The sequence below is a fragment of the Heloderma suspectum genome, chromosome 10 (assembly GCF_057233095.1).
Source record: "Heloderma suspectum isolate Gila_16-S chromosome 10, 16-S_ref, whole genome shotgun sequence".
Taxonomy (NCBI): Eukaryota; Metazoa; Chordata; class Lepidosauria; order Squamata; family Helodermatidae; genus Heloderma; species Heloderma suspectum.
In genome coordinates, this window is record NC_139467.1 from 32,992,137 (window position 1) to 33,100,010 (window position 107,874).

General features: G+C 46.7%; 3 protein-coding genes across 10 annotated transcripts; 2 read left to right on the forward strand and 1 right to left on the reverse strand.

Annotated features, from left to right (window-relative positions):
* Window positions 1–1,501: 1,501 nt before the first annotated feature.
* On the reverse strand, window positions 1,502–10,411 carry PDIK1L (PDLIM1 interacting kinase 1 like). Of its 2 annotated transcripts, none has more exons than XM_084815818.1 (3): window positions 10,346–10,411; window positions 7,011–7,306; window positions 1,502–5,253 (listed from the first exon to the last, which is right to left on the reverse strand). In XM_084815818.1, exons 2-3 carry the CDS (start codon window positions 7,293–7,295, stop codon window positions 4,513–4,515), a joined length of 1,026 nt encoding a protein of 341 aa, XP_084671944.1. In that variant the 5' UTR covers window positions 7,296–7,306; window positions 10,346–10,411; the 3' UTR covers window positions 1,502–4,512. The 2 variants fall into 2 exon arrangements, with proteins under 2 accessions (XP_084671944.1, XP_084671945.1); XM_084815819.1 differs by having other exon boundaries at window positions 7,011–7,329.
* A 263-nt stretch (window positions 10,412–10,674) lies between these two features.
* TRIM63 (tripartite motif containing 63) lies at window positions 10,675–59,001 on the forward strand. 7 transcript variants are annotated; one of them, XM_084815815.1, is made up of 13 exons: window positions 10,675–10,820; window positions 11,451–11,579; window positions 12,244–12,382; window positions 37,425–37,519; window positions 41,807–42,204; window positions 46,622–46,791; window positions 48,412–48,580; window positions 51,869–51,964; window positions 53,770–54,003; window positions 54,917–54,939; window positions 55,578–55,702; window positions 57,035–57,103; window positions 58,362–59,001. In XM_084815815.1, exons 5-13 carry the CDS (start codon window positions 42,046–42,048, stop codon window positions 58,370–58,372), a joined length of 1,056 nt encoding a protein of 351 aa, XP_084671941.1. In that variant the 5' UTR covers window positions 10,675–10,820; window positions 11,451–11,579; window positions 12,244–12,382; window positions 37,425–37,519; window positions 41,807–42,045; the 3' UTR covers window positions 58,373–59,001. The 7 variants fall into 7 exon arrangements, with proteins under 7 accessions (XP_084671941.1, XP_084671937.1, XP_084671940.1 ...); XM_084815811.1 differs by adding exons at window positions 18,534–18,615; window positions 23,253–23,331 and having other exon boundaries at window positions 10,681–11,579; window positions 37,425–42,204; XM_084815814.1 differs by adding an exon at window positions 23,253–23,331 and having other exon boundaries at window positions 10,681–11,579; window positions 37,425–42,204.
* Window positions 59,002–64,939: 5,938 nt separating this feature from the next.
* Window positions 64,940–87,082, forward strand: SLC30A2 (solute carrier family 30 member 2). The gene is made up of 8 exons (XM_084815820.1): window positions 64,940–65,151; window positions 71,390–71,604; window positions 72,451–72,597; window positions 79,847–80,000; window positions 80,794–80,953; window positions 82,349–82,454; window positions 85,607–85,741; window positions 86,633–87,082. Exons 1-8 carry the CDS (start codon window positions 65,093–65,095, stop codon window positions 86,776–86,778), a joined length of 1,122 nt encoding a protein of 373 aa, XP_084671946.1. The 5' UTR covers window positions 64,940–65,092; the 3' UTR covers window positions 86,779–87,082.
* Window positions 87,083–107,874: the final 20,792 nt, after the last annotated feature.

Consider the following 107,874-nt stretch of genomic DNA (forward strand, 5'->3'; position numbering starts at 1 on the left):
ATTTATGTAGCATCAATACACATGGCTTGCGATGAAGCAAGTTAAGTAGAAAGAAAACAAAGCAGCAGCCATTACCCCAAAAGAGCTTACTATCTAAACTTTGACAGTGAAGCACACACAGTGAGAAGGGGAAAAGGAGAAACTCAAGTAGCAAAGGATCCATGTGAGCACATGCCGCTGGTTACATGTTCTGACATTTCAGCTGGAGATGTTAGATTACAGATTAAAGGCACAATCCTATGACTTCCAAGCCTCTGAATTCGGAGAATTATGATAATCCAAATGCAGAGTGGGAGGCACAGCCATGGTGGTCATTGCCTCCCCATCCTCCTGCTCTGCATTTTAGCTAATGGGCTTTTTTGCTTGTCTAGCTGGGGCGCTTCGGAGGGGGAGGAAAGGAAGCCTCGGGATAGCTCATGTTCTGGCCCCTCCAGCCGCCCGCCCAGCCCCCTGGAACACCCTCTTTACCGACTCTCCAAGGTTGCTTTTCTGACCTCAGAGAGGGAGCCAGCATGAGTCTCTCTGTGCCAGCTGCAAGGAAGAGGGGACAGGGAGTGCAGATTCCCGGCTCTGAGGTCGGAGCGGTGTTTCTGATCTCAGATCTGGGAATCTGAAGCTTCCTATGGCCCCGCCGATGCTCTGTAGCAGCCATACGATTGCTCCCTAAGCCAGTGCTTCTCAAATGTTTTGAAGTGGGACCCACCTGTAAACTCAACCTTCCCAGACCCACATGTAAACCAATGTTTGAACCCTAATTCCCCACCCCCAGACACTACATTCCCCACTACAGTAGTCTAATTTCAAGGATACCAAAGTATGAATGATAAGGGCCAGGTCGCTGTCTTCTGGTCATGGGCACAGCTGATTTATCAGCCAAAGTTGATAAAAGGCACTCCACGCCATGGCTGTGACCTGAGCCTCCAGTAGCAATGTTGCAACTCAGGGCATGTAAATCAGGCCATTCGTTTCAAAAGACTCAGCAATGGGGAACAAAACCACTCATCTACAACATCTGTAGCTGAGCACGTATTCAGTCTTTATGCAGAACTGCCACCAGCAGAGATTGTGTTTCTCTGGCTAAACCTGATCAGGCAGTCAGATCAAGCTTTGTATATAAGTAGAATACCTGTTGGTGCTTGAACAAGGAGAGCATTACTTGAAGAACAAGTATTTATAGGGTGGATCAGTTTTCCTGTCAATAACACAATGCTGAAATCCTAATTTGGAAGCAAAACTTGTGCAGAATTTGCGGGTGGATTACACATCTCATGGAGCAGACCCACTCTATTGTCTTTACTGGCACCCAAAATCAGCCACCTGAAACAGCTGCCTCATAGATAGGCTGCTTCTAGATACAATAATGAAAGCATATGGCAAGATTTGTTCACACTGAGCTCTCTTGCACCCATTTTGTATCACGGCTAAGCAGCCCAGTTCATGAAGAGGGAAAGAGAATCGTATCTGGCTGTTTAGAACAAAAAGGCATCTCTTTAAACTCAAGGACTGTTTTCAATTCAGACTTTATTTTTTAAAAAGTCATGAACTCAATAAATTACACAATCATTCCCCCCACCCCTTTTAATAAATTCTTCACAAAATAGATTTTACAATTTATAAGGAAAAGCTTTGAAAGTTTGCTTTCTTTCTGAAGTGCTGATGAGTATCTCGACTTCTGTGTTACGCTGGTGGATTGTTTTGTAGCTGCTACAATAGTTTTGATTTCAGAGATTTTACAGGAACCCAAAGCAAACACAAGCAACAACAAAAGTAACGCGCGCACACACACACACACGCATCTCAGGGACAATTATTCAGTGGATAATTAATGGAACAATCAAGTTAGCATTCAATGCCAATGGGCTAAGCACCATGAAGGAAGGTGACCTGGGAGGCCTCCCCAACTTTTAAAACAAGAAACCAGTGCACTTTGGGCATTAACTGTTTTACAGTGTGATATATAAGTTTGCTCTATTTCTAGTTTCTGCACTGCATTTGAAAAGCACATGCAATAACGTATCTCACCTCCGGATTTGCCAAAGACCTGCAAGTACCAAGAATTTGTGCAGACCAGTCAGGATATACACGAGTTCCTGCTTTTTCTAGTCCTCAAAGACTGCTAAGCTCCTACAGCTCATGTTTGTGTTCTTTTGTTTAACACGCTGATGGAGTGTGCCTTCCTATTTGCAATATAATCTTGTCTCTAAAGGCACAGGTGGTGCTTTAAAGAGTAAAGAGAATTTAGCATTTACATTGCAACTGCACAGAAGTCAAACTATTCTTTGCAGCCAGAGAGACATTAATTTGATCCTCAGTTTACACAATATAGCATCACACTGGAAACCAGACAGACAGAGTACACTAATTGACGCCAACTGAAATTCTCTCCAAGTATACCTCAGTGAAGTATCAGGTTGTTTTGTGTAATTTCCTCAAATGTTATTTTAGATTTTCAATCTGAAAATTTTCCAAAGGTTTCATAAATAGCTACGATTGCAGCCCTATGTTCGCTTACCTAGGAGTAAGTCCCACTGAAGACTATGAGACTTGCTTCCAAATTAACTTACATAGGATCACACTGCATGACTGATAACTGCATTTTGAGCAAAGGGATATATGTTTTTCAATTCAGGCAAGTATTTTCATTTGAAAGGTATCTCGCTTAATATACACATACCAACTTAGGAATAAACCAACGCATGTTCTCATTCTACTCTTCAGATTCTAGCTATAGCATACAAGGAAGATGGTATAATCAGCTCCAGTGCACTACATTGGAAAAGAAAGGTCATTTCACTTCCTGGCTTCCAGACTGTAGCTGAAGGCATTAGAACAATGTCCACTCAAACAATAAAGCTGTTTTCAATAACAAAATGAACATATACACATTATTCCACTTTCCCCTATGGAAGTTCTCTATTTACTCACGAATCAGTTTTTATTCCTGTCTGCTATCAAGCCCTGTCTATTAAAACGAAACAAAGTGTGCAACCCTTTTTACCCTGTGCATGGACAGCAAGGTGCAAAGTGGTATTAGCCTGCACACCAGCAACCTGGGAGGGAGAAGCAGGTTGCTGAATGCTATGGGGTAAGAGTCAGAGAGGGAAGGCCTCGTTTCAGGAGTAAGCACTCCAGTCATGATCTAGTGCACGTGGAAAACAGTAGTAATGGGGACTAAGGTGGCATGATTGGGGGGGGGTATATTGGTCTCTCGTTGAGTCACTTCTGCACCCTGTTCTCTGCACATGGGGTAGCAGGATTGCAGCAAGCATTCTCTACCTACCAACCAAAATTTACCAACAAAACCAAAGCAAAAGAACAAGCACTATTCCTTACAGAGGAAGATCCCCTCTCCACTCCTCTCCAAACTGAACTTTTTTTTTCTAACAAGAAATAATCTGGATAGCTCAATGGTACACAACACTTTCAGACTCCCTCTCCCCCCAAATAAGCAAACAAGACAAATATCCCGTCATCAAGACTACAAGTGACTCAAAGAACTTCTACTAAAAAGGAGGGTGGTAATTAATGCGACTAGCCTCTATGCCAAGGCAACAAACAAGACCGGGGGGACGGGGAGGGGGGAAGAGAATATTTGTTAATTTTTCAGCAGAATCCAGCAGGGATTTTTTTCTTCCCTATGATTTACATTTAAAAGTAATAATAAAGTTAATGAAATATGTATTCTGCATTAAAGGTACTAATACTGGATATCAAATGCAATGTGAAATGCAAAGAATAGGGGTAGCTAGGGACTGTAGTCTAGCAGACTCCCACTTCCGTTATCCTAGAAAAATGAAGCTGAATGCATAATGGCCTGACCAAGGTGCTGGCACATCACTGCTGGAATGCACCATCAGACTTTCTATTGCAATCATCCGATCTAAGAGATTCTCCCCAAAGTAGCTCAGTGCTTGAATTACAGGTTCCCTTTGCATCACATTTGTTTATCACATTTTGTGCCGTTGCATTTTTTCTTTACGAAAAAAAGTGGAGAATGATTATATGCTGGAGAATTCATGGATGAGCCATCCTCATCCAATTCTATACGAGACAATATAAATAGTGGGGATACTTTGTCCACATGGAAAGCTGAGGAGGGGAGTCAAGTCACCCATACCGCCATAAATATATACACATTTACTCTACAAAGTTGAATGATTTGCATTTCCAGCATGCAAATCTTCTATTTCATGGGCATTCCAAATTCTGCAATAGGAAACTGGAATGTTTGAAATATTCCATAATGTATTCCTAGAAAGCAATCACCTAACTTGTCAATTTTCCTGGCTAGGTGGATAGCATTACTGTTGTAGCTTGGAAATATACATATATGGGTACTGAAACAAGAACGGCCACCTTGAGCTTAGTTTACAAAAATCAAGAGAACTGCAATGGGGGAAAAACACTGAACCCTGACACCTTGAATTTGGGTTAGTCTGGTTTTTGCTTCCACAAAATGCTGCACCATTGTTACAGACACAACTCTGCCACAAAGGCAAAGTACTCCAGAGGTCACGTGTCCCAGTTGCTGTCTTTAAAAGCAATTTTGACTAACCGGAGTTCTAGTTCAAAAGCATCTGGGCGGTCTTGTGGGTTAGCAGCGAGCATTTCCTTAATCAGCTGTTTCATACGAGCATTCATTGTCTTTTTCTTAACAGGAATGAGTAGTTCCATTTTCGGATTTTCCAGCAATGCCTCTCCAACAGGCACAATCTCAGTCCCTTGCTTAACATAACTCCCCAACAGTTCTTTCTTTGTCTCTGTGTCTATGAAAGTGATCCTTTCCAACATTGCCCAAATTATAATCCCCAATGCAAAGATGTCTGCTTTGGCAGTGTAGTGACCTTCCCAAACTTCAGGAGCCATGTAGAAGTCTGTGCCACAAGCTGTAGAAAGAAAACATTTATTTACATTGACTGGCTCTTCAGGGTTTTGTCCTGAAGCTGAGCAAACCTTACTCAGCCCAAAATCAGCTACTTTCAAAGTGGGCTCTAAGTCACTAGCATCCATCCTACTTTGAGAAATCAAGATGTTGTCAGGCTTGAGGTCACGGTGGATGATCTGATTCTTATGCAAGAAAGCCAGGGCACTGCTGAGCTGAAGCATAAAGCTGGTGTTGGTCTTACGGCTGGGCTTTCGGGACAGGAGATATTCATTCATGTCACCTCCATCACAGAAATCCATCACAAACCAAAGGTAGTAGGCGCTTCTGGGATCGAAGGCAATTTCACCCTTCAAGGAGGTCTCTACAAGCTATAATATGAAGACATTTCATGTATATGTTCAGCAAAGATGATTCAAATAAGAAAGCAGTTGTTGACTAAAAGGTTGCTAAGAGTGAGGTGTTGTTGTTTTTTTAAATGTATGTCTTATAAAAATCTTCCTACTGTGCTCACCTTCCTAATTCTTTTCTTTAAGCAGTTATTTTCAAAGACACTCACTGGTAGCACGCATCTATAGCAATCATCTTACCCACTCATCCAACATCTTCCATGAAAGCTATAGAAATAGAAAGAAATAGGCGCAATTCTGACATCACACCAGGCCATGGTTAGCGCTAACCAGTTTAGAAGCCAATCAAGGTTTGAACTTCCAAACATACAATCAAATCACGATTTAGAGCTGCTTGTCTGCTTTCATTTTTCATCTGCTCAGCATTCCACTTTCTATTCATAGGGGGACTTTGGAAGTCCCAGCCATAACTACGGTTTGGAAACCCATTTCGATCCATGGTTTACATTTCTCGTTTACTGGCTAATTGCTAACTATAGTGCAATTGATAAATGTCAGAATAAACCATAGTTGTTTCCTTAGCATGGATTGATGTGACTGTCTGAATGAAGCTGCTGTATTCTCTTATGAGCACTACTGATTTGTTGCTAAAGGTTCATTTGTCCTTTGCTAATGGAATTTATCTAACAGAACACTAAAATATACACTCTCCTCCATCTGCATGGATGAATGCGAACAGGCTAACCTAAAAGAACAATCAAAATGCACAGCTACAGAAATCTAGAGGCTCTTGCTTTTGTTCTCAAAGTTATTTTGAAGTGCTCCCAATTTACTGGCTATTCTCCATCAATGCATGAAATACAGATTGCTGAGCAGCTATTTTTCACAATCTGCTTGACATGTTCACAAACTCAAAATTTCCTTCTCTGGTATGTCAAATGGGGTTGGGGGAGGCAATTAGAATTAACATTAGAACAATAATTTGGCCTAAATAAATTATTTTTAAAGGGCCATAGTTAAGAAAGGAGTTTTAGTTTATTACTTTACCAGTTTTTTATTCTTGGTTTTGTTTTTAAAACTGCTGCACAACCAAGCCTTTGGAAATACTGGACTATGTGTTCAAGCAGCAGGACAATATATTTCATTAGAGCTGATGTGATCATAACATTTCCTGATACAGGACTTTTTGAGTAGTCTTTTGCAAAAGCTATGAAAAGGATTATTAATGCATCTTTCTCCAGGATGAACCAGAGAGTACTCCTCCCTACAACACCATTAACTTTCCTGCCATACCAAAATAATATTCTCCAACATTGTGGTGGCACAGCAGTTGGTACGCCCAGTCCAAGCACTAATTTAGTGCAGGATGATCTATTGCTTTTGAGCAGCGGCAGAGTTTTTACAAGTGGCTTCCTATACCTAGTTCCTCTTTCAAGCACAGCCAAAGTTTAGAAAAATATTTCAAACTGAATTATATTCACAGTCTAAAGATTGCTCTGCTGAGAACATCAGACATATGTGATAACTGTTTGGTGTGCTTTCACTGAAGGTTCATACTACCTTAGTAGTATGACCTTCTAGAGTGCCTAAAACTGCAGCAAATACAGAGAACCAAGCATACTTCATTCAAACTTGTAAGGATGACTTAGTAGTATACAGGCCTCCAGACTATTCTTCTCTGCTGTATAATTAAATAAGTCCCCCATGTCTCTCCCCAACCACTTCTCAATTTACTTCTAACCCATAATGCCTGTTCCACTACTTACAACTTCATTTACCTGTAAATAAAGTGAGGAGCTTGAACCATGGGACATCTTCTGCACCATGCCATCTTTTTGTAAGATGCATTCCTCCAGATGAATAACATTTGGGTGTTGGCTTTTGATGCTGCTAAGTGCCCAGAACTCACGGAGGGCTAGTTCTACATTCTCTGGAGCGTGGCACCGAATCTTCTTAACCGCAACACGTGCAGAAGTTTTCCTCACTACCGCTTCATACACCACACCATAGCTGCCACGGCCAACCTCCCGTATTAGATCGTACTTTGGCTGGCTACTCACCATCTTCAAGGTGTCTACAAAAAATAAAAGCAAAAACCTAAACACAAGGAAGAAATGTGTGATTGATTTATGCCCTACTAAAGTCAAAAGACGTGGTGCCTATTCCTAAGTTAGTTGGTACCTTTAAAGTTCTACATGGCTGGGACCAGGTTATCTGAACAAATATTCAGGGATGGGATATATAAGTACATAGGTATTCCTGAAGAATTATCACACGTAGTCTGAAATTCTGAAATTATTACATGATCAACAGCTACCATGGCCAGAAAAAGCATTATACACTGGTTTCTATTTTATTGCTGATGCCAAATGTTTTTTTATTATTTATCATTTATCTTTGTAGTTGTTTGTGTGTTTAATTTTGCAAACCATTTTGAGGGGGCCTTCTGCCCAGAAAGGAATTATGTAAGTACATAAAACTTAACAAATGCTTCAAATGTGCACTCTGCCCCCATTATGCAGCTGTCTCCAATGTGCCACTCTGCAATGCTTTTTCTGGCAACGGTGGCTATTGCCTATTTAGTAATTTCAGGCCACATATGATTATTCCTCAGGAATACCTATGTGACACGGGAGTTTTTACTGTTTTTGCTATAACAGACTAACAGCTACTCTTCAGGAACAACATTCAGATGCTGAAGTCAGACCTATAAAGATGCAAGGAACTACAAAAGGCAAAACCCTCATACACACCTGGGAATAGACATCATACCTTTGCTGTGATTTGGACAACAATGACTAAGGGCACAATCCTATCTCAATAGTCAGCAGCCTCTTAAGTCGACTGTCTAAACAGGTGCAATTTTGCCTGTCTAGGAGCAGCTTCATGGAGGGAAGGAGGCAGGACATGCATAGGAAACTGTGTAATGCAGCTTCTGCAGTCTCTTACCCTCCCCTGGGACAGCCCCCTTTTCACCGTCTCTGCGCTCCGCGTCCGAGTGCGGAGATGTAGCCGGCGCTGGCTACAAGGGGGTAGGGAGCACAGTTTCTGGGCTCCAAGGTCAGAGCTCTGGTTCCGGCCGCAAATCCCACAAACTGAATTACCGTATGTCCCCCAGACACTGTTTAGAGGACATAGTATGCACCCTAAGTTTATTTTAGGGGTAAATACATTTCAGCCTATGCACTAGAAAAAGCTTGCTATGAGACCAGTACACAGCAATCAAACAAACCACCAGGGGATGATACTGAATCTCCTACAAGGAAAAACTGAAAAACAACTGTCAAGAATGTGGCAGATACAAGATACTTTATTAGTTAACCCAAAAGTAAACCTGAGTAGAAAGTTGTATTAGATAACCCATAGGTAATACTTGGAAATCTATGAAACACAGATGTTCAAAGCCACTGAAATAATATTCTCTATATATTGAGGGCTGGCAACTGTGCAACTGGAACTCCAACTCTGCTCCTACTCACTTAGCCCCTTTACCATCTAGCCTTCTCCCTACCACCTATCTTCATATTCCCAAGTTGTAACCATTTGCTCATTGTATACCATGAACTGTTGTATATCTAGTCTGTACACAATAAAAAAAAAGCATATTCTCCAGGAATACCTATTTTACTGGTAGAATACCAGCGTTCTTACTCATGCCTTTAATGGGCTCTGGAAATTCTAGCACTGGACAGCTAGATTTTTATTGGTGGCATCCTAAAGATAACAATACATGTTATAGAAATGGATACTTTGAGGAAAAGATTTCTCAAGTCACATGACCCAACACAACACTATGTCGTGCCATGTTTTCACTGCTCACTCTAAACCTCTGTGAGGAACTGCTCTTCCCATAACCTATGCAGAGTATGTAACTTAAGCAGAGTATATCCTACTTTTATCCAGCAAAGAGAGTGATTAGAGGGAAGAAGCTAGGGCTCCTCAACCCTGAGTAGTTGTGCAGGAGAACTGCCAGGAGTGCAGCCTCTGTCTGACATTCTTATAATGCAATTAAAAGTTACAGAAACACAGTTCTCTTCCAGAGGTTGGATGCTGCGCAGATGTCATTGCTTCCCACCTGCAGTGCAAGCCTAAGCTCACAAGTGCAAGCCTAAGCTCACAAGTGCAAGCCTAAGCTCACAAGTGCAAGCCTAAGCTCACAAGTGCAAGCCTATGCATGTTTACTCAGAAGTAGATCCCACCACATTCAACGGGGCTGACTCCTTCAGGTAAATATGCAGAGAACTGCAGCCTCCAATCTGCATTTCAGAGTTTTTAAGAGACCCGGCGATATGCGAATGGTACAAAGTAAGTGTTCACAAAACAACATAGGCACAATATTCAGAGAATCAGGCCTGGCTACGGTACCTGCTGATAAGACTGGCAGGGAAAGGGGGGGGGGGCAAACCAACACCCTGCAATAACTTGCTCTGCAGAAGCCAGCAGGTGAAGCTTTTCAGTGCACGGGGATAAACAAATCCCTGCCCACAGCTACAGCATAAGCAGCTAACGAAGACTGAGAAGCAAGGGGCGGCCCACGAGGTTAGCGACCGACCTACCGAGCTCACACTCGGCAGCCAGCTAGAGCGGCCACAGCCGTGTAACCTGCAGCCGCGAGCAGGTGGCCGTGTTCTAACGCCGTGCCGCGAAAAGAAGCTTCACCTGCTACTTTTACACCTCCGTTAAAGCGACAGGAGAAGACCGGGCCGGCTTCGGGTCGCTTCGAGCTCGGCCGCGGCCCCCGGGCGAGCCAGCAACCTCAGATCCGGCCCGGCTTGGCTGCCGCGTAACGTGTGAACCGGCCCTTCATACGCGCAAACGCTTCCGTGTTTGGCCGCGAGCACCCCGCCAGGGCGACATGCAGGCGGGGACGCGGCGGCGGCGGCAGCGGCGAAGCCTGCCAGGCCTCAAGCCGAGGGCAGCGAGCGCCCGACAGCCAGGCCGCTCGCCCCGAGCCTCCTCAGGCCCAGGCCACCGGGGCGCCCGAGCCTCCGAGCGCGGCCCGCGGGGCCTGTCATGACGCGTTCTCGGGGCCCCGGGCGCCGCTCTCACGCCCGGGCCCGAAGCTCCCACTTGGGGCTCGCAGCTGAGGCCCGAGCGGGTCCTGTTCGGTTACCTCAGAGCCGCCGCGGCGCTCTCTCCTCCTGGCCGCCATTATCAGGCTCCCTCCGCCCCGTACTTCTCCCGGGTTCGCTGACACACCCCCTCCTGGGCCAGGCGCGCGCGCCTCCCCTGACAGGCGCACGCGCGCAGGCACGCCGGAGTCGCTCCCCCCCCCGCGCCCCCTGATTGGCTCCTGGAGGATGCGAGCGGGCGGGCCTCCGCCTTCCCTTCGCCGTGTGGGGCGCGCGCGCCGCTCCTCATTGGCTGCTGCCCGCAGAGCCGGTGCCTGGCTTCTTCCCCCCCCCCGCCCTTCTCCTCCTCCTCCTCCTCCTCCTCCTCCTCCTTTGCGCAAAGTTAGGCGCGCGCGCTTGCAAAGCAAGGACGGCTCCGCTAGGCGCTTGCTTGCACGCTTGCTTGCTTGCACGCTTGCATGCGCGCGCTACGAGGAACGTTGCGGAAAGCAGCAGCAGCAACAACAACAACAGCGGGTGCTTTGATCTCATCATCCTTATTGTTTTATTCATTTTCTCCTGCTTGGATTGATTTATTTATTTGCTCGCTCGCTTGATTTGGGGAACGGCGATCGCGATGCATCTCCGAGGCGCGGCTTGCGGGTTTCGCAAAGCGAGGGGAAGCACGCTGGCTTACCGCGCGGCAGCGAGAGCCGGCGCAGGAGGGCGCTCGGCTTGCAGAGCAGGCGGGCGCGGGCGGCCCGCGCGCGCGTCCGTTGGCCTTCCCGAGCGCAAGACACGCGGCCCCGCGAGGCGGCTGCTGCAGGCGGTGGCCGCGACGCGCGCGGCTCTTGCCTCGTGGTCGAGGGGCTTTGCGCGAGGAGCGGGGGAGCCGATCTGCGCGCAGCAGCGCGCCGCCCCGCTCCGTTGCACGCGCACCTCGTCCCCGCGGGAGCTGAGGGCTTTTGCGGGCGCCGCGCAGCGGGCCGCTCGCCTCCGCGGCTCCCCCCGTCCCCCGGCAGCAGCCCGTGCTGCTGCTGCCCCCTGCTTGCTGCCTTTCCCTCTGCAAAATACCTACCGTGGCTGTCACCCGGAGGTCTTCCTGCCGCCTTCCCCGCTGCATTTGTGTGCATGTCTCATATTTGGTTTTTTTCTTCTCGCAATTAGATGCTGGGCAATTCCTCCCTCCAACCCGCCCTTTTGAAAAATAAAAAAATAAAAATGGAATCCTCTTGATTTCTCTGCCTTTCTTAAAGGAGAGAGAAAGACAAACCTCCCCGGCTCTCGTCAGAAACGGTAGGTTGTTATGTTGCAACGTGAGGAAGGTGGGTGACACCTTTTGTTAGCTCCCCGCTTCCCGCCACCACGCCGTGGGGGACACGCTTATGTGGCTGCTGCAGACGCACGGAGGTTGGAATCGGCTGGTAGGATCTTTCCCACCCCTCTCCACTAAAGGATGGAGGGCTGTTGGTATCTTCCCTTAAAGGGACACCGTCTTCCCATTTTTCTCTATTAGGGGAGAATGCGAGCATTTTATCTATATGGCATGGGGAGCGTGCGCGCGTGTGTATGTGTGGGGGGGAAATCTTTGCTTTTGAAAGAGGATGGCCCCCTCAGATTTGCAAAGGGACCTCCTAGGGCTAAAGCTGAGCGGAAATTTCTCAAGACATTTTCCTGAGAAAATGCTTTTATTATTTATTATTATTATTATTATTATTTTGCTGTATTTATTTATTTAATTTCATTTCTATACCACCCAATAGCCGAAGCTCTCTGGGCGGTTCACAAAAATTAAAACCAAACGGCACATAATAAAACAATTTCTTTCTCTCTCTCTCTCTCTCTCTCACTCTCTCTCTCTCTCACACACACACACACACACACACACCCTGTAGAAAAAGAATGCCACTTCGCACGCAGCATTTTCTCCAAATATTCTCCACCATTTGTTTTGTGGCAGGTGCTATTTCCTGATCCACACATGGGATGCCCTGGAACCCAGAATGATGTAAAATGGTAGCCGGGCTGCAAGCTCAAGTGGCACAAACCAACTTACCCTGGGAGTAAGAAAAGATGGTGTGTTGCCGTCACTGCTAATGGTGAGCCTTACCCCTGAGAAACTGGGAAAATTTCTCCTTCTGGTGACATTTCATGAAATAGACTGCTCTTCCCCCCCCCCCCCCCAATTTCTCTGCCTACAAATAGGGTGGTGAATTTCAAGAAGATGTTTGCACAAGGCTCTAGATTAGACCCACTTGCCAATTCCAGGGGGAGGGACAAGACTTTCTATTCTGTGTATTATCTGCACATTGTTTACCACAGATGCGTCCCACTGAAATGTGCATTGTAGATTTGCTGTGCAGCCAAGAGGACTGAAGGCTTGCCAGCTCCTCCAGAGCCAAAGAGCCATGCTGGCTGGGGATTATGGGAGTTGTAGCCCAGACCATCTGGAGGGTACCAGGTTGTGGAAGGCTGACCTACACCATACATTGAATCCCTATCTAATATTAAATGTCTGTATAAGAATCCTGGGAGAGAGTGGAGGACAGGAAGGCCCGGCGTGCTACAGTCCATGGGGTCACGAAGAGTCGGACATGACTTAACAACTGAACAACAATAAGAATCCACATTTGCCACCACCACCACCCCCCAACATAAGTTTCATCTTACATTAAATTATGTTAAGCATAAGTTTCCCCCAACTTGTTTCATCGCAGATGAAAGAATCTAGCTATACCCCAGGGAAAATCATCCCAGGCACTTAATTGATTGTTTTTTATTTATTTACAAGTATTTTTTATCCTGCTCCTAGCCAAAGAGGCTCAGGGAGTGGGTTACATATAATCAGTAAAACAAGGCAGTTCCCTGCCCACAGGCGTACAATCTAAAGAAAGCACAAAGGAAGGCGGGGCGGGGGGGAAGAGGAGGAAAAATTAAAATAAATGCCTACATTTTACTATGTGCAAATGCTAATATCAAGTTATTCCTTACACTGACAATTCAATCCTATGCATGTCTCCTCAGAATTAAGCTCTATGAAGTTCAATGGGACTTACTCCCAGGTAGGTGCATATAGATGTAAGTGGAAATCCACTTAAAACAGGAGTAAGCCCCACTGAATATAGTGGGGACTTACTTCCAAGTAAGCATACATAGGATTGCACTGTGAATGACTTTCCCTGTAGTAAAAACCTAATACCTAAAACATGGGCCTCAGTGTCTTGCCATTCGCTTGTCCAATGGTGCAGCACCTAGCAGCAGTTTTAGAAATGCCCGTTTCAATGTAATTCTGGATAGGCTGTCAGCAAGTTACCCCCACCAAACTTTGTAGATTCTCAGGAGATATATACACAGGGCTCAAAATAGTCACAGCAGCTGCCAGCAGAGTGCATGATGGGGAAAGAGAAACGTTCTGGAGTGTCTTGGGGTGAGTGTGTCAGAAGGGGGCGCCTTGTAGCTTCAGATCCGGGCTGCCCTTTTTCTACCAACCACTAAAAAGAGATGGAGAGATGAGGCAGGTAAAATGTTGGTTCATAATTCCTAGCAGAGGAAAGCTGTCCAGACCAACAAATGATGTGGGAGAGAGAGCTGAAAACCCAATGTATTTTAGATGCAAATAAAGTCTACACACAGATCTCTTAACACAGTGCAAGTTTGTTGCTGACTGCTCAGCATCCCTGAAGTCAGACAGGATGGGCAACACAGATAGGAGTTCTTCCACTGGCTGAATAATATGCTTACCGCGAAGGGGCGTGGGGAAATAGACTTGGGTTCCATAAGGGTGCAATCCTATCAGGTTTAGACAAAGAAAAGTCCTTTTTTCTGTATAAACCTGCACAAGATTGCTCCCAGAATCTCTTACTACTGCTTAGCCTTATTCTAGGGTTCTGATCTTTGCTCTTTTGCACCTTTAAACTGTATCTTGCATGATGAGCTACATCTGCTGAAATTCCCTCTTTTACACAAGTACTAAAGGGGCATACGCCCTGTTCATCTTTTACATGTGGCCACACTAGCTCTCCTTGTGTTCTTAATTAACAGCAGGACCAGGAAAGAGTTGGAAGTAATTAGTTCTGGTTCCCACCCGTTTCTTATAGGACAGAGGGCTTCTTGGATAGCCTGCAGGAGGGGATGAAGTTTACACGCATCTGTGCCCCCATATAAACCATGCTTTGGTCTGGAGACGATGCAGGGACATCTCAGTACAGATATCAGCAATCTTCCGGTCATGAGGGTGCATGATTTGGGGTGGCCTAAGTACAGCTTTTATGTGTCGAGTCAGGCATTTGGAACCAAGCAGCAACTTCAGCCTCATAGGAATCCAGTGAGATTTACCCACAAATCAGCATGACTAGGACTGAAATCTCAGAGGTCCTCTCAGGGTCTGACCTATCAGCCCTAAATCACAATATTCAGAACGTTCTTACAGCTCAAACCCCATTTTCGAGAGCACAGTCAAGGTGTGTGCTGGGCAGCCATATGTCCTCTTTTACAGAGGACAGTCCTCTATTTGAAGGTGTTCTCTACTTGAAGGGCTGCCCTGTCCAATTCCAGTTTAAAGATCAAGAACAACAGGAACTGTTGCTCATCACCACTTAGCACCTGGGCTGCAGACTGAACAGACAGACACACAGGTCACCAGCTCACCGTTTTCCACACTGGAAAGATGGACTGCATTTCTATTTCAATTATAATAACTATTTCTAATTTTGCATCTGTACACACAAATTAGCATAAGCAAGCCTATGCAAATCACTGCCCCTTTTTGTCCCCGCCTTTCCTCTTTGGCATTTCATCAGTGGCCACCCTACCAGCAACCCTAAATCACAATACTCAAGAGTCTAGGTTCAGACAATCGATTGTGGGGGTGAAAAGAAGCCATTGTAGCTTTTCCTCCTACGCGTGTCACGCATATGCCTGTAGTTCACATAATTACCTGCGCTGCAGCGGGGGTTGGCGTGTCGTCCACAGTGGGGGTGACTTTGTACCCATCCTACAACCCACAACTTGCACTAAGGGTTGTAGGGTGGGTACAAAGGCACCCCCACTGCACCGCGGGTAATTATGTAAATGATGGGCACACGTGCAGAGGTCGGAGGAGGAGCCGAGATGCCCTCCCCGCCCCCCGTGATCATCTGAACACCCTCAGCGTGTTCTTGCAGCACAAACCCCATTTGGGAGAACAGAGCAGGGGTGTGCATTACATTTGGAATAAATGAACAGTTGGACTGAGTGCAGTCCAATATTCATTCCAAAGCAAATGCAGAGGGCAACAAATGTGTGTAAATTAGTATTCATTTTGGCATCCTTCATTCAGGAGTTTCCTTTCTTCAGCAGCATAGCGGATGGCAGCAGCTACTCCTGATGGCTGCCATTTTATTTTCTCAGAACGCCCCAGAACAATATGACGGCTGGGGCATTCTGGGAAAATAAAATGGACAGCCTCCAGCTGGCAGCCACCAAGGAAAACTCCACTACTGCTACCACCACAGCTTGAAGCAAAACAGAAAGAAAGAAAAGAAAGAAAGAACTAATGTAATGGGGAAAATGAATAAGAAAACAAATGTGGGTTTTATGTATGGCTAATGAAATTAATGAGGTCTTTAAGAACAAAACAAATGGAGTAATAAAATGGCGGCAGGGGGATTCTTACACACTCCTAAGGCTGGAGCACTGAGAACAGGATCCAAAAAGGGCTGCCTTGTTAGTAAATAAATAAAAGGTGTTCCCCTTTGAGCATCATTTTCTGCATCATTATTGTGGAGGGGAGGTGGTTCTGATGCCTTTTATTCAGCACACCCAAATCCCTACAAGTCACATGACATCCATGCACACCCTCTTTTCATAGATTTAAGCTCTGGTGCTCTGTGCCATTAACCGCTTGCAAAACAGGTGGATATCAACAGGTTACATGCAGATATAGCCATGCTTGTTGATTTCTGCCTGTTGTGCAGCTTTAAAGGGACAGGCTCTTTGCCATAGAAAAGACAGACATCCAACTGCCTGCATTGACCCAAATAGCAGATACAGGCAGATGTGGTATAATGTGCAGCTGACCGGGTAAGGTCTACACTGGAGCGCCTTTTGTTTGTGAGACACTTCTGTGCTGTTATTATTATTATTTTTTAATTGCTGCTCTGGAGCACATGTTAATGAATATACAGCACAGTATTCACCATATTTATGATACCATCAAGTGACACACACTAATGTATAGAGCCATAATTGCAGGAGAAGTTGGAGGAGTTTGAAAGGTCATGTGTGTGTTATTGTTTGCATTTACAGCACATGGTACAAGACACAGTATAGCGCTGCAACTGTGAGAGAAATTGGAGGGCATGCTGCCATTTCAGTTTATTTTTTTTGTTGAGTCTGCTAACTGCATGAGCACCTTCACAGATGTGCAGGAACGCAGGTTTAAAAATAAATGGTGTGGTTATTTACAGCTGCGCAGCTCTGTAGGTGCACAGTGAAAAACAGCCACACAGACACAAAATGATATATTTCCTGCCATAAATCCCATCAAAATTGGTGTAAAGAATGATCTGGGAAGCAAAGGAGGAGAGAGACATGGGAAAGGGGAAGAAGGTGGTGGTGGGGAAATCTTGCAAAACAGGTTCTACAGCTTTAAAGCTACTCCCACCAGTAACAAGTATAATGCCACTAGATTGGAACACACATGACTTCGTATTGCATGGAAACTGCAAATACTGAAATAGTCATCATGAAAGTAGTTTGGGAAACAATGGAATATTGAGGGAGAAATAGTGTCAGGACAATGGGTTCAGGAGTGCATTATGTATGGCGCCTAGACCATATGGGGTCATGCCCTCCCTGTTTAAGTACTGTTGATCCAGCTGCCCACCACGTTTGAATGACAACTGCTTCCTGCTCTGTTTTCCTTCATCTCACATACCATCATGTGCTTATTTCATAATTTGAACAGCGTCACCAATGCACTTTGCAACACAGCTCTGCTCATTTGCCAACACTGTGCAATGGAAGCTGAGCTTGTACCACAAAGTACACTAATGCTGAAAACCTACACACCTGGGAGTAAGACCCATTTAATTCAATGGGACTGATGTCTGAGCAGACATGCATAGGAGTGCACTATAAGGCTGCAATCCTATACCCACTTACCTGAGAGTAGGGCCCCATAGAACTCAATGGGACTTACTGCTGATTAGGCCTATATAGGATTGCACTGTATATGTTGGCTGGGAATGATGGGAGTTGAGGCCAACACATCTGGAGGGTACCAGGTTGGGGAAGGCTGCACCAGAGTTGAGAGCCCCATTGGAAGAGATCTGTTTTGATACAAGGTATCAGCTCCTGGACTTCACCCAAATGGGCCCATCACGTTTCTTTCACAAGCCTCCAAGAAAGTGTAATGACCCAGAACAAAAGCAAAGCTGGATTTCAAAGTGGTGTGTGGGGGGCGGGTGTTATAGGAAGAGGGATAGCCCTAAAATCACTCAAAATCTCTTCCAAGTGGGAGGGTTGGCAGATGGACCAAAAATGAGTAAAGCTGGTAATGATGAACCCTCGAGCCAAACAGGAACAGGAGGTCATGCATGGACAACTTTGGGTGTCTGCAGGGGAGGGGTAAATTCTAACCATTGGGTTTTAAGTGTTCTCTCCCCCAGGCCCTCAATGAGTGAGGAGTGACAGACAACAGCTGCTGGTTAGAGAAGCAGCAATTCCATCCCACTGCAAGATCGGTTTCTAGAAGGCAGTAGCTTTCTTAGTAAACAGGAGGAAACTTTAACCAAGCCCCCTCTCTGTAAATGCATGCGTTCCTCCTTCCGAGGCAGCCATAATACCCAAATAAGAGAGACTGGGTGAGACGTCTGGATGTCCCTGGTTGGAATCTCCTTTTGTCATGATGAACTCACTCAGCAGCCTTAGGCAAAGCGTTCTCCCTCCACGGCAGCCCCTCCTCCATCTGCAATATTGTCCAGAAATGCTGCTGCCAGACTGTGGTGGGGTGCCTGTTACAGGGATCATGTTGCAGAGCTGTTATTCGGTCTACACAAGTGGGACTGCAACAAAGCGTTGCAGCATGGGGTGTTCCTGGTCAGTGTTCCACCCAGCCAATCAACCAGCCAATGCCAGCTCAAGGTTTTCGAAGGGCCCTCGGGAAGAGATCTGCAATGGTCCTCCTCCGTCAGCTAGTCTGCCTTGTCACCAGCTGCTCTTGCTCCTTGCCCTCTTTCACATCATCGCTACCACTTGCTTCCTTGACAGGAAGACAGCTAATGACCAAGTAGGCCGTGGCATCTGCTGCTGCTTCTCCTCCCCACCATCATTGTCTAGGCCAGAGTGAGAGGTAGGTGAAGCCCAGGCGGCTCTTGTCAGTGGGCCCCTGCTGGGGGGTAGACCCTTGACAGGTGCCCAGCCATGCCTGCCCATGATGCTGGCCCTGGGAACATGAGTGCACATGAACATGAGTGCCATGTTTGTTTTTTCTTCTGTCCGATCTCCCTGAGAATGATGGCGGGTCACTGCAGCCCCATTTTTAGTGTGCATGGCAGGAGTCACATGCACCAGCTCCGCCTTCCCCAGCTTTGTTCCCTCCAGTTGTGTTGGACTGTAAGCCCCATCATTCCCAATAAAACATCTGGAGGGACATAAGGTGCCCACACATGCTGTAGTGGATAGGGAGAACTTCCCCTCCCTTCCACATCGTACTAGAACCCAATGGGGTCATCCCATGATAGAGAATTTCGCCATGGATTCCAGTGAATTCGGCCCTCCGGAATCCATAGCGGAACGGAACAACCCTCCCCACCACCCCGTGAAAGCCCTGCGAAATGGAGCCTACCTGGCTGTGGCTCCGGTGGCGGCGGGGGGTCCTGCAGCGGCGGCAGCTCCAGCCGCTGCCAGGCTGCGGCTGCAAATGGTGGCTGCTACACCGGCTGCCATTTGCGTCCCTGGCAAGCCGTGATAGGCTACGTAAGTATCTACGTAGTCTATCACGGCTCAGAGCAGGGATGCAAATGGCGTCGCAGCCGCCATTTGTGTCCCTGCTTTTGCCGTGATAGGCTATGTAAATATTTACGTAGCCTATCATGGCAAAAGCAGGGATGCAAATGGCGGCCGCTACGGCATCTGCGTCCCTTCGCTGAGCCGTGATAGGCTACGTAAATATTTACATAGCCTATCACGGCTCAGTGAAGGGACGCAAATGGATGCGTCCCCGTTTTGCCGTGATAGGCTACGTAAATATGTAGCCTATCACGGCTCAGTGAAGGGATGCAAATGGCGGCCGCTACGCCGGCCGCCATTTGCATCCGCAGACCGGCTGTGCAGTTGCACCTGGCTGGCAGCTCCACAGAGTTGCCGTGGAGCAGAGCCGGCCGGGGTAGGATTTTGGGGGGAGGGACAGAGTGCCTCCCCCCCCCGCAGATGTCCCTGGACGAAACCAGGTGTTTCGTACATCCCTATCCCATGAAGCTGATTGGTGGGAGATCCAAGCCAAATCAAAGGAAGGACGTCTTCACACGGTGCAGAATCAAATGATGGAATCCGCTGCCACAGGAAGTAGTGACAGCCACCAATCTGGACGGCTCTAAAGGGGGATGAGGTGCATTCATGGAGGAGAAGGCTATCTGTGGCTACTGGTCCTGATGCTGTATGCTGCCTCCAATATCAGAGGCAGGAGGCCTCTGTGTGCCAGTTGCTTGGGAACACTAGCAGGAGGGAGCTGTTGCACTCCTGCCCTGCTTGCGGGCTTCCCGTAGGCATTTGGTTGGTCATTATAAGACCAGAATGGTAGATTAGATGGACCCTTGGCCTGATCCAGCAACACACTTCCTATGTTCTTAATTTATGTTACACCTAGGTTTTTTTTTTTAAATGTCAAGTTCTTTCTCTTCTGAATACGAAGAACTTTGCGAATATGGGGAAAATCTGATCAAAAACGAAATCCTCGCCCATCTGCACCAGCCAAATTCAACAGGTACAGCTGGTGGAGGCTGGTGACTCTGATGGGGTGTGTGTGCGCGTGCATGTAAATCCATTCTACTGAACCTATCCCTGAAATAGGTTCAGCACCTTGGATAGCTCCTTTAGAGTTCTGGCTGGTTCTGACTGCAACCCAGAATGGATTCACAGCCCCACCGAAATCAGAGGCAGCATGGGAAGGGGGGAAGGTTGGTTCACCGGGAACCAACCTTGGAGTGCAGGCTCCGAGGTCGGTTCCCGGAAACCCACCTATCCTATGGCCATCTAGCCGCTGACTAGCAGCCATAGGGCTGCTCCCTTATACATTGTTCTCTCCTCACCAAGAAGCCAGTAAAGTCTGAAGCTCATTGGCATAGCGCAAACTTTGCATGCCAAAGGTACTAGGTTTCATCCCCGAGATTTCTGGGGAGGCTGGAAGAGCCACTTCCAATCAGAGTAGACTGTAGACACAAAAGGTGCAATCCTATGCATGTTTAGACAGAAGTCCAGCTGGGAGTTATAGGGCTTTTTTCTGTCTAAATATGCATAGGATTGCACCTTAACTGAGCTAGGTGGAATGATGTTTGTTTGTTTGTTTGTTTATTTATTTATTGCATTTATATCCCACCATTTTTCCTGTTGCAAGGAACCCAAGGTGGCTTACATTATCCTCCTCCTCCTTTCCATTTTATCCTCACAACAACAACCCTGTGAGGTAGGTTGGGCTGAGAGTCTGTGACTGGCCCAAGGTCACCCAGTGAGCTTCCATGGCCGAGTGGGGACTAGAACCCGGATCTCCCGGCTCCCAGTCCAACACTCTCACCACTACACCACCTATGTTCCTAGAAGTAAAATCGTACATTTACGGTGCAAGCCTATAATGTCTGCTCTGGACATGTTTACCCAGAAGTAAGTCCCATTAAGTTCAATGGGACTTGCCCCCAGGTAATTGTATATAGGCTTGCAGGTGAAATTCAAAAACCTGCAATGTCCATTTGACCTTGAACTAGGGAAGTCTGTTGTTGGGAAATCTATTTCTTTTTTAGGCTTGACAGAGTTCCGCGGAGTGTACAACTCGCTTTGCATCTGATTATTCCCCGAATTCCAGGAGCTTTTTGTGCATTTTCTTTTTTGGAAGGTTTTGTAATGTTCTGTAAATGGCCCCTTTATGGCCGTCACTTACATAACATTACATATCTGGAAAACCCCAAGCCACCATTTTTACACAAAATGGGGGCTTGCTAAGGGGACAGGTGGCCCCGCAGCACTTGTCGGGCATTCCAGCGGCTCATGCAGAGAGAAAGGGCGGGTGGCACTGGCGGCTTGGCGAGCACCCAGAGAAACCAGACCGAGGTGAGTCTGTTCATCAGTAAATACAGGTGATATGTTGCTGTGAGAACTAATAGTTAAACAGGGGTCCCCAACCCTTTTGGGTCAGAAGCCCCTTTGGAAATTTGAGAGAGTGTCATGGGTGCTCCCACAAAATGGCAGCCCATTCATCAAAAGACTACCATAGTGGGCATGAAAGTCACACACACACACACACACACACACCTCTTCCACCCCTTCCCTCTCTCTACCATCACTTCTCTCTCCCTTTCTCTTTCTGCCACTGCTTTTCTCTGTGTGTGTCACCTTTTCTGCCATGCTTTCTTCCCCCACCCCATTTTCTCTCTCTTTCTGCCATCTCTTCTATCTCTGTCTCTCTTTCTGCCATTCCTTCTTTCTCCTCCGTCTGCCTGCCTGCCTGCCTGCCTGCCTGCCTGCCTGCCTGCCTGCCTGCCTGCCTTTCTTTCTTTCTTTCTTTCTTTCTTTCTTTCTTTCTTTCTTTCTTTCTTTCTGCCACTTCTATTCTCTCTCTCTGCCGCCCCTTCTTTCTCCCCCGTCATTAGCTTTTTTTCTCTCTCTTTCTGCCACCACTTCTCTCTCTCCCCCCATTGTCCTTTTCTCTGTCTTCCTGTCACCCCTTTTCTCTCTCTTTTCCTGCCACCCTTTCTCTCTCCCCTGCCACTCCCTTTTCTCTCTCTCTCTGCCACCCCTTCTCTCTCTCTCTCCCTCACTCTCTTTTCCTGACACCCCTTCTCTCTCCCTTTCTCTTTCTCTCTCCCTCTCTTTTTCTGCTACCTTTCTCTCACTCTGTGTTCTTCTCTTTCTCTGTCAGTCTCTCTCTTTGTTTTTCTGCCACCCTTTCTCTCTCCCTCTTCCTCTCTGCCCAGCAAGCTGCCAGAGGAGGGACAGATTGTTCTTGCCACAGGTCTGAACTGATCACTTGCAGTGACCCTTTGAAAGTTAAGCCCAGACCTGCATGTCTCCTCATGGCTGCAGGTTGCTCACCTCGATTAAAACAAAGGAAAGAATGCTTCCTGCACCCACTTCAACTCCATTGTCTGCAAATGTATGCAGATTCAACCAACAAGTGGATTAAAAGTAACTGAAACAGGATTTTTTTCCTTGGAAATAATTGTATGGTCCCATGCAATCAAAAGGCTGTGTCTATATTCACTTTCAGTTGATCTTGGCTATTTCTCTCTGGTCTTCTCTCAGTCAATAATTATGCTGGCTCCTGGATGAAGTTCATTAATAATAGAGTCAGTTCAATTGGTTATTCATTACATCAGCTTTTCCCACTTAGGTGTAGGGGGCAGGGAGCCAACTGCACTTCGTATCAAACCGAGACTTTTAGATGCAAATCCGCAAAATTAACTTGCTTTGGTGAATAGTGTTTGCTCACCATTATATCTTGCCTTAAAACTCCAGATGGGTGAGAATTTTGTTCAGTTCATTTTAAAATAAGAACTTACCAAAATTTGGAAATTTCTTTGTGAGGGGAATTGAAAGAACTTGAGATTTTAAACTTTTGAATTTGAGGGGAAGCGAACCTGACCGATGCACCATCCAGGCAGAGGGCTTTGAGTGTTCAGCTCTTAACAGTCTGTGTTCAAATCCCCATTTATTCAACCATGTTTTGTTGCTAATAGGGTTGCCACCTTTTTTTTCTGACGGGCTCCTCATCTTTAACAGCTGAATGATAGGCAGGTCCGAAATGGTCCTCTCCATGCTGGGAACAGCCGTACCTTTTGAATTTAGCCAGTACAAATGGGTAAGAATTTCATTCAGTTTCTTTTTTTGATAAGAACTCTTCAAAATCCACAAATTTCTTCATAAATGAAGGAAAGAACTTGAGATTGAAAAAGTATTGAATGTGGGAGAAAGCGAAATGGACAGATTATTTCATCCCTGTTTACAGCCTAGCACTGGTTATCAGTGAGGTATTTGACAACATTAAGGGCACAGTCCTATGCATGTTTCGACAGAAAAAAGTCCTACAACTCCCAGCATCCCACAGCCAGCTGGCTGGGGGATGCTGGGGGTTGTAGGGCTTTTTTCTGTCGAAACATGTATAGGATTGTGCCCTAAATATTTTTAAACAGAAGAGGGCTTCCTGCATGTTTTGGCTAAAGCACTTTGCCATCAGCGGTCCTGGAAAGCTAATCTACAAGCCTATCTTGGCAGTTTGCCATCGTGAAAGCGGTACGGTGGGAACATGAACCGATGTCCTTTTATATTGTGATTTCTATACGGGTACAAAAGTTCATTTTATCTCCCCAGCGCTTTCCCTATATTTAGGAAAGTCAGATGACTTTTATGTTTCTATCTCAATGGTATACATTCTCCAAGGTTACTGAGACTATAGCCACATTTCTTGCTGTAGCCATTCAAACAAGTTATCAGATATTCTAGGGGGGACGAGTCGTTCTGAGTCTGCATTTATTACATTTTAACTGAGTATATATTTTCTATTAATGTATCAGTGTTCTGAAATTCAATGTTGCATTGTATTATTTGTCTGAACATATGCTGTTTTAGTTTTACTGATATTTTGATATCAGGACCCAGAAGAACCTTGCTGGATCAGACCAAGGGTCCATCTAGTCCAGTGTTCTTTTCACACAGTGGCCAACCAGCTGCCCATGGGAAACCCACAAGTAGGACATGAGTACAACAGCACCCTCCCACCTATGTACCCCAGGAGGTGGTATACATAGGCATACTGCCTCTGATACTGGAGGTAGCATATAGCCATCAGGACTAGTAGCCATTGATAGCCTTCTCCTCCAGGAATTTGTATGATCCCCTTTGAAAGCCATCCAAGTTGGTGGCCATCACTACATCTACAGCAAGGGTGAAGAACCTCAGTCCCAGTGACAGAAACTGGCCGGCTGGGATTCTCCAGATAACCACACCCCTTCCTCTGAACCCGCCCCCTTTCCCCCAACCACCAATCATTTGGTAGTTTCCTGGCTTTTGTGCCATTTTTAACCCATTCTAAAAGGTTGAAATGCCTCTCCTAAGGGTTCATTACTGGCAGTCAAAAGCTTTAAACTAAAATATGCTGGGTGTGTGCGTGCGTATTTTTGGCCCCAGATGTTTTGCCTTCACCATCCCCCTCCCCCCTGGAATGTGAGAACTTCTGTGAAACTGAATTCAGCCCACAGGATGAAAGAGGTTCCATACTCCAGATCTACATCTGTACCAAAACTGTATTCTATTTGTGGTCTGGAGAACCTAAATTCAGAATTCATTTCCTTAATCCACTGTGGCTACAATCTTAAAACACATTTAACAGGGAATAAGCCCCACTGGATGGAGTGGGGCTTACTCTAGAGCAAGCATGCATAGGATTGCTCTGTAAGGCTGCAGTCCTATGCACCAACCTTCCCCAACCTGGTGCCTTCCAGAAGTTTTGGACTACAATCCCCATCATCCCCAGCCAGCATGGCCAATGTTCTGGGGCAGTGGGAGCTGTAGTCCCAAAATATCTGGAGAGCACCAGGTTGGCTGCTATGCACTTTGTGCTATGGGGGAAGTCCCATTGAAGCCAGTGCAACTTACTCCAGAGGAAACATGCATGCCATTGCACTGAAAAAGTTCTCTTTAGGTGCAATCCTATGCATGTTAAGAGAGAAAAAAGTCCTACAATTCCCAGCATGCCCCAGCCAGCCGTGGTGGCAGGCTGGGGCATGCTGGGAGTTGTAGGGCTTTTCTCTCTCTAAACATGCATAGGATTGCACCCTTAATCGACTGACAGCACAATTAGATTCAAACATGTACACATACTCATGTACACGGAGCCAACTCTGAAGACCCATCATATGCACCATTTCCACCCCACATATTTCCACCCTTTGAGAAACATCTCCCCCACCCCTTTTATTCACACCCTTCCCCCCCCGCCCCGCTCACAATTTTCTTCTGCAAAATGAGAATATTATAAAGCACCGCGCACGGTAACTGTGCTAAGTAAACACATACAGATGATGAAAAGAACTGGCTTGCAAATCATTCCAGGTCCAGAGACATAAACATCGCCAACGGAAACCTTGACCTCAGCCAAAGCGGGCCAGGGGATGGGGTGTCGCAACAACTTTAACCAGGGAAGGAGAGTGCAGGGTAGGGAAGAGGAGGAGGAGGAGGGAGGGGAGGTCTTAAAGTGCAGGTCCCGACTCATTCACTGGGCAGATACGAAAGCACCCGATCAACACCTCTCCAAACAACAGCTGAGACTCTCCCAGACCACAACAGATGTTAGTGTTGCTTAACTCTTCTGATTTTTTTTAATTTATTTTTTTAAAGACTGCTATCAACTGATGGGGCCAGGCCAGGGGGTTTCTGCCTTACTCAGTGTTGTGGTCTGAGGAAATGTATCCACCCTGCCAGGGACATCCATGCCCCCCACCCAAAGGTCACAAGAACCAAGGCGCACAGGGACCGAGCTACTGAGTTACTGCGTTACTGCAGCCTCCTTCCTGGAAGGTTCAAACAAACAAACAAACAAACAAACCCTTTCTGGCCGTAGAAATAACAGCGTGCGCAATGTGATCCGTGCACCCATGAGTTTTCTATTCTTGGTCTCTCCAGGGAACCGCTTACACCCACCCCAATCCGATGCACGTTTACTTGGGTGTAACTTGCTCTTGAGTAAGCGTGCACAGGATGGTGGCCTTGGAATGGTTTCTCTCTGAAAGCTGGTGGTGTAGGCAATGCTTTTTTATTGCAATGAAAACCAGGAACTGGCACGGGTCAGCCCTGTGGGAATATTGGGAAGCGGTTTGATAACTTGGCAGATAGCAGTTGCAATAAACAGCCTGTTAAGGCTTATAGTCAAGGTGAAAAAGAAGGATAAAAACTTTATTCAAGGTTTTAAAAAAAGGAAAAATTAAGGAAAACAATGCTGGGGCATGCTGGGAGGTGTAGGACTTTTTTCTGACTAAACATGCATAGGATTACGCCCTAACAATGGGGGGGGGATTGCACAAAAGCCAGGAACCCCCTAAATGATGGATAGTTGGGAGAGACGGGGGCAGGGGCAGGGGGCGTGGCCTTCTGCAGAACTGGATTGGGATCCTTGGAGGGCTAGATTGGACCCCCATGCCTGAACTCCTGTACTCCTGGCCTAGATAGATCGAGGGCCTGACTGAGGATAAGGCACCTCTTCATATCCTTCCCTGCAAAATCATCTTTTCTTGACTTGGGGAGGCTCACTGGGGAATCCCAGAAAGGGGCAGAGAGAACAGCAGCAAAGGGGTTGGAAGGGCTGTTAGGCATGGGTGGGCAAAGAAGGGTTTACAGGGCCAGCTGTCCTCCTCCTGGCCTGGCTATCTCGTTGCTTTCTTACATGAGGCTGGAATGCCTCCCATGAGACTGCCAAGCCGATCAACACGCGGCCTTCTGGCATCAGACCCTTCTGAGTCATAGCACTAAAATTATGCTCCCCCCCCCCCCCGCCGCTGCCCTTGCTTCCTTGTCCCACCAATATTTACAGGTCTCTGTGTGGATCTGGAATAATAACCTGTTTATCACTTGGGTTCCCAGATGCAACTGAATGTGAAACCCTGATCATGTGAGCTAGCTATTTTTTGGCCTGAGCTGAGCTCGTTACTGTCCTCAAGACTTGGGGGAGATGTTCCACACCTCCCACCCCCCATATTAACCCTCTTCCTGAGAAAGCAGTGTCTTCTGAGCTAGGGGTATGTGTGTGTGTGTCACTCTCTGTTTATATTTATATTTGTGCGTGCGTGCGGTTTATGAACTACTTGAAAGATGGGACACTTTTGATTTCCATGCAAATCATTGACTCAGAAAATATTCACCTTGGCCAATCTTTAACCCCAAGCAGAGGTGATGATTTTCACCAGATTAATCATTCCGTTCAGAATGCTATGGTGTAAGCCCTGGCTGAATAGCTGAGCTAGGCCACATCTGGGACATCCCCCGCCAGCAGTGACGGTGCTCCAGAGCATGGTGGTCATTTTGTCCTCACGTGCTACTGAGCAATACCTGAAATTTCCAGTGGTTGGGAGTGCAAATTCTTCCATTCCTCTAGGGCTGGCAGAATGGAGTCAAAGCACAGCAGAGGTATAGTGATGTAGGAAACTGCCGTAGACCAGGTCAGACTATTTTGACTATTTAGCCCAGAATTATCTGCAGATCAGAAGCAGGAGAGGTGTCTGTCTGTCTGTCTGTCTGTCTGTCTATCTATCTATCTATCTATCTATCTATCTATCTATCTATCTATCTATCTATCTATCTTACATCACCTGCTACCTGATTCTTTTCTAAAGTGGAGAAGCCAGGGATTGAACTGGGGACCTTGTGAATACGAAGCATGTGCTCTACCCGCTGAGCTGCAGTCCATCCCTCCGCCCCATGCACAATATGAGGATGTAGGATATAAGCAAGGGCTGTCTATCCAGCGGCTGAGGGGAAAGCATTAAGCTGTGGCTAGGTCATTTTGCAGGGCTTCTTCCCCCAGCTCTGGCAAAATGAAGGCAAGGTGAAGGTGCATTTGGTGTGGGAGATATAGGCTGTGGGATTATCCTATGATCCACTGGTCATTCCTGCGTCCCTTCCTCCCCGTCCTCTACCTGTGGGGGAATAAGGTTTAAGGTACAATCCTATGCAGGTTTAGACAGAAAAAAATCCTACATCTCCCAACATTCCCCACCCAGCATGGCCGGCTAGGATATGCTGGGAGTTGTAGGACTTTTTTTTCTGTCTAAACATGCATAGAATTGCACCCTCAGGTTGCAATCCATTCAAAGCAGGCTTACCTGGGAGCTAGCCTCCCTGAACACTTGGAATTACCTCCAAGTAAATATATCTTGAATTGTGCGGTATAGCAGCAGTATATGCACACACTGGCTGGGGCATGCTGGGAGTTGTAGGACTTTTTTCTGTCTAAATATGCATAGGATCGTTCCCTTACGGTACTAACTTGTAGGGCGGCCATATGTCCTACTTTACAGTGGATGGCCCACTGTCTGAAGAGCTCTCACAGGATAGTCCTCTATTTGAAGATGATGCCTATTTGAAGGGATATCCAGTCTGAGTCCCGTTTAAAGATTAAAAAAAGAAGAAGAAAAAGCCTAAGAAGGAAGAACAAAATAAGAACATAAGAAGAGCCCTGCTGGATCAGACCAAGGGTCCATCTAGTCCAGCATTCTGTTCACACAGTGGCCAACCAGATGCCCCAGTGGGAAGCCCACAAGCAGGACATGAGCGCAACAGCACCCTCCCGCCCACGTACCCCAGCAACTGGTGTATATAAGCACAGTTCTCCAATACTGGAGGTAGCATATAGCCATCAGAACTAGTAGCCATTGGGCACATGAGCAGCTGTTTGCATCATCATCTTCATTATTAACCATAATTTCTATAAGTTAAAGCAGGGCAATCAAAGACCAGTAGAAAAGGTTGACGTCATGTGGCGGCAGCAGCTGTGCGTCGTCTTCTCACTCACCCCTGCTGCTTCCATGCATGGCTCCTTTATTCCAATTACATTCCAAGGGCAGGCTGAGTCCAGCCTGGTGTTTAATAACTTGACTGGTCGCCAGAAGTGACAAGGAATCCCATGCAGACAGGTGAGCTGGCGGGCAAGGGACGGATCTCTCTGTCCCTCCTTTGTCAGTCAACTTGGAGCTTGTCTACACAAGGCTGTTAATCACTGTATCTACTTTCGGTTTCGTTGCAGAATTGAGATTCGAGCTCTACACAAAGAGCTTTTCCTTTCCTGCTTTTCCACGACATAACCTCTAGGTGGTGCTGTGCTATAGCAGAATAGTACAAATACACAAGTAAGAAAATATCTTTTCTTTCACTTGCAGAAATAATACCCCATTTTTCCCACTCCAACCCCGCCCCCCCCCCCTGGGAAAGTGGTCTGAAAAAACAGAAGCAAAACTGGAGTATTGTGATGACATCTAAAGAAGCTGCAACCATGAGTAAGGAATCAGGAGCGCATAATAAATGCCTCACATAGAGAAGCTCTCAGTTTCTGTGCTGGCTGTGGAGGAAGGGAGCCTATTCACTGTCTCCATTCCTCCTCTGTCATCCCATTTGGTAGAAGGCAGGTTTTGTTTTTTGTTCTTTATACTAGCCAGCTAATAGGCTAGCATCCTGCATTTTCAGACTTCTAGCCTCTTAGCAAGCTTGTCAAAAAGCCAACACCAAAACCCCAGGCTACTAACTTTTGTTGGTTTATTTATTTGAGTGAAGTGAGCGCATTGTACCTGTCAACACCAGCTTTGACCACAAAGTTTTAGCCACTAGAACTCTGCCCCCTTTCCCATCTGAGTCTGCCAAATTCCACTGTCCCTCCTCCTCCTTTTGGCTTTGCCCAGGTACCAACATTAAAATCAAAACCTTCAGACAATCTGCCTGCCCTCATGCTCCACACTAATGACTGCATGATGCCTTTAAACCAGGGGTGGGTAGATTTCAGGCTTGCAGGATCTATGTTGTTTTTCCTAGAAACCCAAGACCCACCAATGGGAGCCTGGTGCAAAAGACATACACCTAAAACAGCCTCCCCCTGAACCTGGTATCCTCCAGATGTATGAGACTACAACTCCCATTACCCATTGGTCATGCTAGCTGGGGACAATGGGAGCTGTAGTCCAACACCTCTGGAAGGCACCAAGTTGGGGACAGCTGACTTAGAAGAGTGAAAGAATTCTAAGACCAAGGTTTGGGGGGGGGGTGTTTTTTGTTTTGGTACTAGGCCTGAATGGAACTCGCAGTCTTTCCACCCAAAAATCCACTCCAGGTTACCCCAGGCTTTCGTCATTTCAGCAGTATGTGGTGGAAACCATTTTGTTGGTGGTATTATTAAAAAATTGGGAGTCAGAAACCCTTGATACTCCACTGCAAATCAGCCAGAGATCTACCAGTAGGTCTGGATCTGGTGGATCTACCCACGCCTGCTTCAAACACCAGCACTTCTGGAAATTCAACAGCCTGTCCAATGAGAAGGGTAGCCCTGTGAAAATGTATGTATATGCAAGTACACACACACACACTGAGAGTGCAATGCTTGCATCTCAAGAGGACTGCAGACGCTGGTCTTCTCTGAGCTCTATTTTTGGCCACCTCCTCTCTAACCCCTTAAAGGCCTCCTCTCCACCCCTGTCTCTCCACTGATGGGTTTTGCAGGGAGCAGAGCAGCAGCTGGGTCAAAATTAGCAGCTTTACTTTTATCTGAACCTGCTGTCCAGTGCTAGGGGCCGTTACTAGGCGGAGTTTCTTTTATTAACACTTCTGCCCCGGAGACAGCTGGCCAAGCCTGCAGGAGCTGCTTCTAGAAAGAGAAAGAAAACAGCTCTGTGTCTCTGGGGCTTGCTCTACATTTCATCCTTGTATGTCTTCTTTTTTTTAATGGAGGATTTAGCAATACTGATTATAACAGGGATGGGCAGATAGGTCAAGGCCATTCCTGAAGATGTCCTCCTTTGCCCACCTCCAAGTCTGTTCCATGCCACTTCAATGCTGATCGTTGTTTTCTTACAGAAAAGAAATCTATATGTATTTGTGTGTGCATTTTTCCAATGGACGCATTAATGCCCCCATTGATTAAAGTGTGTTTGTGCACGTTTTAGAAATGCACACAGTGTTTTTGCACATTTTTAAAATTTGTGCATGTTGTCGGATGCCTTTTTCACAGAATCAGAGAATAGTAGGGTTGGAAGGGGCCTACAAGACCATTGAGTCCAACCCCTTGCTCCATGCAGGAATCCAAGGCAGAGCATCCCTGATTTCAAAGAAGAGTTGGGATCCGGAAGAGTCTGGGAAAGGCTCAGTGCAGCTGATGCAGGACTGCCAGTCATCATCCGGGGGAACTGCCATGCCCCCCACTCCCAGCTTTGCATGGCAGGCGCAGAGGACGCCGGGTGCCCCTTGCCAGCCATCTCCTTTCACCTGGAGGCCGGGAAACTGGAACAGAGTGTCTGCTCGTGGGAGTCGTCCAGCAACCTGCTTCTTTCATAGAACCCCTTAAGCCCTGAAATATACAGATTTCTGACAGAGTATTACATCCGTTTTAGCATTCTGTTCTGGAAGGTACCAATTGGATAAATCCATTAAAAAAAACTCAGTGGAGTTAATTTCTCACCCATCCCGACTTGTAAATGCTATGGGGATTCGTCAACACAAAGAGTATATCCATTTGCTCTCCCTGCATTGCTGTCACAATTTAAAGAATGGAGCCACCGCCTGCATCTGCCACATCTAATTCAATCTTCTTTGCCATCATCCCAACATAGTCAAAATTTTAAAATAGTCCATATTTGCAGATGGGAAAATCGAGGCTTAACGTATGACGTGGGGAAGGGGTGAAATGTAGTAAGGATTGTACACCAAGAGAAGGGCTGTAGCTCATTGGTAGAGCACCTGCTTTGCATGCAGAAGGTCTCCGGTTCAATCTCCAACTTGTCCAGGTAGGGCTGGTAAAGACTCTTGTCTGGAACCCTGGAGAACAGCTGCCTGACAGTGTCAACAATATTGGGTTAGGTGCATCAGTGGTCTGAAACAGTATAACAGCTGAGGCTGCAGTCCTAAATGCCCTCACTAGGGAGTAAGTCCAACTGAGCAGGCAAACGGTTGTGCTGTGGCTGTGAATAAGGGCTGAAACTAAAAGGGAATCCCAGATAAGAGCATAAGAAGAGTTCAGGCCAATGGTGGCTGGTGGCTCCAATGTCAGTGGGGCGGTAAATCCGCCCTGGGTTTCAGTCAGAACTCTAAAGAACTCTATCCAAGGCTCGGCACCTTGGATAGCTCCTTTAGAGTTCCAACTGGTTATGACTGGAACCAGGAGTGGATTCACCACCCCACTGACATTGGAGCCACCAGCCTCCACTGGTTCAGGCCAAAGTTTATTCAGGCAAAAGGACCATCTGACCCAGCATCATGTTTCCAATAGTGGTCAGCCAGATGCTGTACATGGAGGCAACAGCCCTCCTGTGATGTTTGGTTATTTATTTACAAGATTTCTATATGGCTCTATATCTAACAAGATTCTTGAGTGGTAAAGAATAAAAAAAAGGGGGGGGGAAGCATCAAAATACATAATGAAAATCTTTTATATTTCCTCCTATAACCCAGTATACTACATCCAGTGGAGGCTGGTGGCTCTGATTTTCGGTGGGGCTGTAAATCCATTCTGGGTTTTAGTCAGTCCCAGCCAGAACTCTAAAGGAGCTATCCAAAGTGCTGAACCCTATCCTCAAAATGGGTTCAACACCTTGGATAGCTCCGAGTTCTGGCTGGGACTGACTAAAACCCAGAATGGATTTATAGCCCCACCGAAAATCAGAGCCACCAGCCTCCACTGACTACATCCGGAGTCAGAGGATCCCTGTAGCTATCATGGCTGGTAGAACCTCCAAATGCAGGGGCAATATACCACTGAGAGCTTCTTCAAAAAGATATCCATTAGACAGGTGACAATCCAAAGCCCAACACCCCGCTCCAAGTCTGGAATGCCAGGTGGTGGCCTGAGTTGCCTTCTTGTCCAGCCATGTCTGTAGCCTGTCCAACTTGCTTGCATGACCCTCGGTCTCTTACTGTAGTTTCTCTTCATTGTCTTGACCGCTGTTCCAGCGCATCTTCGATACTGTCATCAACAATGTCCCTCACTGGCTTGCCTTCCCAGGTTGGGAAAGATTTGTCAATGAAACGAAAAGGCTGCACCTTTGCTGGGATGTCCCCTGCATATACCTCGACTTTGAGGGGTCACTGGTGTCACCAGAGAGTGACCCAAAAGTACAGTATCAGTGGGGGGGGGGGATACACAATCCACCCAGCTGTTGTTTTGGCTGGACGTTTTCCCATCCCCTCTCTCCACAGGCATCAGATTTGTCAGCTGAGATTCATGACTCCTCACTCAGAGGGATGTCTCTGGTTCATTCTGACAAGTTGCAAGAGGGTGTTTGAGCGATATGCTATTGTTGGTGGCACGCCCAGCGAGTCCACATCCCTCATGCTCAAGGCCTAATTAGAAGTGACGCAGGAGCACATGGAGTGTCTTTTGACTGATTTTGTTGTGATGTCAATGCAGCCATGTTGGGGGGCGCTTCATATGAGGCAGGGCGGGAATAGTGTATGTAGCCCTTTACTTGTGGGCCCTTTTCCTGGTCAAAAGGAATTAAGAAAAAGTGATGCTACCAAACTGCAAAAATAGTCTATTCAAAAGTCAAATCTAGTAGGTTAGTAATTCCTGAATGTAGAACAAGTCCTGACTAATGCAACGACTTTTGACATTTTCAGAATTCAAACCAAGATTGGTTACAAGTTAATTTATATTTCCTGTGCCTCTTGGGTCTACCAAACTTCCACATATCTGTGCATGCTGTTATTTGTTGCTGTAACCCATCCTTCCCCAACTTGGTGCCTTTGAGATGTGTTGGAGGACAATTCCCATCATCCCCACCCAGCTTGAAAATTGTCATCCAACATATCTGGAGGGCACCAGGTTGGGTAAGGTTGTTGTAGCCGTTTATTTTCTGAATTAAATGAAAAGTCCCCTTTCCATGCATATCCGCATGGAATTATTTTACTTTAACCCTTTAGTTCTTTCTTTCAATCAATCAATCAATCAATCTTTATTTGCTTAAAATCAAAAGTCATCACAAAACAGGAGAGAAAGAGAACCCCCAAATTTATTTACTTATTTATTGCATTTATATCCCATTTCTTTTCCTCTTGCAAGGAACCCAAGGCAGCTTACATTATCCTCCTCCTCTCCATTTTATCCTCACAATAACAACCCTGTGGGGTAGGTTGGGCTGAGAGTCTGTGACTGGCCCAAAGTCACCCAGTGAGCTTCCATGGCTGAGTGGGGACTAGAACCCGGATCTTCCGGGTCCCAGTCCAAAACTTCCACCACTACACCATGCTGGTGTAGTGGTGTAGTGATACACCACCACAAATCCGCAACAAAGGATCAAATCAGATCATCACCACTAATCAATATGATTACACAATTCCATCTAGTTTTAAAAGCAGTCATTGCAAATAATAAAATTTGCTGAGTAACATATTTGTTCTGATCAGCCAAAAGCATACACATTTTCTCAAAATCTGACATCTCAGGACAATGGGCAGTGCAGCAAATAGACAGATATCTTCCACCTCCACCAGGAACCCCAGACACAAAGATGTTGGTACCATGGAACTTTAAGGAACCTTCCTTCCATACAAGCAGTAGGCACGGTTTAAGAGAACAGCCGATCAGAGAAGGGTGTGTTGTGACACATGGAGTGGAAAAGAACACCATAAAAAGTATGCTGTGTTCCCAAGATGCACTTGGGGGATGTGCATTTGCAAAAATTTGAAGATACCTTGAAATCTTGTAATAATGGAGAACATCCATCCAAGTTTATACTGTTGGGTTTGTAACTCAACACACTAGGAATCATGATGGGACCAGATAGCCCATCATCACTAATAAGAGGAGCCCTGCTGGATCAGACCAAAGGCCTGTCTAGTCCAGCATTCTATGCTCACAGTGGCCGACCAGATGCCTATGGGAAGCCCACAAGCAGGACATGAGTGTAACAGCATCCTCTTCCTTGCATCTCCAGCAACTGGTATTTAGAATATGCTACCTCTGATGCTGAAGCATATCGCCATCATGACTGGTAGCCATGGATAGACCTCTCCTCCTCTTCCTCCTCTTCCATGAATTTGTCTAATGCCCTTTGAAATCCTTCTAAGCATCCCCACATCTTGTGGCAGCAAATTCCATAAATGTCCTCCACACATTGTGCAAAGACATGTGGCCTTTTGTCCATCCTGAATCTCTTTGGATGTCGCTGAGTTCTTCTAGTATTACGAGAGATGGAGAACATTTCTCTCCTTTATCCACTTTTTAAAATCACCTACTGAAGTCTGAAGCTGCTTTTATCTGGTACTTTTCCTGCTACAGCTAGGAAAACAACTGGGAGGGGCAATTTTGATTTGGAAAACAGCCCACAGGTTTCCAAACGTTAAATCAGCCTTCCCCAATTGGGCACCCTCCAGATGTGTTGGACTACAACTCCCATCATCCCTAGCTAGTCTGCTCAAGGTATGCTGCCTGGGGATGATGGAAATGGAGTACAACCCATCTGGAAGGTACTTGGTTGGGGAAGGGCAAGTTAAATCTTTGGGTGGGGTGTGGGGCCATATCTTGATTCGAGTGCACATGAGTGTCCATCTATGTGTGGTCTCGTAATGTCAGTGTGGTCTTCCCTTCCACTTCTGCAGGTGCTAAATGGCTGCTGGCTGCTGAGTTTAAGTGTTATCTATCTATATAAGAGGCACAGTGAGATCCATTATGAGATATTAAGCATTTGAAAGAGTTCTTCTTCCCCACACTGCAAAGTAAACTGTCCATCACTTTAGTAATACACTAAATACACTTTAGTAATACACAGTTCAGAAGCTGGTGAAGGACAGAGAAAATTAACAGCAAGGGGAGAAGAGCTTTCCTCTTGTGTATAGCAGTGGGAGGGTACAAGCTCAGGCAGAGAGAGACCTCGATGAACTCGGAGGTGTTACAAGTACATAAGAACAGTCACATTTTCCTCTGTGATATGTTGGATGGGATGCCAGCAGACTAAGACTGCAATCCATTCAAAGCACACTTTGAGCAGGCCCCACTGAACACTGTAGTAATTACTTCCAAGTAAATATATTGCAATTGCGCTGTAAAGCTGGGATTCTGTGAACATTTACCTGGGAGTAAGCCCCATTGAACAGAGTGAGAATGAATACGGGTAACAAGAGGGAGGGAATGGTGGCTGTTTGTGAATCACCAAAAAAGCGGACAAAAAAGGACACCAATTTGCATAAAATTTGCCTAGTCTAATTTATATGTATAGATGCAAATGTACTATGCAGAACAGAAACGACCAAGTCCCCAATAACAGCTCAAAAGAAACACTCAAGGTGCAAGAGACCTAACAGAACAGCACGAGACCAATAAAATAGTTTTATACAGTGTTTATAAATAAAGTCCTTGATGGTATACAATCATATCAATTAATTTTATTCAATGTTTATAAATAAAGCACTTGATGGTAGACAAACAATCATACTAATGTCATAACAACCGTATCCATTATATCAGTCTACGGATCCCAGGCATATTCCCGTTTTGACTATACATCAGGAACTCCTATAGACAATTCTTAAGGTGTATAACACACTCTAATAACACATTCTAATAACTGATAGCATTGAAAGCTTGTTTCACTTCCTGAATAGATACATTTTTCAAGGGTTTACTGGTCAATAAGGCCTGAGGAAGACTATGTTCCTGAATAAGCCCCTGATGGAGACTTCTGATAAAGCACCACGGATAGCTCCTTTAGAGTTCTGACTGAAATCTGGAGCAGGTTCACTGCTCCGCAGACATCGGAGCCACCAGCCTCCACTGATTCTGAATAATATATGGGATTGTGCTGTAAGGCTGAAATTCTATGCACAGTCCCCTGACAGTTAAGTCCCATTGAACACAGCAGGACATACATTGAATAAAAATGCAGAAGATAGTACTGCAAATGGTTAGTGATTTTCACAAGGGGAAAGGAGATTTTTCCAGCCTGCATCAGCCAATCCATTCCTAGATTCCCACTGGCATTACAGAGTAGAGGTAATTTTACCCCCACACACACACTCCCCACTGGCTGGGGAGCCTTGGGTCTCCTTGCCATGTATTCAGTTTCTGCCCTGTCAAAGAACCGGGCTCCTCCCACTCGGGGATTTGAGGCGTGTCTTAGTTTGTTGGCATGGAATTGTAAACAGGGATGTTTTTGTTCTAGATCTTTTTCTGGAAACCTGAAGGACCCAGTGTAACCTCTTCCACTTATTTTTCAGGGAAATCAGCTGTCCCTCTCTGAAATATTTGGGGATGTTCCACTCCCTCTTGCTTATTGTGAGATCTCTCTACTGGGACTCATGGATCGACCTCGGTAAATATGTACCAGCAAATTGCTCTTGAAGTTGAGTAATAGGCATGTCTGCTTTTTCCAAGGCTCTTTGTTGTTGCCTCAGTGCTCTTGCCCTGAGGTAACGACGCCTCAGGCCTTGGCCTCAGCCATTTTGGTTCCTCAGGTGGGTTGTCCAAATGGTGACACACATCCCGGCACCCCATCAACATGGGGCACAATCCTTTCCCCTTACAAACATCCTTGAACTGAATCTTTTGCAGCTCCAATCTTTTGCACAACAAGCGGAGTTCTGTCAATGGAGCTGCATCACCTTAGCTCATGATAGGGATCACTTTGGCCAGCTGGCTCTAATTTGGTAGTACCTTTTCAGCCTTTTAAAAGCTCTGCCATACAGGATTGGCCCGTGATGTTTTGGCACATGTGGTAGAAATTCAAAGGTCATCCCCATTGGACCACCCGTAATTACTTTCAAAACTGGGCACAGCCAATGGACCAATTTGGACATCACAGTAGTTCCCAACCTAGAAGGGCAGCAGGGGGGGAGGGGTAACTTAGAATGTGTTGTACTACAATTCCCACCATCCCCAACCAGCCTGGCCAATGGCCAGGGTTGATAGGAGTTAGCGTCCAACAACATCTGGGAACCACTGTGCTAAACCATAGTTTAGCATGCTGAGAATGAGCTGCTGCAATCCTTAGGCTTGCAAGCTCCCTTTCCTCCTCCAGCATGGCTGTGAGGTGTTTGGAAGCTTTTGCTTCCATTTTTTATTAACCACGGCTTACCATGTCATCCAAAGACAACAAACTGTAATTAACCTTAACTGTGGTTTGTTGAAACAAGCAGCCTTCAAGCCATAGTTTATGAAGCTGGCTAGTTTCAATAAACCACAGTTAACATTAAACCATAGTTTAGGGTGCAGATGACATGCTAAACTGTGGTTAATTGAAACCAGAAGTTAAAGCTTCCAGCCTCCTCCTTGTGCCCATGCCGTTAAAACATAAACATCTGAATGTCAACATGCATAGTGGCCATGTTTCCTCTTTTACGGACAATTGTCCTCTATTTGAAGGGCTATCCTGTCCAATTCTGGTTTACAGATCAAGAACCATCAGAACTCTTGACCATTCACAGTTAGCACCTGGGCAGCAGATAGAACAGGCAGGTACACAGGTCAGCTGGTCACAGTCTTCCACTCCATGGCAAGATGTGCTATATTTCTGTTTAAATAATAATAATAATTTCTAAATGTACATCTATACATATAAATTAGCATATGCGGGTTTTATGGAAATTGGTGTCCTCTTCTGTCATTTTTTGGGGTGATGCATTTCCTCTAGCAGAGGACACATGGCCACCCTATTCCTCCCTCCCTCCCACGCTCACCCACCCCCAGCTACTGTGGGGATGGCAGCTAAGCTCAGAAGGAATAAGGAAGTCTGAGGAGAATGGCAGCTGACATCACTGTCCCTGCTAATTAAAGAGTCCCAGTGCTTCACCCTGTGAGCCCTGGCTCCACTACACCACTGGTCGATGGGGTGCAGGAGGAGTTAAGCAAACTTAACTGGGTTAGTCTCTGCTGGATGCAACATGATTTTAGGATGCAGAGGCTCCTGGGACAAAGAAACAACAATGGCTGTTCCCCCCACCCTCCTTATTGTGAAAATTGTATTTTTCATGGGAACTGGCCACCCCAGGTTCAAAGAGCAGCTTTGGTCATGATTAGAAGCATGGACACAGGGATCCATGAGTGCCTGGTGTTCCACTTTTTGGTCTTCCACAGTAACGTCCATTGAGAAGAAGCACACATTTACGCATCTTCCCCAGCTCATGTTTGGAGTATCATAGCAGAAGAAGGGAGTATCATAGCAGAAAAGGGGACAAAGGAGGATGCACATTTGTATAACATTTGTATGTACTGATTTATATGTATAGATGCACATTTAGAAATAACGGCTATAATTTAAATAGAAATACAATAAATCCCACCAGGGGACCTGTGTGCCTATTTACTCTTTTGTCCAGGTGCTTAGTCTTGATGCACAACTTTGAGGCTCTTTCTACTCTCACTTCTTAGGTTTCTTTATGTCTAAGGGCATAATCCCTTGAAAGTTTAGACAGAAAAAAAGTCATTTTTTCTGGCTGCGGAATGCTGGGAATTGTAGGACTTTCCCCCCCTCTAATCATGCATAGGATTGTGCCTTAAACCAGACTTGGACTGCTGTTCCCATAGAGGACCGGCCTCCGATAGACCTTCAAATAAAGGACTGACCTTTTAAAGAAGGACACATCCCCCCCCCCCAGTGGAAGTGTAAAAATGAGAAGTATGAAACACTCTTGCCCCTGTTTGTTGGTGCACCTTGACAAAGTCCAGACAATCCTTCAGATAGCAAACTTGCTAGTGTTTACATGAGGCCTATTCAGTGTGATCTCAGGGCAGGTTCACTGGGTGACTTTGGACCAGTCATGCACTACTTCTCATCCTAACCTCCCTACCGCACAGGGTTGTTGTGAGGATAAAGTGGGTGGGGGAGGAGAACCATGCATGTTGCCTCAAGCTCCTTGGAGAGGAAACGGGATATAAATGCAATAACTAACTAACTAACTAACTAACTAACTGAAGCAAACTTGGGCCTGGATGAGAGACTGCTTGTAAGTGGAAGGGCCATAGTTCAGTGTTAGAGCACCTGCTTTGTATGCAGAAGTGCCCAGGTTCAATCCCTCCCATCTCCAGGTAGGTCTGGGAAAGACACCTGTTCAAACCCCTGGAGAACCACTGCCCATCAATGTAGGCAATACTGGACTGATGGTCTTGACTGGTATAAGGCAGTATCCTATGTACATAACCCTTTGGATGCCACTTTCCGTTTGCCTTGAGAAATTTAGGCAAATGCAGTCCACCAACTTTGTATGGTGCTCCACTGCATATGGTGGCCATATGTGCTCTTTTACAGAGCACAGTCTTCAGTCTGAAAGGCTGCCAGAGGACTTCTTCACACATTGCATAGTTAAACTATGAAATTTGTTACCACAAGACATAGTGATGGCCATCAATTTGGATGGCTTTAAAAGGGGGCTACAGAAATTCCTGGAGAATGCCATCCATGGCTACTAGTCCTGATGGCTCTTTGCTACCTCCAGTACCAGAGACAGTAGGCCTATGTACACCAGTTGCTGGGGAATGTGGGTGGGAGAGTGCTGTTGCACTTATGTCCTGTTTGTGAGTTTCCCATGGGCAGCTAGTTGGCCACTGTGTGAGCAAAGTGCTAGACTGGATGGACCCTTGGTCTGATCCAGCATGGCTCTTCTTATGTTCTTATGACTGCCCTCTGTTTGAAGGCATCCTCTATTTGAAGGGCTGCCCTGTCCAAGTCCAGTTTAAAGATTAAGAAACATTAGAACTGTTGCCTATTCGCAGGTAGCACCTGGACAGCAGGTTGCCCATCCACAAGTAGCACCTGAACTGCAGGTAGCACCTGTACTGCAGGTAGCACCTGTCCAAGTAGCACCTGGACAGCACCTGGACAGGCAGGTACACAGGTCGCCTGGTCACAGTCTTCCACACCACAGCCAGATATACCATATTTCTATTTCAATCACAATAATTATTTGCGGAACTTGCATCTCTACACGTACATTAACATATGCACATTTTTATGCAAATGCGGGCCCTCTTTTGGGGTGATGCATTTCCTGTCTTTGGGGGGGGGGGGCGATTCATAAGTGGATGCCCTAAATCAAATGGTAAATCTGTCGAGAAGTCTGTTTTGATTGCCTGCTTGGAACTGTGAAAACGAGGCCTCCAGTACCTGGCAGGCCAGGATGTCCAACTGATTGGCTGTACTGAGGCTGGTGGGCCACAGATTCTACAGGTCTGCCCTGGGCGGATACACAAATCAGAGAACAAAGAGTGTCTGACTTGCGATGCTGGGGCAAAGTGGCTGTGAGACATGAAGAGTCACCCCTTGGAAGAGGACAGCAGCCCATGCTGGAAATAGCAAACAATTTTGTTGAGTGGTTTAGAGTTTAACCCTTGGTTTTATGGACGCAAGAGGGGGACAGAGGAAGGCTCATGTTGCTTGTTTAACTCCCTGAAAAGTGTGACCCGTTTACACAACCGCAGCTCCAGTTTCTTTGTCCCAAAAGACACTGGGGGTATGAGGGAGAAAAATAATATTCATCCCTGGAAGTCGACTTCCCAACCTTCGAACACGTTGTCCCCTCAGCCTTGTTTACAGACCTCTCTCTGGAGGGACGATTGCTCACCCCCTCACCCACACCCCTCCATGTGACAGCATGTCATCCTTTAGGAAACACGACCCTCTTCCCAACTGATTCTGCCAGCCAAAGCACATGTGACTCTCCGAGATAAACTATAAATAGACAAGAGGCAGACAAAGTGCAGAAACCCAAAGGCTTCGCTTTCAGAGTCGACGCACGACGCACCATTCTAGAAGAGCCCAGGTGTGGTCTGCCCCAGAAGAAGACCGTACCACATTTCCTGTGGAGTCTCCACTAAGGATTTAATTGGGAAGCGCCAAACAGAACAATGGATTACCAGTCGAGCATCATCCGGGACTCTAACCCGATGGAGAATTTGGAGAAGCAGTTGATCTGCCCCATATGCCTGGAGATGTTCACCAAACCCGTGGTGATCTTACCCTGCCAGCATAACCTCTGCAGGAAATGCGCCAGTGACGTCTTCCAGGTCAGTATGTGCCCTAACGTTGTCCAAGGTGGGTAGCGGTGTGGGCATGATTTGAATGCTCTGCATTTGATAAGAACCAAGCTGCTAATGCTGGGCTGCTGCTTCGAGAGAGCTGGGGGGCTACGTGGGGGAAACAGGTGGAATGGCAGCAGGTGACCAGCCAGATGAAAGAGGAAGGGTATTTTCACAATGGTCCAAATCAGCTTTCCCTTAAAGCCATCTGCAATGGAAGTGTAAATGGTTTTCAGCCAGTCCTTTGCCTGTGTATTCAAAAGCAAGTCCCACTGAGTTCAATGGGACTTCCTCCCAAGAATGTGCACATATGGCAGCAATCTTTGCCTTATGCACTTGTAAGCTTGCTTAGGCTAATAACAAGAGATCATATAGTGAGCTTATATAGTGAACCGTGGTCTCCATCACAGTGTTATCTACTGCTCTCTATCCCCACCTCCCAATTCTCTGAACACCCCTCACTCCCAGAATGCACTTCTGTCATTTTCATGTTGAAACCAAAATGCATTTCCACCCGATCTTAGTGCTGGAATCTTGGGATTTCCAGAGGGGGAGCCAGGGACACCTATTGCAGCCAAACCAACAAAGAATCTTGTCGCACCTTGAAGACTGAACACATTTATTCTGGCACCAGCTCTCTTGGACGGGAAGAAGTGGGATCTAGTCCATGAAAGTTATGTCAGAATAAACGTATTGGTCTTTAAGGTGCCACAAGACCCTTTGAGGTTTCCAGGAATTAATGAAGTAAGCATCCATCTCTGGCTACTGGCAACCACCACAGCTACAGTTCAGTGTTCTTTTACGTCACTGAAGAGAATGGCTATGTTCTGAAATACGTTGCCTTCTGCCTGATCATGTGAATGAACTCAGAAATATATGAGTGCCACTTATCACCAAAAATGGGGACAAAAGGAGGCACAGGTTTGCATAAAAGTTACAGGTACAGATGCAAATTTAGAAATACTTACTATAATTTGAACAGAAATACAATACACCTCATCTTAGCAGAGAAGACAGTGACCAGAAGACCTGGCTGTCTGTGGCTCAGTTTATGGTTCATATGCTAACTGTTGATTGACAACTTCAAGGCCAGTGCTGCTCTTGCTTCTGAGGAGTATTTATCTTTAAACCAGACTTGGAGGAGACAGCCCATCAAATAGAGGATGCCTTCAAACAGAGGTCTGTCCTCTGTAAAGCAAGAGACACGTGGCCACCCTAAAGAAGCAATGGAAAATGAATGCACTGCATTTCAGGAACTTATTGGCATAGTTGTGGAAATTACAAGAAAACAAGTAGGGTGTAAATGTAACTGATTTTAATATTTAAGTCAAGTCTAATGAAATGGTCATGACTGTGAAATATTTTTCACTTTAAAAAAATATGGTACCATGCAGCCTGAGTTCGTGTTTGCCAAGTGTCTTATCCCCTTGCATATTCAAAGAAACACACGCACCAGATTTTGATTCCTGGGGAACACACTTGAATCAGCTCGCAAGAGAATCAGTTCCCTTCCCCAAAAGGCACTTTGGCTAGGAACCAGATGATAAGGGCACTGGTCCCTTAGTGCCTGTTCTACTTGTGACGCAGCCTTCCCAAACGATGTTGACAGTTGTTGCTGGATCTCCAAGGCAACAAAATAAGGAGAGACAGGAAGGAAAGCCCAGGGGTAGAGATGAGAAATTGGCTTCTGTTTGCTGGAAGAGAGATCGACGTTTTCCAAAGGTCTTATAGTTTGGCAGGCAATTGGGGGAAGCGGGAGGGAGTCAGGGTCAGTGGTGCCTGTTGAAAGGGAAGCCAGACCTAACACTGATTGTTTATAACCAAGGGCTTCTTCTCACTTACACATTGTCACAAAGGAGGAAATGCATCACCCCCAAAGAGGACACACATTTCCATAAATACATCCTGTGTATAGATGCATATTTAGATGCAGTTTGAATTGCATTAAATTATAAATACAATACAGACCTCACCATAGTGGGGAAGACTTTGACCAGGTGACCTGTGTCTCAGTCTACTTGTTCATGTGCTAACAACTGAGGGGCAATTTCATGGCCCCTGCTGCTCTCCCTTCTTCTGGTTCTTTATCTGTAAATTGGACATGGAATGGGCAGCCCTTCCAGTAGGGGATGCCTTGAAATAATGTCCTCTGACGGCCCTTCAAGCAGAGGACTCTCCTCTGTAAAGGAGTGCATGGGGCCACCCTACTTCTCACAAGATGGCTTCCTCCAGACAGATATTGCTTCCGTCTAGGAAAACCCAGCCATGTGTGTACCATGCTGTGTGGAAAACACTTGCCATTTATTACATTTTTAAACAAACAAACAAACATGGGATTAATATCCTTGTGGAGGAGGAGAACCATCCCATGGGAAAACATACAGTTAAAAATATCAACAGGCAAGAGCTGGTGGTCTTTACGAGATGCACATCTTGGAAGCCAGCGAGTATCCGGTATGGACTTCTGACACTGAGTCCGGCCTGTTAAAACAAATAATACAGTCTCCTCAGGCAGCAGACCTGGGATTGGTTAATAGGTGGCAAATTGTCTCTTATGTATGTTTTTCCTAGGGACCATTTGCTAGGGAAGGAGATTTCTGAAGCATCCTTTCCCAACGTGGTGCCCTCCTGATGTGTTGGACTACAACTCCCAGCATCCCCTGGCCAGCCATGCTGGGAGTTGTAGTCCAACACATCTGCAGGGTACCAGGCTGGGGAAAGCTGGTCAAAAGCTAGGCTTTGACCAACACAAATTCATTGTTCTGGTTAATACCTGTAGGACAGGGATGCAGAACCTTAGGTGTGGGGGCCAAATCTGGCCCTCCAGGAGTCCCAGTCTGGTTCTCTGAGGCTCCTCAGAAGCCCCCGCCCCTTTCTCTGGCCCCACCCCCTTCCCCCCAACCACCAATCATTCATTTATTTATTTATTAAATTTATTAATCGCCCATCTGGCTGGTCACCCAGCCACTCTGGGTGATGTACAGCATATAATAAAACAGTTTAAACAATAACATTCTACAATAAAAACGTTTTCTAAAATACCCTTAGCTACCCCAAATGCCTGCCTGAACAACCACGTTTTTAATGCATGGCGGAAATTTGGTAGTTTCCCTGGTTTTGTGCCATTTTTCTCCTATTCTTAAAGACTTACTTCCTGGCACTAAGAGCTTTCAGCTAAAATATGCTGGTATTTGGGGTATTTTTAGCTTGCCCCTTTTGCCTTTGCCCACCCTCCACCCCACTGAAATGCAGCCCCCAAAAGCTTCTCCGAAATTAACTGAATGGTGTGCAAGACGGAAACAGACCTGTAATTCGAACGTAGTAGGATCGGTGCTCAGCTGTACACGGCAGCTAGCAGCCCGTTTCTATGTAGGCTTTGCTGAAACCCTTTGAAATCTGCACAGGATCCGGCTGACAGTTGATCAAGGGTTCAAGGGAACACCTTATCTCATGATCTCCTGAGGAGGCTGATTTGCAGAAGGCTAAGGATGGACAACAACAACAAAAAGGATGGACAAAAGAAAGTCCTTCACACCACACATGGAGTTCACACTGCAGCAAGATGGCCACTACAAATATAAATTAGTATATGCAGATTTTATGCAAATCTATTCCCTTATTTTCCTGTCTTGGTGATTCATCTCCCTTTTTTTTTTTTGGTGATGCTTAAGTTGACACCCTAATATGATAAGTTAAAATGGCACCTCCATACCCAGAGAGAGTCTACCTTCACATACTGTATCTACTAGGGAACAAATCTCACCACGCCTGCTTTTGTTGTTTCAGTAGCATTTGTCTGGCCACTGTTGGAAATGAAATCTCTCCTGAGCCAAGGTGGACTTTGGTCTCATCCAGCAAGGCTATTCTCATGTTCTTATGTCCATAAATTAGGGATACACAATCTTGTAAATGTACATTTCTTTTAAAAGATATATATTTTTCTGGATCTCTACTTCAGCTTCTCTCCCTAGGGCTGAGGGGCCATCTAAAAAGATGCGGAAACTACCCAAATAAAAATCAGACTGGATAATACGTACCAAATTAAAAGCTTAGTTTTAGCCACCAACATCCAGCCCTGAAAAAAGGGCTTGTTGTTCTAACAGGTCCCAAAAGAGGCTGGGGTCGGAGCATTTCTTTGGTTCGTTGATGTTGGCCAGTTTTCCAGTGACGAGCTCTCTGATACAGGTGCAAAGCACGCCGGGGGATTTCCAGTCCTATCAGAATGGACAACTATGAATCCCTCTTAAGAGGGCGCTGCTTGATGGATGATTCTAATGATACTTAAATAGCTGAGCTCTCATACTGCTGTTCCCAAGCTGAGAGGGTTAGGCGCTGGGGGGGTGGGGGGGTTGCATCTTGTCAAGATGACTGACCGTTGCCCTTACGTTGTTGATGGCATCTGTAGGCTGCTAACCCATACTGGCAAACGACCCGGGGAACCACCATATCAGGGGGGCGGTTCCGCTGTCCCTCCTGCCGCCATGAAGTCATCCTGGACCGTCACGGAGTCTACGGCCTCCAGAGGAATCTGTTGGTGGAGAATATAATTGATATCTACAAGCAGGAATATTCCAGGTTTGTGTGAACCGCTGTTTTCCTCTTGTCTTTTGAGGGAAGCATTCTTAGCCCCTGGGGCCAGGAGGAAGCAGTCTGTAATTAATGAATACATCTGGTTTCTTTTCCTTTGTCCCCAGTGGATTTTGCCCACCACCAAGATGGGAGTCCACAGTGTCAGGGAGGGTTGGCAATGACCGGGAGGGATGGAGGGAGCATGAAGAGAAAACCTTAGCACCTGCTAAACATCAAGGTCTGGGGAGGGGGATATACAGCTCCAAAAGGGGTCGTCTGCAAAGTTGAATAAAAAAAACAACAACCTGTTCTCCTCCAGAAATGTGGGACTTCTAATCCCATCATCCCCAATGGCGATGGGGATTATAGCTGGGGTGATAGGATTTGTAGTCCAACAACATCTGAGGACCCACATTTGGGAAAGGGTGATCTAGTGTTTCCAACACTGGCCAACCAAATATCAAGGTAAGGATCGGAGAATCTGTCAATTTCAGGTTCTCTGTTTGACATTTTCCAGTCATAACTTTGGTTCATCATGAACTTAAAATTTTCCCAATCTTGAGTTCAGTTCATCTTGAACTTTGGGAATACTTCTTTAAATGTTTGCATGAAAATTTGTACACATTCTTATGTGCATTTTTCCTAACACCTGTATTTTTGTATGCAATGTTGCCTAATATAGACATAGGTTTTCCTTATATAATGCATTTTCCATGTTATTTTCACTAATATACACTTTTTTGTGCACTTTTCCTCAATGTACACTTGCTTGTACCCATTTTTTTTAATGAGAGAACTCCATCACAAAATTCAGAGAAGTAAAAATTTCAGAGGATAACTGACTTTCAGTTTGCGAATTGATTAAAAAGTGCAAAAGGACAGGTTGAGGCTGCTGCAGTGGAAACGGACACACATACATGGATGAATCCATTTCCATTTGGGGACATGGGTGGCTTAGAGAGGTGTCTGAATATAGGAGAGGAGGTGTTGCTGATGAGACTTTGGGGGTGTCATCATAAGTCCTCTCCAGAAGGAAAAAAACTAGCGCTGGCTTCCCAAAATAAAATCAACGGGCTTGCATAGACCAAGCTAGCTTTTCGGACCCTTTGGCACACACAGAAGCAAGGTCTAAACATAACCTCGGTGGGGAGGTTAATATTAGAGATGAGGTGGAAGTCTGTCCAATTCCTACTGTAAGAAGAGAACAGTCTGGGCTCCATTACATTCACACCAAACCTGTCACACCTGTGATGACTCTGATGGAGTTGGGCTGTGTTTTATACCCACGCGCAAACTGATGAGGGGATGCTGATGATGAGAAAATAGGCCCCATTCACCTGAACAGTCGTGAATTCAGTGTAACGAACCCACACGTTAACTCCTGTTTCATTCTCTCTCACACACGGAGAGATTATGAAATGAGAAGAGGGCAGCCTTCCCCAAACTGGTGCCCTCCAGATGTGTTGGACTGGAAGTCCCATCATCCCTGTTGGGCATGCTGGCTGGGAATGATGGGACTTGCATCCAACACATCTGGGAGGCACCAGCTTGGGGGAGGCTGCTCTAACCACTCTGCTCCGCTGTATCCCTCAACGGCCCAATTTGCTTCTCTTGTGTTTTCTCCAGCCGGCCCCTGAAGAAGGGAAACCACCCAATGTGCAAGGAGCACGAAGACGAGAAGATCAATATCTACTGCTTAACCTGTGAGGTGCCCACCTGCTCCATGTGCAAAGTCTTTGGGGCTCACAAAGACTGCGAAGTGGCACCTCTCCAAAGCGTCTTTCAGGGACAAAAGGTACAAGCAAGACAAAGCCCCGCTGTTTGAGGACTTTGTATCCCACACCACACCACCTCCGTGAACTCTTTCCCATGTTGGCTGGTCTGCAGAGGAACTCCTAAGAATCTGCCATGGAAACTCTGCATGTTGTAGATCAGCTTTTCCCAACCAGCTGGACTACAGAATCCATCATCCTCACTATGCTGACTGTGGCTTGTGGGAGTTGTAGTCCCACACCCCGCTGCACGATTTGGATGATGGCAGCTGTAGTCTCCATTCATCCACCTTACGTTGGCTGTAGATGATGGGAGTTGTAGTCCCACACAGCTGGAGGGTGTCCGGCTGGGGGAGGCTGTTATGTGAAGGTTTCTGGGGCTTATTATATTCTGGGTGCACACGCTGCTCATGTGGCTGAGTCTGTTGGCCTTTCCTGTCCCCAAGCAGAACATGAGAAGGCACCCCCAAAACATACCTAACTCCGCCCCCCCCCCCCCCGGGACTGTACAGTAGAGGGGAAAATGGGCAGCATGGCAGTACAGGCAGTTTACCTGTAAACATTTTCAGGGTAGAAAGTATGTCCAGGTGCTACCTGTGGATGGGCAACTTTCAGGCCCTGCTCTCCCTTCTTAGGTTCTTTATTTTTCAAACAGACTGGGACTGACAGTCCTTCAAACAGAGGACACCTTCAAATAGAGGACTGTCCTCTGTAAAGTAGGACACCTGGCCACACCTGGCCACCCTGACCTGTAGCCAGTACTATTCCTCCAATCTGCTGTTGCTTCGGTGCAGTTTTTAAAACATGTAACAGGGCTGCTTGCTTCCTTTCTCCTTCACGTACGATCCCAATCACAGGATCATGTCCTGAGGAAGAGGATATGGCACCATGTCATCAAACAGACTTTGTTGTGTGACACTTTTGAGCGATGGCATGTGAAACCTGCTTACTTTACCCTTGCTCTGAATGGGTGTCAGGGAGGGAAGACATCCCCATCACCAAGGCAATCAGGCCAACACTTCCAGTTTTGCTATGATGTGGTGATTTTAGTGTCTGAGGGAGCACCGGGCCAGTTGTTTGGGCAACAGTGACTCCCACTGCAAACATTCTGCACCCTTTTTAAGCCCCCCCACCCAGGCAATTTGGAAAAAAAAAAAAAGTAAAGGTGAGGAAGCCTTTTTTCCTGGTGGCAAAAATATATGTGAAATTCAACTCTCATCAGTAGTGGTGCCTAAACTGTCTTCCGCAGTAGCTTTCCCACCATTTCTGATCTTCTCTGAGACGTCTCGGAGTTTCCGGGAGCCCAGTTTGAAAACCAACCCACTGCATTAGAGCCATAGAGGGCACATTATGAAACGTGGCACTTCACGGCAGGGCAAAGGGTTCCACTCCTTGACCTCAGAAGGGTTCACGCCTCTTGTCGCTTGGCAGTGGGGTCTCTGGGCATGAAGGAGCATCTCCCGTTTGGGCTGAGAGGCGATTGGAATCGTTCGGCTGCGCTGCACCTTTCAGGAATAGCCTCTCACCCCTAACACAGCCGGCATGAATACACAGATGACTCCAGCTCCCAAGCAGTCACTGGCAGGTTATATTTAGAGTCACTGAAGAGCCACGAAGCCCTCGGTGGTGATGGGGCCCCAGAAGGGCATTCATTCCCAGGGGAGCAGCTGCGAACAGGCCTGAGGGGTGGAGGTCTTTCCCCGAACATCTTGGATGGGCCCTTTCTCTGAACCTGGCTGTTGACGCAGCCATCAGTGATTCTTTGTGCCACCTCTGAAAAGGCAAAAAGCAGCAGAGAGGGAGTCCTTGCCACACTGTAATCACATTCGGATAGCCATGTGTCCTCTTTTTACAGAGGACTGTCCTCTATTTAAAGGCATCTGCTCTTTCAAAAGCTGCCCATTCCAATTCCAGTTTAAAGATAAAGGACCATCAGAACTGTTGCCTGTCCACAGTTAGCACCTGGACAGCAGACTGGACAGGCAGGCCCACAAGTCACCTGGTCACAGTCATCCGCACTATCGTGAGATGTACTGTATTTCTATTTAAATTATAATCATTTCTAAATTTGCATCCGTAGGTAAAAATGAGGACATGCACATTTTATGTGAATAGATGTCCTCTTTTGTTCTTTTCTGGTGATGCATTTCCTCTATTGGGGCGATTCATAAGTGGCCACCCTAAATCAAAAGAGATGCACATGTCCCACTACTCATCATCCAGTGGAGACTGGTGGTTCCAATGTCAGTGGGGCAGTGGATATGCTCCAGGTTTTAGTCAGAACCAGTCAGAACTCCAAGGTGCTTCCACTCCGTTAGAGTTCTGACTGGTTCTGACTGAAACCTGGAGAGGATTTCATGCCCCACTGACATCGGAGCCACCAGCCTGCACTGCCCCCACCGTCCAAGTGATGCATTGAATTAGGGCCAAGATCCAGTTGCCTTTTAACAATGTGGCTCAACTGGATCTGTGCACGTGTATGCAAGGTGTAAGTTGCCATACAGTGATAAGTGACTGCTCAATCGCTTTGCCACAATTCAGCTCACACATCTTTTGCCCCAAAACTATCAGAGAGCAGATTCAGCATTGATGTGATAAATGTGTGTTGAGCTCAGAGCCATGATCATGACAAAAGAATCACACCAAGGCCAGTTTGCACAAGCAGCCCATGCTGGACTGTGCACAGCTTGTTCTCAGCATGAGTGCCGGTTCAGAAAACCCTTTTGGCCCCTGGCAGTTGCAGTTTTGAGCCAGCCTGCGCCAAGCAACCGGGTGTCAAAAGATAATCTGTGCCAACTTCAGCATGTGATGAGGAGTCAGAAACAGACAGACTAAAATCACGTGTCTGCCATGGACTGAAAGGATCATGTGAAGAGGACTTCACAAGCCATCCAGTCTATGTTATATTGAATTTTCAGGGACAGACAAGAGGGCATGGAGAAAGGGAGTGGCACACGGCCTCCGGGCACAGGCACGGCACAAGCAGCCACTGGGCTCGTCTTCCTAACCACTTCCCCTGTTTCCTTAGGAGGCCCTGCCTCACTCTTTCAAATGCCCCCCAGCGTTGCCGGACAGGACACAAAAGGAAAAAGGGGTGGGGAGGGAAAAGGAAAAGAAGCAAATCCAGGCCATCTTCCTATCACAAGTCCCTGCTAGAAGGGTAGCATTGTCTCCCCAGTTGGACCTTCTATTTCCACAGCCATCCTGCTCGACTCCCACCATGCTCTGAAGGAGGACCACTGCTTGCCTCTGACTCAGAGGGAGAAGGGGGCCTATGAATTCAGTCCTATTTTTATCCTCTTCTCTTGCAGACAGAGCTGACCAACTGCATCTCTATGCTGGTGGCAGGGAACGACAGAGTCCAGACTATCATCAGCCAGCTGGAGGAGTCGTGCAAAACCACCGAGGTGAGGAATGTGACAAACGGCTGAACCCTCTGAAATCTGAGCGGCGGAAGGGAAACCCAAGCCTGGGCCATGGCTGATGGTGCAGGTGTTGGGCAGGGAGGAGCGCTAAAGCAGGGCCGGGAGACGTCTACTTAATTTAGATCAGCCTCCTCCAACCAGGGGCCCTCCAGATTTGTTGGACTACAACCCCCATCATCCCCAGCCAGTGGCCAGGTGTCATGGGAGTTGTGATCCAACACATCTGGAGGGTGCCAGGTTCAGGGAAGCCCGAGAGCCAGTGTGTGGTGTAGTGGTTAGTGCGCTGGACTGGAATGCGGGAGATCCAAGTTCTAGTCCCTACTCGGCCATGAAGCTCGCTGGGTGACTTTGGGCCAGCCATTCACTCTCAGCCTAATCTACCTCACTGGGTTGTTGTGAGGATAATATGGAGAGGAGGGGGACTATGTGAGCTGCCTTGGGTTTCTTGCGAGAGGTAAAAAGGCAGGATATAAATGTAATAATAAAAAATAAATTTAGATCTGTGCCCAGGGCGGAGGGAATTCAGTGTCCCAAATGTGGGACTTGAAAGCTGGTAGAGCATAATAGCTGCAAGACTGAGCTATCTCCTGTTTAAAGACGTCTCCTGTTCAAATCTCCCCTCCCCCATGAATTCATCAGGCGGCCTTAGGCAAGCTGCTCCCTCCCAGCCTCGGTCCCCCCTCCCCCCACCCCAATCTGTAATATGGGGGATGATAATGCTGTCTTCCCTTACAGGGCTGTTGTAAGGATTATAACTAGATAATGCATATCAATCAATTAAAAAGTGGGTTTAAAAAATGACACCGGATAAAACAACATATCACTAGCTGACATCAAGCATAAAGGGGAGCGGGGAGCATTTGGACCACGGCTCAGGAACAAAGGTGCACCAAAACAGGAGCGACAAAATGAGAGGGGGGGCTCGGTGGTAACGCCCGGTCTCTGGAACCCCACACCACATCAAATCCAGTTGAAATTCTCTCGCTGGTGTTCCCTAGGAAGACAAAACCGAATGTGCCTTTCCAACAAGCTGTTGCCTTGAGTTGCTGTGTTGAAGTCTGTCACCATTGTGACTTTGCTGCTCCTGCATTTTAGTCGGCACTGTCTCTGTTGCTGGCTTGGTTTTATTGCCATTGGTTTGATCATGAGTATTAGCCACCCTAGAAGTCCCTGGGAGAATCTTTCAGGGTGCAATCCTATGCATGTTTAGACAGAAAAATCTCCTACAGTTCCCAGCATGTCCCCGCCAGCCAAGCATAGGGTTAGGGTTAGGGTTACTAACAGGGAGTCACTTTATACAAACCAGTCCATCGAGATCACCATTGTCTACCCCAGCCTTCCCTGGCTGGTGCCCTCCACACACGTTGGACTGCATCTCGTATCATCCATGCCGGCTGGGAACGATGGGCCTTGCAGTCCAACACATCTAGAGAGCACCAGGTTGGGGGCATGTAGTTGACACTGACTGGCAGCGGCTCTCCGGGGTTTCAGGCAGTGTCTCTCCCAGGCCAACCTGGAGACACTTAGTATTGAACCTGGGACATTCCGCATGCGACACAGCTACGGCCCTTCCCCTGAACAAATAATCAGGCCACATATGAATGAGTGCCAAATGGATGCCCACAAGTGGAAACTGCCACCTTGAGTGCCATTTTTTGGTAGAAAGGCAGGGTATAAATCAAAGAAAGGAACATTACTATTGCTGTTGTTGTTGCTGTTAATGTCCACCTAGTTGTGGCAATAGCTCCTTCCTTCCTTCCCTCATTTCTTCCTTCCTCCCCTGGCAGGAAAACAGCCAGCTGGTCAAGCAGGCCTTGTGTGTTAAGTTCGAAGCCCTCATTGCCGTCTTGGAGGAGAAGAGGAGGGAGCTGCTGGAGCGCGTCTCCAAGGAGCAAGACGAGAAGGTGGGGTTCATGCAGAACCTCATCCACCAGTACAAAGATCAGCTGGAGCAGTCGAGCAAGCTGGTGGAGACGGCCATTCAGTCCATGGAGGAGGAGGCAGGGGCTGCCTTTCTCATGGTGAGCCAAACGACTCCTCCCGGCTAGCGAAAGGCGAGCTGTGGCCAGAACAAGGCCAATACATCCAAGGCACCGCAAGCCTTGAGCTGACCTCTCGCGGATCCAAGCCCAGTTCTCTACCTGCTGTTTCAGGCGGCACAACCCCCGAGCTTGCCCCTTGCGCCAGTGGGGTGGGGGACCCAGTGAGGGCCACAATACTCCCCCTGGCAGGCCGCATGCAGCCTGCAGGCTGGGTGTTGCCCACCCTTGCCCTGGGTAATAGGTCCAAATACTTTTTCTGTAACCGCTGAGCTTGCATACGTTATCGCCATAATCCCTGCAGCAACCTTGTAAGGTAGGTCAGTATTACAGACAGAGGTCTGAGGCGGATAATAGCTTAGGGCACAATCCTATGCATGTTTAAACAGAAAAATACAATTCCCAGCATGCCCCAGCCAGCATGGCTGGCTGGGGCATGCTGGGAATTGTATTTTTCTGTTTAAACATGCATAGGATTGCACCCATGCTTAGAGATTCCTACCGACACCATGCAGAGGTGAGATTTGAGCCGGGGACTTTATCAGCCACTATGTAACCATACTTCTCCAGGCACAAAACACGTTCTCACAGTGAGTGACAGTTGTTGCCCTGATTAGTACTGAGGAGACCCAAATTCACATCCCCCTTCAGCGGGGAAGCTCTCTGGCTGACTTTGGGCCAGTTACTATCACCCAGTCTAACCTACCTCAAAGGGTTGTTGCGAGGACAAAATGAGATGGAACAAGCAGGTTCGCTGCCTTGTACTCCTTGGAGGAAGGGTAGGATACTAATGTAATCAATCAACCCAAGTAGAAATTGAGACCAATTTTAAACAGAACTGTCTTTATGCACTAATGCTCTCTCTCTCTGTGTCTTTCTTCTCTTCTCATTCCAGACTGCCAAACAGCTCATTAAAACGTAAGTCCTGAGACTTATTTTTCTAAATTGCAACTTCCTTGTGCAAATGGTATTATAGCTGTTCTCAATGACGAACACAGGGGTCCGAATACGAAGGCCCCTCTGGTTGAAAGCTTAAATACAAGGCTCCATTTCAAAGCTGACTAGCTTTGAATGGGCTGTGTTATTTTGATGGTTTCTTGAGCTGCAATACTCCTGTGGACAGAAAGCTACAGATGAATCATCATACAGTGTGCTGTGAGAACTTGGCCAAATTGGACCCCTTTTACTGCATGATTTTTCTCTGAGTGCCTGAACAGACATCGTTTCTCCCTTAGCACATGATAAATTCATTTATTTGTATTTATTACCTGATCTTATATACTACGTTTTAGGGTACAATCGCCCCTTCAAGGCAAGGTACCAGATTTCGTAACATACAGTCATTATCATCATGGCCAGTGGTCAGGGGTGATGGGAGTTGTAGTCCAGCAACATCTGGAGGGCCACAGGTTCCCCATGCCTGGTTTACAGCAACATATAAAGCAACACAATGCAAGCTGTTGAAAAACAACAGAATAAAAGCCACGGGTACGGCACTGAAACACACTAATGGAAGGAAGAAAATAAAGTCATTTTCCATTATGTTTTCTCCCTAGAATTGTGGATGCATCAAAGGGAGCTCAGTTGGAGAAGATTGAACAAGGCTTTGAAAATATGGACTATTTCACCGTAGATCTGGAAAATGTCACAGAAGCCTTGAGAAGCATTGACTTCGAAGCAGGTATGATAACTTGGCATCCTTTAGTGTGAGAAATTATCATTTGTACTTCACACTGCTGGGTGAATTAGGACCCACTAACATCTGGGAAGAATAATATGAGGTTTCATATCTTCAGACCCTTTTGATGGGGGAAACTATGGTCAGAGATGGTAGTCTGGGTGGCAGGGACAGATAGTCTGAGAGCTCAGTCCCTCCTGAACGTCAAATTGCTCAGACCAAGGAAAATTGTGACAAAATGTAATGAGGAATTTAAAAAGTGTGAAAAACACAATGATATATACCTTTATGTCTCAGCCACCAATACTACCATTACATGTCAACTCTTAAATAATATTAAATACCATTGCATGCTAACTGCGTGCACTTCTCAAATGTTGCCATCAAATATACAGGGTGGGAATGGTGGGGTGAGGGGGAGGTCATCAAATGCAGTTTGTTCAATATCTGATTACTGCTCAGTAAATATTTGAGCAGGCAGATAATATAGGGAGAGCATTCATAATGGAGGATTTGGGGGAGCAAATTCCCTTGAGCTCTAATTCACCTCTGTACCTGCCCTGTGGTTAGGGATGTACAAATTTGATTAAATCTATTCCAACTGTGTTTTGTGGATTGTCAGGCATCTTTCTTTTTGTCATCTGTTCATTGACGGAACTGGATTTTTTGCATGATAATTTTGTTCATCTGCAAACGTGCATTTGCACAAGTGAGCATTAGTTCATGCACACTTGCACGAATGCAATTGCGCAAATCCCCCCAAAGTAAAGAACAACAACCTGGTTCATAAATTCGCAGGACTCAGACAAAGCCAGTCCACTGTGGAATCCACAGGTCAGATTCATAGAAATCTGAACTAATTTATATCCATTGTGGATTTCTCCAGCCTGTGGCTAAAGTCCACTGTTTTTATATTGCAGTTGCCATGTGTTCTAATGTTACAGCATATCCCTGGATACTGCCACGGAGCTATTTCTTTCCCATCCCTAGGAATAGCACATGAGTTGCATACAGAAAGGTCCCTGGTTCGACCCCCAGCATCTCCAGTCCAAAATGGGTCAGGTTGGAGAAAATGTGGAAATCCCCTGCCTGGGGACCCTAGAAAGCAGTGCTGCCAGTCAGAGTAGATAATGCTGGCTTAAATGGACAAATTGTTTGATCTGCCAGTCAGAGCAGGCAATACTCGACTAGATGGACCAATAGTCTGACCTTGTATAAACCCTTCCTAATTCAAGCCCCGATGTCAGAAATGTCCTTAAGCAGGTGATGTCTTGGTAGAAAATGTGGTTCTACAATTCCTGAATTGTTTCTCCCCCCCACACACTTTTTTTAAAGATGAAGATGATGAAGAGCTGAATGAAGAAGAAACAGAAGAGGAGGATCCTCAAGTCCGGAATGTGGATGGTACGTACAAAAAAGGGACAAGCAAAAGGGGGAAAAGAGAGGCCTGTCATGATGAAACATTTTATCTGGACTGTTGAAGGATATCCACACTCTCGTGAGGATCAATCCAGTTGGAGGGCAGAACCATGGGGATGCCGCTGAAAATGGCATTTGAACACCAGGGTGTGTGTGTGTGTGTGTGTGAGAGAGAGAGAGAGATGATACTGTGGGGACAGAGTGTCGAGGTCTATCCTTCCCTAGCACGTATCTTGTGATGTGACTTCATCAGGATGTGACTTCCCCTTCTGCCGCTTCCCATATCTTGGGCTGCCACTGACAGAGGTGGGGACACTCCCAATGTGATGAATCCGGGGGCTGTATCACAGGGATACTGTTTTCAGCGGCATCCTCGTGGCACATAACAGACCAGCAGGGACTGGAGTTCTCGATTACTTCTTCAGCATTTCTTCTATAAAGCATCTGAGAGCTGACTACTGTCAGAGGCAGGAGAGTGGAGTATATGAACCATTGTTCTAACCCCTGAAGTTTGTTCTTCTGCTTAGAAATGGATGGGTTAACTCTTCTGGATAAACTAGCCCCTGCCTGCCCAAGAAATATTCAGACTTGTTTTTCTCTGTAAATGCTTGTCATTATCTATAGTTTTACCATTATAAAAGCCACCTGAAGAACATCATGACCGAGCATTTATATTATATTAAGAATATGTATGCTTATATAACCACTTTCCAACAAAGTTTACATACATGCACACTCAGCCAGTTCCCCAGGTTTCGTCTGTCATACTGCAGAGTGACCAAGGCTGAAGATAGCTAATAGTTTTTAGGAGAGCTAAAGAAGTTGAGAGAGGAAGTGCTTCACATGGAATGTATACACATTTCTTTTGCCCTGCTGTTGTCTCTGTTCAAATAGGTTTTACAGGTTTTTGAACCAATGCAAAAACCTGCCAGACCTGTAAACCAGAGAGAAGGTAGGAGATGTGTACACACACCAAAAGCAGCAATTCATAACTAACTGAAGTCCCATTCATTTTGAGGGGTTTGCTCTAAGTAGGACTAATATTGGATTCAATGCGAGATATATATTTTTATCATGGCACAAAATCCATTCATAAGTCAACAACTTTGTCTTTTCCAGCAAATCCCTGTGTGTGTAGTTCTTATCTTGTCAGTATCCACAGACTGGCTTCTACCTGACCCTTCCTTTGGCCCTAAATTGTTGTCCCTCCCTTACATGCCTTTCCTACCTCCTTTTGTTTCAGGTCCTCAGTAACAAAGCAGGAAAAAAGAACAAATTCCAAGGAGGAAGATGAAACTCTACCTGTATGGATACTGGGAGGATCTGGGGAGGAGGAGGAGGAGGGGTGGGTGGGGGGAAACCCAAACTGAATGCCCAGCGAGTAAGGGGAGGAGGAGCGGGGCGAAATCCAGCCATGGAAGAGCCATTTGGAATGTGGAGTTCTTGGCAATTCAGAAAGAAAAACTTGCACAAAGACACTTTTATACACGGGTGCAAAACGGAACCTTTCATACATTTTTTATGTTGTGTGTGCTTTTTTGTACATAATTGTCATTTTTTTGTTTGTAAAGAACAAATAAGCTTTTTTCCATTCTTTTTTTCTTTGCTTCAGAGCACCCTTCCACAGACTGAAGGACGTTAATTCTGGGATTTAGTTAAAGCGTTTCTTTGCACTTTGTAGACAGTTGGGAAGACAGGAAAGATTAGCATTAGACTTTAGCAAACAAAAAAGAAGAAATTGCTTTGGTTTACTTTTGGATCTGAAGGAAAGTGTATCCTCTGCCTCAATGCCTGTAGCTGAACTTTAAAGATGTCTGTTGACTCCCTCCCCCCCGCCTGCTCTTTGTTATATATAGTTACACAATAAAATGAATTCCAGTTTTATCCTCATGCCAAAAAATCTTTTAGCAGTGGTGGAGTTGGTGGTCGTCGCTGGGCAACAACCCATGGAACTCTTTGCCACAAGATGTTGGAATGGCCACTTAGCTTAGATGGCTTTTTAATTGGATTAGCCCAAAGCATGCAGGAACACTGGACGCTGGTGGCTCCCATGTCAGTGGGGCAGTGAATCCACTCCAGGTTTCAGTGAGAACCCTAAGGGAGTTAGAGTTTTGCACCTTGGATAGCTCCTTTAGAGTTCTGACTGATTCTGACTGAAACCCAGAGCAGATTTACTGTTCCACTGACATTGAAGCCACCAGCCTCCACTGACATCTGGAAGACCACACATCCCCCATCCCTGAATCTAATCCAGTGACAGCCAGCCTGATAGCTCTGGGCATTCACAAGCTGGACATGAAGGTACAGGGCAACCTTGATTGTTTGCCGACCGCCCTAGACCTGTTATCAGAGATATACTGTCCCTGAAAATGGAGGTTCTATTTTTAGCTAACCATCGGGCTGTTCTCCCTGAATCTGTCCACATCTTTATAAAATTGTCTTCTATGGCTAAGAACCATCACCACAACTCCCCCATGCACAGCAAATGCTCTATGGTGCACATGGCCCATTGGTGGATATGTGTTAAGGAGATAGCAGGATCTTTCAGGGAACCAGTCAACACACTCCTTTAGTATTTACTATTACTAGGGTAGCCCCCTATGAATATCCCCCCCCCCACAAAAGACAGGAAATGCATCACCAAAACAGAGGAGACATGTTTGCATAAAAATTGCATATGCTAATTTACTTCTTCACACAGCACATAGTTAAACAAAGGAATTTGCTACCACAAGATGTAGTGATGGCCACCATCTTGGATGGCTTTAAAAGGGGGTTGGACAAATTCCTAGAATTTGCTGTCAATGCTATCAATGGCTGCTAGTCCTGATGGTCATAGGCTACCTCCAGTACCAGAGGCAGTAAGCCCATGTACGCCAGTTGCTGGGGAACATGGGCGGGAGGGTGCTGTTGCACTCATGTCCTGCTTGTGGGCTTCCTGTGGGCAGCTGGTTGGCCACTGTGCGAACAGAATGCTGGACTAGATGGTCCCTTGGTCTGATCCAGCAGGGCTCTTCTTATGTTCCCATGTGTAGAGATGCAAGTGTAGAAATGATTATTGGAATTGAAATAGAAATACAGTACATCACACCGTCGTGTGGAAGACTGTGACCAGGAGACCTGTTTGCCTGCCTGTTCGGTCTGCTGCCAAGGTGCTACCTGTTATTGGTTATTGATCTTTAAACGGGACTTAAACAAGGGAATCCTTCAAACTGAAGATGCCTTCAAATAGAGGATGGTCCTCTGGCAGCCCTTCAAACAGACAACTATCCTCTGTAAAAGCAGACGCATGGCCGCTCTAGGGAGCAACAGCAAGTTGGGAAAGTGATGAAGTAGCTAGCAAAGGGATATCTCTAATCAAGAACTATATAACACAGATTCGTTCAGAGCCAATCAGTAGAAACCACCATAAAGTCCCCTGGCAGCTGTTCAAATAGAGGACTGTCCTCTGTAAAAGAGGACACATGTTCACCCTATGACTGAATGTTTATCAACAGTTTGTACTCACAGAATGGCAGCAACTTCTCCCATGGCCATCTGGAGGGAGCCAGTGTGTTCTAAGCCATTCATGCATGTTTGCCACTGCCTTTGCAAAACCAGCAGGACAAATTAGGAAGAGACCAGATTGGGAGCCGGGGAAAGGGATACTAGGGTGCCCACAGACTGGTAGAGATTGCTCCAAGAGCTGTCTCCATTAGAGCCCCTCCTATGCCATCACCTCACTTCCAAGCACATTATCTTGCCAAGCATCATGCAGCACGCCCCAAACTACCACCTCTGTTCCTGCAGTGTTGGCTGCACCTGACTACAAACCCCAGAACGCAGTGTGGGGAAGCCACTCACTCGCTCCGTGGGGGCGCACAAACTCCATTACCCAGGAAGGCTTACGTTAGGGCAGAGTATGTGCCACAATATTATGTTATGTATGTATTTATTTAATTTATTACATTTATATCCCGCCTTTTTTCCTCCTTAAGGAACCCAAGGCAGTGTACATTATCCTCCTCCTCTCCATTTTATCCTCACAACAACAACCCTGTGAGGTAGGTTGGGCTGAGAGGCTATGACTGGCCCAAAGTCACCCAGTGAGCTTCCATGTTCTAGTGGGGACTAGTACCCGGATCTCCAAGCTCCCAGTCCAACATTCTAGCCACTACACCACACTGGCTCTCAGAATATTAGGGCTTTTTCTCAAAGGGACAAAACAAGATAATCCCAGACAGAAACCTGCTACCCAAGAGCCTGGGGGCAGCAGCACCAAAAGGCCTGAGCTTGGGTTTCAAGGCAATCAAGAGGAACACATGTCACTGCTAGGACACTACTGGAGTCCCCACCCCTAAATAATCTGGACCCAAAAGGTATGGTAGAGGTGGGCAGAAGGAAGATCAGAATATACTGGTAGATCTCTGGGATGATTTGCAAGGGTTCCTGCCTGCCCATTGTTTTACAGTAGTAACAGGATGACGTTTCCCAAATCAGGTTGCTGGAATGAAGAGAGCTTGAGGTAACCAGGAATGGACTTTTGTGGGAAAGGACCATGAGCTCAGATCAGTTCTGGAAAATTTCTTGGCTTAGCATGTGCTCAGGAGCATCCTGTTTTTTATGGGTATGTCTGCTGCACCTGGCTCTGGTTGATGGTGTTCTAGGAATAAAACCAAGTCAAATTCCAAACGAAAAGAAAAAAACTAAAATCCTCATTAGTGTAACACTTCACTTAGGTGAACTCAAAGGTCACAAAACACTGTGCAAGCTTTTGAGATCATCAGCATTCTTCGTCAGGAAAGATGGTAAACAAAGCAAAAACGGGGGAAGGGGAAAGAAGTGGCTGATGTTGAAGCCATGAAGTCTGCATTTGGTTACAGTCTTAAGATGGAAAGTTGGAAGGGGCTGCAGACATTCAAATTAGGCTTTGGGTTGTTCCCAGGTTATCCTGACATCTGAACCCAGAACTCTGGGTCGTTTAGGGGTTAAACAACCCAGTTAACCCAACAATTATCCATGGTGCAGTGACAGCGGCAGAATGGGGGATGTGTGTGGAAATTCAGGGCGATGGATGGCAGTGGCACACTGGGGACCCATAGGAGGCCTCTGAAGGCCGCATGTGTCCCACAGACTGTGGTTTATTCATATGTTACCTCTAGGTGACCCAGATTGCTAAGAGTAATTTTCTTCCTTCTCCACATGTCCAGTCCCTGTAGATCTCTTGCAATTGCTTGGGATGGGGGGGGGGGGCTTTTTATAGAAAATCTCAGAATATTTATTACATTTCAGGCCACCCAAAAGCAACAACACATTGAAACTCACACCCTCAGCCACAGGCTGCACTGCAAAAATCCCGGATGAAGAGCATCGTAGTGCCACCAACCGTACCACAAAGCACTGGGTCTGTGGTTTTCATGGTGCAGCCAGTGGACTGGATGAGGACCCCTAAAGGCCTGTGCATCAGATCCATGTGGTTGCGCCATGGCACACTACATACATTTTTATGGTGTAGTAGGATGGGCAACATGCAGCCTGAGGGCCACATGTGGACCTTGGCCCAATGTCATACAGGTGGGGAGAGCCCAGAAGGAGAGGAGAATGAGATGGAGAGAAAAGAGGGCATCAGAGAGAGAGGAAAGGGATCCAGAAAGAAAATGAGAGAAAAAGAGGGTGCCATAAAGAGAGAGTAGGCAGTGGCAGAAAGAAAGAAAGAAAAAGAGAGAGAGAGAGAGAGAGAGAAAGAAAGAAAGGGTAATACAGAGAGAGAGAGAGAGCAGGCATGGCAGAAAGAGAGAGGGAGGGAGGGAGATCAGGGTGTCAGACAGACAGACAGAGAAAGAGAGCAGGGGGTGACAGAAAGTGAGAGAGCAGGGGGTGGCAGAGAGAGAGAAAGACAGGGAACAAACTGTCCTCTCACTTTGGGCTCTGGCTCCAGCTACCTTGGCTGTGGCCCTGCCCATTTTTGGCTCTGGCCCTGCCTACTGCCAGTATACAATAGATTATCCCTGAAGGCATGTGGCCTGCAACAGAATAAAGGTTCAGTACCTCTGATGCACTCAGTGGACATGGATGTGAGGTGTTGTTTGTCAGTGGTTTTGAAGTTTCTATGTAAAATCCATCAGGATCTGTGACTCTGTTCCATGATTTGGCATGCTGGAACCATAATTTATGTTGTGCAGTCCAAGGACATGCCCTGTGATTTGACACTACCTAGGGAGGTGGTGGGCTCTCCCACACTGGAGGCGTTCAAGATGAGGCTCGACAGCCATCTGTCAGGGATGCTCTGACTTGGATTCCTGCATTGAGCAGGGGGTTGGACTCGATGGCCTTGTAGGCCCCTTCCAACCCTACTATTCTATGATTCTATGACAGCAGATCAATAATATTTTTGTGCAAAAACAAAAACCATCAGGATCCAGGAGAATCCATGCTTCAGTCTCATGTTCCTCCACTGCTGTGACACACAGGTCCTTGATTTTGATGATGCCATCTGCGGATATGGATGCAGGCTATGGATTTGGGGTGGCTCCCTCTAAAATCCACAAGGACCCATGTCTCACACTTTTGTACTGGGGTTCACCCATTGTAATAGTGCAGTTAGCAGACACAGACAAGAGCTGAGATTTGATGGTGTCTTTGGTGGTGGGGGAACTCCCTGTAAAAACCATAAAGACCCATGAAGCTCCATACTTCAGAAGACTCATGTACTATACCCTTGCTCAGGGTCAGCCCTACCATTAGGCAGAGTGAAGCAGCTGCCTCAGGCAGCAAAGGCTGAGAGGCAGCAGCAAGGTTTTGGAGGAGAGACCGGTGTGCCACACTGCTTGCTCTGGGCCCCCTAAACTGACCTACTGCCTTCAGGTGCAGTGGAGAGTGTGGTCCCACCATCACCACTAAACACAGATTAATCTGCCAATCCAGTCGGCTTTTGAATTCGGAGTGGGAGAGGCGTCATCTTGGACTTTGCTTCAGGGCGCAAAATGCCTCCAGCCAGCCTTGCCCCTGATGAGCCACGAAGCCACAGATCTGTGGGATGCAGGGTGGACGGCTGAGTGCCAATCTGATTGTGGAATGAGCTCCCTAGTGAGGTTCGCCTGGCACCTACACTGTATTCTTTCCAGCGCCAGGTGAAGACCTTTTTATTTTCCCAGGCATTTTGGCATTTTAGCTTTCTAGACTTTTAGCTTAGCTGTGTTAAATCTGTATTTTAAATCCCTCCATTGCTGCTAGGTTTTATTCTGGTTGTATTGTTATTGTCATTGTTGTTGTTCAGTCGTGTCCGACTCTTCGTGACCCCATGGACCAGAGCACGCCAGGCCTTCCTGTCCTCCGCTCTCTCCCGGAGTGTGCTCAAGTTCATTGTATTGTTATACTGTGGTTTTAATGTTTTATATATTTTGTATTGTTTTATTGTGTGCTGTTCGGTTTTAATTTTTGCGAACCGCCCATTGAGCTTCAGCTATTGGGCGGTTTAGAAATGAAATGAAATAATCAATCGATCGATCGATCGTAGACGGGGTGGGGAGGATCCGCGTTAAAAACAAGTAAATCCCCAAACTCCATGATCCACACTGAATCTGAAATTCCAGTTTCGACTCCCCTCCCCAAGAGTGGCTGGCCTCCCCTCCGTTCCGAAAGCCAGCCCTCTCCCCGCTCTCTCTTCTGGTGGGGTGGAGCCCCTTGGTCGCGGGGGGGAGAAGCGCCTTGCCGCGACCGCTCCCCCGCGAGGCCACCAGGCGCTCGCAAACTTTGCAGCCGGGCCGCCCTCGCTCCCCGCCTCCCCCGGGCCTTTGCGCACGAGTCCGCGGCGTTTTCACACGGGCTGCTTCTCGCCCAGCCGAGATAAGAGGCAGCTGCGAACGACCCTGGGGGAATCGGTGTGTGTGTGTGTGTGGGGGGGGAATCAGGCGGCTGGCCGGCCGGAGAAAACGGGGCGACAAGCGGCGGGGAAGGGGCCCCCGGCTGAGCGCGCGCACCTGTTGCAGGCGAAGGATGGAGCCGTGCGCGGGCGGGGCGGAGAAAAGCCACCTCCTCAACGGGATGGAAGGCAGGTGAGTAGGGCGGGGGAGGCCTCCGGCCCCGAGCGCCAACACCCGCACCCCCGCCCCATTTCGCTTGCCGTTCTCCGCCCCGAAGTCAATACAGACCTCGGCAAATATCTCCAAGCCACCCCCATCGCGCGCGCGCCCCAGTCCATCATGGGGCTGCTTCCAAGTCGCTGGTTCTTCCAAGCTGTTCCTTGCCTTCCTGTCGCGCAGCCCACTCCTAAGCGTGTGTTTACTCGGAAGGAAGCCCCACCGAGTTCAGTAGGGGTGGCCCCGAGGGAAATGCGTGTAGAATTGCAGCCAGGCGGCCGCCGCGCGCTTCCTTGGGAGTAAGCTCTCCCGGGTTCCATGGAGCTTGCCCCCGAGTAGCGGATCGACGCCGTAATAAATTCTCGCACTCACTTTGGAAGGAAGGACCCTCAGGCCTGCTCGCCCAAAGGGTGGGGGGGTTTAGCGCCATCAGAACCTTCCCAGCCGGAATTCTTTAAACCGGCGCCGCCGCCCCCCCGCCCCCCGCACCTCTCCCTCAGCCCCTTAACTGTGAGCCAAAAGGAAGGTGGAGGACGTTTGGAGAATGTCTTCATTTAACTCTGATCTGGAACTGATGTATAGCCGGTAGACATTCAATAGGCGACACTGTTCTGGGCATGAAACTGCTGTGAGGACCCGGGCAACTTTATCTGTTGAATTTCTACTGCATGGGTGCAGAACCTCAGGCCGGGGGGGGGATGGCAAATCTGGCCCTCCAGGAGGCCCACTCTGGCTCTCCGGGGTTCCCAAGATGGGGATGCCGTCTTCCGCTGGCCTTTCCCTTTTCCCCCAACCATGATGATTTGGTGGTTTCCTGGCATTTGTGCAGTCCCCCCCCTTCTAAAAAGTTTAAATGACTCTCCTGAGGTGCAGTTACGGGCAGTAAGAGCTTTAAGCTCAAATATGCTGGTATTTGGGGTATTTTAGGACCACCCCTTTTGCCTTGGGCCCCACCCATCCCTGGAATGCGGCCCCCAAGAGGGTCTCAAAAATGCAGTCCATCCCTCGAGCTGAAAGAGGTTCAGTACCCCTGTTCTAGTGTAAAGCAAGCCAGCGCTGTTCCCAAGGGAAGATGGCAGCTTTAGTCAGTAAGCCTCCCAGGGTGCAGGCTGAGAGAGTAATTATTCTCTACCAAGTAGTAACCTTGACATCCTTGCACTCTGCAATGTGTTGGACTATATGACCCATCGTCCCCAGCCAACAGGGTGGGTGTGATGGGAGTTGTAGTCCAGCACATTTGGGGCGGTGTCAGGCTGGGGGAACGCTGTGGTAAATCAGTAGTAGATGTTCCAATTTAGTCAGTTTAGTAAGGAATTGATCATGTGCAATCTAGCATAAAATGGGCATAACATGTCTTAGAATGATAGACGTCAGCATTTTGCTAAAAGAAAAAACACCCAAAAGCCGGTGATCTTTTAGGGAGAGGTGACGGAGAGCAGGAGTTGGACATGAACCATCTGCAGTTTGCAATAGTCTCAAGTTGGAGGAATGCGGGAGATGTTATGCTGCCTTTCCCCACCAGGTGCCCTCCAGATGTGTTGGACTACAACTCCCATTATCCCTAGTCACCATGACCAATAACAGATGCACCAAAGCCTTCTGGAAATAAGAAATTATCCTCCCCCTGCCCCACTTTTGATGATATAAAAACTAGCAATTGTTTGTGTCCGTCTAAGCAGAACATGTCACTCCATTGGGAGGCAGAAGGAAAGGAATATATGCTAGTCCTTATATTAGCAAACCTAAAGGTGAATTTTAGGTGGTGAATTAAAGAGTTGATAGTAGGGTAGTCTTACCTAGTGGCCAGAGAGCACTGTGGTAGAGCACCTGCTTTGCATGCAGAAGGGCCTGGGTTCAACTCCTTCATCTACAGGCAGGGTTGGGACTGAAAAGACCCCTGCCAGTCAGTGTAGGTCAGGGGTGGGGAACTGTTCTGGCCCCAGGGGCTAGATTGCTTTCTGGGAGACCCCCTGAGGTCCAGATGATGTCAGGACTTCTCCCTTCCCAAGCCTCACCCCCTGGCATCATCGGACTCCTTTCTCCATGCGGAGGAAGACAGTAAGCTATCGGTCCATGCCTCTCTCTGCATGGAGAAAGGGACCGAGCAGAGAAAGCACTAGAGCTGAGCATTGGGAGGGGCTCTAGAGAGAAGCTGGCAAGCTGGAGGGGAGCCCTGGTGGGCCAGTTTCTGGCCTGCCGGCTGTAGCATGCCCATCCCCCTGGTGCAGAGCTAGATACTGGACTAGATGAACCAATGGTCTGATTCAGTATAAGGCAGCTTCCTGTGTAAACACACAGTTCAAACAACATGTAACTTGAAGGGCTCAATCCAATGCATGTTTGGACAGAAAAAAGTCTACAACTCCCAGCATGCCCCAGCCAGCATGGGAGTTGGAGAACTTCTTTCTGTCTAACCATGCATCAAGTGGTGCCCTAAATGTGTCTTCAAATGCTGTGCATGGAATTGCCCATGCTTTTATAAAAACCAAAACCAAACCAGACCTAACCAAACATCCCTCCACCAAAGATGCTATTTGCCCCCCAGACCTGTTAGTAGACTCCCGTGGCAGCTTTTGATTTAAATGTTTTTTTTAAAGAATGTGGGGAATTGCAAGAATAGGACTTAAATACACATTCAAATCAATGTGTAGCTTGACCTTAAGTTAAAATGGGTCACGAGTTCTGCAACAAATTGTTGCAGTGAATTCTCACCTGCTAGCAGGAGTGCTCCTGTGCTGGGTTCCAGCCAGCTGGCAATGCTGTCCTCCAGGAGACTTATAAAGTGGCGTTCCCCAGCTCGGGGGCCCTCCAGATAATTTGGATTACAAACCCCAGCATTCCCAGCTAGGGCTCCATGCTGGCTGGGAATGATAGGAGTTGTAATCATACACATCTGGAGGGCACCAGCTTGGGATGGTAGCCACAAGCTGTGTAAGATGGTCAAGCATTCTGTTCTACCCATCCCCACCACTAACTTCCCATTTCTTCTTCTTATTATTTTATTATTTATTGCATTCATATCCTGCCTTTTTCCTCTTGCAAGGAACCCAAGGTGGCTTACATTATCCTCCTCCTCCTCTCCATTTTATCCTCACAACAACAACCCTGAGAGTTGATGATGGGCCCAAAGTCACCCAGTGAGTTACCATGGCCGAGTGGGGACCAGAACCTGGATCTCCTGGCTCTCAGTCCAACACGCTCAGCACTACACCACTACTTTTGCCAAATGACAGTCAACATTCTATGGTTACTGAGCACACTCAGTCTTTGTTGGACTGTGTTTAGAGTTTTTATATATATACAGATTTTTATTGAATTTCAGTAATATTAACAAAGCAAAATAAAAGAAACCAAAACCAAAATAGAAACGAAAATAAAACAAATTCCATCAGGATTACATCTTCTTACCATACAGTTATATCTTAATGGGTGTACAGAGGTCACAGGTAATTCTTGTCAGTGCTACTAGATATTTTATCAGACGGACTTGGGATTATTCTTCATCTATTTTCCTCCTTATAAAAGCCATGGGGTTGTATAGTGTGAGGGAATCAAATATTGATATTCAGTTCTGTTTGTATATTTGATGAAGTCAAACTATATTGCATGGAATGAATCGTGTTTGCTTTGACCCCTGGCCACCTTCAACTTGTGCAATATTTTGTCCATTATGGTCAGACTGTGTTTAGTGATTTGTCAGGGCCAGCTCTACTATAAGGCAGAGTGAGGTGGATGCCTCAGGCAGCAGGTGCTGGGTGGCATGAAAGGGTGGTGAGTTGGTAGTTATTTCATTTGTTGTCTTTTTTTTTACTGCCTGGGATGGGTGAGAGGTACTTGAGGGATTTTCTGCTTCAAAAATAATTTGGCTGGCTTTGGGTACTATATGCCTTGACGTGTGTGTGTGTGTGTGTGTGTGTACGTGTGCGCGCACGTGCAATTCCACACCTTGAATAGCTCCTTTAGAACTTTGACTGAAATCCGGAGCGGATTTGCCATCCCACTGACATTGGAGCTTCTACCCTCCAGCTGCAAAATGTCTTGGGCCAGCCCTCTTTTTGTTTTCTCCTTGAGTTTTTTTTAAAGATTATTTGTACTTCTGCAAACCTTGGGGTTCCCCAGAGCATGTGAATGCATCCATCTGCTTTCTGAGTGACTCCACTTGGTCTCCAGTCCTGTTGGCACTAACCACCTGAGTTTGATATTAGAGGGAGTGATGGTTGACATGGTTCATGAATGACAATGACGGCAAAACATAAGAACCACTCTGCTGGATCAGACCAAGGGTCTGTCTAATCCAGCGTTCTGTTTCCAGTGGAGGTTAACGAGATGCTTCCTGGGAGCTCACAAGTAAGGTGTGGAGGCCACAGCCCCCCCATTACCCCTCCACCCCCACCCCAGCAACTGGTACCCAGTGACATATTGCCTCAGAACATGGCAGTTCCATTTATCTGATTAGGGACTGAAGCTGGCGCTTTAGTAGAGTTGTAGTAGAAAGTTTTAGATAAATACACTGATATTACATTAAATAAATAAATACCTTGATACCAGTTTCTAGGAATTTGGAAGACTTCTCTCCAGCCCAGCACACATGAGTGCAGTTAAAGAGGAAACGGAAATTTTACTACGTCAGCTTAATGGTATTGCAAAGTCCACTGCTTTTCGTCCCATTCTCCGAGGCTGGGGTGTGGCACACCTTCCTCTCCACACACAATTCTAGCAGCTCTCCAACCTTTTGGGCTGCCCCTCCGTATTGTGAAGTCTTTACATGTACACATCCAGCTCTGTACTGTCTCTGATCTTCCATTGGGTACACAAGCAGACACATCTGTCCTTGCCAAATGGCCACAATTCCCCACTGAGCCCCACATGCCCATCTCAAAACATGGGGAAAAGGATCCTGGAATTGTTTGTTGTTGTTCAGTCGTTCAGTCGTGTCCGACTAGTCGATCGCAAGCTGAACATAAGTCGTCAGTGTGACACAGCTGCAAAAAAGGCTGATGCAATTTTAGGCTGCTTTAAAACAAATTTTGTTTTCATGTCACAGGAAGCACCTAATTTGGAGCATTGTGCCCAGCTCTGAATGCCACACTTTTAAGAAGCATATAGGCAAATTGGACTGGGTTCAAAGGAGGGCAACAAAGATGGTCAGGAGTATGGAAAGCCAGTCCTATGAGGAAAGGTTGATGGAATTGGGTATATTTAGTCTGGAGGAGGCCAAAGACGTGCTCTGTGCTGCCCCAGGGGACAGAACTAGTTCTAATAGACTAATTACAAGAAGATAGATTTTGGTTGAACATTAGGGGAACGTTTTGACGGTAATAGCAGTTCAATAATGGAACCAATTACCTAGAGGTATGGTGGGTTTCCCTTGCTGGAGGTCCAGATTTCCTGCATCAAGAAAGGGGATGGCCTAGATGGCCAGAAGACCCCCCCCCCCACTCCAACTCTATGATCAGTGAAACCAACTTATAACCTGTTTGCACTGGCCAGGGTCCCGCAGAACAATCCTAGCCATGTTTACTGAGTTCAGTGGGACTGACTTTCTAGTAAGTGTGCTCCCTCAGGGTTGCAGCCCTGCTTAAAATCAGATGTGGAGTGGGGTGGGGGAGAGATAACACGATGACGCACAACTTACTTTTTCCTGCTTGTGACTCAAACGTGGGACTCGTGAAGAGTCCTTGAAAGAGGAAACGGCTCTGGGAATGGCTTCAGGGGTGCTTCCAGATGAGGCTTTTTCTCATGCCTTTGCCTCGCCTCGTTCACAGATTTTTACGGGGGATACAACCGCTGCTGTCTTCCACTTGTGACCCTCTCGTGTTTTCCTCACCACTTCTTCCATCTTTTCTCTTACAGCAGAAAATCCATTCAGAAAAAAAGACAGAATAGCTGCACAATGCCTTTTGATTGTTAGCGCAAGGACCCCTCCGTCCAGAAGCACTCTAGGCATTAAGCAACCTTTGCCCTCTCCTCACCCCGCTTCATAAGTGCCTTTCTGCTGAAAGGGGAAACACATACAACATCTCGCCCTGTGCAGTTACTCCTGTTTGTCATTCAGCCTGCTGGCTGGGGATGATAGGAGTTGTAGTCCAGCATGTCTGGAGGGCTGCAGTTTGGGGAAGGCTACACTAGAGTTTGGGAGACGGTTCCAGCTCCCTCTGAGCCAATCCCTTGTTGTTGTTGTTGTTGTTTTAAAAAGCTGCTCTTCGTGGCACAGGTCGTATTTAGGAGTCTCAGGGATGAACCTCCATGGCTCGATGGTTGGCTACGTTCCAGACCTTGCCTCCATTGAACTGGGCCTGAAGGGGAACCAGCACTGCCATTCCAGCTGGGCATCGAGCAACGGCTACGATGCTGAAAAAGAGAGGGCTCGAAGGAAGCTCTATCTCGCCTCCGTCATCTGCTTGGTCTTCATGATGGGCGAAGTTGTGGGTAAGGCTCCCACGCTTGTTGCACAGTGCAATTTCCCTGCCTGTAGCCATCAGACTGAGCGCCAGCCCATAATTCAGTAGGGGTGGGTGAATCTAACAGTTTCACTTTCTCCCACATCGGATTTTTAAAATCTGAAGTTCTTTCCGTCTCACATATGAAGAAATTTGTGGATTTTGATCCATTCTGCTCAAAAACAGAACTGAAACTAAAGTCTCCCCAGTTGCACCGGCCAAATGCAAGAGGTACAGCTATACCCTGATGGAGAGGACCATGTTGTACCTGTAGCTGTTAAAGATGAGGAGCCTGTTATGGGGAAAAAAAGAAAAGAAGTGACAACCATAATTCAGCACTAACATAGTGACATATCCAGTGATTCAAATCCAGGTTTTTTAAGAGCTAGGCACTCAAAGCCCTGGGCCTGGTTGTCTCCCATATTCACATTTTTTAAAATCCCAAGTTCTTTCCATCCCAAACGTGAAGAAATTTGCAGATTTGGGTCAATGCTTGCAAAATCGAACTGATACAAAATTCTCACGCATCCTTAGAATTCAGGACCAGATGTGGAAATAACATGTGGCACAGCCTCCTTGGACTGTACCATTTGTGAACTTGTGCAGGGATGTCGCATATGTGATAGCTCCCTCGTTTGGAGCGGGGGGGGGGGCGGGGGACTCCATGCACATAGAAATCCTACATGGCAGGTAGAAGACTAGGCTAGAACCCTTCTTGAACATGCTAGCTCTCCTCAGGCAGGCAGCACTGAACAGGAAGGAGAGAAACATGATACTGTTGTAAGTCACCAGTCCCCTATAATGTTTTTTTTTCTGCCTACTGCCTTTTCTCCAGGGGGATACTATGCCCACAGCCTGGCCATTATGACAGATGCCGCCCATCTACTGACCGACTTTGCCAGCATGATGATCAGCCTTTTCTCTCTCTGGATGTCATCTCGGCCACCTACCAAAACCATGAATTTTGGCTGGTATCGAGCAGGTAACTTAAGCTGCAGTCCTAAGCATAACTTAATAAAGAGTAAGCCACACTGTGCAACGTACTTCTTCTGAGTAAACGTGTAGGACAGCATTGTCAGCTGAGAAGAGTTCGCTCTGTGGTGGATTCCACGCAAATATCTGGGGAGGGATGATAGAATTCAGGATGTGCCTGGCAAACCCCCCAGCTTGGAACAGAATTCTCTGAGTGTCAGTGCTGTTAAAGCTCCTCCATTTTCTAGTAGAAATAATATGTATCACTTTATGTAGCACCTTTCCTGTATGCAAAACACAAAATGTATGCTATCTCAGTAATATGTGCAACAGCCCCACAAAGTAGGCCAAGTATCACTATTACCCCAATATTGCAATGGGGGTTGCGTTGGAGAGGTAAGTTTTGCTACACCAACTTGCATAGAACTGTCACATGTGGGAGTATCCTACAGCGGTCCAAAATGTCCTTGGACCCCTCCACAAAGGTTCATCATTTCTTTATTTTTCTGGTTTTTCTATCCTGCTTTTCTATTTTCAAAAGTATTCAAGGGGCTACCAAGAAATATAAATATAAATAGTGTACACACACACACACACACAGATGCAGAACAAGAACTTAGAAACAATATTGCAGCCAGAAAATAAAATCGGACCATCTCATCCTTATTTAAAAAAGAACAACCCATGTCTATTCATGCAAAAAAGATCCAAAAGCCCATTGGCCTGTTTTCATAGCCTACCCAAAAAGCGAACAAAATGGAGCCTGGGGAACTCCCGTTGGAGGTTGTTCCATAATGTTGGGGCCACATCACAGACAGTGCATCAGGCCCCTCAGCCAGCCACCAGGCTCCATGCACCTTGGAGAGCTCCTTTAGAGTTCTAACTGGTTCTGACTGAAACCCGGAGCAGATGCACCGCCCCACTGACACCGGCTGGGTGGTGTAGATACAACGCCTGTTTTTGTCCTCCAGGCCACCTATTCCCCTGACTATGGGCTTATCTGGTGGCAGTGGGTGGATCCGGGAAGCCACTCACCGTTTCAAATTTCCCACCATTCCTTGGAGCGTCCAACGTCACATTGCACTAGGGCATTGTGGTAAATTTAAATGGCGGATGGCTTCCCAGACCCAGCTGCTACCACTAGAGATAGGATAGACTGGTACCTTGCTGGGGGTCCCCTCGAACCTGGAGCTGGCCTGGATTGCTGTGCAGTGTGAGCGAGCAAAGTGGAATTTGGCAGCTGAGGTGTCACTTTGTTAGCACTAGGGAGGTGTGAATCACCAAAACCTGCACTCGCCGAACTTCCATCCTGAAGCTCTTTCTGACTCAAGTCTGTATCAGATGGTAAGCCTTGTTTTTTTCTTTTCATACAAAAATCCTTGTGTATTTTCGTGTGTATTTTCCCAAATGTATGCATCAGTTGTGCACATCTTTGAAATGTATGCATCCTTCTCCCTAAAAACATCAGAAGAGCCCTGCTGGATCTGACCAAGGGTCCATCTAGTCCAGCATCCCTTTCACACAGTGGCCAATCAGAGGTTGACAAGCAGGACACGAGTGCAACAGCACCCTCCTGCCCATGTTCCCCAGCAACTGGTGTACAGAGGCTAGAGATGTACGGATTCCCCACAGTCCATTCCGGTGGGGTATCTGTGGGGCGGGGAGGCAATCCATTCCTCCCCTCCGGAATCCTTGCGGAGTGACTCTGTTCCGCAAGGATTCCGCAGAGCCGAGGGCTGCTTTCCTGAATCAACCAGAGCCCTTTGCCTCTGCGCCGATCGCCATTAAAAAAAAAAAAAAGGCGATTGGCAGGATGTGCCCATAGTTGTGTTGTTTATTTGGTCAGTCGCTTCCAACTCTTCGTGACTTCATGGACCAGCCCACGCCAGAGCTTCCTGTTGGCCATCGCCACCCCCAGCTCCCCCAAGGTCGAGTCCGTCACTTCCAGAATATCATCCATCCATCTTGCCCTTGGTCGGCCCCTCTTCCTTTTGCCTTCCACTTTCCCTAGCATCAGCGTCTTCTCCAGGGTATCCTGTCTTCTCATTATGTGGCCAAAGTACTTCAGCTTTGCCTTTAATATCATTCCCTCAAGTGAGCAGTCTGGCTTTATTTCCTGGAGTATGGACTGGTTTGATCTTCTTGCAGTCCAAGGCACTCTCAGAATTTTCCTCCAGCACCACAGTTCAAAAGCATCTATCTTCCTTCGCTCAGCCTTCCTTATGGTCCAGCTCTTGCAGCCATAGGTTACTACAGGGAATAACATTGCTTTAACTATGCGGACCTTTGTTGTCAGTGTGATATCTCTGCTCTTAGCTATTTTATCAAGATTTGTCATTGCTCTCCTCCCCAAAAGTAAACATCTTCTGATTTCCTGGCTGCAGTCAGCATCTGCAGTAATCTTTGTGCCTAGAAAGACAAAGTCTGTCACTGCCTCCACGTTTTCTCCCTCTATTTGCCAGTTATCAATCAAGCTGGTTGCCATAATCTTGCGGTTTTTGAGGTTTAACTGCAACCCAGCTTTTGCACTTTCTTCTTTCACCTTTGTCATGAGGTTCCTCAGCACCTCCTCGCTTTCAGCCATCAAAGTGGTATCATCTGCATATCTGAGATTGTTAATGTTTCTTCCAGTGATTTTAACGCCAGCCTTGGCTTCATCAAGCCCAGCACGTTGCATGATGTGTTCTGCGTACAGGTTGAATAGGTAGGGTGAGAGTATACAACCCTGCCGTACTCCTTTCCCAATCTTAAACCATTCCATTCTTCCGTGGTCTGTTCTTATCGTTGCTACTTGGTCGTAATACAGATTCCTCAGGAGGCAGACAAGATGACTTGGTATCCCCATACCACCAAGAACTTGCCACAATTTGTTATGATCCACACAGTCAAAGACTTTAGAATAGTTAATAAAACAGAAATAGATGTTTTTCTGAAACTCCCTGGCTTTCTCCATTATCCAGCGGATATTGGCAATTTGGTCTCTAGTTCCTCTGCCTTTTCTAAACCCAGCTTATACATCTGGCAATTCTCATTCCATGAATTGCTGGAGTCTACCTTGCAAGATCTTGAGCATTACCTTACTGGCATGTGAAATAAGTCCCACTGTTCAATAGTTCGAACATTCTTTGGTGCTTCCCTTTTTTGGTATGGGGATATAAATTGATTTTTTCTAATCTGTTGGCCATTCTTGTGTTTTCCAAATTTGCTGACATATGGCATGCATCACCTTGACAGCATCATCTTGCAAGATTTTAAACAGTTCAGCTGGGATACTGTCATCTCCTGCTGCCTTGTTATTAGCAATGCTTCTTAAGGCCCATTCAACCTCACTCTTCAGGATGTCTGGCTCTAGCTCACTGACCACACCGTCAAATCTATCCCTGATATTATTATCCTTCCTACACAGATCTTCCGTATATTCTTGCCACCTTTTCTTGATCTCTTCTGCTTCTGTTAGGTCCTTGCCGTCTTTGTTTTTGATCATACCCATTTTTGCCTGGAATTTACCTCCGATGTTTCTAATTTTCTGGAAGAGGTCTCTTGTCCTTCCTGTTCTATTATCTTCTTCCGCTTCCGCGCGTTGCTTGTTTAAAAATAATTCCTTATCTCTTCTGGCTAACCTCTGGAATTTTGCATTTAATTGGGCATATCTCCCCCTATCACTGTTGCTTTTTGCTTTCCTTCTTTCTTGGGCTGCTTCCAGTGTCTCAGCAGACAGCCATCTTGCCTTCTTGGTTTTCTTTTTCTTTGGGACGTTTTTTGTTGCCGCCTCCTGAACAATGTTGCGAACTTCTGTCCATAGTTCTTCTGGGACCCTATCTACTAAATCTAGTCCCTTAAATCTATTCTTCACCTCCACTGCATATTCCTGAGGAATATTAGTGAGCTCATATCTAACTGATCTGTGGGTCTTCCCTATTCTCTTTAGTCTGATTCTAAATTGTGCAATAAGAAGTTTGTGATCTGAACTACAATCAGCTCCAGGTCTTGTTTTTACCAACTGCATAGATGTCCGCCACCTTTGGCTACAAAGGATGTAGAAAATCTGATTTCGGTGTCGACCATCTGGTGAAGTCCATGTATAAAGTCGTCTCTTAGGTTATACGTCTAGTATAATAAGTCTAGTGCCCATAGACTTATACGCAAAATAGAGCCGTGAATCTTGCGTATAAGCCTATAGGCTCTATTTTGCGTATAAGTCTATGGGCACATCCTGCCGATCGCCTTTTTTTTTTTTTAATGGCGATCAGCACGGAGGCGAAGGGCTCCCAGTGCAACAAGCAGCCATGCTGTCCTGCCCGGAATCCTCCAGGAGAGGAGGTAAGTGGGGTCAATCCGCCACGGATTCCTGAGGCTGGATTCCAAAGAATCCGGCCTCATTTGAATCTGCCACAGATTTCTCTAACATCCTTAACAGAGGCTCACAGACTAAAGCGTATTTGTGTGCGTTTTTCAAAAGTACGCATTATTTCATGCGCATTTTTCAAAAGCACTCATGCTATCGAATGCTTTTGTGGGGGCCTGCAAATCACACTGCAAGCTCAGAAATGTACGGACTTTGACCGCGGATTGCACCCAAGTCCGAGTTCGGTCCGGAAGGGACAAACTGGGTAAAATCCTGATCAAAACCAAACTGAAACAAATTTCTCCGACATCCCTAGTCAGCACTGACATACGATGCAGCTGCATTACCCAAGGTGGCCAGGAGTTTTGCTGAAAGCAGCGGAGGCTATTGTCAAGGGCTCCTTGGAGGGCTCTCTCAGTCTCATCCAGTAGCCAAGTCCAGACACAGACAAAGGGATTCTTTTCAAAGCTTTATTCTTCTTTTACAGCTTAACAACTCTACAGGTAGCAACTAGATCTGAGCAGCAGAGTACCTATGCCCTAAGTTGGAACAGTTGGTCCCCGTTTGAAAGGGAATTACTGGCAGACCTCTGAACTTAAGGACTAGGGAGAGTCCCTCCCCTTTTCCCTTGGATCCTCGGGGCGCAGCCGTTGTGTGCGCGCCAACCGGGCACTACACCACCTTTCTGCGCCCTCCATCTGGCGCCGCTCTCTGCGTCTGCGCCACGCATCCACCAAGTCTGCTATCTGTGCTCGGTCACTCCCTGGACTGCTTTCTAATCTAGGAATGCTGGTGGGAGGAATCTCCGTCAGCTGCGGGCCCTGGGAAAGAGGAGCGCGCTCCTCTCCCAGGAGTGACTGCTCTTCCTCCGAATCAGAACTACTCTAGGATTCTATGGGCTCAGTGTCCACCCTGACAGCTATGCTGTTAGTGGAATTGCTGATACTACATACTAAAATGGGGTTGACTATTCCCCCGAAACATCACTTGCGCTTCCATATCTGTCCCCCATGAAAATGGGAGAGGATATCCATGGGGTTTCATGGGTGAAATACTAAAGATTTTCAGGTGGTGGCCTTATCTTTAAATACAGTGCCTGCTGTGGTCGTTCTGCCTCCCGGTTCCCTCGGCTGTTGTGGCCGAGGGCTTTTCCCCCTTCATGGGTTGGCTTGGCTGCTCTGTGCAGCTTAGCTGAGTTCCTGGGACCCAAAGCCCCTGGAATGAACTAAGTCATAACACAGCAGCTTTCCAAGGGGCATTCTTGGAGGGGAGAAGGCTGCCCCCATCTTTCCCCCCAAGAATGCCCCTTAGCCTAGGAACGTGGCTGAGCTGCTCAGAGTTGCCAAGCCACCACCTGAAGCAACCTCAAACCTTTTTGTTTGTTTTTTTGTAAAAGAAAGGAAGACCTTTAGCCACCTCGTACTTAAAGGAAGACCTCCTCCCACCAAAAATCTCTGGAATTTCACCTACACCCTCTGAAGATTAATCCAGTATTTGAGGCATATTTTCGCTCCACTGCCACCCTCTGAAAATTACAAAAATCTCTGGGCTGAATATTTTGGCTGAACACTATAATATTCTATTGGCTTTCAGCAGAAATACCATTATGCAACGTAGTTGTATACTCATTTTCTCCGTCTTTTGCTGTGTGCACGTCTGTGCACGCACACACACACACACACACACACACACACACTTTTTCTCTCTCTCACCTGGTCAAAATAGACATTACTTTAAGTCTGTGTCTAGCAGCTACATCTTTTATTCATTTTTACTCTAGAGTAGGTGCAGGGGCCCAGATCCAGACTGTTAAAACCCATTTATGCCCCCTCCCCACGCTAGAGTCCTGATCCAAATTGGATGTCCTGTGACTACTCTAAAGCAAAAATGAAAAAAAAAAAAAAAAAAGGCTTAGCTGCTGGACATGGATTTAAACTAATGTCTGTTTTGGCGTACACCCACACAGCACATAAACACCCACACACCCCTTTACCTTTTCCCCATCTTGTCTTACAAACCAACCCAAAACAGCAATTGCTACTTACAGCTGGCCAAAAGACTTTAACCCTTGGATGCAGCCAGTACCCAATCCAACCCCTGGACTTCTGGAGTTAGGTCTCATCCAAGTCGGTTGGACAGATCAAGTGAAGCCACAAATCGCAGAGCTATTGCCACTAAGCATGTTGACTTGGAAGAAAGTCCTGCTGAGTATGTTTTCGATTGCAGCTGAAGCTCTGCTTTAAATCTCTCTGCTCCTCATTAACCTCTGAACTCCTTTGAGCAGGTGACTGCAGAGATTTCCTAGGAATGATTGGCTTTCGTAGTTCTTGGGATATAATCTTTTGGGTTGAGGCCACCAGCACCAATATAGCTGGGCTGCATTGGACCCCTGGCTCTTCTATGCAATTGTGGAATGGGTCTTTCTGCAGAAAGAGGACACCTTGGGAGTAGTTTAATTGTGTAGCATTATCTGGCAGACTTAGGGAGCAATCCTAGAGCCCCTGAACATTGTCTGAGTGGCCATAGGATACTGGGGAATCTTCCCTCCGAAGTCAGAGACAGCGCTTCGACCTCGTAAGGGGGAGTCAGAGATCTGACTGGATTGACCAGGATATGAGCGATCCTGAGGCCTCTCTAACCTCCTTCCCTCCCCCACTAGATGGGCAAAAACCCCCATCTAGTGAAAAATGCAGGGCAGGTGGATGGGGAGGCGAAGATCACTCCTCCCGCCCTGCATCGGATGATCGGAAGCCTCCATGTTCAGGAACTTCTGATCACTGTGGGGGCAGCCCATCAGATTATGCTCTTACTCAGTAAATGCTCTTTGGATCAGTCTGTCAGCCAACACCTGCCTGGGTTTTTGTTTTGTTTTTACCTTTGATACCTAACCAAACATTACGGGCTTTCTCTGCAGAGATTTTAGGAGCCCTGCTGTCTGTGCTGTCTATCTGGGTGGTGACTGGCGTCTTGGTCTACCTAGCGGTGCAGCGGCTGCTCTCGGGTGATTACGAGATAGAAGGGGGCACCATGCTGATCACCTCTGGCTGTGCGGTGGCAGTGAACATCATGTACGTACGAATGTTTGGAACAATTTTGCACCAATGGCCTAGGGATGTTGCATGAAATGGAGATTCCCGCCTGACAGGAGCTGCCTCTGCCAGTGGGTCATGGAAGCCTTGAGGGTGGGCTGCATGGTAGCCCAGTGATGGAACAGCTGCTTTGCATGCAAAAGATCCCAGGTTCAATCCCCGGCATGTCCAGTGAAAAGGATCAGGAAACAGGTGATGGAAAAAGACGTCCTGGAAAGCCACTGCCACTCGGAGATGACAGTAGTAGGCTAAATGGCCAGATAGGGGCAGACTCTTAACCCTGTGCCCCCCAACGTGATCCAGTTCCGGATCGGGGGGGGGGGGCACACCTGCAATTTACCTCTGAGGTCACTGATTTGATGACTTTGAGAAACAGCTTTGCTTTTATGTGTGTCTGCATTACTTCCCAGTTAAGCTGCATTTCTCCTGTTCATGCTGGGAATGGGAAATATCATAAGGGAGGGATAGACCGTAGAGCAGAAATGCAAACCCCAAAGGAATGGGAGGACCCTCCGAGGTTCTGCCTCCCCACGCAGCCTGGCTCGCTTTCTTGATTCGCCTTGAGCAGCCTGCTCTGCAGATACTTTTCTACTGCCTGCGGGCATGCGGGGTACTAGTGGCGGGGAACGGGCATGCGCTGCCCTCCATGCACATGTGGACACCAAGTGGCAAGAGGTGCCTCATCGCACTGAGTGCAGAATGCCTGAGGAATTGAGAATCTGTGTGACGTATATTTGGCTACCTTTCCCCACCCTTTTGTTTCTCCCTGTAGAATGGGAATCGCCCTTCACCAGTCAGGGCACGGTCACAGCCACCATAGTCATGACAAGAGGAAGCAGAACACCAGCGTCCGGGCCGCCTTCATCCACGTGGTTGGGGATCTGCTACAGAGCATTGGTGTCTTAGTGGCAGCCTACATAATCTATTTCAAGGTAAGGGGTGGAATTCTAACTTGAGCATAAGGTAGGCCTTCAATGGGAAGGACCGTAGCTCAGTGGTAGAGCACCTGCTTTGCATGCAGAAGGTCCCAGACTCAATCCCCGGCTTCTCCAGGTAGGGCTGGTAAAGGACTCCTGCCTGAAACCCTGCGAGCCACCGCCAGTCAGTGTTGACAGTACTGGTGGACCAATGGGCCGACAGGATACAGCAGCTTCCTATGTTCCTAGACTGCCCCCTAGTCCCTGCCCATGGATGATACGAGGCCGCTGCTATCAACCTATTTATTATTTATTTATTACATTTATATCCCGCCTTTTTTCCTCCTTAAGGAACCCAAGGTGGCGTACATAATCCTCCTCCTCCTCTCCATTTTATCCTCACAACAACAACCCTGTGAGGTGGGTTGGGCTGAGAGGCTGTGACTGGCCCAAAGTCACCCAGTGAGCGTCCATGGCTGAGTGGGGACTAGAACCCGGATCTCCCGACTCCCAGTCCAACACTCTCGCCGCTACACCGCACTGGCTCTCATACCCACCATAATCGGGACTAGTCTACTGTGCCACAACCATAAAACAAGAACTAGAAATATGTGCCGAGCCAATAACTCAAGCACATCATCCCATCCATAGAATACACATCAAGTCACAAAACATTTCACGTGCAGAGCCAGCGTGGCGTAATGGTTTGAATGCTGGACTGGGACTTGGGAGATCCAAGTGCGAGTCTCCACGCAGCCATGAAGCTCACTGGGTGACTTTGGGCCGGTCACTGACTCTCAGCCTCACTTACCTCACAGGTAACGTAACGCCCACCATCCCTGACCATTGGCCATGCTGGTGGGAGTTGGTCCAGTGACATCCAGAAGGCCGCAGGTTCCGCCACCTTGTGCTCCAAGGGGAAAACTGCTTCTGTTGCCACTTTAGTTCTTTAAAAGTTCTTTGGTGTCCACAATAGGTCAGGTGCTGTGCAGAGCACAGAAGGTTACAACTCTTGAACCGAGACAGGTCTCATGAGCTACACAAGGGGTAGGCAACCCTTTTGGGCTGTGGGCGCATTTTTGAGGACCTGTCCTGGGCACCACCACAAAATGGCTGCCATGGGAGGCATGTCAAAGCACAAATAACCTGCCGAAATGACTGTGTATAAAGCAGAGGCGGGAGTTGAATTCCAGTGCACTAAACTATTCCTTTGAACCCACAGTTTTCAGCACCAACAGAAACCTATTTTATAGCAATCCCCGCTGCCAGTAAGAAATTGTGTTGATTGAAAAAAGAAAACATGGGAAGGGTAGGGCACCTTGGCAGGGGGTAAAAAAATGTGCCCGGGGTGCGTTGGTGCCAGTGGTCACCATGTTGTCTACCCTGTTGTACACATTCTTATTCTTCCAGCCAGAGTACAAATACGTGGATCCCATCTGTACCTTCCTGTTTTCCGTCTTGGTCCTCGGAACAACACTGAGCATCCTCCGAGATGTTGTCCTTGTGCTGATGGAAGGTAAATTCCTCTATGGGGGGGAAATGGGATTGAGATAGTTAGGTTAGACTATGAATAAAGCAAGTCCATATAGCTGCGGATTTTGCAGGTGTGATGGGGTGGGTGCTAAGATTACAGGCGAGCAAGTCAAAGCAACCCATGATAAATGTAAAATGCAAGTGGAGCTTTTCTACACGAGGCATTTATTGTGTGCTCGTGATTCCTCGCTCACAATTGTTTATGGGCTCTTTAGATGATGATGTGATCCTCTGGTTTTGCTTCTGGTTTTTCAGAGCACTTTCCAGGGGTTTTTTTAGAATGGGGAAAAGGGCGTATTCTTTTTGGAACAGGGAAAATGGAGCTGTTTCTCCTTCTGCACTTGTGCTATTCTGCTCCACCTAGAGGTTATGTAGCAGAAAAGCAGGAAATAAAAAGCCCTTTGTGTAGACTTTGGATCACAATTCTGCAACGAAACCAAAAGTAGATACAGCGATTAACAGCCTTGTGTAGAAAAGCTCATAGTCATACATTTTATTTAATTTGTATTAGACTTCTATTCTTCCCCAAGGTTTGGGCTAAGTTATAATATGCCCAGACATTTAAATTTTTAATTGGATTTGCATTTTTTTAAAAATCTGGTTGAAATACTTTTTATGCCTCTCAGTTTTACTGAATTGATGTTTGGTTTTATGCTGTTCTCATTGTACTGAATATTTGATTTTTGTGTCTACTGCCCTGATATCCTTTTTGGATGAAGGTGTGGTCTATAAATGTTTTAAAATAAAATAGTTATTTTGCCCTATCCTCTCTATCCTTGGGTAACAAAAGCCAGTTTGAATAAAAATGTCAGAAAGAGAGAAAATAAAAAAATAAAACTTACATAGCTTCTGGAAGACACAGAGGCTCCATAAAAGGAGGTGGTAATTCAAAACTTTAGGCAGCCTTTGAAAGCATTATTTGATTTAGAAGTCATAGAATCATGGGGTTGGAAGGGGCCTACAAGACCATCGAGTCCCACCCCCTGCTCAATGCAGGAAGCCTGAATCCCAGGTGGTGTCCCATCCAAGTACTAACCAGGGCTGACCCTGCTTAGCTTCCGAGATCGGATGAGATCAGGCACACTCAGCCCTTTGCTGTGTAATCCTATGCATGCTTAGATTAAAAAAAAAAAAAAAGTCCTACAACTCCCAGCATTCCACAGAGAGCATGGGTGGCTAGTGGATACTGGGAGTTATAGGACCTTTTTCTGTCTAAACATGTATACGATTGCGCCCTAAATAATTTTAATAATTTTAAATTTAAAATAATTTAAATTTTAAATTATAATAATTTTAGAAATGCCTAGTTGTTCAGCTGCCACCTTAGTCTCTCGGCACATGTTGTCTAGAAGCTAAAAAGCAGGCATACGTCTTAATGCACGCATGGGCAGGGTATTTTCAGGGCTGCCTCTGGGGTGGAGGGACCCCTGGCTACAGCACTATCTGGTAGGTGCTCTGAGAAGTGCTACAAGCAGCACCAGGTTGCCTGAGTCTTAGGGTGACACATCCCTGAAAAAGAGGACAGAGGACACCGATTTGCATAAAATTTGCCTACGCTCATTTATACGTGTAGATTCAAATTTGGAAATAATGACTAAAAATTAAATAGAAATACAATACATCTCACTCCAGTGCAGAAGAGTGTGACCTGGTGACCTGTGTGCCTCCTGTTTGGTCCACTGTCCAAGTGTTAAATGTTGGTGGGCAACTTCAAGGCCCCTTCTCCGCTCTCCCTCCGTAGGGTTCTGTATCTTTAAACCGGACTTGGACTGGACAGCCTTTCAAAGAGAGGACTGCCCTCTGTCAGCCGTCCAGATTGTCTTCTGTAAAGTAGGACACATGGCCACCCTGTTCAGTCTAGCTGCCATTTTAATTTCCTACAGTGCCCCAGAATGCTATATCAGGGGCATTGTGGGAAATTAATATAGCTGCTAGATCCAGCACTGCTCAGATTGCTGGGCAGAGTTTATTTTTAATGGAAAGCCAGGGTAGGTGTCAACAGTGGGCCCTGCTGGGGCCTCATCATCTGCCCTAGGATGCCAGGTGCTGATGTCAGCCTTGATAGTTTTCTTCATATCTCTAACTGTTTGTTGTTGTTTTAAAGCATGGGTGCAGAACCTCAGGCTCAGAGGCCAAATTCGGCCCACCTGGGGGCCAAATCTAGTTCTCTGAGGTGGGGTGTGTGTCCCCAGATGGCTACAGTGCCCCAGAATGCTATATCAGGGGCATTGTGGGAAATTAATATAGCTGCTAGATCCAGCACTGCTCAGATTGCTGGGCAGAGTTTATTTTTAATGGAAAGCCAGGGTAGGTGTCAACAGTGGGCCCTACTGGGGCCTCATCGTCTGCCGTAGGATGCCAGGTGGCCTTTCCCCCTGGCCTCTCCCCCTTCCCCAACCATTCATCATTTGTTGATTTCTGGCTTTTGTGCATCTTTTCGCCCATTCTAAAATGTTGAAATGCCTCCCCTAAGGCTGAGTTACTGGCAGTAAGAGCTTTAAACTATAATATGTTGGTCTTTGGGGCCCACCCCTTTTCCTTTTGCCCCACCCTCCACTGGAATGCAGCCCCCAAGAGCTTCCCTGAAATGGAATTCAGCCCTCGGGGTGAAAGAGGTTCAACACCCCTATTTTAATGAAAGCTGAACATTTAGAGATCAGGCCTGGAATACTCCTGGGGAGGCTAGATGTCTGTTTTAGGGTCTAAATGTGGAATAAACGTAATAAAAATAATGATGGTGCATAACTTTTTGCCCCAAATTTCTGTCAGGAAAATGGGTAAATGTCAGGAAAATGGCGGCGGGAGTTAAACCTGTCAGGAATTTAAATTTGTCAGGAAAACAGCAGTGGGAGTTAAACTTGTCAGGAATTTAAATTTCTGTCAGGAAAATGGGTAAAAGTCAGGAAAATGGCAGCGGGAGTTAAATTTGTCAGGAATTTAAACCTCTTCTCCCTCAGCACCACTGCTCCTATCTGTTGGAGTTCCCTTTTCCCTCAGCTGCTGCAAAGGAAGGAAAATGGCTGTTTTCCCTTCGCCACCATGAAAAGAAGTAAGAGGGATGAAAGATCACCCCTATAAGAGGAATTCTGTCATCTGTTGCCGGTATCTCCCCTGCCCCCTGCTGCCCTTCTGCAGGTACCCCAAAGGGTATGGATTTCAACGCTGTGAAGACAATCCTCCTGTCCATAAGTGGGGTGAAAGATCTCCACAGCCTCCATATATGGGCTCTAACGGTGTCTCACCCAGTGCTGTCTGTCCACATCGCGATCAGTAAGTTACACCTCTGAGGTGTGCGTGTGGGGAGTCTCAAGATGCGAAGAGAAAGAAACTTGCTGTGTGAGGGAGTCTGGCGGTCAGTCTGTGGCAAAATTTGGCTTGTGTTTTGCCTGATGGCTCTTCTTTATAGTCCTATGACTTGCCATCGGGCAAAGAGGCCTTTATTTTGGAAAGGCCCCCCTGTCATCTTGATGTAGGTTTGCAGGTGATGAGAGATGTGGTCGTGAAGAGAGCCATCCTAAACCAGCCCAAACGATTTTGCTGCCTGAGGTAAAGAACAAGAGGGCGGCCCCTCACATTCCGTGTCCAAACACTAAGTGGACTGGCAGCTGAAGCTTTCTTCTATACTGGCAATGGGACAGCATCTTCCACCTCACCTGAGGGCAGTAGGCCAGCTTAGGGGGCGCAGGACAGGACAGGTGGCGCACACAGCTCTCTCCCTCAACACCTTGCTGCCTCCTCCCAGCATCTGCTGCCTGAGGCTCCCGGCTCACTCTACCTAATGGCAGGGCTGGCTGCGGGTATTTCGGTGTCTGAGGTGAAAAGTAAAAGCAGGAAAAATGCATTCCATGAAGTAACATTGTGGGGAGGGCGTTCACTCCACCAGGACCTTTTCTTGTGCCAGCCTCACTGAAAGAAGTGGGATCTGCACAAGAGTACTGCTGTGGGGTGCTACTCATAGATTGGGTCTCACGAGGGGTCACATCTGTCCGCCTCCCCCTCTGCTGCCCTTAAGGGTGGCCAAAATCCACACCTCGCTTAATCTCATGGTAAGGCCACTTCTGACAGAGGGTATATGGATTCTCTTGCTCCACAACCCAAATTCCACTCTCTGCTTCAAATGAATGGTGTTCTCCTTCGGCCCGCTCTTGTCGTCTGTCCCAGATGAAGATGCAGATGCACAGACTATCTTGAAGGAAGCGAGTTCTCAGCTGCAGGGAGCCTTCAACTTCCATACGACGACCATCCAGATAGAGAACTACTCTGAGGACATGAAAGATTGCCAGGAGTGCCAGAGCCCCCTGGACTGACTCTTCTCACCTGCTGAGGAGAGTCGCTAAGCAACCTGTGAATTGATGTTCAGCCTTGTCGAAGCTGCTACCTCAGTGGATCTACCATTGTGACCTGACTTACAGACCCCTCGTGGCCATGTAAGTCCTCTCTAGTCACCCAAGTGCCAATTCCTAGTTTGCTTTGGGAGCAAAGCAAAGAACTACTGTCTCCCCCCACCCCATATCTCTCTCTTTGTCTCCCTTTGATCTCAACCCCAATAGGAAGTGTAGTTTTATACGAACCTAAAATAAAATAGTGGGATCTCCCTGCCTATTTATTGACTTGGCTGTGGTGTCTACTTAATGCAGGGGTCTCTTCTTCCTCCATACATGTTTTGTATCCAGAGTTCAGAGCTGGCTCCAGGTTGGAGGGGGCTCCTGTGACAGTGCCCCCTAGTGGCACCCCTCTGACATCTCCGGGTCTCCTCCAGCCATGGGCTTATCTAGCAGCAGTGGAAGGTCATCTAGATTTCCCACAATGCCCTGGAATGCCCAGTCCGATGTAGTGTTACTCCAGAGGGGGATAGGTAACCTGGTGCTTTCCAGATGTTTTGGACTATGGTCAGGGATTATGGGAGTTACAGTCTGGCTATCTGGAGGATGCCAGGTTGCCTACCCCTGCTCCGGAGCATTATGGGAAATTTAAACTGCTGGCTGTGGCATGCTGAGAGTTGTAGGACTTTTTTTCTGTCTAAACCTGTGTAGGATTGTACCCCTAATGATATGTATCTTATCATATAAGCAGAACTTCATCCCCACGCAAGCCCGGACCCGCTGACAAAGGCTCTTTGCCACACTGTGTGGACACACAAAGAGCCTTGACTAGACAGTGCACCACCCCTTACAGCCAGACCCGTCTTCTGTGGAGGCCTAGGCCATCACCTTGTCTAATGAAAACGCAAAGTAGATCCTGCAAGACTGAAGTCTGCCCAACTCAGGCCCAAGATATGTGGAGGCTTGCTTCATACCATTTTTTTTAAGCTTTTAACTATACTTTAATTCCTGTGTACCATTATGCCACTGTGGGGTTATGGGATAGGGCAAGGAAGCTGTTTTAAATAATGTTTAATTAAGAGTTGCCCTTTTTTTTTTTTTTTAAGGACTTTGTTCCTGTGCCTTTAATAGCCTGACACACTGAAATCAAATAGCAAGAGGAGTTTTTACTGGCAGGGAGCGAAGTGGTGAGGAAAAACATCACTGGCTTAATTTCTGAGGGGCAAGCTGCCATTAAGGGAGCCAGCAGGAAGTTTTATGCATCATTTGGGACAGGACCGGAGACAGCACTGGGCATTCTGGGATAGCTGCTGGGGTCCCAATGCCCTGGCAGGGTCCTCTGCTAAGGTAGCCCCGTATGAACTGCAATACCCCAAAAAGGGGGGCAGTCTTTTGCATGTGCGCATTTATATATGGGGGGGGGGAAATGTGGAAATAATTCAAATAGAAATAAGATACATCTCGGCCTAGTATGGAAAATTGTGACCAGGTGAGCTGCCTGCCTGCCTTGTCGGTCTGCTGTCTGGGTGCTAAGTGCAGATGAGCAACTTCTAGGTCCCTGTCCTGCTCTCCCTATCTTTAAACTGGAGCTGGATGGGAGTGCCCTTCAAATAGAGGACTGGGCTCTGCCTTCGTGCCATAGCATCACTCTGGGGCAAATGAAAAAAGCGTGCAGCTCACAGCCACCAACCATAGATTGCAACACTGCTTTTGTTTCCAGCAGCAGCTAAGGCCACTTGAAGGGTGGGGGTGGGGGTAGGGTGGGGTGGGGTGGGGGGAATGGGACACACTGGAAGATTTTATTGGTGGGGTCGGGGGGCTCACACCTGAATCCAGGCCTGGTTTGGGAACCACACTGGCAACAAGAATCTCAGCAGTGTCTTTAAAAAGAATTTCCAGAGGGTTTGCTGTGTTAATGTGTTGCAGCAAATACAACAAAGAGACTTGTGGCATTTTAATGACTAATACATCAGTTACAGTCTAAGCTTTTATGCATCTGATGAAGTGGGCTGTAGTCCACAAAAGCTTATGCCTTAAAAAAAATTGATAGTCTTTAAGATGTCACAAGACAGCTTGCTTTTTTTTTTTTAAAGAATGGGTTGGATCTAGTTGTGCTTTGAACAGACCTGTAGAAATCCATAGGACTTAAATCAGTTGTGACTTATTTATCCTATGGAATTAAATGGGTCTGCTCTTGATACAATCCAGCGTCAACCATTGGGAGAGTGAACTTAGTTTAAATCACTAGCTAACCACTGGAGGGCTGCAGAGGCTTACTTAACGTGTGTTGTGGTAGCAGCAGCACATGCAAAAACTACACTTAAAATTTTCTCTCGCTATTTGGGTATACAAGGCTCAGACTCTACTTTTACAGAAAGGAATTGCAGAATAAAATTTGGGTTAGGATCCAGTTTCTTTGCCTTGCAGCCTGATAGATAATAGCATGTAGCAACGAGTAAACCTCCCCGCTAGTTTGTTTCTGTTCTGATATAATTAGGTGAAGCACCACGGTTTCTGCTTCTTGGGGTCTTTCCAGATGGACGGCTCCCAGTGCTAACAGTTGAAAGACATTGTGCAGCTAGCTATTCTGTCTTTTCGTCCTCGGTGGATTTTGTGTGTGTGTGTGTGTATATGTGTGTGTAAAGATGGAAGAAATGGTGCACAAACATGGGACGGTTACAAGTTGATGGTGTTGTAATCTGGACCACCACCCCTTATTTATTTATTTATTTTTTATTATATATATATATATATATATATATAATATATATATTCATAAATTAAAGCAGCAAATTTTTTACCTCCCAGAACCAAAGGTGCTTCTTCAGGAGGCTTTTATGGTGCAATTGCCCTGCCTCGTATATATATGTATATATGTATATCTATATACATATACATATACATATACATATACATATACATATATATATATATATATGAGGCAGGGCAATTGCACCATAAAAGCCTCCTGAAGAAGCACCTTTGGTTCTGGGAGGTGAAAAATTTGCTGCTTTAATTTTTGTCCTTTCCGTTACAACACTCCCAAGCATTTTACACACATGATCTCAATAAGGCCTACACCAGGGGTCCCCAACCTTTTGGGACCTGTGGGCACTTTTGGGAATCTGGGAAACTGCTGTGGGCACCACATGAAATGCCTAATCAGTGGATCACTGTTTTGGCATCTATCTGTCATGTCTATGGATCTTAAACTGTGTCTTGTTTGGTAATTTTTTTTGTTTCATGTCTATTGGACACCGCAATGCCCCTTTAATAAAGGATTGTCTAATTCAGCTAATTGCTGGCAGTGCAATACAGCTAATGTTTCTTTTAGACATATGTTTTAGCAAAGTCCAGTAGCTTCTTTTTGTGGGGAGGTTATTACACAGATACGTTTTGTACTGGAACAGTCTTTGATATTCACTGATGTACACGCTCTTTTAAATTATTTACCTGCTTCATGGAAATTAACAAATGGTCAGTGTAAATGGATTCTCTGCTCCCTTTTGACAGCTAATAGCCTTATATTACGACATTGGAGGGATAAATGCTCACCTCCTATAATGCTATGGATTGAGGACCTTACAACGCTTTCAACATTTGAATGGGTGGCATATAGACGCCACCTTCAAATGGATATTTATTTGGCTATTTGGTCTGCTTTTGTTGAAGCCTATGAATAATTGATAGTTGTATGTATTTCATACAAATCCATGTGTGTGTATTTTAAAAATGGAAAAACTAAAAAAAAACCTAAAAAGATTTTTATAAATGTAAATCGTAAATGGGCATCATGTTGAGGTCCCTTGACCTATACAATGGGTCAGTATTGCCATATTAGAGTAGTGGGGGGGGGGGTCTGAGGCCAAGAGATCATGGCTTTCCTACGGTGTCCCAGTGCAGGGCTTAGGTAAGACAGCTTTCCTGTTCTGATTCTTAACTACCTGTGTTACACCCACACTCTTAATAAACCTAAGGCAGTTATTCTCAAAAGGAAGGGTGCTCCCTTGTGAATGTGAGACACCTGGGAGTGGGGTGGTGCAATGTTCCCAGGGCAGGATAGATCCAAAGGCAGATGGAACTTTTCTCCCCATCTTCTGGCAGCCAAGACTGGACGAGCTGAATGCACCCCTGCAGAGGAACCTCACTCTATATGGCGGGGATGTGTGTTTCTCTCTTACTGGCCTACCATTCCAACCTGCTTGGAGAAGAAGGGGGTTCAGAAGGGGTCTTAGGTAAAATGGGTCCCAGACCACGTGGTACTGGCAGACTGCCATTTAAAATTTCCCACAATGCCTCTGAAGTAGCATGGCCACTTATGAATCCCTCCAAAGAGGAAATGCATCACCCCCCAAAAGGAGAAAAGTGGGCAGTGATTTGCATAAATTTGCATGTGCTCATCTATATGTATAAATGCAAATTTAGAAATCATTCTGATAATTTAAATAGAAATGGAGTATATCTCACCTTACTGTGGACAACTGTGACCAGTTGATCTGTGCGCTTGCCTGTCCAGACAGTAACTGTGGGTGGACAGCAATTCTGATGGTTCTTTATTCTTAAACTGGAGTTGGACTGGACAACCCTTCAAACAGAAGATGCCTTCAAATAGAGGATGGTCCTTTGTAAAAGAGGACACATGGCCACTGAGGCATTGTGGCAAATTAAAATGGCACACACACTCGCGTACACATATACACAGTAGTGATCACCATTTCCCATAATGCCCTGGAGCATTACAGAACTATGGAGACCTTGCAGGTCCTTTACACGACGTTGTCATCCCCCAGAGCCTCTCTTGTGCTTTGCAACAATGATCACAGTTTTTTCCTAACGAGAAAAGTCTGGTATTTTTCTGAATGGTGTTATAGAACCCTCACGTATTTGTGCAATTATGCTATACCACAGCACTACCTAGTTGTTGTGTAATGGAACATATAGAAAGAGTAAGAAAACCCCCAGAAAAAAACACATGTAAAGGAGCCAATCTTAATCCCGTAAAGAATCCAGAAGCAGAAGCCTTGGTAAAGGTGTGGGTTGAAAGCTTCATGTAGAAAAGCCCATGATGTGGGCAGTTTTAAATTGTAGGCAGTTTTAAATGGGGGCTAACCCCCCCCCCCAGCTGCACAGTGCAGAGGTTCTGGGAGAACTCTCTGCCTTGGGTTGCAGATGAAATGGTGGGACCTCTGGGAGACTGAGCCGTGTTTGTCATACGATTCCCTCGTTTACACGAAGATCTCTCTGTTGCAGGGCTGGGCAAATCCTTTGTGTGCTTTGTGCAAAAAAGTAGAGGAGTGCAGAGCCTTCCCTCCTGGTGCTGGGATGACAGCTTGGGGCCCCAAAGAGGTCAGAAAGCCAGAGATGCCTGAGGCAGCATCATATGGAATCCTCCTCCCCAGCATCAGGGGTGGGGGTGGGGGGTTGACAAGTGCTGGCTGTCGGCTCTGGAAGAGTTCTGATTTTGGGATGGACTGCAAAACATCATTGGAATTCAGAGATGGTGCGAGCAACAGATGGTGAAGTGCCCTGCAGCTCTGAGGAACAGCAGTACGGGAGAGAAGAGGAAGGAGAGCAAAGAGAATTGATGCTGCCGCTCGGGTCAAGGCCGTAAGTATAGTCCTGGTATGATCCAGCACAGGCTGGCCACAATTGGAGGCAAAGTGTGCCATTTTGGGTCTGCTTCAATGGTATTTCAGGCCCTGGAATTTAAATGGCTTATAGCAGTGGGGAAATGGGAATGGGGGAAAAACTGTGAAAAAGCCAGGAAACCACCAGATGATCGGTGGTCAGGGAAAGGGATTCCCAGAGGGCCAGAAGGGGATTGGATTTGGCCCATGGGCCTGAAGTTCCACACCCCAGCTGTATTGCACCTCCCTCGCTGCCATCAACCAAGAGTGGCTGTTTACTGAAGCTGGGGTTTGAATCCCTACTCAGCCATGAAGTTCCCTGGTTGACCTTAAGACCAGTCACAGTTGCTTATGGTAGCCTACCTCACAGAGTTGTCATGAGAATAAAATGGGATGGTTCTTCCTTGTACGCTGCCCAATGCTCCTTCCATCCTACAAGGCCATCGACTCCAACCCCCTGCTCAATGCAGGAATCCAAGTCAGAGCATCCCCGACAGATGGCTGTCCAGGCTCATCTTGAATGCCTCCAGTGTGGGAGAGCCCACCACCTCCCCAGGTAATTGGTTCCATTGTCATATTGCTCTAACAGTCAGGGAGTTTTTCCTGATGTTCAGCTGGAGTCTGGCTTCCTGTAACTTGAGCCCATTATTCCGTGTCCTGCACTCTGGGATGATCAAGAAGAGATCCTGGCCTTCCTCTCTGTGACAACCTTTCAAGTACTTGAAGAGTGCTATCCTATCTCCCCTCAGTCTTCTCTTCTCAAGGCTAAACATGCCCAGTTCTTTCAGTCTCTCTTCATAGGAAAGTGCCAAAAACATTTGTGGGACACAAATGTTTTTGGCACTTTCCAAAGTAGATTACTTTCTAATCTAGAAAGTAGATTAATTTCCAGGTTAATCAATGGATGGATGAGAAGGTTTAGTACTCATAGATGAACAAGTACATAATTTATATAAACATGGAAAAGTAAGCAAAAATCAAGCAACCAGCTGGTATGGAAATAATGGGAGCAAGTGGAAGTGGTTAAACTGACAGCACTTCTGAGAAACCCACAAAAATATAAACAGACTTTGAAAGTGTTTAGTATTTGACAATTAAGTGTGCAATCCTATGCATGTTTAGATCGTAAAACCACAACTCCCAGCATTCTTCAGCCAGCCATGCTGGTGGGAATGCTGGGAGTTGTAGGCCTTCTTTTCCTGTCTAAACATGCATAGGATTGCACCCTAAGTTAGATTTTGATAAGGAGATTAAAATGGTGTTGCAGATCAAAATACGAGTTAATTACAAATGGCAAGAGGTTGGAGATAATATTTTTGCAATAAAAGTTTCTTCTTGTAAGCCTTTTTAAATGCTGTGTAGAAATGCGTGCAGCATGTATTATGCAGTATGTAAACGTAAATAATTTTACAGATAAACAGTAAGTTTAAAAAGGATGGGGTAAGCAGGATTTGCACGAAGCAGGCAGTTCACTCCAAACGCTGGCCACCCTGAGAAGACATGATAGGGTGGGGTATCCAAGCATCCATCCACCCATCTGAGTCAGTAAGGTTCTGGAGAGATGTTAGTTGGATCCAGCGATGTTTAATCAGGGGATTTATGTTGCCCTCCATCCTGCCAAAGGAAGTTACATTAGCCCAAGGCTGCTCAACATCCCTTTAAAAGACACCCGAAAACCAAGCGGGGCATATTAGATGCCATATGGACAGCAGGGCCAAGTCCCCCCCGCAGGAATGATCAATTTCACGGCGTGGAAGGGGCTGCTCACAAATCAAAGCTGTTATTTATGCCATGTTTGCCAGGGCTATATTTATGGTGCGGTGGCTGCCCAGGACTGTTTATGGAATGATTGCTTGGAAAGGGACTTGGGCTGGCGCAAGAACAATTCCCAGCTCCCTTGGACTCCTCTGCTGAGGATGTTTGTTTTTTTTCCAGTCAGTGCAATGCCCGGACAGATTCTGAAACAGAATCGGCCTTCCGAAGAAGTGAGCAGAAGCAGCAGCCGATGAAAAGGAATTTTTGCCTTCCCAACTTGTCCTTGGGACATGTGCTTCTCCTGCCTGTCTTTTCATGACTAATGTGGCAGCCAGATTGATAACAGGGACTAGAAGGTCAGAACAGATCAGACCGGCTCTGGCCTGCTTGCACTAGCTGCCTGTAGGCTTCCAAGCCTGATTCAAGGTCCCGGTTTTAATTGATAAAGCCCCACACGGCTTGGGACAGCAGCACCTGGCAGAGCGCCTCTACTGACATGAACCTACCCACACTCTACGCTCAGCATCCAAGGTCCTCCTCTGGCTCAGAAGGCAACGTGGGAGAGAGCCATCTCAGCGGTGGCCATCCATCTGTGGAGCAAGCTCCCTGACAAGGCCTGAAGTCCGAACCAGCCCCCCGTCAGTAGCCACGGAGGTAGACAAAACACACTCGAGTGGTGGGTTAGGAACAGACTTTACTGGAAATATAAGAAACTTACATCTCAAGGTAAGCCCCATGGTCAGCATCACTCGCAGGAGGAAGAAGGAAGAAGAATAGGAAAGTAGTGGGAGGAGAGAAGGAAAGGGCAGAAGGACCTCTCAGAGATCTCTCCCACCTCACTCAGGCACATTGTTGTTGTTGTTCAGTCGTTCAGTCGTGTCCGACTCTTCGTGACCCCATGGACCATAGCACGCCAGGCCTTCCTGTCCTGCGCTCTCTCCCGGAGCGTGCTCAAGTTCATATTCATTGCATCCGTGATGCCATCTAGCCATCTCATCCTCTGCCGTCCCCTTCTCCTTTTGCCTTCAGTCTTTCCCAGCATCAGGGTCTTTTCCAGGGAGTTTTCTCTTCGCATTAGGTGGCCAAAATATTGGAGCTTCAGCTTCATTATCTGTCCTTCCAATGAGCACTCAGGGTTGATTTCCTTTAGGATGGACTGATTTGACCTCCTTGCAGTCCAGGGCACTCGTAAGAGTCTTCTCCAGCACCACAGTTCGAAAGCATCAATTCTTCGGTGCTCAGCCTTCCTTATAGTCCAGCTCTCACAGCCATACATTACTACTGGGAAAACCATAGCTTTGATTAGACGGACCTTTGTCGGCAAGGTGATGTCTCTGCTTCTTACTATGCTGTCTAGGTTGACCATAGCTTTCCTCGCAAGGAGCAAGCGTCTTTTAATTTCATGGCTACAGTCACCGTCTGCGGTGATCTTGGAACCCAAGAAAGTAAAATCTGTCACTGCTTCCATTTCTTCCCCTTCCATATGCCAGGAAGTGATGGGGCCAGATGCCATGATCTTCGTTTTTTTAATGTTGAGTTTCAAACCAGCTTTTGCACTCTCTTCTTTCACCCTCAACAAGAGGCTCTTTAGATCCTCTTCGCTTTCTGCCATTAGGGTGGTATCGTCTGCATATCGGAGGTTGTTGATAATTCTCCCGGCAATCTTAATTCCGACCTCTGATTCATCCAACCCGGCATTTCTCATGATGTACTCTGCATATAAGTTAAATAAGCAGGGTGACAATATGCAGCCTTGTCGTACTCCTTTCCCAATTTTGAACCAATCGGTTGTTCCATGTCTGGTTCTTACTGTTGCTTCTTGACCCTCGTACAGGTTTCTCAGGAGACAGGTAAGGTGGTCTGGTACTCCCATCACTTTAAGAATTTGCCACAGTTTGTTGTGATCCACACAATCAAAGGCTTTAGCGTAGTCAATGAAGCAGAAATAGACGTTTTTCTGGAATTCTCTTGCTTTCTCCATGATGCAGCGAATGTTGGCGATTTGATCTCTAGTTCCTCTGCCTCTTCGAAACCCAGCTTGTACTTCCGGTAATTCTCGGTTCGCATACTGCTGAAGCCTAGCTTGTAGGATTTTGAGCATCACCTTGCTGGCATGTGAAATGAGCGCAATTGTGCGGTAGTTTGAACACTCTTTGGCGTTGCCCTTCTTTGGAATTGGAATGTAAACTGACCTTTTCCAGTCTTGTGGCCACTGTTGAGTGTTCCAGATTTGTTGGCATATTGAATGCAGCACTTTAACAGCATCATCTTTTAGGATTTTAAATAGCTCGGCTGGAATACTGTCATCTCCGCTAGCTTTGTTGTTACTAATGCTTCCTAAGGCCCACTTGACTTCACTCTCTAGGATGTCCGGCTCAAGTTCAATGACCGCACTATCATGGCTATCAGGGACATTCAGCTCTTTCCTGTATAGTTCTTCTGTGTATTCTTGCCACCTCTTCTTAATCTCATCTGCTTCTGTTAGGTCCCTGCCTTCTTTGTCCTTTATCATGCCTGTCTTTGCACAAAACGTTCCCTTGAGATCTCCAATTTTCTTGAAGAGATCTCTAGTCTTTCCCATTCTGTTGTTTTCCTCGATTTCTTTGCATTGTTCATTTAAGAAGGCCTTCTTGTCTCTCCTTGCTGTTCTCTGGAACTCTGCATTCAGTTGGGTATATCTTCCCCTTTCTCCCTTGCTTTTCGCTTCCCTTCTTTCGTGAGCTACTTGTAAAGCCTCATCAGACAGCCACTTTGCTTTCTTGCATTTCTTTTTCTTTGGGATGGATTTCGTTGCTGCCTCCTGAACAATGTTACGGACCTCCGTCCATAGTTCCTCAGGCACTCTGTCTATCAGGTCTAATCCCTGAAATCTATTCCTCACCTCCACTGTATATTCATCAGGGATATGATTTAGGTCATACCTGAACGGTTTAGTGGTTTTCCCGACGTTCTTCAATTTAAGCCGAAATTTTGCAAGAAGCAGCTCATGATCTGAGCCACAGTCAGCTCCAGGTCTTGTTTTTACTGACTGTATGGAGCTTCTCCATCTTTGGCTGCAAAGGACATAATCAATCTGATTTCGATATTGACCATCTGGTGATGTCCATGTGTAGAGTCGCCTCTTGTGCTGTTGGAAAAGAGTGTTTGCTATGATCAGCATGTTCTCTTGGCAAAACTCTATTAGCTTTTGTCCTGCTTCATTTTGTACACCAAGGCCATGCTTGCCTGTTATCCCGGTGATTTCTTGACTTCCTACTTTAGCATTCCAATCCCCTATGATGAAGAGGACATCTTTTTTTGGTGTTAGTTCTAGAAGGCGTTGTAGGTCTTCATAGAACCGATCAACCTCAGCTTCTTCGGCCTCAGTGGTTGGGGCACATATTAACCCTTAAAGTTCAGGTTAAACGACTCATGGCCCTTGTCCCTCCAACACCCCTTCTTGAGGACAATGGGTCACTGTACGAATCCCATGCCTATCAGATGGTGCTGGTGCAGTTCCCCCAGCAAAGGCTTTGTCAGCACATCTGCCACCATTTCTTCAGTCGGGCAATACTTCAGTCCAATCACCTCTTGCTCTACTAAGTCTCGTATCAGGTGATGCCTCACGTCAATGTGCTTCGTTCGTGGCCTCAGTTTCTTGCTCAATGCCAGCTTTAGGCACCCCGATGGCCTTCATGTAGTACTGTGGCTTGCGTGTACTCCAGTCCCGTGTCAGTGAATAATTGTCTGAGCCAAATCACTTCCTGACATGCCCTGGCTGCTGCCACGTATTCTGCTTCTGTGGAAGACATGGCCACAACTGCCTGCTTCTTGCTGGCCCAATGGCCCCGCCATTCTATGTGAACAGGTTTCCTGATGTGGACTTGCAGTCCAACTCATCGCCCGCCCAGCCTGCGTCCACAAACCTGATCAGCCCTGTGTGTGCACTGCTGGGCAGTTTGAGCTTTATATGTGCAGTATCTTTCAAGTAGCACGTCACACACTTCACTCCGGTCTAGTCGTGTTGAGTTGGCGTGGCCACTTGCCTGCTCAGGATGCCCACGGCTGCAGCTATGTCTGGCCTGGTAACTGTCGCAGTGAATAGCAGCTTACTAATGGCCCTTCAATACTGCTGATTATCCAGCAGTGGAACATCATCATCTCACCCCTTCAGGCGATCTCTGGTCATGAGAGTCTTGACCTCTTTCCCTTCTCCCATTCCGAAATCCAGCAGCATCTCCTTGATCTTTTGTCTTTGACTAAGGAGGAAGCTTCCATCATCCCCCTTCTCAACCTGTATACTCAAATAGTGCACTATTGGACCCAGGTCCTTGATTTCAAAGTTCTGCTTCAGTCTGAGCATAATTTCCATGCCATCACTTTCCCGTTCCTAGCACAGGACCAAATCATCCACATACACCAGTATGTATGCCCCCCTTCTGCCTGGTATAGAGGTAGGAGTCTGCTTTCCCCTGGTGAAGCCCAGATGCACTAGGACTCCATTAATTTCCTCGTTCCAGGCCCTGGCGGCCTGCTTAAGTCCATAAATGCTTTTGTGCAGTTTGCACACTTTCCTTGCCCCTCCTGGATGTACAAACCCTGGTGGCTGTATCATGTACAGATCTTCCTCTATTTCACCATACAGGAATGCTGTTTTGGTGTCTAGATGCCTAACTTGCATCTCCCTGCTGGCTGCTACACTCAGCATTGCTGTAATGGTGGTGTGCTTTACCACTGGGGCAAATGTTTCATCGTAGTCCTCTCCATATCTTTGAGAATATCTCTTCGCTACTAACCTGGCTTTGTAGCGTTCTCCTTCACCGTCTGCATTGCGCTTCACCTTGAAGATCCATTTGCAGCTAATTGCTTGCGATTAGGGGGGAGTTCAGTCAGGGTCCAGGGCCCATTTTGGTGTAATGAGTCCATCTCTTCCTGTGCTGCCTTCTTCCACCTGTCTGCCTCATCCTTGGGCAAGGGGACAATGTCTTCCCAACTCTCTGGCTCTTGGATCTGCTGTGCCTTTGGTGGCCCTCTCCAACCTCCAGAGTTCCTGCTGCTCTCCTCTGTCCAGCTTGGGTCCCTGGTTTCGCCGGCCTCACTGTCGGGATTAGGTGTGTCGGCTGCCCTCTCATCTTCCTCGGGCACTGTAGGCTCCCCTTCTCCACTCTCAGGTGTGCTCAGGTTCATCTCTACCAGCTCCATAGTCCTGGGCCTCGCAGGTCTCATCAAACTGCACACTTCAGCTGACTATGATGCTGCGGTCTTGGGGAATAAGAATTCTGTAGCCTTCATGGCTGTTTCCAACCAGGACTTCTTCAATGGCTTTGTCAGCCAGCTTGGTCCTTTTCTTTTCTGGGATGTGGGCATAGGCCTTACACCCAAACACTCTCAGATGGCCTGCCTTCAGCTTGGCTCCATACCACCGTTCAAAAGGCGTATTACTAGTGGCCCTGGCTAGCAGCCTGTTCCATATGTTGGCCGCTGTAAACGCTGCCTCTCCCCAGAATTTAAATGGGAGATTTGCATCTGACAGCATGTTTCTTATCATGTCCAGGAGTGATCTCAGCCATGCCATTCTTTTCTGGCGAGTAACTGACTGTCTTTTGGTGCATGATGCCCTAGGCCCAGAGGTATGCTTCCATCTCTCTTCCAACATACTCTCCTCCATTGTTGGTACGAATGGTGCCCCTTGTCTTGTGGAATTTGTTCTTGGTTGCTGCAACAAACTCCTTCCGCTTGCTCAGTGCTTCATCCTTATGCCTGATGATGTACACTGTTGTGAACCTGGAATAATCATCAGTGAAGGTGAGGAAGGACCGACCCCCTCCAGGGGTTATTGCCTCCATTGGTCCACAGAGGTTGAAGTAGATGCGCTTCAGTGGTTCTTTAGCGCTGCTCTCGCTTGTCTCGGTCAGTGGGGCCCGCGTGGACTTGGCCTTGATGCAGCACACACAGCTCATCCTTGTCCTGCACGCTGGGAACTGTGAGTCTGCAGTGAGTTCCTTGGTCACCAGCTCCTTCACTGCCTCCATGCTCCTGTGCCCCATGAGACTGTGCCAGAGGTGGATGCAGCTGTTGTGGTGTGCCCTCTTGCCCTCTTCTCTGCTGCCAACAATCTCATACACAGAGTTGCTCACCTTGGCATTGCCTCACAACCTTCCTTCTCTGGAGATTTGGCATTCATCCCCTTCAAACAGTAGGACAAATCCATCTGCTGTAAGCTTTCTTGCGGAGATCATGCTCCCCCCAGGTCCGGCACAAACAAGACATTTGTCAGTTTCGTTTTCCCACCATGCAGTGGTGCTATACAGTCTATGGTGTCTTCTCCTATTCCAGTTGCTTTTATCTGTTTCCCATTAGCCAGGTAAATGTAACCCTGCTTTTGGTGATCTAGTTTGTCAAAGAACTCCCTCCGGCTAGTCATGTGGCTGCTAGCGCCCGAGTCCAGCACCCAAGCTAGGTCGTGCCTCTGAGCTCTGGTCAGGGGCGTTGCTAGGTTCTTAAAAGATCCGGGGCACAGGCCCATAACACAAATTTGCATGCATATATATATATATATATATATAGAGAGAGAGAGAGAGAGAGAGAGTCTAAGTGCACATCTAAAATGTGTGTGGGTGGGTGTGCATGCACTGTGCTTGCATGTGTCTATAGATTACATACATACATACATACATACATAAGAAGTGTGCACTGCCCCCCACCCCACTTCAACTCAGACCCCGATTCAATATTTTGGAAAACATCCCGCTTCTGCCCTGGCCAATTTGTAGTCAGACCACTTCAGCTCAACACAAAACCTGAGTCAAGGTTTCGAAAAATGAGTCTTTATGCTTCCTGTTGACTACCATGGGAAATTAGGGGAAAAAACCTCTAACTGTTTTCTCTTGGTCAGAACAGGATGATAATTTCAGGCATAGTAGCCCTTTAGAAGGGGATTGCACCTGCCCAATGTCAGAAAAATAGGTGCAGGGTTTATATTTTGATTTTCTTTTAAAGGGAACAGCCAATAACATTTTAATTCTTTGGAAGAATTGGATACAAATTTCAGGATTCATTGCCCCATCAGAGGAGATCATGTCTGCCAAATTTCAGAATGCTAGCCACAAGGGTTTTTGTGCAAGGGTGACCTTGACATTTTGAGGTCTCCGAAAAAGGACATACTTATCTCCCTATGTTCCTTGTGGACCATTGTTCTGAATATTACAGACAGCCTAGAGTTGTCCCTAAGTAAGAAACCAGCAAAGTTTCAGAAGGATAGGTTTAGCAGTTCATGTGGAAGGGGAGTTCTCCCATTTGGGGGAGGGAGTGATTTGCTTTCCCTTCCATTCACTCCTTCCCCAATAGTTTTTGAGTAAATTTGTATGAAAATGCATGGGTCATTAGAGGTGTCCCCCAGGCAAGAAATCTGCAAAGTTTCTGAAGAATATAGATGCATTCTAATTTAGAATTACTAGAATTTATGTACATTTTACCATTGTTAGCAGCAGGGGAACGTGGGTGGGAAGGTGCTGTTGCACTCATGTCCTGCTTGTGGGCTTCCTCTGATCATCTGGTTGGCCACTGTGTGAACAGAATGGTGGACTGGATGGACCTTGGTCTGATGCAGCACGGCTCTTCTTATGGTCTTAAATATAGAGCGCCTCTGAGCATGTGCAGAATATTTTTCTTTCATCACTGAGCACTTACATTCTCCCCCTACCAATTCTATTCCCTTCCATGCAACCATCCCTCCTCATCCTACCGTCCTCCAGCAACTCTTCATCAAAACAGATGTCTTGTTTTGTGCAACTCCTCTCTACCTCCTCCTCCTCCTCATGCACAAGCTCTCACTGTATCTTCCTTCCCATAACTTCATTTGTGCCAAGACTTCACCAGGATTCAGCCAATGAGTCTGTTTTCAAAACTAGGGCTAAGTTATGGAGAAACTCTGAGCATTGACTAAGTGCCTTTTCCTCACCACGGAAGCTAGAGTTCATGCAAAAAAACCCCAAACCCACAAATGACAAAACATGCGTAGGACTGAGCTGAAAGGGTAGTCAATTAATTAAACGAAATTGGGTAGGCACTGTATTAAGCTTGCAATACTATGCTCACAACACAGGACTTATTTCTGAGTAAACATGCAGAACATCAAGGTGCAAACCTCCTTGCAAAAGGAACTTGTGCTGGAATCCTATGCACATTTTCCTGAGGGTAAGCCTCATTAAACATAATGGGACTTCTCAGTAGGCCTACATAGGATTGCATAAATTAGCAATATTTATCTCTCCTCCACTGAAAAAACAAACCCCAAACTGCTATTTTTTAATTAAAGCTTTCTGTTCATAGGAACATAGGAAGCTGCCTTATACTGAGTCAGGCCCTGGGTCCATCTAGCCCAGAATTGTTGACACTGACTGGCAGCAGCAGCTCTCCAAAGCTTCAGGCAGGATTCTTTCCTAGCCCTACCTGGAGATGCTGGGGATTGAATCTGGGACCTCCTGCATGCCAAGCAGGTGCTCTACCACTGAGCTACAGCCCTTCCTATTGCTGGATAGGAATTCCTATTGTTTCTCTGTGACCATGTGAACCCACTCTTCTCAAAGACTTGAGTGAGGAGAAGGAGAAAAACCAACCCTCTTGTCTGTTTGTATAAAGTCAAATACAGTTCAGAACTTCTCTTGCCCACCAAAGAGAATTCTCTTTAAGAATTCCCCAAGATATGCTCTGGGTGGAATAAAGAAGAGAAAGAAAGAACAGAATAGGGGAGGGAAGAAGAAGAGAAGAATGGTGATTGGAAATGTGCGCGGGGGTGGGGGGTAGAGAGAATTCCCTAAGCCAAGTGGCTCCTTTCAGAGAGGTAGTACTTCAGAGGAATTTAGGAGGCTGTGGAGGGTTTGCAAGGATTGCACGTAATTAAATGAACTTTATGAGGTGACGTGGCTCAGGGCTTTTACTAGCTTTTTTAAAACTGTAGAACCTATTTAAAAGCCCCAGCAGTTTCTCGATCATGATGCCACATAGTCCTAACCCTCCCTTTGGGATTATTTGAGTCCTACAACTATTTAGGAGAAATTAAAGAGGAGGGGAAGAAAGAAGTTTGTGGAGGCTGATTGGATCCTTTGCAGTACTGAAGCTACTAAACTTCTGCAGAATCCAAAGGTTCCAGTTTGGGGCAGTAAAATCAGATGCTGTGTGAAATACTGGTATTTCAAATGGAGCTCTTTCTTCCCTTCCTTCTTCCTCTTCAAAAGTTCATTGCAGGCAAGCTCCCAAAAGTGGGCATGTAAGAGCAGAAAAGAAAAGTAGGGGGAGAGTTTTGTACCTCAAAAAAACAACAACAACCCTACACCAGAGATTAGGGATAGTGACCTCCTAATGGTCACTTTAAACACCTTCTGATTGAGATCTCTAATCCCCTGGGTGACTTGACAATTTTTACTTTTTGTTTTAGACTTTGAGAAAAGGAAACTTTATGCATGACTACCACAAAAGCCACTACACCTAACTGTCCAAACTTTGGCAGGCTCAGTCATCTCTATAGGAGCTGCCAGGTTCCCAAATTCCATGGATGTATGTGGAAGCACAAAAAAACACACACACACAGCTCTTTGCTTTGACAGATCTTCTTGAAAATAGCAAATTTTACCTGTAACTAGCACAAGAGCCACTGGACATAACTGCCTGAAATTTGGCAGGTTCCATCAGCTCCATGGGAGCTACCAAGCCTCCGAATTTCATTTATTTATCTTACAAACTAAAAAGGTTATGACCGTTTTTGTTTTCCAATGCAAGTCAATGGGAAAATGTAAAAGAAATGGCAAAAGATCTGGGGCCCGTGCCCAGAAGGCCAGCAAAACGACGCCCGTGGCTCTGGTTACCTCAAAGTAAACAGGGATCAGATCCACAGGAATGCTGCTGGTGTGGCTCGCAGTTTACTCTGCCTTTCCCTTTGTTGCTCTTTGGCTCCCTCTTGTGGTCATTTTCAGGACAGTCTCTCTTGAAATGTGTCCTGGCCCCACACCTGTAGCATTCTTCAGTCTTTGCCTTTGAGGGAATCAGCTTGCTCTGATTCCCTCATGGCATCCGCCATGTTTTCCATCCTGTGATTCCACTCGCTAATCAGCCTGGCCTTCACATAGTCCAATTTTAGCTCTGCTTTGGGGTGCGCTTCCAAGGCTGTGATGAGGGGTTCATAGGAGTCAGCTAGGCTGCACAAAATGATGGCCACAACATCCTCCTCTGGGGTCTCTGAGCCAATGGATCGCAGCTCCTCAACAACTTGCAAGGCTGCATTTACACACTATGGCAAGCTGGCTCCTTTCTCAAGCCTCATTCAAACAGCTTCCTCTTTAAGAAGAGCTTCGTATTTATGCTGGTAGGCTGGTGGACTTTCTGCAGGCCTCCCACATTCCCTTAGCTGTTCTCTCATTTCTGATGTGGAGCAACTGGCCTTTTTTGACTGACAGAGCAATTGCTGCCCTTGCTTTTCTGTCCCTTTTGTCCCAGTCCTGGGAGCTTTTTGTGGGGCGAGCCGATTCCAGAATCTCCCACAAGTCCTCTTTCACTAGCACCATTTCCATCCTGAATTCCCATATCTGGTAGTTCCCGGTGCCTAGTTTTTCCATGGCTGCATGTACATTTCCTTCAGCCATCATCCCACCCTCTGAGATTTTTCTCCTTTGTCTATCCAATGGGCAGGTTTCCTAGACAAAACACACTGGAGTGGTGGGTTAGGAACAGACTTGACTGGAGATATAACAAACTTACATCTCATGGTAAGCAGGCTGAGGTCAGCCCCATGGTCAGTATCACTTGCAGGAGGAGGAAGGAAGAATAGGAAAGTAGAGGGAGGAGACAAGGAAAAGGAAGAAGACCTCTGAGAGATCCTCTCCCACCTCACTCGGGCACATATTAACCCTTCAAGTTCAGGTTTTTAATTAATTAATTAGATGTATTAGCCGCCCATCTGGGTTAAGTGACTCATGGCCCTTGTCCCGCCAATGAGGCCCATCTGGCACCAACATTGTTTACCTTTTCGGCACCAGCTCAAGACCATTCTCTTTTCTCAGGCACTTAGCAATATATATTGAGTTTAATTAGGTCCTGGATTCGTCTTATGGTCATGGCTGTTTGCTTACAGTTGTTTTAGGTATATATTGTCTATGTATCTACTGTCTGTTTGTGTGTTTTTATGTAAATGGTTTTTAAGCTTTGTATATTGTATTTTTAATGGTTTTTAATCTTTGTAAACCACCCAGAGAGCTTTGGTTATGAGGAGGTATAGAAATGGTAATAGTAGTAGTAGTCACTATCTTGGTCACTGCTCAGGCATAAGGATGGGCCACCTTCAGTCTTGTGTTATCTGCTTCTTCTTAACAAGACCTCTCTCAGTCCACTGACATCTTTTAAATCAGGGTTGTTGAACCTCTTTCAGCCAGAGAGCCAGATTCAATTTCAGAGAAGCTCCCGGGGCTGCATTCCAGTGGTGGGTGGAGCCGAAGGCAAAAGGGGTGGGGCCACAGTGCCAAAAAGACCAGCATATTTTAGCTCAAAGCTCTTCCTGCCAGCAACTAAGCCTTAGGAGAGGCATTTTGACCTTTTAGAATGGGGGAGAAACTGAACAAAAGCCAGAAACCACCAAATGATCAGTGGTTGGGGGAAAGGAGGTGGTGCCAGGCAAAGGGGGCATGGCCTTCTGGGGAACCCTGGGAAGCTGGATTCCCCCCCCCCCGGTGGGCTGGACTTGGCCCTCAGGCCTGAAGGTCAACACCCAATTTGAAATAGACAAAGCCACAGTCCGTATTCTGGATCTTTTAATAGCACTCCCACAATGGTAGGCTGGCCCTACCACTAGGCAGTGTGAGGCAGTGACCTCAGGCTGCAGATGCTGGGAGGCAGCAGCAAGGTGTACAAGGAGAGAGTTGTGTGCCTTGCAGCCTACTCTGTGTCCCCTAAGTCAGCCTGCTGCCTTGAGGTTCAGTGGAGAACATTGTCATATCATTAGTTGAAGACAGATTTATCCGCCAATCCAGTCAGCCTTTGGGCATGGAATAGGAGGGGGTGCCATCTTGTCCTTTGCCCCAGGCAGCAAGATGTCTGTCCCATAGAACCAGGGTTTGCCCAAGATATTTTGCTGCCTGATGTGGTGCAGCAAATGGCGCCTTCCACCCAAATAGTGAATAGTATCCAAACCCAGCCACGGTATTTTGGCACCTAAGGTAGAAAATCCCACAAGCACCCCACCTCTGCCCGTGCAGTAAAAATACAGCAATAATGACTAACCATTTGTTGCCCTTTCATGCCACTGCAAAAGGTCCCAGATTCAATTCCTGGCATTTCCAGTTAGGAAAGACTCCTGTCTGAAACTCTGGAGAGCTGCTGCCAGTCAGTGGAGGCGATATTGAGCTAAATGGACCGATGCTCTGATTCAGTATAAGGCAGCTTCCTATGTTCCAAAGTATTTTTGCTGGACCACAGTCCACCTGGGAGACAGTGCAGTGTAGTGGTTAGAACATTACACATGGACTGAGGTCTCCATTCAAATCCCTACTCAGTCATGAAGCTCACTTGAGTTAGTCATTATGTCTTAGTCTAAGCTTACCTTACAAGGTTGTTGTGAGGACAAAATGGGGTGGTGGGGAGAACCATGGATGCCTCCTTGAGCACTCTGGGAGTGGGACTAAGTCCCTTTGAAGTCATTCTGAGTAGACATGAAAAGGCTTGCAAGTATGAGCTTTTCTAGATGAGGCTGTTTAACCCATTGTTTCTTCTTCTGGTTTTCTTGCAGAATTATGATCGGAACTCTATATGGAAAATGTTTCTTTCTGTACTTTCCACTACATAACCTCTAGGTGGCGCTGTGGGATAGTGGAATAACACAACTACACTAGTGGGGACTAGTGCTTTGGTTCACTGTAACAAATAATACTGGATTTTCCATGCTCTAACTCTACCCCACCCCCTTGAAATTGCTTTTAAAAACCAGAAGTGAAACTGGACAGTGATGACATTGTCTAAAGCGCCCATAAACAACTGTGAGCGAGAATTGATGCATGCACAATAAAAGCCGCATCTAGAAAAGCTCTCTCTAACATCTTCAGTTTCATTATAAATCTAGAACCTTTTCCTATGCATCCTTGTGCAAATACTGACTAAAATTCCTTTAACCAAGTAGCAGTTCTGTTTTTTGAAAACCATGTGCCGCCCTCGGTCTCATCTTCCCTGGCTTAATCACCCAGTTGTGAAAGATTGGCTCCTGCCAGTTAAAAATACTGAAGGGATCAAACGTTTGGATGTGGGAAATACTCTAGAGCAGCCCTCAAAAACACCAGGAAATACTTGTGCCAAGTAATTATTCATGGCTTCCTTCTCTTCCTCTGGTTTCATTCCCATCTTTATAAGCACGTCATTTTTATTTTTTGCAGCCTATTGCCAGAATATTAACCAAAGTCCTTCCCCAAAGCCTCACTAGTCTTTTCAGCAGACATAATAACAGCTTCATCTTACCCCCTTCCTCCACACTCCTGTCTCATTTGATCTCCCTGCTGGAGAGGCCTGGACCAAATCAATGACTTATAAACGGTGTAAGTAGCAGCTTCCTTTTAGCCGTTGCTCCTCTCCCACCTTGAAATTTGCTTCCCATCATACAAGTCAGATTAGGTGGAATTGGAAGGGCTAAGCTGAGCTGGCAGGGATAAGGCATTTTGGTATCTTGGGTGGAACATCCAAATGGTGT

Coding starts and splice junctions, on each gene's coding strand:
- PDIK1L (XM_084815818.1), bottom strand. CDS start 7,295: ATGGTGAGTAGCCAGCCAAAGTACGATCTAATACGGGAGGTTGGCCGT. Junction 5,254..7,010: donor GCTCCTCACTTTATTTACAG/GTAAATGAAGTT, acceptor TTCATATTATAG/CTTGTAGAGACCTCCTTGAA.
- TRIM63 (XM_084815815.1), top strand. CDS start 42,046: ATGGATTACCAGTCGAGCATCATCCGGGACTCTAACCCGATGGAGAAT. Junction 42,205..46,621: donor GCGCCAGTGACGTCTTCCAG/GTCAGTATGTGC, acceptor TGGCATCTGTAG/GCTGCTAACCCATACTGGCA. Junction 46,792..48,411: donor TACAAGCAGGAATATTCCAG/GTTTGTGTGAAC, acceptor TGTTTTCTCCAG/CCGGCCCCTGAAGAAGGGAA.
- SLC30A2 (XM_084815820.1), top strand. CDS start 65,093: ATGGAGCCGTGCGCGGGCGGGGCGGAGAAAAGCCACCTCCTCAACGGG. Junction 80,001..80,793: donor GCGGTGGCAGTGAACATCAT/GTACGTACGAAT, acceptor TTCTCCCTGTAG/AATGGGAATCGCCCTTCACC. Junction 82,455..85,606: donor TGTCCTTGTGCTGATGGAAG/GTAAATTCCTCT, acceptor GCCCTTCTGCAG/GTACCCCAAAGGGTATGGAT.